This window comes from Neophocaena asiaeorientalis, unplaced genomic scaffold, assembly GCF_003031525.2.
Source record: "Neophocaena asiaeorientalis asiaeorientalis breed wild unplaced genomic scaffold, Neophocaena_asiaeorientalis_V1.1 scaffold72, whole genome shotgun sequence".
Taxonomy (NCBI): Eukaryota; Metazoa; Chordata; class Mammalia; order Artiodactyla; family Phocoenidae; genus Neophocaena; species Neophocaena asiaeorientalis.
Window position 1 is genome coordinate 4644532 of NW_020185336.1, and position 144179 is coordinate 4788710.

At 40.1% G+C, this 144179-nt stretch overlaps 2 protein-coding genes and 1 long non-coding RNA gene across 6 annotated transcripts in view; 1 reads left to right on the plus strand and 2 right to left on the minus strand.

The window, feature by feature from the left end:
- Window positions 1–15320: 15320 nt before the first annotated feature.
- LOC112393567 (uncharacterized) lies at window positions 15321–40781 on the minus strand. Its single transcript, XR_003001957.1, has 5 exons — window positions 40686–40781; window positions 17878–18144; window positions 17259–17319; window positions 16740–16785; window positions 15321–15412 (listed from the first exon to the last, which is right to left on the minus strand). It is a non-coding gene; the product is annotated as an uncharacterized LOC112393567 (long non-coding RNA).
- On the plus strand, window positions 39330–117121 carry DPP4 (dipeptidyl peptidase 4). Of its 2 annotated transcripts, none has more exons than XM_024735848.1 (26): window positions 39330–40255; window positions 40741–40828; window positions 61760–61858; window positions 62266–62357; window positions 63878–63958; window positions 70105–70157; window positions 70275–70347; window positions 71113–71233; window positions 75531–75691; window positions 77098–77210; window positions 84322–84457; window positions 86520–86564; window positions 88650–88757; window positions 89016–89083; window positions 90037–90090; window positions 90469–90590; window positions 92288–92335; window positions 92581–92679; window positions 94835–94904; window positions 97415–97609; window positions 99998–100052; window positions 100682–100781; window positions 103502–103566; window positions 113974–114046; window positions 114313–114386; window positions 116013–117121. In XM_024735848.1, the coding sequence occupies exons 1-26, from the start codon at window positions 40250–40252 to the stop codon at window positions 116112–116114; spliced, it is 2301 nt and encodes a 766-aa protein (XP_024591616.1). In that variant the 5' UTR covers window positions 39330–40249; the 3' UTR covers window positions 116115–117121. The 2 variants fall into 2 exon arrangements, with proteins under 2 accessions (XP_024591616.1, XP_024591617.1); XM_024735849.1 differs by having other exon boundaries at window positions 61763–61858.
- A 5350-nt stretch (window positions 117122–122471) lies between these two features.
- SLC4A10 (solute carrier family 4 member 10) overlaps window positions 122472–144179 on the minus strand; it is a 216334-nt gene continuing 194626 nt past the window's right edge. For all 3 annotated transcript variants that reach the window (XM_024735940.1, XM_024735939.1, XM_024735941.1), the window contains 5 exons: window positions 141949–142122; window positions 141048–141170; window positions 132986–133053; window positions 130344–130460; window positions 122472–124421 (listed from right to left, as the gene is read on the minus strand). In XM_024735940.1, coding sequence (XP_024591708.1) covers window positions 124355–124421; window positions 130344–130460; window positions 132986–133053; window positions 141048–141170; window positions 141949–142122 — 549 coding nt within the window. In that variant the 3' untranslated portion in view covers window positions 122472–124354. The remainder of the gene's footprint in view (window positions 124422–130343; window positions 130461–132985; window positions 133054–141047; window positions 141171–141948; window positions 142123–144179) is intronic.

Below are 144179 nucleotides of genomic sequence, written 5' to 3' on the forward strand. Positions count from 1 at the left end.
CTTCAACACCTCACTTACACCAATGGACAGATCATCCAAACAGAACATGAATAAGGAAACACAAGCTTTCAATGACACAATAGACCAGATAGATTTAAACAATATTTATAGGACATTCCATCCAAAAACATCAGATTACACATTCTTCTCAAGTGCGCATGGAACATTCTCCAGGATAAATCACATCTTGGGTCATAAATCAAGCCTCAGTAAATTTAAGAAAATTGAAAGCATATCAAGGATCTTTTCTGACCACAACATTATGAGATTAGAAATCAATTACAAAGAAAAAAAAAAAACACAAACACATGGAGGCTAAACAATACGTTACTAAATAATCTAGAGACCGCTGAAGAAATCAAAGAGGAACTCAAAAGAACCTAGACAAATAACAATGAAAACATGACGATCCAAAACCTATGGGATGCAGCAAAAGCAGTTCTAATAGGGAAGTTTATAGCAATACAATCCTACCTCAAGAAACAACAAACATCTCAAATAAACAATCTAACCTTATACCTAAAAGAACCAGAGAAAGAAGGACAAACAACACCCAAAGTTAGTAGAAGGAAAGAAATCATAAAGATCAGAGCAGAAATAAATGACATAAAAACAAAGAAAACAATAGCAAAAATCAATAAAACTAAAAGCTGGTTCTTTGAGAAAATAAAGAAAATTGATAAACCTTTAGCCAGACTCATCAAATCAATAAAATTAGAATGAAAAAGGAGAAGTTACAACAGACACTGCAGAAATACAAAGCATCCTAAGAGACTACTACAAGCAACTCTATGCCAAAAAAATAGACAACGTAGAAGAAATGGACAAATTCTTAGAAAGGTATAACCTTCTAAGACTGAACCAGGAAGAAATAGAAAATATGCACAGATCAATCACAAGTAATGAAATTGATGAAATTGAAACTGTGATTAAAAATCTTCCAACAGGGCTTCCCTGGTGGCACAGTGGTTGAGAGTCCTCCTGCTGATGCAGGGGACACGGGTTCCTGCCCCTGTCTGGGAAGATCCCACATGCTGCGAAAAAATACTAGGAAACATAATCCAACAACACATTAAAGGTATCATACACCATGATCAAGTGGGATTTATCCCAAGGATACATCCATTCTTCAATATATGCAAATCAATCAATGCAATACACCATATCAACAAATTGAAGAAGAAAAACCATATGATCATCTCAGGAGGTGCAGAAAAAGCTTTTGACAAAATTCAACACCCATTTATGATAAAAACTCTCCAGAAAGTGGGCATAGAAGGAACCTGTCTTAACACCATAAAGGGCATATACAACAAACCCACAGAAAACATCATTCTCAATGGTGAAAAATGGAAAGCATTTCCTCTAAGATCAGGCACAAGACAAGGATGTCCACTCTTACCACTATTATTCAACATAGTTTTGGAAGTCCTAGCCATGGCAATCAGAGAATAAAAAGAAATTAAAGGAATACAAATTGGAAAAGAAGCAGTAAAACTGTCACTATTTGCAGATGACATGATACTATACATAGAGAATCCTAAAGATGCCACTAGAAAACTACTAGAGATAATCAATGAATTTGGCAAAGTTGCAGGATACAAAATTAATGCACAGAAATCTCTTGCATCTCTATACACTAATAATGAAAAATCTGAAAGAGAAATTAAGGAAACACCCCATCTACCATTGCAACAAAAAGAATAAAATACCTAGGAATAAACCTACCTAGGGAGACAAAAGACCTGTATGCAGAAAACTATAAGACACTGATGAAAGAAATTAAAGATAAGACAAACAGATGGAGAGATATACCATGTTCTTGGATTGGAAGAATCGATATTGTGAAAATGACTATACTACCGAAAGCAATCTACAGATACAATGCAATCCCTATCAAATTACCAATGGCATTATTTACAGAACTAGAACAAAAAATATTAATAGCCAAAACAGGATTTTGTATCTATATTCATGAGTGATAGCCAAATAGCCAAAACAGTCTTGAGGGAAAAAAAAAACGGAGCTGGAGGAATCAGACTCCCTGACTTCAGTCTATACTACTAAGCAACAGTAATCAAGACAATATGGTAATGGCACAAAAACAGAAACATCGATCAATGGAACAGGATAGAAAGGCCAGAGACAAACCCATGCACCTATGGTCAACTAATCTATGACAAAGGAGGCAAGGCTATATAATGGAGAAAAGACAGTATCTTCAATAAGTGGTGCTGGGAAAACTAGACAGCTACATGTAAAAGAATGAAATTAGAGCACTCCCTAACACGATACACAAGAATAAACTCAAAATGGATTAGAGACCTAAATGTAAGACCAGACTCTATAAAATTCTTAGAGGAAAACATAGGAAGAACACTCCTTGACAAAAATCACAGCAAGATCTTTTTTGATCCACCTCCTAGAGTAATGGAAATAAAACCAAAAATAAACAAATGGGACCTAATGAAATGGAACCTAATGCACAGCAAAGGAAACTACAAACAAGATGAAAAAACAACCCTTAGAATGGGAGAAAATATTTACAAACAAATCGACAGACAAAGGATTAATCTCCAAAATATATGAACAGCTCGTGCAGCTCAATATTAAAAAAACAAAAAACCTAATCCAAAAATGGGCAGAAGACCTAAACAGACATTTCTCCAGAGAAGACATACAGATGGCCAGAAGCGCATGAAAAGCTGCTCAACATCACTAGTCATTGGAGAAATGCAAATCAAAACTACAATGAGGTATCAGCTCACACCAGTTAGAATGGGCATCACCAGAAAATCTACAAACAACAAATGCTGGAGAGGGTGTGGAGAAAAGGGAGCCCTCTTGCACTGTTGGTGGGAATGTAAATTGCTACAGCCTCTCTGGAGAACAGTATGGAGGTTCCTTTAAAAACTAAAAATAGAATTACCATATGACCCAGCAATCCCACTACTGGGCATATATCCAGAGAAAACCATAATTCAAAAAGACACATGCACTTATGTTCATTGCAGCACTATTCACAATAGCCAGGTCATGAAAGCAACCTAAAGGCCCAACGACAGATGAATGGATAATGAAGATGTGGTACATATATACAATGGAATATTACTCAACCATAAAAAGGAGTGAAATTGGGTCATTTGTAGAGACGTGGATGGATCTAGAGACCTTCATACAGTGTGAAGTAAGTCAGAAAGAGAAAAACAAATATCGTATATTAACACATATATGTGGAATCTAGAAAAATGGTAGAGGTGAACCAGTTTGCAGGGTAGAAATTGAGACACAGATGCAGACAAGAAATGTATGGACACCAAGGGGAGAAAGTGGTGTGGGGGGGTGATGGTGTGATGAATTGGGAGATTGGGATTGACATGTATACACTAATATGTATAAAATAGATAACTAATAAGAACCTGCTGTATGAAAAAATACAATTCAAAATAAAATAATAATAATAGTAATTTTAGTAAAATAATAAAATAAAACTTATTTTAAGCAAAATAATAGCCTGGGCTTTCTCTCCACCTGGTGGCCCAGGCTACACGGAGAAGTCACTTGTAGCTCTTCCAGCTGACAGCCCTAGAAAAAGCCTCAGCCAATAACCAAGTCAACCACCAGACATGTGAGTGAAGGAGCATTCGGACGATTCCAGCCCCCAGCCTTCCAGTCTTCTGGATGAGACCCCAGACCTCACAGAAACAAGCTGCCTTCACTGTGCCTTGTCCAAAGAATCCATTAACATCACTAAAGTTTTTTTAATGCCACTACCACTATGCTTGGAGGTTGTTACACAGCCATGGTAACTACAACATCATGATTTGTAGACACCATTTATAAAAGACACGCAGCCCAGTCACACCTGCCCTCTCTATGCTCTTGAAGCATCTGCCCACGAGCTGTCCCCTCAGACACCAGAGTCCTCCCATGTGTTGCTGAAAAAGCTTCAACCACCACAACAGTGTGGCGATACACCCCAAGCCTCCCCTTTTTCCTGAAACCATCCCTGTCTTTGGGACCTTTGCCAGCATCAAAGCTTAATTATCCTCCACATTAAGGTCTGTAACTCCCTTCGCAGGGCTTCAGCCTCAGGACAGGGACCACTGACACCACCCAGCACTGATTCCACAGGCAGCCCTTCAGGTACACTCACCAATGAGACAAACTCCCCAGCTGCAGATTTGGGGTTTCCCTTCCAGCAACCATGTACATTAAACTGGCCCAATGGAGTGGCTTCAGAACTTATACCAGGGGCTTTTATTTATATTTATATCAGAGTTTCTATGAAAATGAGGGTCCGAGACCTAAACCTCAAAGTTTTTTGTTTTTTTATTTTTTGGTTGCGTTGGGTCTTCATTGCTACTCGCGGGCTTTCTCTAGTTGCGGGAAGCGGGGGCTTCTCTTGTTGCGGAGCATGGGCTCTAGGCGTGCAGGCTTCAGTAGTTGCAGCACAGAGGCTCAGTAGTTGTGGCACGTGGGCTCTAGAACTCAGGCTCAGTAGTTGTTGTGCATGGGCTTAGTTGCTCTGCGGTACGTGGGATCTTCCCGGACCAGGGCTCAAACCTGTGTCCCTTGCATTGGCAGGCAGATTCTTAACCACTGTGCCACCAGGGAAGTCCCAACCTCAAAGTTTTTGAAATCCAAATTTTTCGTTAGTTAAAAACCACAATCCAGTCTGTAATCACGTACAATCCATTATTTGACTTAAATAGCTGTTGGAGGACTATGCCTCTGTCATTCTGCCTGTTTATCTGCGTGCCTTTGGGAGCCATATCTCTTGGAATTTAAAACACTCAACCCAAAGCAATTTAATGTTATTGCACTCTAGAAAAGAACTACAAAAACAAAGATTCCAACTAGAAGGTTAAATATTTTTTAGGTTTTACAAATTATGGAACCATGACCACAGAAAAAAACCTCATCCATTGTACAAAATGATGTCATGACTTATTTTGAAAAATATAGGAATGTTCTCAAAGTAGATGGGGTTTTTACTATAGTAAGTTTATTCCATGCAACAACTTAGTGAATTATCTATCTGCTCTACTCTTGATAATTCCCAAATTTAGCCATTCCTTAGTGAAGATGCCTTTTATCCCCTGACTTTTCCTGTCAGTCATATATTAGGCATGTACCATTTCAAAGCCATGTAAACATCAACTTACATAACACATACTTTAAAAAAATCTAAATAGTCTCCAATCTTGAAAAGATTTCTTACATTTCTCTTTGGTATCCAGTTGCCAAGCAAACATAAATTCAGATTTTTATCAAACTTGTTTTCCACACCCAAAGTACACTCTGATTATGTGGAACACACCAAGCATAATAAAAATAAGAATTAAAATTAAATGGCATTGTATCCTTAAGGGATTATATTTCACTATTAAAAAACAAATCTGTGAAGGTTTTTTATTTTTTCTGTTTTCTTTTTCCTGGACCATGTCCAAATTAAACCAAGCAGGATCATAAAGTTGAGTATCAAAACGCTTACAATTCAGATTCCCTAAGGGACCATCCATATCGTTATAGCACTACAAAGTAGAAGTAGCAGTAAACTATGAGGAAATGTGAAGTCCTTGCTGGAAAATCCAAAAACAGGATTTTTGAGAACAGTGAAAACCTGCCCTGCCTAGTGGTGTACGTACAGTTAGAGCCAGTGGCCAACCAAATTCTGTTATGATATAAATGGAAACAATATCATTTTCTTAAGGACCTGGAATGTTTTCCCAGTGTTTAGCTCCAAGTGGAACTCAGTTATAAGCTTGTTAAATAAAATCATATTGCTTATCTCATTTTTTGTGTCCTCTACAACCATGCGAGATGGATGATACTATCACCGTTACTGGAGGAAAGTCCTGTGTTCTACAGCTACTCGTTGTGTACACTATTCCAATATGACAGCCATTGGACACTGCACTCATCCATCCATTTACTCATTCATTAACTCCTCAAAGCCAGACTTGTGGTTAATACATTTGAAGAGCACACAGTCCCATGGGGAGCAGACAGGGAACTTGAATAATGCATTCCAGAGTGAGTGGTACAATAGAGGCAAACTGTTGTGGAGTCAGGCAGGGCTCCCTGGAGGAGGTGATACATGTCTGAATCCTGAAGTAGAGATAATCTAGTGAAACGGTTTCAATCCACATTGTCTAATTCAGCACTTCTCAAGCTATGCTTGAAGGAACACTAATATTTGGCTTAATATCAATAAATATCTTGTGGATGATGGAATACCCCAATTAGCAGCGGCTGCCCTGTGGTTTGACCTAGCACTTCATTCATTGTAAATAATTTGTTTAAGTTGGTTCACTGTTCCACCCATGAGCCTGCTGAGTTTGATCTTTCAGAATTAGCCAGACATGATCTGGCTCATTTATGCAATAAGACTCCACAGGTTGCCTCATAGCTGACTATTCTGACCTTGTGGGACTAAGGTACAAGACCCCTGAACAGGTGTGGTATCATTGCATCTGACCACAATTCTCAGCCTTCCTGGAGCTAATACTCTGGGTAGCTTTTCTAATTTGCTTAAGGAGAAATTGGACATTCTTTGGATGAATTTAGTGGGTGTGATAAAAAAATATTTATTTAAAAACAAACTAGAAGTGATAATAAGCTGGATAGTTCACTATTTAAGTAAGAAACTGAAATCTCCTTATCAAAGAAGCTTTTTGGAGGTGCAGAAGGCAAAATCGTCTCTGCTCCCGGGTGAGACCAAGTAGCACATACCACAGAAAGCCACTCAACACCCGCATTTCCCTGGAGAACAGAGAAGAGAGTTGTCTGTTTAAAGTAGATAATCTGAACAGAGTAGATAATCTGATCAAAGCAAACGTCAGAATGAGGTTAGTTAGAAAACATTTAAAGTGAGAAGAAACCTCTCGAGGTATCTCCAATTGTACACAGCAAGCAGCCAGGCCTCCACGAGAATCTTGAGAAAAGCACACCCCTTTGTGAATTAGAAATTTGGCAGCAACCTCAGTACGTTCACTTTTTCAGTGTGTTTCATGTCGAAACACATACAGAAGTCTCAAGGGGGTGCTGGTAATTTCCACTAAGATTTTCCTTCAGATAAAATTTGCAGTCCTGGGAATACGTTGTAGGAGTTCTAAGGTTGGTTTATTCTTGGCACGTTTTTAAGTGGAGCAAGATAGCACAAATTCAAGGTGGAAGGGATGCCCTCTACAACATGACAGGGCCCATTCAAACATCCAGAGGGCCTTTGATATCCGATAACACAGGATGCTCCTTATTTTCAGTACTTCATACTTGCAGATCACCTCCTTGGACATTGTGGGGTTTGACTACTTGCATGCCAAGGCTCTTGGGTGCCACACTCTGAACGCTAACAAGAGGGAAAAAAGATTTGTTGAGTATTTGCTCTGTGCTTGCCTCTTCACATTTCAGAAATACCAAAACCCTGATTGCCACACCTGCAAATTTGTCCCCATGACACCTGGCTCAGGACACAGCAGAAACACACTCCTGTCCCTCATCCAGAGTCCTGGTTCTTTTCTACAACTCGTGGGAAGGCTAATGTCCTGCCTTATTCTGCCAATCCTCACGAGGAGTGGATCCTGTACTTTGGTGATGGGGGAGGGGAGGAGTGCGAGAAAAGAGGAACCAGTGCTCGGCTTTTCGTGTGATGCCTGCAATGGTTTCTTCCTTGGAGCAGCTACAAGCTGCAAGAGAGTCCTGTTCTCATCTCTCTACATCTCTCCTCCTCCACCCTTATTTTCTTGGCTCTTTTTCTAAAACCCATCTTTGGCCACAGGAGGGTAAAGAGTAGGGTTGGGCAAAGAATATTTAAAAACAATTCTAGTTCTTTCCTTCTTCCTTCAAGTTCCAGAAACCACCCAAAACCACACCTTTTCCTGTGTTCAATGTCCCTGTCTAAGCACCTGCCATAGTTGCACAGGCTTCATGAGACCTCTGCTGTCCCACCTCACCCGTCCTCCCTGAGCTGTGATGGAAACACAAGCAAAGACACGACACCGTCTCCACACCATGTGGATGCTCAATTCTTTTTAATTTTGGAGTTTCAAAGCAAAACCAAATTGTACTTATTAAAAAACAAGTTTCTCCAACCACATAAATGAGTGATTCTGAAAGGAAATTTTCGATCAGCCATTTATGACATTTGCCTTTACTCTGTTTTACAAATAGCAAATCAATCTTCACTGAGCCAGTCCAGTGAGAAATGAGGCTGAGAAAATAAAATAAAAAGGGACTCATTTTTTTAGCATTCTAATTATAAGGAAATCTCGCAATTATGCACACACAAACGTGTGTGTGTGAATTTGTGTGCAAGTAATCTTGTAAGTTTATTTACTTATTTAGCAAGTATTTTCCAGTTATCTAGAGTATACCAAGTATGCCAGCTCACGCTAGGGGCTGAAGATATAGTAGCTAATATAACAGCGTTTTGATTATCTATTGCTGTATAACAAACCACCCCCAAACTTAACACCTTAATACTATAATTCATTACGATGTCTCATAGTTCAGTGGGTTGACTGGGCTCAGCTGGGCGGTTGTCAGGCCGGTCTTTCACGTAGTTCCAATCAGATGGTGGTTGGAGCTGAAGTCACATGAAGGCTTGACTGGTCTGGACACACCAGACCAGTACAAGGTATTTGTTTGCTCACACCTCGGATGGCTGGAACAGCTGGAACTGGCCAAGTCTGTCTGTCTGTCTACCTGTATGTCTGTCTGTTTCTCTCTCAAAATCTCTGTCTTTCTCACCATGTGGCCTATGCATATAGCCAAGTTGGGCTTCCTTACAGCCAGGCAGCCCCATGTAGTCAGACATAAATTTCCTCCAGAGCACAAAAAGACCAAGGTAGACACTGCAAGGTTTCTTGTGACCTAGCCTCAGAAGTTATACAGAGTCACTTTCACTGAATTTTATTGGCTACACAGGACAAGCTTGGATTCACTACCAAGATGCTGAATGCAGGAAGGTATGGTTTGTTGAGGGCCCTCTTTAGAGACCAGCTAAGGTAAACAAGCATGGTCCCTAACCTCCAGAAGCTTAGAGTCATTAAATACACTCTGAGGACTTCTCTGGTGGCGCAGTGGTTAAGAATCCACCTGCCAATGCAGGGGACACAAGTTCGAGCCCTGGTCCAGGAAGATCCCACATGCCTCAGAACAACTAAGCCTGTGCGCCACAACTACTGAGCCTGTGCTCTAGAGCCCACAAGCCACAACTACTGAAGCCTATGTGCCTAGAGCCTGTGCTCCACAACAAGAGAAGCCACTGCGATGAGAGGCCCGTGCACCACAATGAAGAGTAGCCCCTGCTCTCTGTAACTAGAGAAAACCTGCATACAGCAACGAAGACCTAACACAGCCAAAAATAAATTAAAAATTAATAAATTAAAAAATAAATAAACTTCAAAAAATATTAAAAATAAATAGATACACTCTGAAATAAGAGTTGTAGTTCTGACTACTAATCTTGGCTTTGCCATGTTAGTGTCAAAGCCATTTCACCTTTAAAAACTAAACAACAAAAAACTCCACTGAAATCCCTACTGAAGTGAATTTTTCATGGTATATACAACTAAGTTCTATGCAGCGATTAAAAACCACACCTTCAAAGAATATTTATGGATGGAAAGTGCTCAAGTTCACTGGAAAACAGAACACATAAGCAACGTAAGTTTGTAGAATATTTTCAATTTTGCTTAAAACACACATGTACACACACACACGTGTACACATATAAACTCATAGAAACAGGAAGAGTCCAGTAACATGATTAAGGTGGTTAGATTATGAGTGGGTTTTTTTTCCCTTCTTTATACTTTTACAAATTTTCTACAATGAACATGTATTGCTTTAATAATAAAAATTATAATACATTTATAACTGACATGCTGAGAGAAAAGGAAAGTGAACAGTTAACCTGTATACTTATTTCTGGGACTTGGGCTTTCCAAAACTACCATAGAGGATGGCAAATTAGCATAAAATCCTAATGCAGTACTTGGCAAAAAATGAAAATGAAGACTACAAGGTGGTCAGGGGTGTAGTTCCCAGGACTTCAGTGTTAACAGTCTTATGTAAGAGCAGTAAAGCCACAGAATATTTCCCAAATTCTCTTAGAGGCAGAAACCACATCTTGACAAAGGAAAGAGTCCAAGGTCCCTGGCTTTGTCCTGGAACTCTGAAGTCCTTAGGAGAGAAATGTTTTGACCATGATACTTGTGTGATACCGTTTGAACTAGTTCCAAGAGAGTTTGTCCCAAGTTTGCAAAAAGGAGTGTAAGAATAAAAGAAAGTGAAAGAGTAAATATGATATATACATATGACTCCACAGTGTATAAGAACAAGAGAGCAAGACCGTCCATTGGGGATTCCAATAAATTGGAATGATGATGGTGTAAAAGTCCTCTCCTGTCTCAGATGGTTATATAGATGGGAACAAGAAGGCATTTCAGTGGGAGGAGCCCATTCATGGTAACCGGAATCACAAACTTAGTGGTGACTATAGTGACCAGGTGAGCACTGAACCATAGCTCATGTGGTTCAACCTCAAATCTAGGTCGCAGACAATGACATACAGTACAGAAACTAAGACTTTATTTCAAAATAACTCATATTCTTCACTTCATATCTCAAGGACTGTTAAAAATATTGAAATACACAATCCACAACACCATCTTAAAATTCTCTTTCCTTTCTCTATGGGATGTCTGCTACTCTTCCCTCCCACTATGCATTTTCCTTTTCTTCATTAGAAGTGGAACTCCTGATTGGGCTGGACACCTAGAATAAAATCAAATGTTTCCCAGGTGTGGCCATGTGACTAAGTACAAATGTTTGGTATAACTCCTGGGAAAGTTCCTTGAACAATGTCAGCAGGCCTTTTGTGTTCCCTCCTCCTTTATGCGGGCAATCATACAGATGATTTGGCTGGAAATGAAACACCTATTTTAGACCATGGGAGAGCGCACTAAGGCTGATGGCACAGGAAAAGGATCCCAAGTCCTTGAACTTCCATGAAGGTGAAGAACTACCTACATTTGGACTTTTTAAAGTGATCGAGGAACAATCTTCTATTTTATGTAAGCTACTGTTATTCAGAGTTTTTTCTTTGCTTGCAGCCAAACATAATCTTAAGTAATTCCGATCCCTTACGTTCCACATCTCTGTATTTTCCTTTCCTAAAATCCCCAGGAAAAACTCCTCCCTACATGCAGTCTCCAGAATCCCAGCCCCCAGAGGCTTTTCTTTCCTTTCCCAAGAGAAAAACATCTTACCTTTCTGATGACAAGGAAGGTTCTCATCATTCCACCCTCTCCTTTCCTCCTGACCCTGAGGCTCTACCTGCCTGTCCTCATTCGAGAAATTGTCTCAAATTCTGCAACCCACATTCCACATGCCTGGTGGGCAACAGGAAGAGAAGACAACAAGCAATCACAGCTGAACCTCTTCTATAGGAGGAAGGGAATAGGGGGGAAAGATGTAAGAAGACTCATACATTAATTACTAAATCACACAACTGTTTTCAAGTAAAACAAGGAAAAATGTCAATATTGACAAGACACCTTTTTACATGTGCAGATAACCTTTTTGAAAAATGTATATTTTTACGATTATTTTCTGTAGTGAATAAAAAATTAAAGAGGGAAAAACTGCACAGCTTTTGGAGATGATACTATCTGAGAAAGGGCAATCTTGGGGTAGCAATTAAATCCTTTTTGCTCTCACACTTACATGGCATTTGAATGCATTACTTCATTTTACCTTCTAAAAAAACCCTGAGGGGTAAATGCTATTGTCATCCCCTATACATGAGACAAAGCTGAGGCTCAGAGAGGTAAAATGCCTTGCTCAAGTTCATGTAATATATCAAGCTGTATTATTGTTCCCCAGTATTGGCTGCCCCACACCATGGTAGGATTAGATCTTGTCACATCTTGGACATCAGCCTTGACGCTGTGACCTGCTTGGGCCAATGAAATGTGAGTAGAGGGCCAGGTGCCAATTCTTTTTTTTTTTTTTTTTTTAAATGTTGGGGGTAGGAGTTTATTAATTAATTAATTTATTTTTGGCTGTGTTGGGTCTTCGTTTCTGTGCGAGGGCTTTCTCTAGTTGTGGCGAGTGGGGACCACTCTTCATCGCGGTGCGCAGGTCTCTCACTTTCGTGGCCTCTCTTGTTGCGGAGCACAGGCTCCAGACACGCAGGCTCAGTAGTTGTGGTTCACGGGCCTAGTTACTCCGCGGCATGTGGGATCCTCCCAGACCAGGGCTTGAACCCGTGTCCCCTGCATTAGCAGGCAGATCCTCAACAACTGCACCACCAGGGAAGCCCCCGAGTTGCCAATTCTTAATGCAAACTTTAAAGCAATTCTTCTACCCTCTTTTCACTGCCATAGACCTGCACGTCCCAGGTAGCTGCTGAATCATTGATCAAATGTGTGGAGTTGAGCCACAGCCAAAGCACAATGAACACGTAACCTGAGCAAGAAATAACACCATGTTTATTTGTGGGTCATTTCTTGCTGTCACATAATTTAGACTAAGGTGACTGATGCACAAAGTAAGTGAGTGAAAATCCCGGGGCTGAAAGATCATCCATCCCATTTAAGGCAGCATTTGTTTAGCACCCCTGGGCATTCCAGCAGGCCCCCAAAAGCGAAGGAGTTGTAGGCAGCTCCTCACTCCCAATCTCATCCTCCCTCTCCCATAGTTGGAAGTTCCCCAGTCTACAGGCAGACCTTGGAGATACTGCTTGTTTTGTTCCAGGCCATTGCGGTAAAGTGAATATCACGATAAAGTGAGACACGTGCATTTTTTGGATTCCCAGTGCATATAAGTTATGCTTACCCTATACTGTAGTCTATTAAGTGTGCAATAGCATTATGTATTAAAAAAACAATGTAATGCCTTAATTTAAAAAATACATTATTGCTAAAAAATGCTAACCGTCATCTGAGCCTTCAGCAAGTAGTAATCTTTTTGCTGGTGGAGGGTCTTGCCTCGATGTTGATGGCTGCTGACTGATCAGGCTGGTAGTTGATGAGGGGTGGGGCGACTGTGGCCATTTCTAAAGGTAAAACAACAATGAAAATGGCCACATTGATTGACTCTTTCTTTTACAAACGATTTCTCAGTCGCATGCAATCCTGTCTGATAGCATTTTACCCACAGTAGAACTTCTTTCAAAATAGGAGTCAATCCTCTTAAACTCTACTGCTGCTTTATCAGCTGAGTTTATGTAATATTCGAAGTCCTTTGTTGTCATGAACTGTACCAGGACATCAACTGTGGCTGCCATGGCTGCTGAGGAAATCCTGAGTTCCCCAGATTTCATGGCAAAGATAAGAATCAGCTTGGGAGCTGGGAGACAGGAGCTTGAGGGTCTCAGAAATCCCACTGGGTGGGATACAACTTGGTCATCCTCTCCAAGGCTGGTGTGGCCTGAGAAACATTACATACAGTTTACATTTTATTCGCTTAATACACTGATTATATTTGCCATAGCAGGTGGTTTCTTGCCAAAAGTAGTTTTCCACCAACAACAAAGGCATGGGCTCCTTATTATGACTTTGAGCTGCATGAGTTTTACCTTATTTTATTATCAACAGAAGCACTGTTGCTATAAGAGAATAATGAGGACATTTTTAACATCTATAAGGAAACAAAACTGTATCACTTACAGTTTTATGGAAAATTACTTACCCTTTGGCTTTTCTTTCTTTTTTGTCTTGGAGCCATTATGATTTTAGTAACCCCTTTAAAGTTTATTTTAAAATCTCATTTCCTGTAAGGCTTATTGAAAACCCTAAAGTATCAATCTTTTAAGAGTTAACTGGTTGGAAAAAATATCTTTACCAAGGCAGGTGATGTGGAGGAAAAGCCAAGATACATTTCTGATGTTTTTGTGGTCAAAGATACCTTCTTCAGAAAGGTCTCTGTAAACTCACTAAGCACCTGTTTATCTAAGCAGTGGGCCCACAGTTGAGTTATTTGCCCTAGCCCTGAAGAGGATGAAGCCTGAAGGAAAAGGAGGAGGAATAGAAATTAGAACAGGAGACGATTCAAAAGAGGAACTTGTAAAGTTTGCCAAACAGGTTTGACGTGCAGTACAGAAGTGATACCAAGGCCAGGACAAATTAACTGTGCTTCGTAACTGGATCCATTTTTATGTTTAAGGGTTCTGTAAAGCCGTGTGTGTGTGTGTGTGTGTGTGTGTGTGTGTGTGTGTGTGTGTGTTTCTCAAACACTAAGAGGAAAGGGGATTTTTCTCACTGTGGTGAAGCGAGGGAACAGATCTCTTTCTAGATGCTGTAAAATCCCATTGGCAGCAGCTGCTCCAACTGGACAACTGGGGAGAAACTCAAAAGGAAAGATGGAAACAGCCATTATAACTGATACTATGCCCCTCACTCCTCCCCAAAGATTCCTTTTACTAGCTGTTAGTCTTCTTTTTCACTTTTTGACATAATGTCTGTATTTTAACACTCTTTCCCCAGACCTCCTCTTGGCCTCTTTCTCACCTCCCTCCAGTCTTGTCCAGATGGCCCCTTCCAATGAGCCTTCTCTGGCTTCCCCACTTAAAATTGCAGCCCTTTCCTCTCTAAACCGACATTCCCTATTCCTTCTTTCCACTTATTTTCTCCATAGTCCTATTTTATTCTTTTAAAATGTAATATTTGATGCAAAACAATATACATATATATATGTAAATGATAAATCATGTTAATAAAATTTCACCACAACTTTAGAATTGAAACATTTTGAATATCCTGTCCTCTTTCTCATTGTATCCCTGATATGTGTGCCAGGAGAATGTGCATCGTAGCACACGTAATTACAACACAGAACTGAAAATAACACAAATACCCATCAAACAAAGAGTAGATAACTGAATTATGAAATATTCACTCCATAGAATACTCGTCTGTGGGATTGAATGAACTACAGCAGGACACAACTGAACGTGGAGAAATCTTAGAAACATGAGTAGAATAATTAAGTCCCAGAACACAAACTGAATATGATACCATTTATATAAAGCTCTAAAACAAGCAAAACAAGGTTATTAGCATGAATCTTAATAAATGTTAACACTATGAGACATATTCATCATCTTTATCTTAGTTTATTATTCAGAGAGGACTCTTCCAACTTCAGCATACATGTAAAATAATGTCTTCTAAGTTCATGCCAATTTTTAAAACTCTTAGTTTCAAAACCATGAAACTAGGGCTTCCCTGGTGGCGCAGTGGTTGAGAGTCTGCCTGCCGATGCAGGGGACACCGGTTCATGTCCCGGTCTGGGAAGATTCCACAGGCCGCGGAGTGGCTGGGCCCGTGAGTCATGGCCGCTGAGCCTGCGTGTCCGGCACCTGTGCTCCGCAACGGGAAAAGCCACAAGAGTGAGACGCCTGGGTACCGTAAAAAACAAAAACAAAAAAACCATGAAACTATATTTAGCCCTCCAAGATGGAAAATAAGAATCAATCTTGACACCTTTTGTCTCTTACCCACCATAAAAGACTGGTCACCCAATCATGTAACTTTGCCTCTTGAATCTGGCATCCAAGTTCCATCCATCCATCTACCATCTTCCATCAATCTACTGCATCCTTAGATCAGATCTTCAACTTTGAATTCTGACATTTAATAATTTCCTAACTCATCTCCCCATTTCAGTCTATTCATAGAGTATCTTTCTGTGAGATCTATAGAAGATTAATTTTTTGGTTTTTATTTCAATGATAAACTTCAAATTATTTCATAATGAGCATAATTGATTTATCAGATAGTTTGCACTTGATAGGAGTTTATACCAGAAACAGTTTATTTCTCCAATTGCCACGTTCATTTGTACTAGGATAAACTCTCCTTTCCAGTTACTTTCAGATAATTTCCCATTCAGTCCATTTTAATCCAGCTAAAACCTTATTCTTATAGAGCTCCCTCCCTCACACTCCTAGCTCATACTGCTTGACCCATGTGCCCTGAAGTGAACTTCACTTTGTCCCCCTAAAGACGCATCAACTGGATTCCTGCCATATTGAGGGAGTGGATAAGTAACCAGTGTAGTCAAGAGAGAACAACAACAGCATCCTCAAATAGGACCCAGTCATCCCTTTCCATAACTCCTATTCCCCCACTCACCCATGCTTCCCAGAGAACAAGAGATAATCAGGGAAATGTGAGGACCTACAGGTTTCAGGCCATGGGTCGAGCAATGGATTAACAACCAGCTCACAAAATTTCTGAAAATTTAACAATTGGCCAGTATGAGCTGACTCTAGCAGACAGCTGGATAAAGGGATTGGAATAAGTTGAGTTGGATCAGATGTTTTATTCCCAGAACCAAATGGTAGCTTGAGATCAGCCATGGTGGGAGAACTCACGATATAGAAATTGGCAAAAACTACAAACCAGTTTTGTTTTTTTTATTCTTCGTTTCTTTTGGAGAGCCATTTGTTATACATTTATTAGTATTTACTAGAATGTCCACAGCTTTCATCTCCTCTTCTCAATGGTCTACCACACAGCCTCTTGCCACATAATACCATTTTGGCTCTTTTGTGTGATTTTTTGAAAGTAAAATTTATTGAAGTATAGCATACATACGGAAGAGCACACTGGCACTCTGTTTTCCATGAGAAAGGAGAAAACAACGGCTTTTGGCCATTTCCTTAGTCTTAAATGGTGTATCTAATGCCTAACAGTAAGCCCTCCAAAATGAGAGACACTTACCACCCATTTGTCCTCAGATTTGGAACTTAACTGCTAATTTTAGAGCCTAAGGAAAAAAACTTGGTTATTATTCTATGAATAAGCATATCCTGGATTATCCAGACGATCACCATATATATAACAAAAGATACTTCTTTAGTGTCCCATGTTTTTTTGTGTGTTATTCTCATAGCCTGTGGTAGTTTTCAAATGTGGCTGAAACTTCTTTGACATTCCTCCCATTAAGACACGAAGTCTATGCTTCCTCCCCCTGATTCTGGGTAGACTTGTGACCTCACTGTACAATAGAATACAGTGGAAATGACCTTGTATGACTTCTGAAGCTAGGCCAGAAAATGTGAGACAAGCTCTACTTTGTGACGTGGGACACTTGGGAGCTCTGAGCTGCCATGTAAGAAAGCTGACTGACTGCCCTGAGGGTTCCGTGCTATGCGGTAGCCAAGGCTGCCTGGAAAGGCATGTGTTGAAACTCCAGTCAACCACTCAGCTGAGGTCCCGCTATGAGTTAGCATCAATTACCCGAGTGAAGATGTCGAGTTTTCTCCAGCCCTTGGGTCTTCTCAGCTGAGCTCCAGATATCCTGGAAAAAAGAGAAGCCATTCCCAGCCCAGTCTGAATTCCTGACCCACAGAATCTATCAGCATAATAAAATGGCTGTTTACACAGCTAAGTTTTGAGGGAAACTTATATCAAATGAAAGTCAAATGACTTCACAGCTTGTGGTATAGATGAAATACGCACAATAGTTTGAACAACAGAAAGAAGTGGAAGAATCGAATTATCTTGAAACATGGGTTATTATAGGCATGTTGAACTCTCTTATGATGAAAGGAATTCATTTTTCCATGAATTAATTTTAGCAAACCATAATCCTTCACATTAAATTAATGATAATTTGAATTTTAGAATTCATATGGTTTTGTTTTTATTTCTTATATAAATCAATTTTTGTTCTTTAGTTGTATAAAAATTATAAGCAAAAGGAATTTATATATAGTTAAAGCTGATACATAATAGGTACATATCATAATAAAAATAGGTAAGTCAATCCTGAAAAAGTCCTCAAAAACTATTTCTATTAAAAGGATGACTGTAATAATCAGATTTGAGAAACACTGCCTTCTACTTAACAACCCACCAAAATAACCTGTTGCCTTTGGGTTAAGTCCAAACACCTCTATAGGAAACGCGAGGTCCTTCACAATCCATCCCAAAAGTATCTTGATTTCTTTCTTCCCTTTATCCATTTGCCTCATATTCTAGCCACCTTGAAGTTCTCCCCCATCTCTTCAGGAACTCTTCCTCTTCCTCAAAGACCCATCTTAAATGCCATTTCTTCTGTGAAGTCTATCTGGATTCCCCAAAGAATTCTCTCCTCTGTGTTCCCACAGTGTATCAGTAGGGCCTGGCAGGAAACAGATGGCACAGTAAAAAGAATAATTTGAGGACATTTCCTGAAAAGAGCTGTGACTGGCCCACAGATGCGGGAAACCCCATGTGGAAGGAGCAGCGGGGTTCAAAACCTCACCTCATGCTTATCCCTTCCTCTGTTCTGCTGCTGGGGTCCCCACTGGCTGAGCTTAACCAGAAGCCAAAGGGCAAAGAAACCCATTGATATAGTCCATTCAGATCAGCCTCTCCAGGGAAAAATGCAAAGCGGAGGAGGAATATGGGGGTGAGGGAACAGAAGATATCCAGGTTTTTTATTTATACTTGAATGACATTCCATTGTTATGACTTGTTTTCATGAGCACTTTCCCACTGGACTCTGACCCTGCCATTAATATCTCCATATTCTCTTCGCTTGGCAAAAGATTTGGACCGCAGTAATCTCTTAATAAGTATTTATTGAATTGATGAATTAATAAGGGAATGACATAGATGAGAACACTAAGAGCATTACTGGTGTTCTTGAATATACCTCAATTTTTATTTTAAATTTTTTTCTCTACAGTTGTTGTTTTATTTCTATCTTTTGGAATCCATTTTTTTTTTCCTAAAATAAACTCTTGTGATTTTTTTTTTTCCTAAGTAAAGCAGCTATGTGTATTGTATTTTTGTTTGTTTGAATCTTGTTAGTGAGATTTTAGTTCTTTAAGCCAGTTAGGATTGTATCTTATAATAAAGCCCATTTTAATCTGCTTTATTTTTGTGTATATGATTGTGGAGCAATTTTAATTTATAAAACAGGACACATTTATGGCACATGGTTTAAAGATTTCCCTTCAGTTTTGTACTGATTTCCTAAGTTCCTTTACACTATTTGTATGGATCTTGTCAATCAAATTTATTCTGTATAAGAGATTAATAGAAGAATGCTACATTACAAGCCTTCCAGTTTCCTTGACTGGTTTTTAGTATTCTGTAACACTTTTTTGTAATTAAGATTTAAATACCCAATCCCTCAAAACTTGCCATACAGAGAGCTGTCAATCAAGGAATTGGCAAGCTCTATGAACCGCATGATGAAGTCTTTATCCCTACTCTCTGATGCCTTCAAGACCAGCTTTTGCGAGTTGATCCTTCATTTCACATGTCTTAGAACTCACTCACACTTCTTATGCTTGGAAATGTAACACACAGAGTGACAACGTAATCCACAGCTAATAAGTTAGCGGCTATAAAAATGAACATCCATGTTAACTTGCCAAGCATGGAGGATGGAGGTGTTATACCGTACTCGTATATATATGTCTGCCAGGGCAATAGTACATATGCCTTTGAAGATGCTTCTAAGTTATGCAGAGAAGCTGACAATAATTCTTGAACTTTGCTGTCAGGATCCAGTTTCATTTAAGAGCCAAACCAACAGCATCAAAACACTTGGCCATGATTAGCCACAATCCAGCCGGCAAAGAAAACATATAAAACTAGCCCTTGGGTTGTAAATTTTGTGGAAATAAGGTTATCTCAGCATATTCTGTTGTGAACTAGTTTAGGTTATATGCTTTCACTGAAAAAATAATAACAGTGAAGGAGTTCAAAAATCTCTGCATATCTCTTAAATCATTACACAGTCAAGTAAAATGAATAAATACTATTATTTAGAGAAGAATTTTGATCTAAAATTTACGTCACTATTACCAAGTATAAAAATACAATTCTATTGTCTTTTTAAATTTACATTCAAAAATTTAAATTTTAGAAGTTTATTCAGTTACAAACAATATTTAAAATAATGCACTGTAAAATTGAATAGCAGGCTAAAATTTGAGCCTCACACCAAAACTGAGCTCTGCCCATTAAAATCTAATTTTAAATTTACTTATCCTATACAGTAGGATAGGATATCTGACAAACAGTGCTTTAAAACATTTATAAATCCTCGATATATACATATTCTTTAATGTGTTATCCTTATGAATGTTTTGTAATAAATATAAACTCTCTTACCCTCTTCTCAATATGATTTTTTTAATCGTGTGAGCTTGTGCTCATACACGTGAGGGAGGAGCATCTTGAGTCCACTGGAAAGGTGAGCAGAGATTGATGTTAAATGGAAGCACAGCTGTGTGTTGGGAGAAAAGGGAAGCCAACATTATCCAGTACCGATTATGGTACATGTTTATAATGTCTCTTATTTTATTACTTACAAGAACCCCATGAAGTAGACGTCTTTTATCACTATACTGATTCATGCGTTAAGTCTCAAGAAGGTTGGGTAAGTTATCCAAATTCACAGAGCTGGTAAATTGTAATGCTGGGATATAAATCCAGATCTCATGAAAAGTGTGTTCTTTTTGTTATTCCACATAGTCTTTCAATGTACAGAAATACTACAGACTACAAGCTCTTCAAAGACAGGAGCTCTGCACAAAGCACCATTGTGGATCCGTCAGTCTGTCTGCTTCATTCATTTATTCAATAAGCATACACTCAGTGTCTACTCTAAGCCAGGTACTGTGCTAGGCCCTGGGAATACAATGGTGAACAAGACAGAAAAGGGGTCCTGTCCTTAAGGAGTTTGCAGACTATAGAGGGTTCAGAAAAGCAGAAAGGCAATGGTGATATAGCGTGGTCACTGCTACAGGGGGAGGGGAGCAGACATGCGAGGGGGATTCACATTTGGGGGATCTGGGAAGGCAACTTGGAGAAAGCAGCATCTAAGCAGAGACTTCACAAACAAGCAGGGATTACCCAGGTGCAGGAAATGGAAGATGCTGCTGCGGAGAGAGTGCCCGGAAATGGGTACTGAAAGACCAAAGGCCTGGAATGAAAAACAGGGCCACACTGAGAAGGTGGCAGGAATGAAGGGGAAGGGAAGTGGTGTTACAAAGGAATTTATAGGCAATGTTCAAAGGATTAGAAGCGAAAGGACCAGTCTTGCATTTGAGGACAATCTCCCTGAGCTGAGTTTAGACAGCTGGTGGAGAGGAGGGGGATGGGGGGCTGCCAGGAGAAGTGGTGGTGGCCTGCACTATGAAGTGGTTCTGGGTACTGGAAAGTGAGAAGGCTGGAGTCTGAGGACTCGTGGGGAGGTAGGGAGAGGACCTTGTGGGCTGTCCGTGAAGGTTTGTTAAATTTCTCAGGAATATTGAGAGGAAAGAACTAAAATAATTAATCTGGTCAACTCCCCTCACATGGAACTCCAAAGGACACAGTTATAAAAGAACGCTCCCCATGGATGAAAGTGGAAACTTCTCAGGAGCTCTAAAGTGTAACTCTTCCTTTAAAACCCTTAAACTGCAGCATCCAGAGGGAATATCTCTAATAATGAAAGACTCAAGAATTTTAAGGTGTTTATCTTTGAAGGGCCTAGAGGCCTTAATCTAACTTCCTATATTAGGAAAGGAGCAATTCTTCCCTCTCTAGTCAAGATGCAGTCTTTCTATGATTTTGAAACATTTTCTTGCTTTCCATATCAAAAGATTTACTCCACGATTAGCGGGCCTGTTAGTTTTTCCTCCTTCTGTTTACACCGCACCATGCCGCCAGATACCCATTATCTCCTTCATTAAGACTGTCTATTCGATGCACACAAACAGAAGAGCATTAGCTCTTTTGCATAATTCAGAGTTGTGAATTCCCACTGTACCGGGACCAAAATATAAAGGAGGGGATTTACTTTTGAACATTAGTCAGAACTTTTCAACCCCAAAATGTTTCATCTATTTCTTGAAATTCCCATTATTATAATTCATCAAAATTATCAATCATATTTGATTAATGTTACGTGTTAGCACATGGTATTCAGTACAGAGTAGTTAAAAAGAACTGAAGCATTTTGAAAAAAACACATAGTCTTTAGTGAGATAAAGGAAGATTTCCCAAACGTCCTCTACACCATTCACCTCTGACTCAAAGAACACAACAAAGAGTTGTTTCACGAAATGTTATTGACTTAAGGGTTTATAGTAAACTAATACATTTTTCATAATTTTAAGGCTCATTTTTAATTACTGGGTATAAGATGACATAATTGTATCTTCTTTCATCCGCTACTGGTTTATTATCATATGGAATATGGTATCATGTTCCTATTTTGCAGCTGTATTTAAAACAACTTTTGAAACTTTTGAATTTTTTTGAAGTGTACTCTATCACTATTAGAATGTCAGTTTTACATTGGACATAGTACAGAATGTATTGTTTTGTGAATAAGCCTTGTGGAGCCTTGGACATATTAAGTTATATTAAGCCTTATATATATTAAGGCTTATATATTATATATAAGCCTTATATATATTAAGACATATTAAGCCTTGGACATATTAAGTTATATCATGTAAAAGCAGAATAACGTGGGTCAAAAATGGTCAAGGATCAGCAATACCGTATGGTTCAAATCTAATCTTTCCATACCTATTTTCTAACCCCTTTTCATTATCGGAGGAATTAGCAATAGTCACCCAATCATTAAGTGAATGCTCAAAGAAAGTCATATCTATACAGCACGTAGCTCATTAACCACTTGCTAAAAGTAGTTCACTCATCCATAAGAGTCAACTACCCACAGGGAAAACTGGGTGGATGAGAGATCCAGAAATCCGATTCTGTGTGTGTTTGAGTTAAGTTTATGATTTTCACTAAAATAATAAAGACTAATTTGTCTTATAGTAAATTCTGTGTTTGACTGAAACTTCAAAGGGCAATTGCTAAACATAAACGATCTCTTACTAGTGATCTCTTACAGCGCCTTCCAAAACAAAAGAGAAGAGAAAGGTACTGAAAGTTGTCCACCAGCAATGCCTTCAATAGAGTAGTGCAGGGAGAAACAGAGGCTCTTCTTGGGAAAACATGGACTTTAATCAGAGAACCTGGTTTTTCCAGGTCGATTTATTTCACTCCCTTCAAAAGTGAGAATGCCTTGGCCACATCTCTCTCAAAGCAGCTATAAGGTCTGAAGAGGATAGCAGGACCTCAGGGGTAGAGCAGCAGGCACACTGCATCCTTGAAACTCTGAGATCCAGGAAGGAGATTCCACCTGCAGGGTAGAGGTCTCTGCAGGGCTGAGGGTTGTTATATTTTGCCACCATGCGTGGTATACCAGGTGTTGCACAAAATTATTGGACAGAAAGAAACTCTTGACAATTATATCAAATTCTTGTCAAATATAATTTTATGAATTACATTTATATGAAATTCTACACATGTTTAGCAACACAAGTAACTTGAATTTCTGGATTTGGCTTATCAGTAAGTCCCCTCTTAGTTCCTGAAATCTCTGAGAAAGAAAAAGAAAGGTTATAAATACAAATTAGAAGACATGGTCCCTGCCCATAAAGTGTGTCCATTCTTCTTGGGCAGAAAAGATGAATTGTACTCAAAAGAATTAGAGAATACATCTTCTCATACAATTCCCTTCCTCCCTTAGGGCATTAATTATTACAATACACTTATGGCACCTCCCTTCTCAAGAGCCCAAACACTGGCTGTGGAACAAACTTGAAAAACACACTTCTCACAATCCCCTTTTAGCCAGTGAGCCCACCTGGGAAACCAATTCAGTGTCTTCATTCTAATCATAAGCTCCTCTGATCTACCTTACTCAATTTTCCTCATGGTGAGGCAATACCTCAGAAACCTTAGCTGGAAAATTAAGAAAATAATGCTAGTCAAAAACAACACTAATGATAAACACACTCCCATTTGTGGAGCCTACCACTTGCCCTTTTGTAAGTGTGTTACTCATTTTCGATACCTCTTTAATCATCCTTACAATACAGCTTGCAAAGTGCTGCTCAAAAGAAGACAAAGAGGGGCTTCCCTGGTGGTCCTGTGGTTAAGACTCTGCGCTCCCAATGTAGGGGGTGTGGGTTCTATCCCTGGTCCGGAAACTAAGATCCCACATGCCATGTGGTAAGGCCAAAACAAAAGAAATTAAAAAAAAAAAAGACAAAGAGGCATATCCTGAGTAAGCCCTTGCCCATTCTATCGCTATCCCAACTTGTCTCTCACATAATAACTACCAAATGAGCCTGAGATAAGACATGAAAATTGTTGGGGGTTTTTGGTGGCATGACCATGAAAGTCTGACCTGCTCCCCACCCCTATTCCACCCAAAGTTTTCAAAGTTTCATTGCAGAGAAATTCTGCAATACATGTAAAAAATCAATTGGAGTCAAAGTGCTCATTTAGGGGGAAAAGTGCAAAATACACCTACTACCCAGGAAATACCATCATTACTTATCACCTCCCTTCCTTCTGGGTGGGGTCACAAAGAACTCTAGGATATTCTTTTATAATGTTTTGCAGAAGCTCAGGCTGTCGTTCGCCTGGCAAAGTTGTTCCTTCCCCCCGTCTCAGCCTCTCAAGGTCAGTCTAGGCCTGTTGCACAGTCCTCTCCTCCGCAAGGCCTGGGAACATCTGCTCAGCAGCTTTCAAATTGGAGCTCTCAGTCATGCATGGCCCCTCAGGGCACTGGAATGCTGAGGCCAGCTTTCTTCTCTCCAAATTTGATTGCAACTATTTTTAGCCTTGCAGATCATATTTTTCAACATTTAAATCCTTTTTATGTTTCTGCTTATTCTTTCCTATTTCTCCATGTCGTGTAATATTCCTTTATCTTTTTCCAAGGAATTCAAAGAACTCAGTGATTCAGCCCTCCACCCACATACCCACACAAGGTAGGAGGTTCTCCCCACTTGCTTCCCTTAGATACAAAATTGTTTGGCTCCAGTGTAGCTCTGTTTTTCCAGCTGTCAAGAGCAGCTGACCAGATTTTTTTCTACACGCTGAAAATTGACATGCAGCAAAGTGTTGCTATGGCGTGGCAGGGTGGATGCAAGGTCTCAAAAAGGCACAAAGGAGAAGTGGAATCTTGGAACTCTGAGTGGCAGTGAACCTACGCACAGAGACAAACTTACTGATTTTCTTGTGTACGAGGTACCAGGCTAGCTGTTGGGAATACACAGAGTGAAACCCAGTCCCTGGCCCTTCAGAAGGAAGAGGCATAAATGAATTAGTATTTACTTATTCAGTGAGTCTGTAAACACTTTGTGAGCAGCTATTACATGCCAGACTTTATTCTTAGCCCTGGAATTACCTCAGTAAACAACATAAACAAAATCCTCAGAGATTATTGGATACAAAAATCCAGAGTGGATAATCATAGGGACTCTGGAGTCAGACCTCTTGGGTTCAAATGCTGGCTGTGTGATACTGAGAGAAATATTTACTTCTCTGTGCTTCCATGTCCTCATCTGCAAAGTGAGGATGATAACTGCACTTACTGCATAGGATTATCATGAGATTAAATGAGCTAATACAAGTTAAGTACTTAAAAGAACATCCAGCACTTAACATAGGGTCCATAAATCTTAGCTATTATTACATTAGATAATTACATTATAGAGTGACAAGGGTTTTGTTAAAAAGAAGTGAGACACAAGCCTCTCTAGGAGCACAGAGGCAAAGCAACTCACTTGGACAAGTGGTAGACAAGGCTTCTTAGAAGAAATGACACTGGAGTCTGGAAGGTTGATTGGAATTTAGCCAGATGAAAAACACGGGGAATGGAATACCAGGCAGAGGGAGTATTGTGTTTGAAGATCTGAAAGCAAAGGAGAGAAGGGCAATGCTTAGAAATGCAAGTCTCTTGGTGTAGGTGGGAGGTTGGGAAGGTGAGGTAAGAAGGAAGGTGAAGCAGAGACCAGCTCACAATAAGGAATTTGTACTTTATCCTGCAGCAGGAGAAACCACTAATTTGAAACAAGAAAGTAATAGAGGCTGCACTGGAGTGAAATTACAAGACAAGAGGCCGTTCAGAGGATGCTGGTAGGATGGTCTGAACCAGAAGAGAGGAAAGCCTAAAAAAAGGTGGAGTGAGCTTAGAGGGATGTGGACAAATAAAACAGATGCTAAAGAGGTCGCTGTGTTGGGGTAAGGAGTGAGTAGACATCAAGGAGGACCCCTAGGTTTCTGACTTGGGCAATGTGGTGTCAATACCTCTCACTGAAATGGGGCATGAGGGAAAGGATGGAACTTTGTGGAGGGGGTCAGGGATGAGCTGGGGTAGCACCAGCAATAATTAATAATTAACTTACTCTTGGCTAAATTACATTTGATAGGCCTCTGAGTCATCCAGGCGATGACTTCCAGGTGGCTCAGAATCCAGCATAGAGATCCCAACTGAAGAGATACACCAGCATGTAGATAAATCTGAAAGCCTCAGGGAGTAGCCAAGATTACTCAGTTATTATCTCATTAAATCTCCACAACTCTGTGAAGTAGCTTTAAAGAAAAAAGACCCAGGGCATATAGTAATTGGATGACAGACCCAGGCTTGTCAGACTTTAAAATATTTGCTCATTTCTCTTCTCCACGCTGCCTTCCAGGTCATATGTTGATTGGCTGGAAGAAGTTGGTGTTTCTAGCTTTGGTACTTTGCTGAGTTCACCCAAGTTCAACACTGTTGTAGTTCCTGGAAATACAAATATTAATAACACATGTCTGCCACAGTCAAAGCAGCGTAAGAGAGACAGAAAGTCGAGAGATCATTTCAATGTAATATGGTGTCGACGAAAAAACATTAGTTAGTTGATCTAAGAAAGAAATAGAGAATTTTACTCGAGCTAAATTGAGGATTATAAACCAGGAACAGCCTCTCAGAAAGCTCTGAAAACTGTTCCTCCCATTAGAGGTCAAAGCACAGTTGTATTGCTTTTTGAGATAGAGGGCTGTACATTAAATGTCGATAGTTTGCACAATCCAGATATGCAAGTACAAAGTGAGCAGTGGATCATGGGTCATCATGGTCCCTTACAAGATTAAGAAGGTTATCTCCTAGGGAGTTATCTTACTGATGTTAGAAAATTGTTGCTCTTTATGGTTGAGCAGGTATTTTCTGGGGATGGGGAACTGTGGTTGATGCATATGCAGGTATACAATGCACACTAGAGGGGAGAGAAGTGGCCAAAGGACCGAGAAAACTATTATGCTTAAATTTTCCTTAACTTGCCTTAGAATGTGAATTTTTATTTCATCCATGGTAAGAGGAATGACAGAGGTATGCGCCAGGTGTATTTGGCAAAACTTTTAAGAATCAAGTAAAGGCTTCTGCCTCAAAAGTCCTGATAAAATGCATATAGCTATCCTGTCAACCTCCGGTCAAAGCTGTTTACAGAATAGGTGGAATTTGAGAGAGGAGAAAGAGGTGGGGAGGCGGGGACTTCACCTCTGGGGACTGGTTTGAAAGAGATATTCCTGAAGGGGATACCGTGACACAGAAGAGACAGACAGTGGAAAAGAAGAGACAGCAAGACCTGGGAGGGAAACAGAAAGAAGGGTACTTACAGGAAGGAGCCAAGAAGACTGACTACCAAACTCCAAACATCAGATCCATAGCCCAGCACATTCACGTGGCCCCTGGGAGGTCTAATCTCCCCCGCCTCCCCGCCAGAATGCTTTTTGAGGGCCAGTAAAGCTTAATCATCTCTGACATTTGGTCTTAGTTTTGGTAGCAAGCTTGGATAGATTCGCAATGATCAACTTGTTTGTAAACACTGTGATCCCCCTATTGGACCTGACTGTGATGTTCTCAGTACACTGCCTGGCAAAGTAACATCTCAAGAAGTATGAACCTTGATTGAATTAAAGCTAAATGTAAATAATTAGTTACACTCAAAATAATTTAAAAAAAACTGTAGTAGAATAGTTTAGCATCCAATTAATGAAATAAAATTACAAAAAATAAGTCTAAAAGATCTGAACAAGTTTAGCAAATCTTTGATTTAGTTGACATTTTTAGAACAATATATTGGCTAACTAGAAAATACCCAATTTCTTTGAAGTTCCTATTATATATTCACTAAAATAGACCACATGCTTGGCCATAAAATAAGTCTTAAAAACTGTTTTCTGATCATAACGAAATTAAATTAGAAGTCAACAACAATATGAAAAAACTAAGTAATGAAATAAAAATCTAAAATATATATTGTATTTTACATAATAGAATTGGCATATTGAAATTTTTTGGTCTTCCATTAGTAGAAGCCAGACTCATAAGTTACCCATTGAGGAGACTTTGATAAAGTTTTCTTCTTAATATTCATGGCCATCACCTAGTTTCTATCTAAAAGACTTTGGGTGGTCTTTGCATTGTTATTCAGAACAACATGACCTGATTTCAAATCAATCTTCTAAACAAATTCACAATTCATCTTTCTGTTACTGCTGAAATCTTTTTTAGTTTATCTGGCAACATATGAATGCTAATATACTGGTGGATGTGACAAAAGTCTTAACTCTAAAGAGAAAACATTTGTAATAAAATCTTCAGGAAATAGTCACTTGAACACTGAGTCTTTTTCTGGACTGTATCAAAATCCAAGTTAACATGTAACTATTCAAGAAACTATAAGACTCCTATTGAGTGACTTATCTAATTCTTTTGGCACCTGCCTGCAGTTCCAGACATCTTTGAATGTTATCACTGCTGTAGCCAAATGGCCAAAAAAAAAAAAAAACTTGAATTATTTAAATAGTGTGCTGATAAAGGACAAGATAAAGAATGTTATAACAGCCTTTGGGGTGGTTGAAGAAAACAGAGACCAATGGATGAGCCATTCATGCTACTCAAACACTGGAATGGAGAAGTGGTTATTATCTATGGTGTCTTTTTAAGCATGTAAGGTCTTCCATGGCTGCAATCTTCATTCCATATTATGGAAATAAACAAAGATTATCCAAATGAGAACAAGCAAAGGCTACTTTTTCAGAGCTTAATATAGCAAGGGAGTCAGCCACCATAGCTTGACATTTGGACTCAAAGGCTGGCAGGGGAGTGGAAATGCTTTACAGTGAAAAGAAGTGGGGCTTCCAGTATGCTCAAATTGGAGATTATTGGTATGGGAAAACAGGAGGCAGGCTAACTAGAAGTGGAGCATCTTATAAGATTGAATTAAGGAGCATATTCATCTTTTTCTGAGTGGTTCTGTGTTGGAAGAAAGGGCAAAAACAGCAAAGCTGGCAATCATTGACCAAGTCCTGACCACTTTGGGCAGATTGTTGCAGAGGTTGTGAGTGAGAATCCAACTGTCTGGCCATTGTCTCTTTGCATGTTCAGTCTCTCAGCATTAAGATTACAGAGGTTAGCTTTCCCAGAGTGAACTCAGTATTTCTATCCTATGCTGGAACCAGTGCTCTAAAAGAGTAGTTATGGACTACAGGCCCTTTGGTGGGGCTAATGGCAGACTCTGGGAGGGTTCACACCAAGGAGTACTTCCCAGAACTTCTGCTGCCAGTGCCCTTGTCCCTGCAGTGAGCCACAGCTGTCCCCCGCCTCTGCAGGTGACCCTCCATCACTAGCACAAGTTCCATATGCATTGAATTGAAAATACCTTCTTTCAGAAGCAAGAAAAACTACAATCCTGCAGCCTGTGGCAAAAAAACCACGTTCACAGAAAGATAGACAAGATGAAAAGGCAAAGGGCTATGTACCAGATGAAGAAACAAGATAAAACCCCAGAAAAACAACTAAATGAAGTGGAGCTAGGCAACCTTCCAGAAAAAGAATTCAGAATAATGATAGTGAAGATGATCCAGGACCTCGGAAAAAGAAGGAGGCAAAGATCAAGAACATGCACAAGAAATATTTAACAAAGACTTAAAAGAATTAAAGAACAAACAAACAGAGATGAACAATACAATAACTGAAATGAAAAATACACTAGAAGGAATCAGTAGCAGAATAACTGAGGCAGAAGAATGGATAAGTGGCCTGGAAGACAGACTGGAATTCACTGCTGTGGAACAGAATAAAGAAAAAAGAATGAAAAGAAATGAAGACAGCCTAAGAGACTTATGGGACAACATTAAATGCAACAATATACACATTTTATGGGTCCCAGAAGGAGATGAGGGAGAGAAAACAACCCAGAAAATATTTGAAGAGATTATAGTCGAAAACTTCCCTAACATGGGAAAGGAAATAGCCACCGAAGTCCAGGAAGCACAGAGAGTCCCATACGGGATAAACACAAGGAGAAACATGCCAAGACACACAGTAATCAAATTGGCAAAAATTAAAGACAAAGAAAAAGTATTGAAAGCAGCAAGGGAAAAATGACAAATAACATACAAGGGAAATGACATAAGGTTAACAGCTGATTTTGATTTCTCAGCAGAAACTCTACAAGTCAGAAGGGAGTGGCATGATATACTTAAAGTGATGAAAGGGAAAAACCTACAACCAAGATTACTCTACCCAGCAAGGATCTCATTCAGATTTGATGGAGAAATCAAAAGCTTTACAGACAAGCAAAAGCTAAGAGAATTCAACACCAACAAACCAGCTCTAAAACATATGCTAAAGGAACTTCTCTAAGTGGGAAACACAAGAGAAGAAAAGGACCTACAAAAACAAACCCAAAACAATTAAGAAAATGGTAATGGGAGCATACCTATCGATAATTACCTTAAACGTGAATGGATTAAATGCTCCAACCGAAAGACACAGGCTTACTGAATGGATACAAAAACAAGACCCACATATATGCTGTCTACAAGAGACCAACTTCAGATCTAGGGACACATATATACTGAAAGTGAAGGGTTGGAAAAGGATATTCCATGCAAATGGCAATCAAAAGAAAACTGGAGTGGCAATACTCATATCAGATAAAATAGACTTTAAAATAAAAAATGTTACAAAAGACAAGGAAGGACACTACATAATGATCGAGGGATCAATCCAAGGAGTAGATATAACAATTATAAATATGTATGCACCCAACATAGGACCACCTCAATACATAAGGCAACTGCTAACAGCTATAAAAGAGGTATCAACAGTAACACAGTAATACTGGGGGACTTAACACCTCACTTACACAAATGGACAGATCATCCAAACAGAACATTAATAAGGAAACACAAGCTTTCAATGACACAATAGACCAGAGAGATTTAATTGATATTTATAGGACATTCTATCCAAAACAGCAGATTACACTTTATTCTCAAGTGAGCACAGAACATTCTCCAGGATAGGTCACATCTTGGGTCACAAATCAAGCCTCAGTAAATTTAAGAAAATTGAAATCATATCAAGCATCTTTTCTGACCACAGCATTATGAGATTAGAAGTCAATTGCAGAGAAAAAAACGTAAAAACACAAACACATGGTGGCTAAAAAATACGTTACTAAATAACCAAGAGATCACTGAAGAAATCAAAGAGGAAATCAAAAAATACCTAGAGACAAATGACAATGAGAACACGACGATCCAAAACCTATGGGATGCAGCAAAAGCAGTTCTAAGATGGAAGTTTATAGCAATAAAATCCTACCTTAAGAAACAACAAACATCTCAAATAAACAATCTAACCTTATACCTAAAAGAACCAGAGAAAGAAGAACAAACAAAACCCAAAGTTAGTAGAAGGAAAGAAATCATAAAGATCAGAGCAGAAATAAAGGACATAGAAACAAAGAAAACAATAGCAAAGATCAAAAAAACTAAAAGCTGGTTCTTTGAGAAGGTAAACAAAATTGATAAACTGTTAGCCAGACTCATCAAGAAAAAGAGGGAGAGGACTCAAATCAATAAAATTAGAAATGAAAAAGGAGAAGTTACAACAGATACCGCAGAAATACAAAGCATCCTAAGAGACTACTACAAGCAAATCTATGCCAACAAAATGGACAACCTGGAAGAAATGGACAAATTCTTAGAAAGCTATAACCTTCCAAGACTGAACCAGGAAGAAATGGAAAATATGCACAGACCAATCACAAGTAATGAAATTGAAACAGTGATTAAATTTCTTCCAACAAGCAAAAGTCCAGGACCAGATGGCTTCACAGGTGAATTCTATCAAACATTTAGAGAAGAGCTAACACCCATCCTTCTCAAACTCTTCCAAAAAATTGTAGAGGAAGGAACACTCCCAAACTCATGCTATGAGGCCACCATCATCCTGATACCAAAACCAGACAGAGATACTACAGAAAAAGAAAATTACAGACCAATATCACTCATGAATATAGATGCAAAAATCCTCAACAGGAAACCGAATCCAACAACACATTAAAAGTATCATACACCACCATCAAGTGGGATTTATCCCAGGGAAGCAACCATTCTTCAATATAGCCAAATCAATCAATGCGATACACCATATTAACAAATTGAAGAAGAAAAACCATATGATCATCTCTGGAGATGCAGAAAAATCTTTTGACAAAATTCAACACCCATTTATGATAAAAACTCTCCAGAAAGTGGGCATAGAGGGAACCTAACTTAACATCATAAAGGGCGTATACGAAAAACCCACAGCAAACATCATTCTCAATGGTGAAAAATGGAAAGCATTTCCTCTAAGATCAGGCACAAGACAAGGATGTCCACTCTCACCACTATTATTCAACATAACTTTGGATGTCCTAGCCATGGCATCCAGAGAAGAAAAAGAAATAAAAGGAATACAAATTGGAAAGGAAGCAGTAAAACTGTCACTGTTTGCAGATGACATGATACTATACATAGAGAGTCCTAAAGATGCCACCAGAAAACTACTAGAGATAATCAATGAATTTAGCAAAATTGCAGGATAAAAAATTAATGCACAGAAATCTCTTGCATTCCTATACACTAATGATGAAAAATCTGAAAGAGAAATTAAGGAAACTCTCGTTTACCATTGCAACAAAAAGAATAAAATACCTAGGAATAAACCTAGCTAGGGAGACAAAAGACCTGTATGCAGAAAACTATAAGATACTGATGAAAGAAATTAAAGGTAAAACAGATGGAGAGATATACCATGTTCTTGGATTGGAAGAATCAATATTGTGAAAATGACTATACTACCGAAAGCAATCCACAGATTCAATGCAATCCCTATCAAATTACCAATGACATTTTTTACAGAACTAGAACAAACAATATTAAAATTTGTATGGAGACACAAAAGATCCCAAATAGCCAAAGCAGTCTTGAAAGAAATAAACGGAGCTGGGGGAATCAGACTCCCTGACTTCAGACTATACTGCAAAGCAACAGTAATCAAGACAATATGGTACTGACACAGAAACAGAAATATACATCAATGGAACAGGATAGAAAGCCCAGAGATAAACCCATGCACCTATGGTCAACTAATCTATGACAAAGGAGGGAGAGATATACAATGGAGAAAAGACAGTCTCTTCAATAAGTGGTGCTGGGAGAACTGGACAGCTACATGTAAATGAATGAAAGTAGAACACTCCTTAACACCATATACAAAAATAAACTGAAAATGGATTAGAGACCTAAATTTAAGACCAGACACTATAAAACTTAGAGGAAAAGATAGGAAGAACACTCTTTGACATAAATCACAGCAATATCTTTTTTGACCCACCTCCTAGAATAATGGGAAAAAAACCAAAAATAAACAAATGGGACCTAATGAAACTTAAAAGATTTTGCACAGCAAAGAAAACCATAAACAAGACCAAAAGACAACCCTCAGAATGGGAGAAAATATTTACAAAAGAATCAATGGACAAAGGATTAATCTCCAAAATATATGAACAGCTCATGCAGCTCAATATTAAGAAAACAACAACCTAATCAAAACTGGGCAGAAGATCTAAATAGACATTTCTCCAAAGAATATATACAGATGACCAAGAAGCACATGAAAGCTGCTCAACATCACTAATTATTAGAGAAATGCAAATCAAAACTACAATGAGGTAACACCTCACACCAGTTAGAATGGGCATCATCAGAAAATCTAGAAACAACAAATGCTGGAGAGGGTGTGGAGAAAAGGGAACCCTCTTGCACTGTTGGTGGGAATGTAAATTGCTACAGCCACTCTGGAGAACAGTATGGAGGTTCCTTTAAAAACTAAAAATAGAATTACCATATGACCCAGCAATCCCACTACTGGGCATATATCCAGAGAAAACCATAATTCAAAAAGACACATACACCAATGTTCACTGCAGCACTATTTACAATAGCCAGGACATGCAAGCAACCTAAATGCCCATCGAGAGACGAATGGATAAGGAAGATGTGGTACATATATACAGTGGAATATTACTCAGCCATAAAAAAAAACGAAATTGGGTCATTTGTAGAGACGTGGTTGGATCTAGAGACTGTCATACAGAATGAAGTAAGTCAGAAAGAGAAAAACAAATATCGTATATTAATGTATATATGTGGAACCTAGAAAAATGGTACAGATGAACTGGTTTGCAGGGCAGAAATTGAGACACAGATGCAGAGAACAAACGTATGGACACCAAGGGGGGAAAGTGGCGGGTGGTGGTGGTGGTGGTGGTGGTCGTGGTGGTGGTGGGATGAATTGGGAGATTGGGATTGACATGTATACACTGATGCGTATAAAATCTATGACTAATAAGAACCTTCTGTATAAAAAAAAATTCAAAAAAATAAAGTAAAAGAAAAGAATAGTTATATTCTGCTGAGTAATTGCCACCTTCATGTTGGAACCAGTGCAACTATAGAGCCTGCACTCTCAATGAGGACAATATCTCCCCCTAGGGAGTGGTTCTTGGGGGCAAAAAAAATTATTTGTCTGATGTATAAAGCACAGATTTATATAGAACATATAATACATAAACAGACGTACAGTATATCTGTGGTATTCAAGTTGAATGTGGGTGTTGGTTAGGAAAAAAATATCTAAATAGAAGTGAGGGTAGGGGAACGTAGAGAATAAGGAAATAAAGCATTTGAGAAAAAAGCTGTAGAGCCTAGGGAAATACTTCTACCTAAAACTGTGTTTTTCAGCCAGGGAGTTAAATAGCATTGGACCATCCCTCTTGGACTGCATTTAGCTTGTAATTTCTGGCTTTTCAAAGTTCTCCTTAGTTGGTTTAGTTTCTGTTTGAAATACTACAACTACTGTCCCTTCTCTTAAAGCACGAGGAATATCACCAGAATAAAGGTCTCTGTGTACACCCATAGCAAAGACTCCCATGTAGTATCACTAAAAAGATCCAATTCCCATGTAGTCCTTCTTTTCCATCCTATATCGCCTTTAAGAAGAGAAAACCAAGCCCCAGTAAACAGATGCTAATCCAAAAAGTATACTATGAGAGTAGTCAAGTTTTATTCCACCATCTCGTCAAGAAAAAGGAGAATCCTACATAAATAATTTTAAGCTGTATGTTTAATCTGCTAAAATTACATTACAAACTTTGGACTATTCTAGATAAAAAAGAAATGACTGTATACTTTAAAATGGTTAAGATGTTAATTTTTTAAAATAAATTTATTTATTTACTTTTGGCTGCGTTGGATCTTCGTTGCTACATGCAGGCTTTCTCTAGTTGTGGCGAGTGGGGGCTATTGCGGTGCGCGCGCTTCTCATTTTGGTGGCCTCTCTTGTTGCCGAGTGCAGGCTCTAGGCGCGCGGGCTTCAGTAGTTGTGGCACGCGGGCTCAGTAGTTGTGGTTTGCAGGTTCCAGAGCGCAGGCTCAGTAGCTGTTGTGCACGGGCTTAGTTGCTCCGAGACATGTGAGATCTTCCCGGACCAGGGCTCGAACCCGTGTCCCCTGCATTGGCAGGCGTATTCTTAACCACTGTGCCACCAGGGCAGTCCCAAGGTGGTAAATTTTATAGTATGTATATTTTACCACAATTTTACAAAATGACAGCCTTATTTTTCACTCTAGTCCAATGCCAAGCATGAACCTTTTTTCCCCCTTATTATTGTTCTTAATAAAAGAGCATCCAACGAATCTGAAGGCCCTTCCGCATATAACTTTCTGATTCTGTGATCTACCATTCAAAAGAGAATAGGTTGTCCCCCCCCCCACATGGCAAATTAGATCTCTCAGTTTAGTTAGAGGTCCCTAGCCTTGTTCTACTGGTCCTTGCTCCTTCTTTCCTTAAATTAGAGTAACCACTGTACAGCCTCTCCACTACTCCACTACTCCAACCTCATACACATACACCACCACCATCACATCACCTCACATTTACAGCTTGGAAAACACTAAAAAGGAGATGTCATCGTAGCCACAGCCATTTTGTGAGATTCTGGCTCCAAGGATCTTAAACACATTTTCTCATAGAGTCGTACAATTATTTCTTAAGTCAGGAGCTAATATATGTAAATCAAGTAAATCATTGAAATTTTTAAAAACCCACAGAATAGCCAAAGGACGCTAATCAAAGAAGAGCACAAAAGTCTCCTCTCTCTTTGGCTAATGTCTGTTCTAATAGGTAGCAAGAGAACTTTATTGGGTATTGAGTGTAAGAAGAACCCCTTACTTGGTATTACTGATCACTGGGGCAAGGAAAACACCCCAAACTACAGCTGGAAAACAGTTTTTAGAGATCTGTATGTAAACAAATACAAATCAACATGATTTAAATTCTTTTATGACAAGCTCCAGACAGAGAAGCACCTGCCCAATTAATTTTGCAACATAAAGTTTATGATTCTCATCCTATTTCTAGTTCTTCCATTTCTCAGCTATTCAGCCTACGCTATTGCCTGCTTCTTATATCTAAAGTTCAGTCTGATTGTGTTCCTTTCTCTGGAAAAAATTTTAGTGGCTCCCTAGTACATACTGAATACTGAATTTAAGACTGAAGGATATGTCCAAGACCAACCCTATTTCCTGGTGAAACTAAACTAATAGATTTTCCCTAAAGATCTCCAGCTTTGTCAGACTTCGTGTAGCTATGTCTTTGGTCTGAAATTTCTTCTTTCCATACGTCTAAATCCATAGAATTATCTGTCTATCATCTCTGTATCATGTGGTAGAAATTAATTTTGTTGTAAATAACACAAGCAGAATAATCTTGCAAACACTGGTTGGTAGGGAAAGCAGAAAATGGAATGGAAACAGACGGGGCTATTTTTGAAGGTAATCTGAAAGAAGTGACTTTTGATCTGGACTCCAAAGGATGTGCTAAAAAAGTCATTTCCACACAGGTGGGCAGATTTCCCTGATTAGGTGGAGAGCAAGGAGGGCATTGAGCAAAAGAATAAATACCTTTGTACTTCCTTTACTTATCCTGCAGAGCTGAGGGCAAAGAGTAAGATCTGTTCAGCTTCGTCCCAACCCCCCAGCCCTACCACTCTCCCTCTCTCCTTTCTTTCCACACGCAGCAAGATCCCATTTTCCCCTCGTCTCCAGTTCCAGCAGACAAGAAGGAAAAGATCTTATGTTACTTTTTCTTCATTTGATTTAATTTTTGCATTTATTCCACCAACACTTATTGACTACTGATGTGTTCCAGGCATTTTACTAGGCACTAGAGAGAGAAGGATGGAAGAGAAAGATAAAAGAATAAATGGGGGCTTCCCTGGTGGCGCAGTGGTTGAGAGTCCGCCTGCCGATAAAAAAAAAAAAAAATTGGATAACCAACAAGGACCTACTGTATAGTGCAGGGAACTCTGCTCAATATTCTGTGACAACCTAAATGGGAAAGGAATTTGAAAAAGAATAGATACATGTTGTTAGCCAACTACACTTCAATATAAAATAAAAAGTTAAAAAAAAAAATCCCATGAGCAGTGAACTTAGACTCCATGGTGCTTCTCCCATTGTTCGGTGTCTCTCTCTCAACACACACCTATAGCTTCATAAGAGTTCGCCACAGCCAGGCAACAGAGGAGGGAAGAGGCAGCCTTATGCAAAGTAAGCTGGCACCAGTCAAAAGTGATGGCTGCTACCTTACAGCCCCTCTCAGGGATGCTCCGAAATCTAGTAGAAAGAGAAATCATCCTGACAGACAGAACTTGGAGTAGTACATCTGTTTTCCATTTTTCATGAAACAAGAGATGGCCTAATATAAGATTTACACTGACTCATAGGTGGCGGCTAATGTGTTGGACAGCTGGTACCTTAGGGACTTGAAGAAAACAAGATTGAAAGACTAGTGACAAAGAGGTCGGGGCGGTGGGGGTTGGATTTAGGAAAGGATCTCTTGAAGTTGGCAGTTGTGTTTTGTGGAATACTTTCCAGAGAACAAGATGATCTGTCCCCATGGATGCCAGTCAACTTCCCCCAGCTTCCTGGGGGCTTGCGGAAAGTATAGTGTCAACGGTATAGGTGTGGAGGTCAAGCATGCACTCAACTGTACTGACTTGCCTCCTGCAGTTTGCTGAGTATAGAAACTGGCGAAAGCAGAGACCAACACTGAGCCCCCAATATGGCACCATTCCCTGTTGTCCTTGTCGGATGGCCTCTCTTCCCAGCTCACATGCTACAATAACACTATTGACTCACCTCCCCGGCAACTGTAAGAGGGAGGAGGAAGTGGATTTGAGAAATACTTGTGAAGGCAGAAGAGAGGAATTGATGATCACGTGAATGTAACAGGAGAGTGGAGAAGAGAAACTGAGATGACTCAAGCCTTTAGTTTTTGTAACTGGTGAATGGGGTCACTTTTTTTTTTTTTTGACCTGTGTTTTAATTTTTATTCTATTATTTTTTTAACATCTTTATTGGAGTATAATTGCTTTACAATGGTGTGCTAGTTTCTGCTTTATAACAAAGTGAATCAGCTATACATATACATATATCCCCATATAATGAAGACAGAGATGGTCAGAGAAGGGGTGAGGCTGATGGAAAGGAGAAAGAGCTCAGTTCCAGCCTCTGGAGCTCGGTGTGAATAAGGGTGTGTGTCATAAGCAACTAGTAGCCAGAGGGGAAAAGATCCCTGAGCTCAGAAGCAACGTCTGGGTTGGAGATAAAGGATGGAAACTGGAATTTATTCATAATCACGTGTTAATGCTCCATAGGACTTTGCACTTTTAATCTTTTACCTCTGACTTTGGACAGAGAGGTTTTGCAGCTGAGTGAGCGAGCAGAAGAGGCCTTTTAGGGAGTAGGGGTACTTAATCCACAAGAGAGGAAGTAAGCATAGAGTTAGAGCCTAACTGCTAAGGTTCACCTGTGTTTTTCAGACTGAAAGTGCCAAGTGCACAAATATCATCCATCTTGGTCCCCCTTCTCTCTCACCAGCATCTAGATGAGACTCTGACACTTTGTATCCACTCAAATATTTGTGGAATGGGTGAAATAAATAGGAGGATGTGGGGACGAGTGAATGAAGAAAAAAAGGAATGAGTGAAGGAACCTACAGGGCATCCTGGAGGAAGGGAGGAAGAAACCACACCTGACCTTTTCCCTTTTCCCAAAAATCCTCTTTGCAGGACTGAAAGATGAAAGGCCCTGTGGAGTAGTGGTTAAGAACATGGACTCTGAATTCAGGCTCCACGACTTCCTAGCTGCCTGGACTTGGCCAAGTGACTTAACCTCCTGTGCCTAGGCTTCCTCCCTGTAAAATAAACACATAAATGCTTAGAGCAGCTCCTGGGAAAAAGTTAAGTTCCACGTAAGTGTTAGTGTTATTATTTTTGGCATCTTGATGAGAAGGTAAGCCTGCAAGACAAGCCAGAAATCCCCTGCGGAGAATGAATCCAGACACAGCCTCTAAGTGCCATCCACAAGTGATCAATCACTTTTTCTCTCTCTTGGCCTTCCAGAAGATTTAAACACCCCAGAACTCCCCAACATACCATTCACTGGCAAAGGACTGAGGCCTGGGTTTTAGCTTCAGCTGCCAGCAGTGAGCTGTGTGTTTGCAGAACCCCGTGCCTTCTCTGGGCTAGGTCCCCTTGCCTGCCCACGCGAGGTTGCGGGAACTGAGAGCAGAGGTCCCTTTCAGTTAAGGCCGACCATGGTCTCCCGCCGGGAGGCAGCAGGTCTGCAGCCTCAGGGCTCGGCATCGGATGCCAGGCGCTGGCTAGACGCTGCTCGGGCGGTCACACCCCTCCTGCGCGCCCAGCAGACGCCCCGTGCCCGGCGCGCCCGTAGGGAGGTGCCTCTCGGGCGTCCCCCGGCCGGGACGCCACTGCCGGGGCCCGGCGCGCCTTCGCTCGCAGCCTGCCCGCGGCCCTTTATACCCAGCCGGACCGGCGCTCACTAATGTTTAACTCGGGGTTGAAACTTGGGAGCGCCGAGTGACTGCGCGCCCGGAGCTGCGGAGCTGCACGCGCGTCCGGGAGGCTCGCCTGACTTCTGCCTGCACTCCCGCTCCGAAAGCTTAGCTCTGAGGAGACGCTGACCATGAAGGTGAGTGAGTAGCTGGCCTCCCCCCACCCACCCGATCCCCAGATTGCCCCCAAAGCTTCCGGGTCGAAACCAGGGGCTCTCATTAGGAGGAAGCTTCAGGGCCACGCTCTGACAGGTGAAGGGACGCCCCAGGGCTCTCGCCTGGCTCTCGGACCCGCGGGCTTTCTGCTAGAACCCAGGCACCGAGCCTTGGAGAACCTGGAGGGCCACCCGCAAATCGCACGCCTGAACCCTCACTTGGCTTCTGAGTTGTAGGCCTAGAAAAGCAAACAATTAAAGTGTTCAGAGGCCAAAAGTTCAAGGGAGACAGCTCTTGCAACCTCCGACTGGCGCGCTCCAAACCCTCCCATGCCGCGGTGCCTCTCTCCCAGTGCGCGCCCGTCGGCAAACCCCGCTGCCTCGGGTGCAGCCCAGGCCCCGACCCTCTTACCCAGACTGGGGCCAAGCGGCTGGCTCTAACTGGACGTGATCTGCCCGGCTTGCAGACACCGTGGAAGGTGCTCCTGGGACTGCTGGGGATCGCTGCGCTCGTCACCGTCATCACCGTGCCTGTGGTTCTGCTGAACAAAGGCAGTAAGTTTAAAACATTTGAAAAAGATAAGACAGTTGGAGACCGGGATCAGGTTCTATTTTACCACACCAAGGAGACCTAGGGATTTTGCTGGGGACTGGGTGGGATCCGTGTGCCAGGTCGTCGCTGAGGCTTTGCTGGCGTGGTCGCCGCTAGATTCGCTTCGTTGGTCTCCAGTGTTTAGGCTACGAGAGCCTTGCACCTGCCACGTCTTGTGTATGGCAAATACATACTTCCTGAAAATAAAGGGAAGTTTTAAGATTTCTTTATGTTAAATTTGAATTTAGTACCTTTTGAATGTAAATTTTAAAAAAAAACCAACTTTCGTGGTTGTGATTTTCAAAGGAAAAAAGGCAGTGTTCAAAGATCCCAAACAGCAGTAAGGATGTCATAAGGGGAGGGAAAAAAATAAGAAAGCAAGTCCCCAAATACAGTTTTGAGAAAAGATAGTGCTTGGGGAGCCCAGGGAGTTTTCCTTCAGGGATGATGGAAATCCATCAGTTGGAGAGTTGGGATGCAGGAAAATAACTATTTGACCACTTATAGAAGTAAGTATTTCAGAGTTAAATCATAAAGCTGGTATCCATGGTAATATTCAGAGGAGGTGGGATCAATGATGTTTGGTGGATTCTTTCATTTAAATCCACCTTGGTTCCTTTTAGCTTGCCTCACTGTTCCAGTTTAGTCCTAACTCTTAATATAAAACATTCATATAATGAAATACACACTAGTGGATGCAAACAAGTGAGAATAACTAGTTTGGATCTCCACTGGCCCTACTTTCCTTTTAAGTAGTAACTTTCATGTAAGTATTCACATTCTAGTCAACCAACTGAGGTGTGTTCTCTGATGGTCTAGTCAACCAGGAAATGTGTAGACAGTGTTTATATACTGAGGGGTCTTATCTAGATTTCAGGTGACCATTCAGAATTAGTTTGTAGAACCATCAAAAATCATGTTTGGCCGGCAATTTCAGGGCCAGGGCAAAGGTGCCAAAAGTTAAATAACTGAGTGTGTTGACCTATTGATAATGATTTTCAGTTACTTAAGACAGCCATGGTTACCACCAGTTTAGACTATTAAATGGCAGGCATCTGTCCACTCTCTTGACTCTTTGTTGTGAATTGTTAAAATATAACTGCTTTCGTAAAGTGGTACTTTGTATATTTAAACAACCACATACACAAAGCCTTCCTGTGGGAAAAGGACGGGTCACCCATACAATCAGTAAATATTCACATGACCTACATTATGTTCCAGGAACTGTGCGAGTTGCTGCAAATCCAAAGATTAAATTTTATAAATAAAGAGAGCCCCGACCTCAGGAAGTTTATAATCTAGTGGGAAACAGATACGCAAACAAATCAAAGTAACCTGGATAATCCATTCATCTCTAATACGTTGCTGAGGTGCCCAGGCATCCTTGGAAGAAAGGGTAAAAGTGTAATTATCAGAACTTCCCTTCGGAAAGTTGAAAGGAACACTAAACTTGGATAAATAAGCCACTTAAGATGGTAATGAAATTGGTTAGGGGCCTGGGTCATCTATCTGCCTTCCATGGGGTTTGGTTAAGTTAACTACAGGGATTTAGTTTGGCTGGGTGGGGCATACAGACTTGGGAGGGGTTATCTTACCATTTCCCTTAAACCATACTTAGTCTCTTCTCCAAATGAAATTTGAACAAAGATTTCAAGGACATTTTCTTGACGGGGACTTCCAGAGAGGTTCACGTGTCTAGGTCTAACTATTATTATGATTCAGTGAGAAAATTTAGGGAGGCTTAAGCAAACTTTCTCAGGGGTTAAAAGGATCACTTCTGGGAAAGTGTGGGAAGACTTCTCACAGGAGATTTTTTTTGTGTGTGGAGAGGCCTGAAAAGTTAGTATCAGTTCCTGGAGATAAGTTTTTCCAGAAAACGTGAATGAATTGTGAGTCATCATAGAGACACAAGATCACGTCCTCTATCCGGGAACATAAGAGGACTCCTAGCAAGAGAGAAGTGTGGGCCGCAGGGCTTTAACCTGTAGATGATGGAGAACTCTAGCATGCCTGAACTGTGGGGCATGACAGTGGGAAGGTGGGCTGACATGGGGCAAGGCTGGAGAGGAAGCAAGGGAAGTATCCCAGGAGACTGATGGCACAGAGCAGAATTTGGAAGCTATAGAGCTACTCAGAAATGTGAATGATTAGACTTCCGTAATTGGAAACATAGGGAGTAAGGGGGTAGGGTGGCTAAGAACGCCTCTTGGAGTACTGGGTGGAGATGTGGTTTCACTGTGTGCTTTATTTACACTTACACAATAAGTTATTTCTCTTCTTGCATTTCTTAATAGGAATGTATGTATATTTGAGGAGAAAAGAGAAATTATCTTGTTTCAACTCCAGCCTTATCATAAGGAAAAAAGATAAAAGCTCAGGAATGCAGTATTTTTGCTAAATCAGCAATACCATTCCTGGGCTGTGCCACAATGAGGGACAGTCTTTTTACAAAGGATCCAGAGTCATCACCCAAGAAGTGTCCTTCATATTGTCGATCTAGGTTTTCAAGTCAAACAAAACCAGAAAGGAAGAGAGGAAGGGAGGTGGGAGAGAGGAAATATAAATGGAAAGGAAAGGAAAGGGGGGGAGGGGAAGAAGAGAAAGAAGGAAGGAGGAAAGGAAGAAAGATTTTGATAGAACAACAAAACAAAGTCCTAGATTGTGTGGAAAGCAAAGAAATAAAGAGCTAAGAAAAAAAGAGGAAGAAATGAGCAAACCCAGGTTCATCCCCTGAGAGGTTGGTTTAAAGGTTAAGTGTTTCCATATGAAAAGCTGACTTTAGCAGAACTCTGGACACACTCAGAGCAGAGAGAGAGAGACGGAGACAGAGAGAGATGGAGGTGTAAGCTTAATACTGTTAATGAATTGTTTTAGAATATAAACTCCTCGAGGTCAGGAATTATGCATTTCACAAAGCAAAATTAAAAGTTCATCTCCTTCTGTATATATGATAAAGGATTGTATTTTGTTTTAAATCCCTCAAGTATCCTAGTAGAGAAGGATATTGCGTATTTGGACCTTCAGTTTCTCAGAGAATCAGCAATAAAATGTATAAAAATAATTTACTCACATTGGAATTGTAGAAATCTTCTTGGCCTAGAGGCAATAAAACCTTCTCACTCAGCATTTGTGATCCCTTTAATTCCCTCTTTACATCATATTATAGGCTGAGTTTTTTGTTTGTTTGTCTGTTTTTTGTGGTTCGCGGGCCTCTCACCACTGCGGCCTCTCCCGTTGCGGAGCACAGGCTCCGGACGCGCAGGCTCAGCGGCCATGGCTCACGGGCCCAGCCGCTCCGCGGCATGTGGGATTTTCCCGGACCAGGGCACAAACCCGTGTTCCCTGCATCGGCAGGCGGACTCTCAACCACTGCGCCACCAGGGAAGCCCTAGGCTGAGTTTTTAAAATAACTGTCAAATAGTTTCATTATTGAGTTTTGTCATTTGTCAAGAGAGTTTTCTTATTGGGTTTTGTTATGGGACAGAGACATATCTGTTCTTCTTGTGTTCTTTCCACTGCTGTAGCAGTAAATTTCCTCAATACCTTCTTTCAGCACATAGGAAATTTGACTGCTCAGCCATCCACCAGTAATAAAAGAAAACCCAAATGTGAAGGAGACAGGAATAATCAGAGAAAGAAAAGATAACATCTATGAAGTTTGCCTGAGGAAGTCCAGGATCGATTCCAGGTTTAAAAGCACAGAAATGAGCCTGAATGAAAGCTTTGTATATTTCAGAGGCCAGGTTCTAAACAGAGAGCTCTGTAAAAGCTGGAGCTGACTCCAGCTCACTCAGTTATCAAGCTTTGCCGAGTGCTCCTGAGGTCAGTGGGTTGGTCTTTTTCAGGCCAGCTATTTTGGCTTTTGGTGCCCCAGCTATAGCATATCCTTAAATTTCTCTATCTTAGACATCTTGCCTCTCGTCTTAAAAGGGATCAGAGAGAAAAAGGGAAGACTCTTTGCCCAACTGATGCTTAGAGAAAAATGACATCAAGAGACTGGCTAGAGCTGGATCAGTGTACTTGAAATTTTAAGACTTAACAAAGTGCTGAGCCTAAGGAAGGTAACTGTTAAGTACCTGCAGGACCCCCTTCCTTGTGGAAGAGAAGGCACAAAGATGTAATAATAACCAACACGGATTCACTGTGTGCCAGGTATCGGGCTGAGGGCTTTCAATACACTTCTCATCTGATCCTTATAACAACTCTTTGAGAGAGGTTATTATCTCTGCTTTTACAGAAGATTCACAGAAACCTTGAGAGGGTGCTTTAGTTATTTATTACTGCATAATGAATTGTTCTCAGACTTAAACCAACAAATATGTGTTATCTCACAGTCTCTATGGGTCGGGAATTTGTCAGAGGCTTAGCTGGCTGTTTCTGGCTGAAGGTCCCTCATGCTGCTTCAGTCGAGATATCATCTGAAGCCTTGACTAGGGCTGGGGGATCCCCTTCCAAGCTCTCTCACGTGGCTGTTAGCCAGCGGCCTCAGTTCCCTGTAAAGGATGGGTTTTTCCAAAGGGTGCCGGGGCAGCTGTCTTCCCTTAGAATGAAGGATATGAGAGAGCAACTGAGTAGGGAGCCTCAGAGCTTTTTTTGACCTAGCCTCAGAGGTGATGTGCCATCACTTCTGCTGTATTCTATTGGCCACACAAAGCAACGCTGATACAAAGTGAGAGGGCATTCCACAAGGGCATGAATATTGGGGTGGAGATCACTGAGGCCATCTTGGAGGCTGGCTACCAACGTTAAGGAACTTGCTCGAAGTTCCACAGAGTTGGCGTTTCACGCTCAGGCACCGTGCCTCTAGAGCTGGTACTTTGTGATCAGGTATAAAGTTAATGTGGCCATATTAGCATAAATGTTACAACTTCCTATTTATATGACTATATTTAATTTCATGACTGCTAATCCCTGGGTGCCAGCGTTCTGGGGAAAAGTGCCTGCTGCTGCCTCTGTTCCTACACAGAGCTGTAGAGGAGCAACAACTTCCAGCCCAGGACTGACATCCCACTCTTTTGACTGGTCTTATTAAGTGTTTTCAGTGGCAGTAGTAGGTCCAGATTGAGTACCTGCACTGGATTACACTTGTTTTGTTTCCAGTGTATACTGTGTTATTTCATCTGATCCTCACAAAACAATCCACGTCAGAGGAGGTATTAATTTCCTGACTTGTTACCCTTAAGAAACTGAGGTATAAAAGTTTAGTGCTTTGTGAGGAAGTACTAGAACTTGGGAATTCAAATCTTGTAACTTCTAGCCTTCCCTGAGTCTGCTGGTTTCCATGAATAACTGTTTTAGAGAAATGCTTTGGTGGAAACTTTTGTAACTTAAAAGATTAATCGGGCTTCCCTGGTGGCGCAGTGGTTGAGAATCTAATGCAGGGGACACGGGTTTGAGCCCTGGTCTGGAAGGATCCCACATGCCGTGGAGCCACTAGGCCTGTGAGCCACAGCTACTGAGCCTGCGTGTCTGGAGCCTGTGCTCCTCAACAAGAGAGGCCGTGATAGTGAGAGGTCCGTGCACCGCGATGAAGAGTGGCCCCCGCTTGCCACAACTAGAGAAAGCCCTCGCACAGAAACGAAGACCCAACACAGCAAAAATAAATTAATTAATTAATAAACTCCTACCCCCAACATCTTATAAAAAAAAAAAGGAACCTATTAAAAAAAAGATTAATCACTGCTTTATGGCTTGATGCTAACCCTTGCATTATTGTAAATCAATTATCTTGTAAATATTTTCACCTTTAGTCTTCACAGGTCCAATATGACTTCCCCGAAAGGGTGTGTCTCTCAGAGAGCAAACTGAAACCACAAAATTAGCACTTCTGCGTTAGCTGTTTTATTTTTGCAGTTTTGTATGGTTCTTCAAAATTATAACTTCCTAGGAGATTTCTTCAAACTTAATGATAAACCATTTGCTTTCGTTAACTGTCCACATTAATGAGCACATTTCTTCATTATTTGGTCCACTGGGGAAGCAAGTAGACCCATGAGCTTAGGTCACGTGTTTCAGCATCTAAGGCCCAGGAAGCCAAGGTAATTTAAGGCAGAGCCAAAGCCAGCAGGGACTTTGTTCCCAGCAACCTGAGGGCCAAGGTGGCTTAGGATGTGCAACAGAGAAAGAAGGGCAAAGGGGGTGAATATTAAGTGGGTAACACCACCCACCCCTTCCCTGACTTAACTGTGGGTCCTGCCAAACTGGCTGGGTGGCCCCTGCATCCTTAACACCATCTCTGTGGGGCTGGGACCCCATCTTCTTATTTTCCTCAGTTGTTTTAAAGCCAGACCTGCTCAGGTCCATGAATATCATGGATGGCTCCCATTTCCCTATTATTTTCCTTTATTCTTTTATTCCAGGCAGGAAACTCTTGTTGTATGAGATTTAAAGCCTTTGAAGGGCTAAGGCCAGAGGCGAAATTTGTGAACTCTCCTGTGTGTACTGAATGCTTACTGCATGGCAGCTGTTGTTGCAGGTACAAGGGATGAGGCTCTAAACAGTAGAGGCAAAGAGCCTGCTCCCATGGGCCTTTACAGTCACGGGGCGGGCAGATAGTAGGCAAGCTGAGTACTGTCTGAGTACTTTCAGACAGTGATACAGGCTAGGACAAAAATAAAGTGTGGTCAAGAGGATGGAGGGACGCAAGAAGGAGTTTCTCTGTTTCAAGCATGAGGGTGGCATGATCTTGTTTCTCTTTCTAAAATGCCTCTGACTCTGGTATAGATAATGGTGGAGGGTGGGAAGTGGATTATCCAGGTGAGAGATGATGCCAGCTTGGACAGGGTGTTAGCACGGGAAGGAGCAGAGATAAGGATGACTCCTTGAACAGTCGGCTGGCTAGCCCAAGTGGAGACCTTTTTCTTGCCCTCATGGCTCTATCCTTCCCAGAAGAGCTAATCTGCAGTGGTCCCTCCAGTTCCCTCATCCTACTGGATACACTTCCTCTTCCCAAGGCAGGTCTTGGGGAGGGCCTTCTACATCATGCACCCAGCATGTCAGCAGAAGGTAATTCTCTAATTCAGCAAATATTTATTGAACATTTTCTACGTTAGGCACTTTGTTGGTCCCTGGAAATATAAAAATAATACACATGGCCCTTGCCCTCAAATAATTCTTAATCTTAAAGGAAACATAAACATGAACTATAATAAAAAGAGCTAAGTGTCCTTCTAGTAAATGATCAAAGTGCTGTGGAAACTCTAAAGAGAACATGATAAATGCTGCCCAGGGAAGTTCATATATGGAAACCAACCAAGCTTAAAGGGTTAATAATTAATGGGCCTGAATACAACCTTTCTGATCTTGGAGCCATCAGACTGGCTCCCAGGCATGCAGTTCACCTACATGTTTAGCCCTCAACAGTTTACAGCCCCGACCCCCGATTCTGTATGCGGTTTACGTCAGAGAGAATACTTTTGGCTGCACGTAACGGAATACCTGGCCCAAAGTTGTTTAAACTATAATTGTTAGCATCTTCTGTAATTGGAAGTGCAGAGGTAGGGCAGTTCTAGAGTTTGTTAACGCAGTGGTCCCACAGCTTCCTCCAGGGCCCAGAGTCTCTGCGTCTTTCAGCTCTGCTGGTCTCACACTGTTACTTTCGTTCTCAAGCTTGTCCTCTCAGGTCGAGCATGGCTGCTGCTGCAATGCGTCATTTGTCACACAGCCATTTCACAAGGCAGGGAGGATGCTGTTCCTCATTCATAGTCTGTTCTATCAGGGAGGAAAACTACTTCCACAAGTTCCCTGGCCCAAGGCAGACTTTCCCTCGTGTCTCCTTGGCCAGATTTGGGTCATTTGTCGTTTCCAAACCCATACCTGGCAAGGGGAAAGGATTACCAAGCTTGGACTAGATTAACCAAGACTCACCTTTCTGGGACCAGGAGGGAGCTCCTTCCTCAGCCCTTGGAAGGGGAAAGGGAATTACCTAAGTTGAACTGGAGATTCTAAAAGGAAGAAATGGGAGGTCTATGCAAGTGTGTCAGATATTTTATGATTACTCATTTTTCATTACATTGGAAAAATTTAATTTACTAGCAAAAGAAAATAGATGTCAAGCCAGCTCTGATCTCCAAAGAATCCAATCATATAACTCTCTCCCTCTCTTCTCACTTTCCTTCCTAACCAAACGAGTTTATTGTAAAGCAGGGTGTTTTGACGCTGCCTTTTTGATCCTGAAGGCATTTTGAGCCCAGCACTTGCTTTCTGTTGTTATCCAAAATGATTAAGAATAGGGAAGAATTGAGTTTGCAACATTTAAGATACAAATCTGAGAAAATGGAGGGGGTCAGAAACATCTGAGGGAAACTACTCTCAATTTTCTCATATAAACTGTTGTATTTTATCCAATTTGTAATGGGAAAATGTGGCAGAAACAGTTAACATAAAACAAAACAGTCAACGTAAAGAAGTTTAAAAATACATGGTAAAAGTTAGACCTGTAAAAATTGACCCAGGAAAGTAGCATTTGAAATAATCTACATGGTAATCATTTCATTAAGATGAAAATGGTTTGACTGGACTGAAAAGAAAATCCTGAACTCCAAAAAAATCAAGCAGCCCCTTCGTACTAGCTGGTGATCCCCACGCCCCGACCCCTACCCCGTGCTCCCCCGCTGCTCCCTCGCGTACTCATGTGTCTCCTCTCCCCAGGCCTCCAGCACCTCCCCACTGTCATTCTCAGCTTACAGCCAACCTTGCTTTCTATTTTAAGGAGAAAACTAAGGCTACTAGGAGAGAAGGTCCTCAATTCCCACCAGCCCCCTCTCAGCACCTGCCCAAGGCCAAACCCTTCTTTGTACACTGACCTCATCCTCTTTCACTTACTAAGAGATGTGGCTGCAGCTATTTCCTCTGCCCACTGCACTGTCATTTCCCCCTCTCTATATAAATAAGCTGTAAATCTCTCACATCCTGAAAGAAAGGGAGGGAGGGAAGGAGGGAGGGAGAGAAGGAGGGAGAGAGGAAGATCCTCTCTGTACCCCACATCTCTGCCCACCTCCCAGTCCCTTGCCCTGCTCCCTTTACCAAAAAACTCCTGGAAGAGTTTTCTATTTTCTTTGTCTGCTGTTCCTCTCCTGCTCCCTCTTAAACTCACTGGCATGAGGCTTATCCTCACCCGTCACTAAAATGTTTGGCTCTGCTCGCGTCAAAGTCCCTAACCTCTGTGTTGCTGAGTCCAGGGCTCAGTTCTCCCTCTGAGTCTCCCATTCCCTGTCAGTTGATGATGCTTCTTCTCCCCTCCTCTGTGTTTCCACTCTCTCCTAGATTTTTCCTTCTGCACCTCCACATGCTCGCTCCCATTCTCCGTAGGGGCTCCTCCTCCTGTCTGACTTCTATTTTTAACATCTTTATTGGAGTATAATTGCTTTACAATGGTGTGTTAGTTTCTGCTTTATAACAAAGTGAATCAGCTATACATATACATATATCCCCATATCTCCTCCCTCTTGCGTCTCCCTCCCACCCCTCTAGGGGGTCACAAAGCACTGACCTGATCTCCCTGTGCTATGCAGTTGCTTCCCACTAGCTATCTATTTTACATTTGGTACTGTATATATGTCCATGCCACTCTCTCACTTCGTCCCAGCTTACCCTTCCCCCTCCCCGTGTCATGTCTGACTTCTGACCTTGGACTCCAAGGCTTCATCCTAGAACCTCTTCCTTCTTTCCCCCAGGTGATCTCATCTACTCCCATGGCCTTAAACACCATCTATAACCTGACAACAACACCCAAATTTATATCTCCAGACCAGACCTCTTTCCTGAACTCTACATGCATATGTGCAACTATTAAGTGGACATCTCCATTTTGATGCTATTAGCATCTCAAAGTAACATCTCCCAAAACTTTTTAATCCCCTCAAACTTATTCCTCCCTTAATACATCTGGTCTCAGCAAATAGCAATTCATTTGTTTTTCAGTTACTGAGGCCAAAGTTCATGCAGTTCTCAACTCCTCTCCCTTGTTCACACTCAACATCCAATCGGTCAGCAAATCCTATCACTTCTACCTTCATGTTCTTTCAGAATTTGGCCGTATCTCAGCACCTCCACTATTACCACCCTAGTCCAAGACGCCATCACCTTTCACCTGCAATATTGCAAAAATCTCCCTATTTCTCTTCTTACTCCCTGCAGTGTATTCTCAATACAGCTGGCAAGATGACTGTGATAGAATTCTAAACTGATTCCCCAGATTTCCTCCCTGCCCCATGTGCTAATCTCTACCTAATCTCTGAGATTGTGGATATAATGGATTTTATCCTGGTGGTTAGGTGATGTTATATGATGGCATAATCAGCTTTAAGAAAGGAAGATGACCTGGGTGAGCCTGATCTAATCACATGAGCCCTTAAAAAGCAGAGTTTCTCTAGCACTTAACCGTGACACTTGACCTCCTAACATAAGGCATTATTTATTTACTGTTTGCTCCTATGTCTCCCCCCCCATTAGAATGTAAGCTTCATGAAGAGGGCAAGAATTTTTTATGTTTTGTTCACTCATATCTCTAGTGCTCAGAACATTGAAGAACAGAGTGGGTGCTTTCCTAGAGTTGTCGTAACAAATACCATACACTGAGTGGCTTAAAACAACAAAAATTTATTCTTCCACAGTTATGAAGCCCAGAAGTCCAAAATCAAGGTGTCGTCAGGGCCACGTTCCCTCTGAAGGCTCCAGGGAAGAATCCTTCTTTGCTTCCTCCAGCTTCTGGTGGTTACTGGCAACCACCTTGACTTGTAGCTTTATGACTCCAATTTCTCCTTTCATTGTCACATAGCCTTCTTCCCCTTCTGTCTCCACATGGTCCTCTTCATTTTCCAAGTCAGCAAAAGCATGTCTTTGCATGACCTTCTTATAAGGACATTCCCTAATCCCGTACGACCTCATCTTAACTAATTACATCTACAAAACCCCTATTTCCAAATAAGGTCACTTTCTGAGGTTCCCGGTGGACTTGAATTTTGGGGGGTGGGGAAACTATTCAACCCAGTACAGCTTGACAAACATTTGATGAATTAAAGAAATTATCTTAGAGCTCATGTAAAAGCATATTTTTGATGAACATTTTTTAATGTTACTTTAATTCTGGTTAAAATTCTTATATTCCTAACTATGGGGTCAAGTGATCCACTACTAGATCACGCATACCTGTTCGTATAGTGCCAGCAGCTGTTTGATAAAATAAATTCATCCTTTCAGCTTACTTGAAGACATGACTATTCAGATTAAATATTTAACTAATGATAGAAGATTACTTGAGTAATTGGCAAACTATATGGTATAGAAAATAAGCGTTGAAGAAGATGTTGTTGTAGCAAAGTGTAGTGTACGGAGTGAGGGGTAGTTCCAGAGGCATGAGGAGGGACCATGAAAAACTGAAGGCCACAGATGCGGATTGTTTATTTGAGAAGTAGGCTGGTAAATACAAGAAGAGAAATGGAAAGATGGCTGCCAGAGTCCACAGGGTCAGTAAGTATTTATTTGATATGGGTACACCCTGTGCATGCTTATGGACGAAATGAAGATACTGAGAAGAGATGGAGATGGAGGGAGAAGAGATGAAACAGAGCCCCTAAGAAATCAAGAGGACCAGGATCTGAGGCCCGGGGCAGGTCCGCTTCTGCCTCCGAGTGCTGAGGAAAGGGTTAAAGAGTGGAGGAAGGGACAGACAGAAGTGGAAAGCAGAGTAACAAACAAGCCCCTGTGGTGGCTCTAAAGGAGGAATCGCTGAGTCTTTTCATCGGACAAGTTCCCACTCTTTTGAAAATGTGTACTGCAGGGTCTGAGTTATTCAAGATTTTATGTTTAGGATCTAGGAAACATGAAAAAGAAAAGGTGTGGGGGGAGAAAAGAAACCTATTATAAAGCTTGCATGGCTACTTTTTATGAGTGTAGGGAAAAGATGATGAGAGTTACCAGTTGTACCATGGAAGAGAGGAAGAGGGGAGTACAACCTTCTTTCTCAGAAAGAGTCACAGAGTTGCCATCCTTAATAACACTCCAGAGAGAAAATTCTAGGGTTTTCAGAAAGAATTGATGCCCCTCTGACTTCGGAACACTAGAACAAATTATGTTCTAATGTAACCTACCAACTGTCCCGGGTCCAAATGATACTACCAAGCTGCCTGTTTAGATTATTTGCAAAGATTGAATCCAGACACTTCCAGAAAGTCTAATCCATCTATGCTAACTCACAAAAACTGCCAACAAGCATTTACCATGTACCTCACTCTGCTGCATACTTAGGTTGTTTAGAGCAGTGGTTATAACCACAGGCTTCAGAACCCTATTGCCTACGGCTTACTAGTCATGAGACTTGAGTCTGGTTACTATCTGCATCTCAGTTTCCTTACCTGTAAAATTGGGATGAAAATAAGTTAATAAGTGTACAATGCCTAGAATAGCCCAGCACATTGGAAGGTCTCTATAAGTATCTGTAATGACTACTTTTTATATTTTTTTAATTTAAAAAAATTTTGTTAACAGTCCCAGAGACAGGCATTATAATAATACTTGTTTCACACTCCTGAAAGTTTTGCTGGGTGAATGCTGGAAAGGGCAATTTCTATGGCAGTTTTGTTTTCCAGTGATCATTTTCCTCACCTCCTGGCAGACAAACAGTTGTCACAGAGAGTAGCCTTGTTGATAATGCTTGTAAATCTTTCTGGAAAGTTCTTCAGTGACTTGGTATTAGAGCGTTCAGCTTCCCCAAATGCTGATGTTCTCTAATCAGTTTTCTTTCCAAACTAATCATTTCTAGCTTGCACTGTGACCTCCCAGTGATGTCTCACTACAACTACTACTGCTAAAAACCAGCCCTTTGCTAAAATAGTTGCTTGTTTCACGGGCCTGTAGGTCATTTATTTATACAGTTAAGACGTTTCCACCTTTCAGCTGTTTCTCATCCCCTTGGGTTACACTGGCTTAATGTCAGTGGACATAGTGGGGTGTAAAAGCCTTGTCAATAGTAATTATGGCCACTGTTATCCAGTCCTGATTATTCCCAGAAGAGTCCTAACAAGGGGTGAGGGAGTAACTATAATCAGAATAAAAAAATAGAGCAGGGCTTCCCTGGTGGCGCAGTGGTTGAGAGTCCGCCTGCCGATGTAGGGGACACGGGTTCGTGCCCCGGTCCGGGAAGATCCCACATGCCGTGGAGCGGCTGGGCCCGTGAGCCATGGCCGCTGAGCCTGTGCGTCCGGAGCCTGTGGGCCACAACAGTGAGAGGCCCGCGTACCGGAAAAAAAAAAAAAAAAAAAATAGGGCAGTTTCCATTTCAAAACGGAATAAAGCCATCCTGATGCCCTGTTTAGTGCTGGCTTCATAAGTGTGCTGAACCTCCTGGCTCTTCACTGGGGTGAGGGCAGGGTGAACTGGATTTAGTTCAGGCAGTCCCTTTGGCCTTGCATTTCTTCACCAGTGGCTGTAGACACCTTCATCTTGACCTGAAGTTTGAGACATGAATATTCTGCCCACTTTCACTTCTCTGCCGTATATATTGGAATCTTATGTTGATATTCATATTGTTTCAAGGCATTTAGAATTTCAGTCTCAGCATCTGTCTTTCAAACTGGTCTTGGGAGCTTTTTTTTTTCGTGTTGCTGACCATTCTGAGGAATGTCTAGATAGGGTCGTCAAGCTACAGTCAGGGCTGGCTGCTTAATTTTGTAGATTAAGTTTTATTCGGAATACAGCCTTTTCTATTCATTTAGATGTTGTCTGTGGCTGTTTTCAGGCTACAATGGCCGACTTGAGGAGATGCAAAGCTAAAATATTTACCATCTGGCCCTATAAGAAAAAGTTTGCCAACCCCAGGTCTAGATATTGTTATCTTACAGCCGAAAGAGACCTTCTTATTTTACAGGTAAGTTGTGTAAATCCTCACAGAGACGTGATGAACACTGAAATTGCACTAGATGTTTCAGCAGAGAAATTTGATATAAAAATTGGTTACACAAATTAAAGAGCAAAAGAAAAAATTATGAGGTAAGTGAGAGACAGGAGCTGTAGGAAGAAGCTATCTCTAGGGCTTGGGAAAAAGGAGAAGAGGGACATAGAAGTTCTGGGCTCTAAGCTCCAAGGTGTGTGAGGCATGCAACTGAGAGGCAGGATGCAACAGGTTCAGGTATAAAAAGAAAAGCAGGAGGCTGGGACAGGTGCTCCCTCGGGGCACCTGCTGACAGGACCAGCAAGATAAAGGGAGTCCCTCCTCCTGTCCTACTGACTACACTCCTCTGTGTTTCCCTATCAGCAGGACCTAACAGGAAGCCTACAGAGGAAGGGGTCTGGGAAACACAGCTGTAGACCCCCTTCCCAGCACTACTGAGCAAAGGATAGAAGCGTGTGTTTGAGCTGATAGACAACAGGTAAATTACGGTCACAGGCGTAGAGAAGTGAGAATGCCTGGTGACAGTGAGTGGAAGGCTGGAGCCTGAGGCTCCTGTCCTCACTCTATTTAGACCCAGCAGGTCCAGTGCACTGCTTTCCTACTTACCAGTCTCTTGGAGTTCACGACGCTCACATTTAGAGCTGTGTTCCTGTGTTTGTGCTCTCCTGTTTATGTTGTCTGGCTTTTATCTTTTCATTTGATAAATATTTATGAAGTGCCTTCTACAGCCAGGCACCATCTAGGCCGTGCTGAGATAACTAGCAAACAAAACGTAACAAAACACAATCAATGTCCTCCTGGAGCTCACAGACAGTCAAGAGAGGCAGATGATAAACAAGTAAAAACTAGAGTACGTTAGATGGCATCACTGCTGAGGAAAAAAAATGTCAAGCCAGGAAGGGCGATACAAAGAGAATTTCTTAACCATGCGGTTGTAAATGTTAGTCCAGGAAAGGAAGGTGACATTTAAATAAAGACCTAAAGGAGGTAGGGAACAAGCTTTGGGCACATCTGAGGGGAAGAATATTCCAGGCAGAGGGTGTAGCAAATTCAAAGTCTCTGAGGCAGAAGTGGGCCCAGTGTGTCTGAGGAAGAGCGGGGAGGCCAGAGCAGATGGAGTGGAGGGAAAAGAGGAGAAGGAGGGCGGAGTCATGACACGGACAACCCCTCGTTGTTTCCTTTTTTTCCAAATGTTTGCTATTCCGGAAAATGTGCATGGTACCAGTTGGTTGGCCTTTCAGAGTAGACCTTTGAAAATACAGCGATTACATCCCTAACAAAAGTTTGGTCATCTGACACTCTGATCTTTGAGTAAATGCTTAGAGCACACAGCCCCAGGTTCAAGGGCTCCAGCTCAATGGCAATGCATTTATCAGATGCACTTGATGTCCCTGGGATGTTTCTCTTATTGAGAAGGGAAATCTGGTGATAGTGATTATATTTTAATGTCTCCTGTGTATAGTAATCAGAGAAGTATCACTTTTCACAATTCCTCTAATTCCTCTCAAGTCCAACATGTTCCCTCCATGTGAACGCTGTGGATGGTATTAAACTTGTCGAAGGAGGAAGTGATGCTCGTCAGTACTTAGCAAATGATTCAACTGTACTTATCCTAGATGCTTTCTCAACGTGATGCTCTTATGCTTTCTTGTTAGGATCGTTTGGGATTTGAACACAGTGAAAGTTAATTAGCTATTATTTTATTGCAGTGAAATTCCTCATCTCAGCAGCACTGCTAGGTACTCCAAGGGAGAGACTCTTTCATCTTTGTATCCTGATTGCCTAGCACATGCTTGGAACAAAATAATAATAAATAGTCTGACCTATCTGGAGGGCTTCCTAAATTTTAAATCCTGAGCTAAGAACTTAGCATACATTATCTCATTTCATCATGGCAGATCCCTAGGGGCTAGATGGTGCTATTATTATCATTTTATAGGTTACAAAGTTGAGGTTTTGAAAGATTCAGTAACTTTCCTAAGGCTCCCGTGCAAGAATTAGGCCTGGGTTCAAATTCAGGCTCTCTGACTTCAAAGCCACCAGGGACCCAACCCTTTATTGGTATTTGTTGAATCATTGGTGATGGGTGGCAGCCCACGCGTGCTGCTGGAGAATAAAGGATGTGAGCAACTTTCCAGTCAATTTCTTCTTCTGCCTTCTTGATTTTTCTTCCTCTGTCCCAATGTCAAGGCTGCTATTTTGCTAGAGCAAATTGTAAAGTAACACTCATTTTATTTCCTTAGCATCAATATAAAATGTTAACTGATTAGCCTATGGAACAAAAAAACTTTATAACCAGATATCTATTCCCCAGGTTTAACAACTTTATGAGTTTATGAGCTATAAAGAGCACTTCTTCTTTTAGTTGCATTTCATTAGCTATTTATTTCCCCAAACAGTTTCTCTTTCTGAGGCAGAAATATTTTATATCACAGTTACATACAGACAAAAGAAGGTTATTATTAATGAATATTAAAAAATTCAAAATATCCTCTAATCATAAAATAACCATTGGTTAAAGCAAGACTATTCTGTAGAACTACACCACTCTCTTACTTAGAATTCTGGAATCCCTTTTATTCAGAAAAGAGTTTGATCCTATAACCAGGGCTCATTAAGATACCATACACTTTGATGAGAAATTATTGTTAAGTTGAACCATTTTAATAGCTGTTATTCTGCCATTTTTGATTGATAAAAATGGCATTTTCGTATGGTTCAACCTAATAGTTGGTCTCAGCAAAACAGTAAATTATAAAGCTGTTAACCGTTTTTTGATTTTTAAATTCAAGGAGACATGAATCTAGGAGTTTCTGTGGAAACTGATGGGTAACATATGATTAGCTGCTCTGCTTGGCTAGCATAATGCTTTAAACTGATAAGTCAAATAAACGATATGCCCCAGGTCCACCAGGAAGACCACACTAGCAGCCCAACACCTTCATCTGTTGTTGCACGGGTGCCCTGTCAGGGAGCAATCAGACAAGGAAAGAGAAATGTGGGCATGTCCTCTGGTGTTAACAGAATAGGTTGTAACTTGGCAGTAAACTATGAACTTGCTAAAGGTCAAAACCTGGACTTGGCACTCACATCTCACAGAACCCGCTTATCTAGATGTTTCGAAAGCATCTTCCAGTTTGCGCTGCTTTTCAAATAACAAGGCAAAAAACAAGGAACATTTTTTGCTCTGCTTGTTCCAGTTTTGCAGTGGTGTTTGGGGTCTGGGGAGCCAGGATAGGGAACCCAGCTTGAAGGTCGTTGTAAAGGAGCTGAGAGAGGGTAACACAAGCCAAGGGTGGACCGGGCCTTGCACCCATGTCCTGGGCCATAGCAAGAACGCGGCCTGGCATCAGTATGGATATCTGAACATCAGCAGATGGATGAAAATCACGCTGAGCCCATTATGAGCAGAAGTGAGTCTGAATCTGGCAGAGATGATGGGTTTAGAAAGGCTGAGGCCTGATGGGAGGATGAGCCCAGCGACATCTGAGGCGAAGAGGCAGGAGAGGTAAGTGCCCAGCAAGGAAGAGCGGCATGCAGGGCAGCAGGTGACCTCACAGGGAATTTTTGTCTCAGTTATTTTATTATTCCAGATTGAAGTGTGTTGTCCTTTAAAACCTGGGCAAATACCCTCATGTGAGATAACACTGTATCTGATCTATATTGTAGGTATGCAGTTCATTCTCACAAAATCAAGAGTCAGTGATAGACACTTTATGTTGATATGTCTGTCTTGTTATAGATATGTATGTCTTAGTATGTGTGGACTGCTGTTATAAAGATAGCAGAGATTGGGTGACTTAAACAACAAACATTTATTTCTCACAGTTCTGGAAGCTAGAAGTCCAAGATCAAGATGCCAGCAGATTCGGTGTTTAGTGTCTGGTGAGGACCCGTTTCCTGTGTCCTCACGTAGCAGAAGGGGTGAGAGAGCTTTCTGGAGTCACTTTCTAAAGGGAACTAATCCCACTCATGAGGATTAGTACTCATGATCGAATTACCTACCAAGGGCTCCCCCTCCTAATACCATCATATGGCTGTTACGATTTCAACATGTGAATTTTGAGGGGACACAGACATTCAGTTGGTTGTAATATATGCGTGTGTGTATAAATTGATCTATTTCTATTTACAGATCTATCTAAACATCTACATCAGCAGATAGTATTAGGATTGTGAATGTCTCTTACCACTGATACCTTGATTTGTACTAATTTGGGGATGTGTTTTATGTTCATTTTAGACTAATAGCTCTTGATAGCAGGGTATTTATCCTCAACAATGATACTTTATAACTATTTTTATATAATAGGATGATTGGATGAATACAAACAACTGAGGGTGTTTAATGAACAAATCCAGATTTGTAATTTTGTAGTCCAACACGAGTTTCAAATATTATTTTCTGTAGCACAAGGCTTTACTTCTTATTTAAAGGTTAAACTCAAGGACTGGCATTACTCACTTGCTATATTTTTGCTAACAAACACAAATATCTTATTAACTTTCCGGGGAGAAATGCAGGATTGAATTGAAAAACAAAAGTTTTTAAAAGAATATTTTACTTAACAAACTAGGCTTAAACAAAATCAATAAAATAATAAAATAAAGGGTAGCAACTTTATCTATCGAAGCTGAAGTTTTTATAGGCAGAAACAAAACCATGTTATGAGATCAAATCCAAAGAAATAAAACCTTAAGAACACTTTTTTTTTTTTTTTGCGGTGCGCGGGCCTCTCACTGGTGTGGCCTCTCCCGTTGAGGATCACAGGCTCCGGACGCGCAGGCTCAGCGGCCATGGCTCATGGGCCCAGCCGCTCCACAGCACATGGGATCCTCCCGGACCGGGGCACGAACCCGCATCGCCTGCATCGGCAGGCGGACTCTCAACCACTGCGCCACCAGGGAAACCCAAGAACACTTTTTGAAAGAGCATTTCCTATACAAGATCTACTTCTCCACAGGCTGTAAAAAATTAACACGAGAAGATACTGCTGGCTTTGAAATCCCTGAAAAGAACTGCAGTTATAGGAATGTTATGGTAGTGGCTGATTTTGTGAGTGTATGTTTACACGTACGTGGAAAATGTAGACAGTTTGGAAAAAGACTTTAAGGTATTTGTCATCAGTGGAGGCTCTGGGATTGAGGAAGAGGAATCACACTGGCTTGACTGTGCTTATAGGATGATGCCCTACTCCAATCAACAAAAACTTTGTGTGTGTGTGTCTTTTATGCCATACAACTGTGCTAGATGCTAAGGTTGATGAAAAACAAAAACAAAAACCCCAAACCAATGAACAAAAACCCAAAGCCCTGTCTTCAAAAGAATACATGGCCCAGCTGAGTAGATTACACAGGCAGGCATGGAAAAATAGTTATCAACACAAGTTAGTAAGTGACAGGAGCCCAATGAGTAGCATGGGGGCAAAAGTCAGAGGTCGAATTGAAGTCTTCATGACAGAGGTGGGAAATGGAGGAGGGAGGCTTGTGACAGATGGGGAAGCAGTTGAGGACATGCCAGGAAGTGGCTTAGGACAAGGAGTAGAGGCAGACAAGCCTAAGAAGATCTGCTGGGTTCAGTAGGCAGATCAGTGTGACTAGGTTAGAAGGTTCTTGCAGGGAGAGAGTGAAAATAAGCCTGGAAAGGTCTCACATCAGACTGTGGGGCTGCAACTGCCAGGCTAAGCAGTCTGAATCTCCCTGTAGACAGTGGGGACTCGTTGGAAGCTTTTGAGGAAGAGATCACCAGAATGAAAGTGGCATTTTAGAAAGATCTTTCCGGTGACAGTGCAGGGCAGGAATTGGATTGGGAGAACCTGATGGCAGGGATATCTGGAGAAGAGATTTCGTAGGAAGAGTCAATAGGGTTGATTGGTTGTAGGGGATGGTAAAAAAGAGGGAGACATCAAAATGATCTTCAGCCTCTGAATTGGCGTCTTCAGTAACAGAATATAAAACCACACAAATTTCCTATGGAAATCTAGTTTTGGAAGGAAGACAATTATTTTAGACAGGGTATGTATAGGGTTAGAGTGGGGCAAGTCAACTAAGAAGGCTGAACACAGCACTGGAAATGTAAGCGTGGGTGCGGTAGGCTAAGGTAGTGAGAGCAGATATTGTTATTCATCTAAATGGTAAGTATGCCTGAAGCCCTGGAACTCACATTCTCTGGAGTTCCCTGGAAGCAAAACTGTAGAGAGAGAGGAGGAGAAAGCTGAAGACTAATATCAAAGTATTTCTGCCTTACAGGCCAGTGGAGAAAAATAGAGTCAAAGTAGGAGATGGAAAAATAATGGTCAGAGAGTTAGGAGGACTGAGGCTGTCACAGAATCCAAGGGAAAGGTTTCATGTAAACTTTAATCAAATTCAAGCAAAAATGATGATAGAAACGAAGATCTCTGAACTGGGTGATCAGTATATCTTAAATGTCTTTGCAGAGCAAGAGGGCTTATAAGTGGACCTCAGGGCCTCACGAAAGGATAATCTAGCCTCGTGCCATCCACTGCATGATTGCATTGACTGGGAAGGTGCCCATTCAAATTGAGATATACTGTAATCATCAATTACGTATCAGATTTTAAAGACAGTACGAAAAGAAATAATGTGAAAGATCTATTAATAACATATAAAAACCCACGACACAATGAAATGATAAAATATTTGATATACTGGCTAAATAAAATATTAATTTCACCTTAAGAATTTTTAAATATGGCTACTAGAAAGTGTACTCACACTATATTTCCCTTGGACATTGTTGATCTAGACCTTCGGAATGAAGCTCACTAATGTAGCACCATGAAAAACACACTCTCGCAAACACTTTAACAGCTAAATGCTTTTTTACCCTTTTTCTCAGTCCGAACTCTTTCAAAATGTGTTTTGCATTTTGTCAGTGTATTTCTGTATTTTGTGACTAGTGTATATTGTAGATATCCTTTTTTTTTTTTTTATGCGAAACAGGTTATCCCGTCTTACTGAACATTTGGCTCTTTTTTCCAACCAGCAGATGATGCTACAGCTGATAGTCGCAGAACCTATACTCTAACCGATTATTTAAAAAATACTTTTAGAGTGAAGTTCTACACCTTGCAATGGATTTCAGGTAAGGATTTTTGGCAGAGAGGGGGCTGATTTTTATGGTTATTTTCATTCTGGTTAGGTTGTGGGGCACTTTTATGGCACTGAGAAAATATTCTTATTTTTTTTTAACCGTATGGGAAAGTACTTTTTTTCTACTTAAGGGTGGAAAGGGGGATAAGACAGAAAGAAACTTGAGTATTTCTTTGATATGTACTATAAAAAGTTAAATGTGAATTGAACCCTTTACAATAATGATGGAAAAATGAAGGCATACTAGTGTAATATTCATCGGTTCATGTTTTTCCAACTTAGAAATGCCTTTTTAGTACTTGTGTGAATTTGTCTTAAATTTTTATTGCATGGTTTTTTAGCTTATGAAGATGTTTAAAAGCAACTTGAAATACTGATCTGGCCGTTTTCTCTCTTTAGATCATGAATATCTCTACAAACAAGAAAATAATATCTTGGTATTCAATGCTGAATATGGAAACAGCTCCATGTTCTTGGAGAACAGTACACTTGTATGTTTAATCACATAATTAATTCATGCTTTAAGGGAATTCTGGGGATTTTCTTTTTCATAACCTTTCAAATCATGAGTACTATCATTTCTCATCCTGTTGGACTCTCTCTGCAGCATATGGCACAGTGGATCTTTCTCTTCTTCTTGGAATGCTCCCTGCCTTGGCTACTTTTTAGTCTCCTTTGACGATTCCTCCTCCTCTGCTCATACTCTTACGTGTAAGTGCTCCGCAGGGCCGTGTCTTCACTGCTACCCTCCCTCCTCACTTTGCATGCTCTCCTTCAGCGAATTCCATGCACTTCCACAGCACAGGTGCTTCTCAAATACATGCCTGTAACACTAACCTCCTCCCAAGATCTAGACCTCTGTTTCCAACAGCTTGCCGGTTCTGGCACATGGATGGCCTGCAGTCATTTTAAACTCAGTGTCCCAAGCTAAACTAGCTATTTCCCCTTCCCTCTCCTAGCAAACGGAAGGCATACTAGTCCTCTTCCTGAGTTCCCAATCTTGGTAAATAGCGCCCTCTTCAAAGTCACTTAAGCTAGAAACCTCAGAATCCTTGATTCCTCTGGCATTCCCCTTATTTAGCTACTCAACAAAACCTATCAGTCCTCCCTTGCAACGTCAAGTGTCTCTCGGATTTCCATTTCCACGGTATAGTCCTGGTTCGAAGCCTTGATTAATCTTGTGACAGTATTCTAACAAGTGTCCCTCTCTCCATACTGTAAATCAGACCACGGCATTGCCCAAGTCCAGGGCTACTGTAACCCCTCCCCTCTTGTCTCATCTCAGCCACTGGGTCACCAGAGCATCTTTGTAAAAGCCAGATAAGATTCTATCACATCTATATGTGCAAAAAGTAGTTCAGGGCTTCCCTGGTGGCGCAGTGGTTGAGAGTCTGCCTGCCGATGCAGGGGACATGGGTTCGTCCCCCGGTCCGGGAAGATCCCACATGCCGCGGAGAGGCTGGGCCCGTGAGCCATGGCCGCTGAGCCTGCACGTCCGGAGCCTGTGATCCTCAAGGGGAGAGGCCACACCAGTGAGAGGCCCGCGTACCGCAAAAAAAAAAAAAAAAGTAGTTCATAGGTCTATTTCTTACATCTAGGCCTTGGCTATTTTTCTAATTTTATGTCTTCTCTTTGTCTGACACACCCTATACTGTATTCAGGTTACAACTAACCTTTAGGCAGTCTCTAAATATGCATGCCCTTTCTGCATCTGGGTTTTTACTCCTACTGTTTCCCCTCCTGAGGAAGTTCTCTCTCTGCTCCTGATCCCCACCCACATAGCCATCTTTCCTTCATTAAAATAAATCCTTCCCTCCCTGATTCTCTAACCCTGATCACCACCCACCTTGCCTCATGGTCATTTGTGTGAGGGAGTGTGCCCCCTCTTCTAGACCGGAACCTCTCAAGCTACCAGCCACAAGTCTAGAACTGTACCCTCTACACAGTAAGTACTCAATAATGGCAGTTAAATGGAATCATTCAATTGTTCTTTTTTCTACTTGATTGACAGGATGAATTTGGATATTCTATAAATGATTATTCAGTATCTCCTGATAGACAATATATTCTCTTCGAATACAACTATGTGAAGGTAAAAGAAATGCTTTTTTACTGTGACATTTAAAGAATCCTATGAGTACGTTATTTTATAACTGATTTCAAGTCTGTGACTATTTAGGATTGACACCTAAGTAAAACCGTAGGAGCTAAAAACTCATTAATTCGGTATCAGAAGGAGAAATGGTCATTCTCATTCATAAAAGATAAGTCTAAAATGAATGTTTTTTAAAAAATTCATTTTCAGGGTTTTCAAATACTAAAAAGCTAAAGTAATATTATACATAGATACTAAAAACATAAGTTAATAAAATAGAACTTATAATTTAAAAGTATGTGTACATGTCTGACTTGTACATCCAGTAATACAACCCTTTATTTCCTTTGTCTCAGTTCGACATATATTAAAACTCTCAAGTATTTGCTTTAAAAACAGTTAAACTTCTCATCCTCTAGAAGAGACTCTGCACGGTGACTCAGACCACCTCCCAGCCCCCAGGTCCCACCATATACAAACCGTTCCAAAGGGGCAGCCTCAGCACCGGTCATCAGTGCCCTGCAGGGAGTGCTCAGCTTCCTCCAGTTGCCCAGCCCAACATCAAATTCTCACACATTGAGGAAAGGTTACAGCCTAATCACACATCCTTCTCATGTTTAGGGTGGCTGCCCATCGCCAGGGACTTTCACTGCAGCTTTTTGATTATTCATGGATTTGACAACGGTTGTTGAGTACAGGAAGTTTTGAGACATACCGGAAAGATTAAAAACCTGTAGAGAGATTCTGCTTGAAAACAAAATACAAAGCTGGGGATCCCTACCTCTGCCTTTTTTCTCTAGAATAAATAGTAAATACTGAGTGACCTTATCCCACACACCAGCGCTCCTGTATTCAGGCCATGCCGACTATCCCGTACTCCGTTTCCCATTTTGGGATGGTAACTCCCGCTCGTAATATTTGCCCTGATTCATTGTGCTGGGCTCCATTTCCTGGACGTGAACTCTTGCTGACTATGTTCTGCTAAACCAATCCACCAGGAAGGAATCAGAAGCCTAAACCAACTTTAACACATCTGTTCCCAGTTAATGAATTAGTGTTTGTTTAATTCAGTGGTTCTTACTGCTGTCTACGGATTAAAATCACTTAAGGAGCTTTTAAAAATTCCTAGTGTCCAGGTCCAATCCCCAGATCAATAAATTGAAGTCTCTGGGGTGAAGCTGTCATCAGTTTTCTTTTTTTGTTTTTGTTTTTTTTAACACGTAGAGTATTTTAATGAGCAGCCAGAGTTGAGAACCACAGATTAACAATTTCCCAAGTTAAAGACAAACATATAAAGACTATGAGGTTAAGGTAGAAACAGCAAGGTAAATACCAGCTCAATTTACTATTTAGCTAAGTTCAACAAGTGCCATATGGTGTGTACTAATGGATGTATTTCACTGGTAGACCTTAGCTGGACAACCATCATTGGTAATTTGTATCTGTTCTATCACTGGAGTTTTCATGTGCGTTTAACTGCTTCTGCTGTTTTCATTCTGTCCCCTTCATCCTGCCATTCTGCCTTTCTGAACCCACCTCACACCTCCTTCTCTGCACTCACCTAGCTTGGCCAGTGCTTCCCACCCCTGCCTGCTCCTTAGGATCAATCACCTGGGGAAGTTTATTTTAAAATACAGATGCCTAGGGACTTCCCTGGTGGCGCAGCGGTTGAGAGTCCGCCTGCCGATGCAGGGGACATGGGTTCGTGCCCTGGTCCGGGAATGATCCCACATGCCGCGGAGCGGCTGGGCCTGTGAGCCATGGCCGCTGAGCCTGCGCATCCGGAGCCTGTGCTCAGCAACGGGAGAGGCCGCAACAGTGACAGGCCCGCGTACCACAAAAAAAATATAAATAAATAAATAAATAATAAAATACAGATGCCTACAGCCTACTGCACACCAACTAACTCAGCATAGCTATGGATGGGGTCCAGGCGTGGGTAGTTTTAAGGACTCCCAAGTGATTCAGTGATCCAAAGTTAAGAACCTTTAAGTGCAAAGCTCTTCATTTTTCTCAAGCATCACTTTCATTCCCATCTAAGGGCCAAAGCATTTGCTATTGCTTCATCCTGGCACCTTCTTCCCCTGCTCATCATACGCTCTCCCTTTTTAGTAATTCAGGTCCAGGCTTTGTTGATGCTACTCTGTCCCCCCAGCATTCACTCTCTATCACATTAGCTTACTTTCTTCATACATTTTATTGCCGAGCATTAAATCAAAAGATTACTGAAATAGAGAACTCTATATTCTATTTTACTTCCCGGAGTATCCAGTAGAATTTTCTATACAGCGTATAGAAAACTCTCAAGACACACATCAAGAACAAAGAAAAGTCTACTTTTATTCCATTTCCCTGGAGGTCTACTTCCAGTGCTCTTTAGATCCTACTGCATGGTTTCTCCATGACTGAGCTAGTGCATTCAGAAAGATCAATTCTTAATTTTAAGGTGTAGCTACAAAGAAAGGTAAGTGAGTCAGTGAACAAAAACAAATAATTTTTTTAAAATTAATTAATTAAAAAAAAGGAAAACATAAATAAGTAAGTACCATACAGCCTAGTATGGATGTTCTCATAGCATCTCGCCTCATCGCTTAATACTGTACCGATAATAGTAGTTGCATCATCTGTGACTTGTTGACAATGTCCAGGAGTCCTGCTAAATACTTCACGTTCATTCTCATGCTCCTGAGATTGTTTCTGTCACTATCCTCATCTTCCTAAAGAGAAAATTGAAGTCTAGAAAGAAACTTGCCTAATATTACATATTGGAAACTTGCCTTCGTCCATTTGTGTTGCTATAAACATCACAGACTGGGTGGCTTAACAACAGAAACTTATTTCTCAGAGTTCTGGAGACTGAGGAGTCCAAGATCAAGGTGCCAGCAGATTCAGTATCTGTCGAGGTCTCACTTCCTGGATCATAGTTGGCCATCTTCTCCGTGTGTCCTCACATGGTAGAAGGGTCAAGGGATTTCTCTGGAGTCTCTTTTATAAGGAAACTAATCCCATTCATGAGAGCTTTCCCCCTCGTGACTTAGTCACTCCCCAGGGATCCCATCTCCAGAATACCATCACGTTGGGGCCTAGGATTTCAACATATGAATTGAGTGTAAGGGGGGAATACAAATATTCAGTCTATAGCAAGACTTGAATCCAGGTTAGAAGACTCCAAAGTTTGTGCTCTTAAACATGATCTTTCCTATCTTCGTGCTTAAACCTCTTTCTGCTATGATGCTTTTTTGCCCTTCTCTGTGTGGCAGTCCTCTGCCACTGAGACTCAGTCCAAGAATCACCTTTTCCATAAGCCTCTCTCCCTCCCCAATTCCTAATTTATGATTCCTGCCTTTCCCCACCCACCTCCATTGCATGCTCTGTGATTCTTTTCTTGTAATTTGTCTCCATATCCCCCATTCAGCTATGAGCTCCTCAAAAAGAGGGAGCCTGTCTTATCCAGTAACGCCTAATCAAGAGGATAGGTGCCAATGTTGATAGCCTAAATAGACTGATAAGTCTGTTTCAGAAGATTAAGTGAATATACAAACATCTTGGATTTCCCTTTACAACCCATGATAGATCTGTCACCCTGAAATGATCTCAAAACTTCTTAAATCTCTTAATATTTTCAACCTGTACCACAACTTTTGGTTCTAGCGAGTATTATACTCAGAATTTTTCCAGAAACAAGCATGGAGTGTGTCAGAATAATTCAGGATTCAAAAAAGAATGTATGACTTGCAAAGAAGAGGAGACAATAAATATTTTTTGACATGAGAGGACAGGAGGGTGATACATGATAAGTGGGAAATATTTTTCAAGATTAGGGACCTGACGTGTCTCAGCTCTGCTAATACAGCTGGGGGTCTTGGGCTACCTATTTCATCTATTTCAGCCTCATAGGTAAACTTTGATTATTTTAGTTTGGTCTGTTTCTTGAATACATACTATGTGACTTGTGCTAGACCAGACTCCGGGTATTTAAAGATGAATAAGAAACAATTTCTTACCTCTAGGAGTATGGTAGGGAAGACAGACATACAGACAAGTAATTTTGAAAAAAAATCTTTAATTTATATATGTATCCACATATAACCATAATATTTCATAAATGCAAATCTGTGATCATATATTTAAAAAATCTTCAGTCTTATTTTTTTACCATTTTTTCTTGACTCCCTACTCCTCACCCCTCTGCCTTTTCCCCAGGTATCCCATGTTGAGAATCTATTGTATACCCCTCCATATTTTATATTTGTTTCTTTATTCATTTAATTCTAGGAAGATATTCTTTTTAGTTATTGTTTATTTTATAAAAATAGAATCCTATTTTCCATACTTTTCTGTAAATTGCATTTCTCACTCAGTGGTACCATGTGGAACTTCTTGAAAGTAAACATCTGCTACAGAACTTCTTGAAAGTAAACATCTGCTATGGCTCTAGCTCATTTATTTTTGAATTAATAGACTTTATTTTTTAGAGCAGCTTTAGGTTTACAGAAAATGAGTGGAAAGTACAGGGGGTTCCCATATACTTCCTCACCACCCCCCACCTCACCTCCACCCCTGTTATTTTCCCTATTATTAACATTTTGCATTAGTGTAGTACATTTGTTACAATTGATGAGCCAATATTGACGCATTATTATTAACTAAAGTTCATAGTTCACATTAGGGTTCACTCTCTGTGTTGTACATTTTATGGGTTTTGACAAATGTAGAGTGTATAATGACTTTTATCTGTCATTATAGTGTCATGCAGAATATTTTCACTTTTCCTAAAAATCCCCTGTGCTCCACCTGTTCGTCCTTCCTTTCACCCGAACCCCTAGCAACCACTGATCTTTACTGTGTCTGTAATTTTGTCTTTTCCAGAATGTCATGTGGTTGGAGTCATACAGTATGTTGCCTTTTCAGATTGGCTTCTCTCACTTGGCAATATGCATTTAAGTTTCCTCTATTTCTTTTCATGGCTTGGTAGGTCATTTCTTTTTATCATTGAATAATATTCCATAGTCTGCCTGGACCATGGTTTGTTTATACATTCACCTGTTGAAGGACATCTTGGTTATGTCCAAGTTTTGGCAAACATGAATAAAGCTGCTGTAAACATTTGTGTGTAGGTTTTTCGTGTGGGTATAAGTTTTCAGCTCATTTGGATAAATGACAAGGAGTTTGCTGGTAAAATTATTTGAGCTGGGAGTTTTCTTTGTACAGAGGTTATTTATGGATTCAGTTGTTTATTAGATGTAAAACTATTCAGAATTCACTCTTTCGTCTCACTTTTGATAACTTGCTTTTAAAGGAATTTGTCCTTTTTTCTAACTTTTAAAATTTATAGGTAAAAAACATTTAAAATGAGGTCTTATAATCTTTTAATGTCTGTAGAGCCCATGGTGGTATCCCATTTTTCATTTCTGATATTATTCATTCATACTCTTTTTCTTACTCTATGTTAGTAATTTTATTAGTCTTTTCAAAGAACCAGTTTTTAGCTTTGTTGGATTTTTCTCTATTGTATTTTTTCTATTTGATTACTGCTTTTACCTTTATTACTTCTTTTCTTCTAATTTCTTTGGATTTGGTTTGCTTTTCATTTTTTAGATTCTTGAGATGGTTATTTAAAATATTGATGGTATATGTATTTCAATTTTAAAACGTATCGCCAGGTGGCTTTCAAAAACTCTGTAACACTTTATATTTTCATGATCAGTGTAGGAAAGTAAACATCTCTCCCCATCACTACCAGCAATAGAATTAGAGTTCTTTAAGATATTTTGCCAATAAGATGGTTGAAAAGGGAAAATTTGCATTTTCTTAAACAGGTGAACTTAACATTACTGTGGTAAGTGCTGAGAATAATGTTTGCCACAGGAAATGGCACCTCAGCCCACTGTGTCCTGGGAAGTCTCCTTTGCAGAGGTGAGGCCAGAGAAAAGTTATAGGTGAAATCCAGAGGAGTTTGTACTAGAAGATTTCTGAGATATTTTCTAATTCCAAAATTTTAAGAATCTAGATAGGGAATTATAAGATATAAAATTTGAGAATTATACAATGTTATATGGCTTTATCTCTCAGCTGGGCTCCTATAGCAAGTGGTCAAACTACCAAGAATCACAGAAGCCTGAAATGTTTGTTTTCTTTTGCAGCAATGGAGGCATTCCTACACAGCTTCGTATGACATTTATGACTTAAATAAAAGGTCAGCGACTTCCTCCCAAAATCTGTTATGCTTTTCTAGTATAATAATAATTTAAAAAGAAAAGAAATTCCACTGTGATTTATTCACTTGGAAATGTTTCTCTTTATCTTTTTCCAGGCAGCTAATTACAGAAGAGAGAATCCCAAACAACACACAGTGGGTCACATGGTCACCAGTGGGTCATAAATTGGTTAGTGAGTCTCTCCCCTTGTCAGAAAAATAATGGCTCAAATCTCTCATATGCAGAAGCTGCTAACCATGATACAGATCAGATACTTAGGAAGCCAGTACATCACTATCAAACAGAGTTTTATTGCCTAAAATAATATTTTATTAGTCTAACAGAGTAAATACAATTCCTGAAAGTTTCTGAACTACTGTTAGGGAATTGTTTATTTACTGGGAAAATGTTCATTAAACTCTTGAATTCTAATTCTGTTGCACTTTGGGTTTTGTTTTGTTTTGTTGAGGCATTCCTGCTTTCTGATAGTTCTGTGACTTTCTCTATGTTGTCACTATAGATATACCTTCATGTGCTATAGTCTTAGGAGAATGTCAGAAGTCCAGAAGAATCTAAACAGGAAGACAGACTGTTTGTCTGTAGTTGACTTCACCCTCTGGGCATGCAGCTGCCCTACACCTACTCACCTTCCCTGGAGAGAAATGCATAGCACACATCATGCTATAGAAGTGGTCAGTCTTCCCAGGCTTTGCATACACTTTAGTATCCAAATAGCGTGGTTGTGAGCTGCTTCTTGGGCTTCTGTATCTATACTTATAGTTTAAGAATGTGAGAGGAGGGAGTAAACGACTCTTCCTCCTGATCAATGGAATAAGCTTAGGTAATCATTACACTTGCATACCAATATTTTTTGAGGATAAAATAATTGGTAAGTTTTTAAAAATCCAGAATAAAATATATTATGCATCAATATTTTTTTTCCAATCTTTCTAGGCATACGTTTGGAAAAATGATATTTATGTCAAAAATGAACCAAATTTGCCAAGTCAGAGGGTCACATGGACTGGGAAAGAAGATGTAATCTATAATGGAATAACTGACTGGGTTTATGAAGGTAGAGACATTAAAGCTTTTTCAAATCAGAAAATCTGTACGTTTTCAAAAACAGTTAAAATGGGGGGAAATTCAATGGCATTCAAAATAAGTTGCATTTTTAAAATGTCATCAAATCTCCTTTAGCACTCATAACACTAGGTATCTCATAGACCAAGAATCTCTTCACAGTGGCTACTGATGCTACATCCTCACTGTCTCTTCAATGCTCCTATTGTCTTTGCTCTACTGCTACAAAAGGGCCTTTCTGTATAGGTAGCTTTTCTGCTTTACTGGGGCATAAAAGCCTCCAGATTGATATCAGATGTTTCTTGAACCGGGCCTACCTAACCCAGAAGTTACTAAAGAAAACGAAATACTCCCAAAACATTCCAAAAGATGACAAACTATTGTCTGGAGATTGGGGAGTCAAGGGTAAGAAAATGCCTTTTTTTTATAGATGATTTGTGTTCATTGGAACTTGAACAAATTATCATTTCCTGTTTCTAAAGAAGAAAAAAATAATTAGAAAGACTTAGGAAAAAATGTGTTCAAAAAACAGAACTGAAAAAGTTAAAAAGAATGATTCTCTCTTCAAGGATAAAGAGTTTTAGAAAATATTAGGAAAACATTATTCATGTCTATAGTTGCCAAGGTAAAAAGCATTTTGAGGCTATTCCAAACCCTTCATAAGATTGTCTCATGCTTATTAAAGACTCATCCTTATTTTATCCTGTTATTTCTTCTTCATACTTATAAAAAAAAGGGTTTTCTTCATGACAATTTCGGTTCTTACTAGTTCAAATCGAGTTCAGTTAAGTGGATAACATTATAAGAACAGGAAACACTTTAAAAGAAAGATAAATTCCCATGGCCCAGAAACAAGTGTTTGATGAAAACTTACAATGAAATTTACTATCACTTGCCACTTAGATATTGAAAAACATCTTTAACACTTGTTGGACAGCACAGCACAACCTCCAGGATCCCCAGCGTGAGCTAGATAAAGCCTCTTCCCAAAGCTGTGACTGACCCTTCCTTGGAACACCTGGGCAGCTCTAAGATAAAAACACTCGGACACTAAGGTTCTTTTTTAAGGTAGATAATAGCTGGAGGGATCTCATTTTGCCTGTTCATGACTAAGCCATTCACAAGCAGAAGAATGGCTTCACAGTTCCAATGTGGGCCTGTCTCTAAAAACAGGACTTTAGTCCCTACAGGGAAATTCCTACAATTGGTTTTGTACACTTACAAATGCTCCATACTTAGAGCTTCTCCATATATCGGGTCACCTTCCTATTGGAGCCACCCTCTCCACTGTAGCCATGAAGACCTGTTGGGATCAAAAGAGAGTACATTTTGAGAATCTGTAGGTTCATAAGTAAATGGACAAACAAAGCTGCAAGGTCTAAACAGGGCCACGTGCCACACTGAGGAGGGACACTCACAGAGGAGCCTATATTCTGGGACTTGGGCTGCCACCCCACCCTGGGTCCCCAAATAGCTTTCTCTCTCAAGTTTTCTGTTTTCACTTTATTTTATGATTTTCTAATTGATTATTATTTTACTTTAGTTAATAAGTGTTTTCTTTTTCCAAAAAAAAAGGATAATACTTTATCTCCTAGGATGAAGTTAATTACGTCACAGTCACTTTTGAGTATGAATGTAGTTTATCTAACCCAGAGCTGAAAATGCGAATTTTGGTGAGATGAGAGGGGATAGAGAAGGAAATAATTTAGGGAGAGGGAGCATTCCTTACCCCCCTGAGGCAGTAGTGTTGACAGTGGCGGGGGTGGGGGGGGTTGTGATTAATTCAGTGCAATTCACATTGAGTGCCAACCACCTACAAGGTGCTGTGCCAGGTGCTGGGGACACAGAGACAAATGCTACCCAACTGTTGCTCTCAGGGAATTCAGCCCAGAGAGAGACAAAGAAGCCAACAAAAACTGTCATGGAGTGAATTAAGTATCCTATTAGAGGGAGGAAACTAGGTCCCAGGGGTACCTAAGGAATTTCAGAGTGAGTGGCAGGATGGGAGTTATCATAGGATGGTGGTGGGAGTGCCATAGACACCCATGGTGTTCATAGCCAACTTCAGGAAGGGCTGGATATCTTTTCCTTCTTTCTTTGTTCTTCTTTCTCCTTACCCATGATCCCTTCATTCTTAGGACTTTGAGTTTGACTAGTGTAGTTTTATAATAATGGTTGTGACACATCATTGATATGGAAAAATGTGGTCAGTATTCTAGTGAGGCAGAAAGAGAAAGACAAATACCATATGCTATCACTTATATGTGAAATCTGAAATATGACACAAATGAACTTAGCTATGAAACATAAACAGACTCACAGACATAGAGAACAGACTTGTGGTCACCAAGGTTGGGGGGTGGGGGAGGGATGGATTGGGAGTTTGGGGTTAGCAGATACAAACTATTATAAATAGAATGGATAAACAACAAGGTCTTACTGTATGTATAGCACAGGGAATTATATTCAATCTCCTGTGATAAACCATAATGGAAAAGAAAAATAAATAAGTAAATAGATAGATAGATAAAGTGTTCAGTATTCTAAATAGCTACTAATCCAAAACATAGACTCCTACCTGCCACCTGTACTTAAAAGTGATTTTACAAAGCATTACCTTGCTGTCATTGTATTCATTTTATGTAATTGCATCTTGATCTTAGGTTAGAACCAATGGGTAGAAGCTATAAGGAATGAACTCAGTATATGAAGAAGTTCTTAGTAAGAAGCCCCCTTGGCTTAGAATCACAAGGCCTGCCTTATTGTCTCTGTTAGTTAATTCACTCTATCTCTCTAAACCTTAGTTGTCCTCTCTGTAAAATAGCCTATGAATAGACTCACCCAGGGTTCAATGAGATGAGTGTTTTGTAAATTCTAAATTGCTGCATAAATGTAACTCAGTGATATACGTATAAAGCAGTCAAAGGGGGAGCAGCCTGCCTGATCAAGCAGAAGGTTTTCTGTTACTAGAAGTGCTGAAATAGGCAGGAAGGAACAGTAGAAGATGGACTCCAACCGGACAAATCTGGACTCATTCTTGATTTTAGCAACTATTGGTCATGTGCTCCTGAGTGAATTACTTACTCTCTTGAAGCCTGCCTGCCCCTTTGCTCATCTGCACAAGGGGTTACTGTGAGGATTAACCGAGATAATAGATGTCAGTTACTTATTAGTGTATGGTCAGCAGGTATTAAATGGCAGCTGCTCATCATTATAATTATTATATTTTATTGTTGTTGTTATTTTTATTACTGTTACTCCTACTACCATTACCATTGTCATAATTGAAAGCAAACATTTGGAAGAAACTTGCCAAGAAGCCATAAGAATCAGAAAAGTGATTGGGATAAATGATTTCCTAACTCTAATATTCACGTTTTTATGCTTTTGCTTTTACCTTTCCTCTTGCTGCACAGCATGAAATGTGTGGCTTAACTCTGTGTAAAGGATTAGGAGGCTCCATCAAGTCTACTTGAATCCTCTATTCCCAGTTGGTGAAAGGTTTTGGCGTTTTAAGAGGCAGAGATTGGAAGTCCCATGAATAGACTCCATAATAAACATAAGAAGGAGCTACCTTTGCCAGAAATTGCGGACAAGTGCAACATTGTTCAAGAAAGAAAAACCTTTCCTTTCATTTTGCTTCCCATCTTACCGTCTTCCCTCACCCATCAGCTGATAGACCAGAGGAGGGTGTTAATCCAAGGGAGTCTTCAGTTTCTAGACTAGGCAAAGGAGATGTTTCTCGGTAGGGGTCTCATGGAGCTCCCTTCCAGTCGAAATCCATCATTCTCAAGGCTTTTGTGCCAAGAGTAGTAAACTCTGGGCACCATATTGGTTTGATAGCCTGGAGCCACGCACCACCCACCAGTACCCTGCGGGCTCATTACAAACTGAGCCCACTTGGGGAGCGTATGCTGGCATGTTGACTGTTTGAAAAATTAGAAAGGAGAATCAGCCCCTTGTGTGAAATTTACTTTTAGTATGTTTTGTGGCATAAATTTAGAGGATTATAAGATAAGGAAAAAAATGTGGAGTTTATATTAAATATTGTGTGCTAAGATATTCAAAAATGGTCCAACGGGTTACTTATTTTTACAATCCAGCTCTATCCTCGAGGATTTTATTTTTATTCGTTTGTATTACTCTGATTTTGGAAGCCCAGCAAATGCAAAGTGGTTCATTAGTTGAACTCTACTGTAATTACTAAAGCTAATGAGAACAATATTTTGAATGCCAAAGCCAATTTATCAGCTACTTCTTGTAACAGAACAATTTCTGTCTTTTTTCAGAGGAAGTCTTCAGTACTTACTCCGCTCTGTGGTGGTCTCCAAACGGCACTTTTTTAGCATATGCCCAATTTAACGACACAGAAGTCCCACTGATTGAATACTCCTTCTACTCTGATGAGTCACTGCAGTACCCAAAGACCATGCATATTCCTTATCCAAAGGTCTATGCTCCGTTTACATAGTGGTTCCGTGATTTGATGGGAGGAGAATGGTTTCATTTAATCCTTTCCTGCTAATGAAAATATTGTCAGTCTCTCTTCAACAGCTTGTGTGATTACTCTTGCTGGAGTCAACAGCATGTGGCAATTTTAAAGTATTTTTATTATCCCAGGAAAGAGTGTGATTTAAGGTTTTGTAATTTCTCCAAAAACTTTGAAGAATGACAAGCCGTAAAAGATGGGGAAAATGCTTTTGAAAGAAGTAGGGGGAATGAAAATGTTTGAAAGGAGGAAAAGAGAGGCTGTGATTGAATCACAAGCTCGTCTCATTTGTAGAAGTTGGATTGTGCCCTAGATAAAGTTGAAGAGCGGGGTTATATACCAGGTTGTATTACTAACTGATACATGGCACTAATGTAAATTTCACCCGTCCTACATTTGGAATAATAGTGTCATGTCTTGGTTTTCAAGACTGTTTCCCCCTCCGGGATGCATGCTTATGAAAACTGAAGAGCCTTATTAAGCAGTATAAGCCAAGGAAGAGGGAGGTTTAGGAAGGAACCAGGATTCTTCACTTCACTAGTGTCATAATAACAATGGCCACAGTATCATCTATAGGAAAATCTAATAGCAAAGTGTTTTTGCTGTAAGCAATTTGGGAGAAGGGATTTTTATTTTTACCGACTCCCTCAATTTGCTTTATGAAGAGCTGCCATTTTAGGGAGACAGAGGAAGTTAAAAGAAAAAAAATCAGAGACTAAATATGGAGATGTATTTTCAGTGGAATGTTATTTTTTGAAGAGTGCAACTGGCAAAGAAATACCATAGAGTGTTCTCACTAAAAATATCATATTATTTCTAACTAATTTGTCAATTGAAAATCTATGTGTATATATAAAACGATTTTATAGATTTCTGTCATAATATTGACTGTAAAACTCCAAAGTACTGAACCTGCATTTGGAGTGGAAGTGATGGCTTCCTAATTAGCATTTTGGCTCTCGGCTCAGGTAAACTAATTTTCCTGGGGGATTGTGTCTTTGGCTGAACCCAGGGTATTCTTCCTAGTGGTCAGCCATCAGTCTTCTTGTCTTCGGGAGTCAGGGTATATTTACAAATTAAAAGAATTGATTTTAACAAGTTTATCCTTTTTTGCTCAAAGTGCATAAATTGTGAGCATTCATTACTTAAACGGGAGTCATATATATATTTCTGCCTGAACATGAGAAGGTTGCATTTCATGACTCTCCCTTATGTTCATTTTATCTGTATTAAATCGTTTGAAAGTGTCTGATTGTTTATAATTTTATGGCCACAATGCAGACATTTTTGTACAGCTCTAAACTTGTGTGATGTTGTTATGTATGTATCTTTTGTCAATACCAATTCTGTGATTGTTTTTTTCCTAGGCAGGAGCTGTGAACCCAACTGTAAATTTCTTTGTTGTAAATACCAACACTCTCAGCCCAGACATCAATGCAACTTCCCAACAAATCATTCCTCCTGCTTCTGTGTTAATAGGGTAAGACTCTTGACCCAAATGCTTGTGTTGTAAACAGTTCCACGGCTCCCAGGGAGAACACTTTCAAAATGAAGGGCAGAATCAATGGCAGTATCTCATGGTGTCACCTGGCCCTGCCCGTCATTCATTCTTCCATTCAACCACTCTGTTGGGCTGTACTTGCCCAGCTTTAAGACCAAAGAAAGAACCCAGAGTCAGCAACAAAGACATCAGTGGTTTAATGGGTGCGGGAGCTTACACATCTGAAGCAAGGTCCTGGAGCGACACCGCACAGCGTGCTGCTGTGGACAGTGGGCAGGACAAGGCAGCAGGCTTCGCTCCCAGGGGGAAGAGGAGATTGCCAGTTACAGGGAGGATTACTTCAGGTTGGCTCATTATTTACCAAGGAAATCAGCGGAGAGGCACGCCCCTCACCTCCCCTGTGTTAAGAATAGTCACTGGCTGGAGCCTGGGGCAAGTATGTAGGAAGGTTACTCAGGGGAGCAGGGGATGTACAGAGAGCAAGAGAACAGCCATCTTGGGGGGCCTGACCATACACACTCTTTGCTGAGTTCCAACTTCATGCCTTCATGCCGGGCATGGTTCCAGGGGTGAGGTTGCAGAATGAATAGAGCAGCCAGAGCCTCTGGTGTCATGGAGCCTCCACTCAAGTAGGGGAGGCAGACAACCACCAGGTAAACAAGTAAAGTTACGTGAAATGTTGTGAAGACGATCAAAGGAGGGCAGCCGTGATGCTGATGGTTGGGGGGAGGCCAGGGAAGGTCTCTCTAATAAGAGGCCTGTGAGCAGTGATGTGAAGGAAGAGGGGAAGATCTAGCCACATGGAGAGCTGGGGGAGCAGTATCCGGGCAGAGGAAGAGCGGGTGCAAAGCCCCTGCAGAGGGAGCGTGCTTGGTGCAGTGGAGGCCCTGCAAGGAGGCCACAGAGTCTGGAGCATCTGAGTGGAGAGGAGAGTGATGGGAGGAAGGCCAGATCACACGGGGCTTTGCGGGGCCTGGTAAAACCTAGAGTAATTCAGGGAAACCGTGGATTAATTTTAAGCACCCCTGCGACACTGATGTGCCTCCAGACGTCATTTGCTTGCATGATCCTTGGTGGTTTGAAACTCTCAGCCCCTCCTTTATCTTCCTGTAAACACCAAACTACATGAAACTTCTGGCCATCAGGTTGCTCTCTCTTCTTTTCCATTACTTATGTTGGTTTTATCATTGCTTCTACATAATGACTAGCATCTATTGAGCACTCTCCGTGTGCCAGACCCAGGGCATCACATGCTTTATCTTATTAGTCTTCAAGTAACTCTTTCCAGCAACTATTATTATATGGCTCTTTTACAGATAAGAAAATGAGGCCTAGAGGTTAAGAAAATGACCCAGTAGGGGACTGTATTCAAATCTTTCTGACTTGAAAGAAGGAGCTCGTAGGCACTCTTCTTCGAGGTGCCTCTCTCTCCCTCTGTGTGAATTCAGCTGGTGCCCTCAGATGCCTGAAGTTATCATCAGAGCCATATGGAAGCATTTTCCTTCTCAGGGTTGCACTTACTACATCAGACATGCTGGAGGCTTTGCTCTGTGGTTATTAATTCATTTACTTTCTTAGAAATATCTATATTAACCTGTTTATTCCTAGGGAAAATTAATTATCAGTTAACTAAAAAGTATTTCTTTAGGTTCTAAAATCTGCTCTTTGGTCCTGTCCAGCCATCTCTTCCATCAACATTGATTAAGCACCCGCTATTTACACTCATAGATGTCCTGTAGGGCTGAGTCTCCCTTCTGGCACTTATGATGGGGTGGGGGATATAAAACATGTCAATAAATGACTCCCAAAGCGCCTATGACAGAGGCATAAACAAAAGGCTGGAGGCATTCTGAGGAGGGGGAGATGGGTTTTCCGTGACTCCGGGGATCAAATAAAGCATCCTGGAGAATGACTGAATTGGACAGGGCTCAGTGTGGGGCAGGGGGGAGGGCTGCAGTGGAAGGATCACCAAGCGTGCACAAGCTCGGGGCTGCCCAGGAAAGAGAAGCAAGCCCTGCGTGCCCTCTTGGTATACGCCCAACATCTGTCCGAAGGGAGGATGAGCCGTGAGCTCCCACGCTGAAAGAGTTTAGATCTGGAAGGGGCTTTGGACCTTACAAATGTTTTTAAGGAGCGAGAAACCTTTGTGCAAGTGAGATACAACAGAGGTGGGGTGCCAGCAAGCAAACGGCAGGTGGCTGCTCAGGTTCTAGGCCCAGCCCCTGTGCCTTCTCCTTCCCCCAGGAGTCTCAGAATCGACAGAACCTACCGGGGTTCCAGAACACACTGAGAACACCTCTGTGAGACACAGATGAGAGATCTAAGGCTCAGAGAAGTAGACCCATTTGCTTAAGATCACACAGCAACTTAGCATGGGAGCTTGGGAATAGGACAGAGGCCCACACTTGCTGGGCCAGAGTAATAGAATAGTCGAATTAAAGTGTATTGGGTGCTTTCTATGCTGGGGACTGTGCCCGGTGCTCTGCTCACGTTGTCTCATTTATTACCCACATGCTGCCTATGGTGTCATTTTCACGGCCATTTCACAGATGAAGAGATGGCATCTTTCCCACTTAGAAATCACTTTCCAAGGCACAGTTGTGAATTTCAGAGCTCAGGAAACTTAAGCAGTCTAAGGACTTATTTTTCACCGTATATGAATGAATCCTTAAGTCTTTGTTCTTTGCAGTTCTTTACGCCACACTCATGGTGAGGGTTGCCTTACTCGCTGTGGGTATTTTCTGGGGAATGTATTTCACCAAAGAAGCATTTCTGGAAATGCTACAGGAATGTGCTGTGTATGAAACTGCAAACCCAGCTCTGGTCTCTGTTAGCACCAGTACAGCTGCAGCTTTGCTAAAACCAGGCCTGAGGGCCCCTCCGGAGAAAAATGTTCTCGTACACGGTGGTGCTTCGTTTTCTAGCCTCATGCAGAGATCAGCAGGGCCAAGTTAATGCGGGCAAGTTATGCCTCTTCAGCTGCCCAGCACCTTCTGCTCTGTCTCGTAGTAATTCACTCGCTCCTGGAGCCAGGCCCTCCTCTGCCCGTGCACCCATCACTAATTTTCTCCTTAGGCCTCATCCTTTCATCACAGAGCATCCAGCAGCTGAAATCCTACAGGAAGATGAGGCTCTCCCCACACATGCACACGTTTTCCAAGGGTTGTTTTAGGAAAATGGACTCCAAATAGCCTTCTTCTTTTCTGAAGTGGCCTGGTGGAAAGGGGCAGGTGAGGTGGGAAGAAAACCCTTTAACATGATTAGTGGGTCTCCTGGTACTAAATAACTTTATCTACTAAAAGCCAAAAATTATGCTTTAGGTTCAGCAGTCAGCCATATAAAAGTAACTTTTCCCCATTTGAAAACATTGAGCGATGGAATTTGGGAAGTCTGCCAGGAAACTCACATGCATCTGGCATCTTCCCTGCCCATTTGTAGATCAAAGGTTCATGAACCTGTATCCTCCACTACCTTTGTCACTCTCCACAGCCCAGGGTGTACTCTGCACCCTGTGAGGGCTCCATAAAGGCGGTTCACCAGTGGAGCGGGCTCTAAATTTTGAATTCTTATATAAACACGCTTCTCTTCAATCAGTTTCTCTTTAGGATTTGGAATTGAGGGGAGGCAGAATGAGAGTGCATAACCCAGCCTGGAGCTGCGATCACACCAGGCCAGGATGTCAGTGAGTCATGAAAAAGATATAAGGAAACCAAGGGCTTAATTGTAGTTTTTACTGGAAGTTTTAAGTCCCCACTTAAGACCAGAAAAATCCAACAAGCAGGATCATCAAGTATACTTTCCACAACATGCCAATTTTATTCTGTGAAAACAGAGAGGCATAGACTGAATAGACTGGTTAGAGTGGTTGGGGGAGGGGTGGAAGAGGAACCAGGGACCGTATGAGGCAGCCTGGCCTTCCCTTGAGCCACTGACTGCCTTTCCCAGGTTAGACACAGTGATTCAACAAGCTCTTCTAACTTCTGGAACAGGATTAGTCCAAGAGGAATACGATTGATTTTAATACTAAAGCAGTGAAGTAATTTCTCTACATAAGGAGAGTTCACACCATGTGGAGTCTACTCTGGGCCAGGAACTCATCTAAGTGCTGACATAAAGCTCATGATCACCTTATGCGGGAAGAATGTTAGAGTTCGTGTTTTGCAGACAAGTAAACAGAAGTGTAGAGAGGTTAGGTGACTCGTTCAAGGTCACACACTGGACAGGGTTGGAATCAGGATTCAAAATAAGCAGTTGGCTTCAGATTTCCTTCTCCCAGTCGTTCCCTCTGTAGAATCTCCACCCATCCCTCTGGTAAACATTGCTGGTTAGCTTCACCCTCTTAATTCTTTTCAGGATAAAGCTCCTCACTCTATGAAATCTATTTATTCCTCGAGAGTGCATATAGACAGAATAACTGAATTTTATAAAGCAAATCATATTTGAATGCACTGGGAGAGACTTGTGCTTGAGAGTCATATGACACAGGGTATCCCTTTGTAAAGTGGCCGCTGCCTTGCAAAGAGTAGGCATGTAATAAAGGCCTATTGTGTGATATCAATTCCCCTAATTTGTGTAAATGTTTCTTTGGGTATATTAAAGAGACTTAAAATAAGGTACCTATTACTACCTGGAAGGAAAACCACTACTAAGAGCAACTGCATACGGTGGAGTGATTAATTCAATGAACCACCCAGGGAAGAGGGCATCCTGCCGACGCTGGCCGCAGACTCCATGCTACCCTTTTTCCCCCTAGAGACAGGTACATAAAACAATAAGAACTACTGGTATAGAACAGGGCTTAGCACCCCTGGGCCTGCCGGCCAAATCCTGCCCCCACCCATTTTTAGATGGTGCCCCAGGTAAGAACGGTTTTGACCTCTGTGAATGGTTGGGAAGAAAAATCATCAGAAGAATAATACTGCATGACAGGTGAAATTTACATGAACTTCAAATGTCAGCATCTCGTTGGCACGCAGTCACACTCATACGTCACGCACTGTCTCTGGCTGCTTTGGTGCTGCCAAGACAGAGTCGAGTAGCTGCGACAGAGAGCATGTAGCCCGCAAAGCTGGAACTATTTACTGGCTGGCCCTCTCCTGAAACATTGTTCTGACCCCAGGTCTAGAGAGTTCATTTAAAAACCTTTTGTTTTCTATCTTGCGTTTCATTCTTCCATTCCCTTTGCAAGTATTTATCCCCTACCCCCCGGGATGACTGGTTTGCCTTTCCGTTTGCTCACTTCATGCCTCTGCCTTGGGCTCAGTATCGGGCAGTTAGACTAGATGAGGCACCCTTGCTCCTGGGCCGGTGAAGCAGCATTCACCCTCTCAGACTCCGCAGCCTGGCGGTTTGTGATAAGCACCATGGGACCCGTGATAGCGGTGTAGAAGGAGGGGGTCTTCAAGAAAGCCTCACGGGCGGGGGATATTTGAATAAATCCTGAAGAAGTTAAAGCATGACAGTCATTTCAGACCGAAGGGCAGGTTGACAAAGGGAGGCATGTGGAAAACCTCATAGGGTGTTCAGGGGACACCAGTCGTGCAGACTGGACAGTGTACAGTTCTTAATAGGCAAGAGAAAGGACTGAAATGGAGAGGAGTCCCTGTTTGTGTGAAGGTGGTGCTTTGCTGCCCGGTGAGGGGTTTTGGTCTTCTTTCAGTGCCTGCCACCTGTAGCGGAGACAGCCTGGAGGCCCGGGTACCCCAGGCGTATTAACACAGTAACTGTCCTGCCCCGCAAAGGGAGATAGTGAAGTGGTGAGGGGCTTAAAGTGCTTTATCCAGCACCTGATCCATCCTAAGCGCTCAACAAATGTTTGTTGTTTGATTTAGTGTCTGTGAAGGGAGGGAGGACAGGAAGGGATCTGTGAATTCTGAGGAAGGACAGAGCTAATTAGGTCCCGAGGATGGGACAGGACTTCCCCTTCTGTTCAGTGCTACATTCCACAGAATTTTTGTGAGCACCTGCTTTGTGCCAGGTAGTCTGCTAGGCCCTGGAGATACCCTGTGAACCAGACAGCTGTGGCCCAGCCTCAGAGAGTTTGCAGTCAAGAAGGAGAGCCTTGACAAGAGGAGGGGTGGGCACAGCCCATGAATGAAAGAGCAAAGGAGCATGTTAGGGTGAACGGATAGGGTCAGATGGGAAGGGGTGGGATGAAAAATTTCCTTTGGAATTCTTCTGACCAAAGGGAGCAAGGTTTTGATCACACACTGGACAGGAATGATTTAAGAAGAGTCAAACAAAAATCGCACTAGGGTGTGGGGAGCAAATAAAATAAAATAAATTATCCAGAGCAAATATTTAAGGAGGCTAGCAGAAAGGTAAATTAGGAATCCCATGCGTCTCACTTATCTCTCAAAATGTAGTTCCAAACACTGTTAAAGGTTTTTGTTGGAGGAGGCTGTACTGCTCGAGATATCTCTATTTATATAAATTTATGTTAAAATACCAAAAGTTTCCTTAATTTCTTCACACGATTTATATTTTGACACTTGAGAAAAGATTTGTAGGATATAATTATTTGGTTTTCAAACTTTGCAGAGATGTGAGTCCATTTTTTCCCCTTTGAAAATGAAGTTGAGAAAAGGGTCAACTGTAGTTTCTCCCTAGTAGGAAAAATGTTTTAGAGAAACGTATCAAATTACCAGAAAAGAATAAAATCTCAACCAGTGTCCCTGGGTTCCCTGTCATGGTCCCTCCAGACAGCAGAAAAGAGATGGGAACATATCACCCTTGACACCCTGGCACCACCAAAGGCCAGTTGTGGACTTGCAAAGTCCTGAGCCATGGTGTGAGGCATGTATGTTACACCTCTGTGGGATGTTAGCTGTTGTTCTTCCTGTCAGATATATTTGCATTTCCATTCAAAATTAAATTACACTTTAAGCTTTAAGAAAGGGTAAAATACTACGGTGTTAAATGGCTTCAACAACTATTTAAAATTGTATTCCTATTAAGATTGATTTCATTGAGCAGAATGTCTATTTGTACCAAGGTCTGGAAATAGTTATTCTCCTTCTCCCCTCCCTCCCTTCCCTCCTTGCCTCCCCTCCCTCCATCCCTCCATCCTTCCTTCCCTCCCTTCTTTCAGGGATTACTACTTGTGTGATGTGACATGGGTAACCGAAGAAAGGATTTCTTTGCAGTGGATCCGGAGGATTCAGAACTATTCAGTCATGGATATCTGTGACTACAATGAGACCACCGGAAGATGGATTTCCTCAGTGGTAAAGTTGAATCGGAATGTTCTGCTTCCAAAGCTACGTGTGATCTGAGGGCTGTAGGAAAACAGGGAGAGTGTAATCAGGAAATACAGCTTGAATTTCTATTCTTTCTCTGTGTCTGACCCTGAGGCAGTGAGTAAATCTTGAGTGACTTTTAGATAATTTGATATTACCCGGTGGTATGTCTAGTTCATCTGCTCTCACTAGTCATACTGTTTTAGTTATGGAGACTATCACTTAGGAAAAGGGTGGTGGTGATTGGAAAGCCAGAAAATAGAATTTGATGTCAAAATTCACAAAGTCCGAGAAAGCCAGGGGCCGCAAGGTCAAGGAAGCGTGTTTCAGGAAATGGGGAGTGACTCGCCGAGTATACGTGAAGCAAAACAAATATCTAGAGGCCACAAATCTGTTACCACACTGTGACTATCTTTCAGCAGTAAACAGCTTTAGAAAGTAAATAGATAACTTCCAGGCTGAGAGGGTGGCAACATTAAGGCAAAAGCAAGTGTTAATCCAACCTTGAAGTGCTGGGGGCGCTTCCAGCCCAGAGACCTCAAGGTATAGGTCGTGGATCAAAATTAAAGCCCCATTGGGACCAGCAGCCTCAGGAGGGGTAGAGCCTGGGGGAGGCTTGCTGGCATATGTCAAGGACAGCTCTACAAGCCCTTTTCTGATAGTGGGCTCTGTGGTCACACACCTCTTTTCCCTGCTCCACCCTGGTCGGGCACACGGCAGATTCTTGCCCCAGAAATCCTTCCCTCCACCGCCTGCCCCTGTATCTTGATGCACTCATTCATTACTTATATAGCAATCATCGAATACCTATTTTGTTCCAAGTTCCGTGCATAGCTCTGGAGGGAAAAAAAAAAAAAATTAGGCAGCATGCCTGTCCCTAAAATGTTTACTTTCTAGTAGGGAAGACTGTTATGAAAATCAATAATAATAGTTACCATTTCTTGAACACTCACAGTAGCCAGACACTGTGGAGATAGGCTCAGTAAGGTCAAGGAGCTTGCTTAGCTCACAGTGACAGCCAGAATCCACAGTAAAACACCAAGCTCTTTGCTTCCTGCCAATTAAATCATCTCAATAGCACCATAATGTGCTCTAAAAGTGTATAAGCAAGGTACAAAGGAAATGTAGGGCAAAAGAAGATAATCAACCTGGCTGGGGGGAGGCAGAAGGGGATGCGAGATGACATGGAGGAGACTAGAGCGGCCTGGGGTAAGTTGTCATATTCGGGGCAGCATGAAGGCAAGTGGACCCTATGAGCAGAGGCTGTGCAAAGGCACCTGGGGTGAAGAGCTTGGAGCCTGCAGGGTCTGGGGGTACACAGGACTAGGGGTTGAGGCAGAGGCACGATGATGAGAACTGAGGTTTGAGATATATGCTAAGGCTCAGGCACCATTCTGAGGAGTTTGACCTTACCTTGTAAGACACTCAGAGCTATTTCAAGGTTTTAAGTAGGAAAGAATTATAATGAGCTAGAACTATCTGTTGCCTGATGAGGTCAGCTGTGGGTTGAGCAGGGTGGAGGGCAGACTGGAAGGAGAGCAGAGCAGCAGCGTCTCCAACCAGGAGGTCAGGGCCATGGACCTGGGAAACCCAACAGGACACAAACTAAGGCAATAATGGTGGAGAACAAGAGAAGTCAAAGGACTAGAAGACAGGGGCTGAGGGGGTTAGTGTGAGAAGAGCAGGGGTCTGGAGTGATTCCCAGGTCTCTGGCTTGGGTGAATGGTGCCACTAACCCAGAGAAGAACGAAGGAATAAGAAAAAGCTGGTGGGGATAAGGGAGAGATACTTCTGTACTTGCTGAATTGAAAATGTGGAGGAGCCTGCAGGACGGCTTACGAGTTACACATCCAGGACACAGCTCTAGCTAGGCAAGAGAGGTAAATGTTCTAATGCAGCTATGTAAAAGGTACTATCATACATACAAATATGTGAATGGAGATAGTTTTCCTTTATCTTATTACAAGTACAATCTTGCTTATATTGCCGCAAATTGCAGCTAAAGAGTAGAATTCATATCTCACTTCTCTCTGTATTTTTCCCTCCCTAGGAACAGCAGCACACTGAAATAAGTACCACTGGCTGGGTTGGAAGAGTAAGTTGTAAGAGTTACGGGATTCTCTGTCGCATGGATCAGATACTCAGAGCTATTTAATATGCAGATATACCAAACGAGGCCTCTATGTTATTTGCTATTAATAGAGACAGCAGTTGACCTTTTTTCACGTAATATTTTAATGTCCCCTGTAGAGATGTCTTTTTATAGAGAATATACAACATGCTTGGTTGGAAAAAGTAAAAGGACAAGTGAAAATTCAAGAGAAGAGCAGATAAAACAAAAGACATATTCTAGGCAAATTCTAGCTCCTGGAAAGTTAAAAAGCAACCGTTGCTGAAAGGCAGCCAAGATACCAGTTGTCTTCGTTGACCTCACGTTCGAAGTTAGGCGCTTCAGCGGCAGAAAACATGGTTTCCGCCCTCAGCCTCTGCACAAACGCAGGGGACAGGACTTCCCCCGGCAGGGACGCAGTGGCACTCACACCACACCCGCTATGCACCTCTCTCTGGAGGAATCATACATACGTGGGTTCACACTTTACTATACCCTGGATGCAGAACTTGCTCCAAGGAAGCACGTGACCCTCCGTGACTTCCCATGCCTCACGCTACACCTTGTGCAGACTTATACCAGCCACGTTGCTACAAGCCTGTGGAGTGAAGCAAACCGATGAAGGCACTGCAGCCATCATGGCACCTCATGTGAAAGAGGAAGAATGAATCGCCCCTAATTTGTATGACCACTTCTATTAAGCCCCTTTAAGAGGGAAACAAAATGACATAAAAAAAGTAAGGATTTCTCGTCTCCCAGAACACAGAGGTGCAGCCCCCTGGTCCAGAAATGCGACCCCTTCCAGCTGGGCTCGGAGCCCCCTAGCATTCACACGTCCTTTTTGTTCAGGCATTGATTGGGCAGAGGGGAGAGGTTTGCCAACATGAAAAGTGGTTTCCTCCATGGCAAGAGACATGCTACACTTCCTCACGACTCTTTGAAAAAAATATGTTTTTTCCTCTCTGTATTTAACCAGACAGATGCCACTTTTCACACATTTCTACTAGGCACAACTCCATCCAGGGGAAACAGGGAAATGTATTAAAAAGATAAGGCTGTGAACACAGGTCTAGAGAGGGGAATGTGTTTCCGAGCTCTGTAATGAGAACACCAAGTGTACTGCGCGCCTCGGCTTGCTCCATAAATGCATTCGTTTTGAATCACTAAATAGAAGAGGGAAGCATTTTTCTTCCCAAAATGGGAGCTGATGAGCGAGGAAACAGCGAGAGTGAAGTGAACCAACAGTTTTAAAAGACCATCTCCTACCTGCTCTCAAATGTAGTAAGGAAATCGAAGTCGTAAAGAGATATATTCCTTTCAGGCTGGGATAGATCCTCTTCTGCTTAAACGACATTATGTTCTGAGAACTATCTTTTATCGAACTGTAAAAAATGGAAATTTTGTTCTATATTTCCATACAACTATTTTTTTTGGGTAAATTGTTGATCCTATTTAGCAAAATGGAAAGGCTTATAATAGAGATGATAACTATATGAATGTTTCCGTATGAAATATACGACAGACATTCCTTATGGTATCTAGTCCAGAAATGATTAAAGAGTTTCTAAGTCTGACTTTCAAAAAAATTATGTATAAGAAACAGGGGGGAGGGGGAAATCCCTCAAATTACAAACCACCTCCAACTAGAAACAGTCAAAAATAATATTAGTCTGTTTCAAGAAAGCACATTGTGACATCGAGGAAATTGACTTCTTAGAACCGAAAGGCTAATGCTAATTTTCTCACACATATCAAGACACCATAGCATTATCCTCCATAGACAGAAGATGCCTAAGGGTAACAATAGCCACTGCTATGTGTTGAGTGTCCTGTATAAGCCTCTTCATGTTTATTCTTTCATTTACTCCCCACCAAAAATTCCCTAGGAGTTATCTTTTGTCTGCATTTTCAAGGAGGAGAATTTTCTATTGAGACCCTCTGATTGCAATCGGCAAGTAAATGAAATATGGGTTTTGAGCATAGGTGTTGGGAGGACTTTCTGAAGCTAAAGTTGTACTGAGACGAGGCTAATGTGCTTTAACATGTTTCGTGTTTCCTATTATTCTCTAGTTTAGGCCTGCAGAACCTCATTTTACCTCTGACGGGAATAGCTTCTACAAGATCATCAGCAACGAAGAGGGCTACAAACACATTTGTCACTTCCAAACAGATAAGAGAGTGAGTATTTTTAAATAATTTATTTCGGGTTGATCTCCTTTTTTTGAAACTAACTTGAAGGGGAAATCGTTTGGTAAAGTCGATCACTATGTACCAATAACCAGACTAATTCAAATACCCCAGTGGTATCTGTAGTAAGGTGGGATGGGGAAAAGAACCGAGATTATCCCAATTCCTGATGTAAATGATTTAATCCTCTCCTTAATTTTGATCAGAGAGAGAGTCTAATAAACCTCTTTTCTTGAAAAATCCCATCAGAATTGCACATTTATTACAAAAGGAGCCTGGGAGGTCATTGGGATAGAAGCTCTTACCAGTGATTACCTGTAAGTATTCTAATAATCAGTAGTATATCAATATATTTGTCATAATCATGCCATTCGTTGCCCAGAAATAAGGAAAAATCTTCTACAAATAAAGAGTAGTCTATTTGGAATGTGTTCAGGACTTTTTTCTTTTTAACATACGGGAGTCTTAATGATTTTCACATATGCTCAGCAGACTTGATACCATGCCACCAAGCAGCTCTACCTCTTGCTCTTACCTGCTTTGCATTAGAAGAGCTGGAGCCTCTTTTTCTTAAACGTCTTGGAACACTGAACTAGCGTTCAGGGGCATTTCGTTAAATTTCAACCGATACTGGATTTTTGGAAGGCTTGGAGAGGCTATTGTATTTGTCCATGTCTCGGCCTTACTCTTTGGCGAATGGAAAGCTTTTCAGAGGCTGTCAGCTACCACGCATGAATTGATGGGATCAGGAGTGTTGTTTTTCATTAGAATCTTAGGCACTTTTTATAATTCTTTATTGGTTTCACCACGGAGGAGTTTTGCCATTGCTCAAAGCAGTTTTTGAAGGTCCTGTTTAGAAGTGGCTCTGCCACTCTTAGGAGGATGGAGCTCCTGCCACCGAGTGGTTTGTGTTATGAAACAGAAAATATGGAAAACAGTGTAAATAAATGAGGTGTCAACTTTAGACTAGTTGTCCAGTCATATTATTCTGAAAGAAGACTTTCTTTGAGTTTTTCCTTGTCACTCTAATTAAGGGAGCAATCCCCATATTCAGATATTTTAGTCTGTTAAAAAAAGAATCCCCTGTTTTGAGATGATGGGGGACAAATGGTTTCTGAGGATGAGGGGGCAGGGAAGAATGATAAAGGAAGGGCAAGCACTAATGCACATGCACTTGTGTGAACGCTAGTGCTTGGTGTTGAGTTAAATGGAGTGTACTTGACTTTTGCTTAAAAACAGAATTAATATATTTCATTTGTTTTCTTCCCAGATACTACATTAGTAATGAACATAAAGGAATGCCAGGTGGAAGAAATCTTTATAAGTAAGAGTTTTATCGAGTTGTTGACTTGACCTTTTAGCTAATGAACAATTTCTGGCTCTTGTGTTTTTATTCTTTATTTTATTTTTTGCCTATCCTAATATATTAAATTGGAACTACTATCGAATGCTTTTATTCCTCGATAAACCAACCCACATGTCAACAAAAGAGCATGAGTTTATTAGATGCTTTGTGATATTTCCAGACAACGGGAGGTTTGAGGTTATTATGAATTAATCCATGCATTTTTTTCACATTTTAAAAGTTTCTGATTATTGCTTTGGCATTCTGATATCTTTGAAACTAGAATACGGCATTATTCAATTCCTTCTTTCATTTTTCCTTTCATCAAGTACTTAACTTCCACCATTGGTTTTACAGAATCCAACTTAATTACCCCACAAAAGTGACATGCCTTAGTTGTGAGCTGAATCCAGAAAGGTGTCAATACTACTCTGTATCGTTTAGTAAAGAGGCGAAGTATTATCAGCTGAGATGTTCTGGTAAGTATGAACGAAAGACAGGGAGGGAGAGCAGAGGGTACCCCCAAAATCCCTCTTGAGTAGCTCCCTGCATCCCCTACCCTCTCTGGACAACCTTCTTACCACCCTCCTGGCTCAGTGTCTCCATCCCTGAAGGCTTCCCTTCAGTGCCCAGTTTCTGCCCTGCTCAGTTCTCTCCTATTGAATCTGAGTTCTTGATATCATATGAGTCCTATTCCCTTCACTCACGTATAAGTGGTGAGCTAACCATCTCTCCTTCCTCTTCTAACCAAGAGGCTTGCTTTAGACTGAAAGCACATCCCAGAGCTTATGTATGACAGAGGCACTTCATCCTTATACACATACATGTTGTGCATTTTTTAACCCAGATTATAATTTTATGCACTTGCCCCTTGAAATGAGAAAAATGTATGTAGGTGGTGCCTGTGACTCAACCTGCTCACAGCTTCGTCTTCTGTTGCTATTGTTATTATTGTTTTCTTTAATATAAGTGAAGAAATCTGGACAAGGAGAGACAATGTGATTTCACAGGTCACGCAGCTAATAAGAGGCCCAATGGGATTCAAACACAGGCCTCTGCTATTAACACTAAGCTAGATTACTTCTCAAAATGAGAGAAAAGGTCTGGATATTCTGAAAAAGAACTGTGAATCGCCAGAAAGAGGTCTTCAAACCATTTATCTGAGCCTTTTTTTTTACTGGCACATTTTCTTTAATACATTTTCTTTGTAGTTCTTTACTATGGCTGTTTCCAGTCACCATTTCTTGGGCACCTGTTTTATATATACTAGGCACTGTGCTCAAGTTTTGTATTCATGATCTTGTTGATCCTTTAAAAAGAAAACTCTATAATGCAGATATTATTATCCTCATTTTACATGTGAGGAGATTAAAGCATAAATATGCTATCTCACGTCACAAAGCAGGAGAGCCAGGGATTCAAACCCAGGTCCCTATAATGCCTCCACTGTGGTTCTGATCAAATGTAAAAATTAATATCATGATCCAAACGTATCAAAATTAAATAGCTCACGAGATAGCTTTTTCTATACATTACCTTCCACTCTGCAACTACCACAGTTGGGATAAATAGTGAAGATCTGAGTGTGTGCGAAAAAACACTTTTCTCATGCCAGGAAGGAATTGCTTATCCAAGTCAGGCACAGTGCAGATGTGCCGCCTGGTCCAGGACTCCGCAGTGGGGGCAGCAGCGGGGGGGCGGGGGAAATCTGCCCTTTGGGGGCCGGGGAACCTAGCTCTGGAGCTCCACCCTAAGGGGGCGGGGCCTGAGAGAGGTTGTGGTACTCGCTGGACCTCGGTGTTAAGAGTTGGGAAGGATAGCGGCTCTCGTTGGGTCTGGATGGCTTAGTCCACAGATGAGGAAATTGGACTCAGACATAGCAATGTGCGCAAGGCGCCCAGCAGGGTCAGAGATGCATCTTCTGTTTCATTCTCCAGAGCCCTGTGCCTCTCCGGTAATACTTCTTACACTCAAATTGCGTTCATTTTAAGGAAAAGGAAAATCAGCTAACACTTAGTAAGCTTCTTATCCACTGTGATATTCATTCTATCAAAGCTAAATGGTGTCAAAATTATATCAAAGTTAAATGGTAACAAACGCTATTTTTGAAAAGTACGTTATCTTCTTTAAAAAAACCAAAACTCTAAAATATATTTTTTCCCGATTATGTTAACAGGCCCTGGTCTGCCCCTCTATACTCTGCATAGCAACAGCAATGATAAAGGTACTTTCTCTTATTTCACCCCCGTTTGCTTTTCAGGAAAGCGTGTGTGAATAGAAGCAACATGTACTTAGCACAATGGGATTTTCTTTGGCTTTAGAGTGTCTTAACAATGACTTGAAAACAAGGCTTATAACCTGAAGTACGTGTAGTCCCATCAGTGAATCGCCCACTTGTTTGTTATTGCTTTGCACGATCCATATTCTTCGTGTTGTAACAAATGACTGCTGTCTCAATTATTTGTTTAGAACTGAGAGTCCTGGAAGACAATTCAGCTTTGGATAAAATGCTGCAGGGTGTCCAGATGCCCTCAAAAAAACTGGACTTCATTTATTTGCACAAAACAAGTAAGTTAAATTTCTGTTGGAACATAACCTTTCATGGAAACACCAGTAAAAATATAACTAAATATAAGTTTATCTGACAATATGTATTTTATTTTTTATGTAAATCTAATGTAAGGTTATTTTTCCATGAAATGCTCTGCCACAAGAACCACTAGTTTTACTTTTCTTTTAATTAAAAAATACTGTATGATTCTATGTAACATATATTATTCTAAGAGGAAAATATTTGGAGAAAATGCATTATTGCTAGTTCAGTCTCATCTCATTAGTAACTCTGTTCTACTATTAAGTATTAATTGTGTTTTTAACTTAATGATATCCTAATATATTTTACTTTTAACCCAAACAGATTTAAAATAACTTGTATAAAAAAATAGGGTTGGCTATAAAATGTTGAAACTTCAGTCTCAGGACAGAAGTCTTGAATTTTCCCTAACCTCCTCCCCGTGATAGGCCCTGGCCTGGTGGCCTGATCATGGATTATGTTCAGGGACGACTAAGAACAAGGGGTTTCTTTGAGGAGGAAATCTTGTAATTTTGTTGTTGTCGTTTTTATTTGCTTGCTTGTCTTTTCTATTAAGGGCTAACAACTCATAGGGGAGGGGGAATCCATCAAGATTGATTTATTTTAGATTCTTTTTAAAATATAGGATAATAATGGAAGAAACTCAGGTCATCCAATTTTAAATGGCAGGAGAAGCACGGAGAGTAGAGGGTACTTTTGAAGAAGAGCTTAGAGCAGTGCTACTGAAACTGCAGGTGCTTATGGATCACCTGGGACCTTATTAACATGCATATTTGGAGCCAGCAAGTCAGGGTAGACCCAGGATTCTAAGTTTGTAATAAGCTCCTATGTGATGCCAATGCTGCTGGACCTTGAATCTGGCTTAGCTGGCAAGGGCTTAGAGTTCTGGAGACAGTCCTGGAGAGCTATCTGGACCGTCTGGTACAGAAGGTGTTGAATATTAAGATGTGACATATTAAATATTAGGATGTGACACCCCCCCGCCAAAGGAGAGACAGTGCATCTTCCAAAAGATAGGAAGTAAAACACTTCCAATCAACCAGTGCTGATTCAAACAAAGGGGAGATCAAGTGTTGACTTTGGCATATTTATTAAAAATATCATTATCAACTGATAGTTTGACATTCTACTCAAATATAATAAAGATTAAAACTTTTGTTCTCATAAGCACATTTAATCAGAAGGCATAAAATAACCAGCAAAATACAAATTGAAGAAAAATCTATCTACATAAAGATTTTACTCTTAAACTTTTAATTTTTCCTCAACTAAAATAATTATTATGAACAAAAAACAAAAGAAAGATAAACATAAGGAAGAACAGCTCTAGAGATAAGGATTTTTTTCCATACAGGTTAAATCTTCTGAAGCTGGAAATAATCTTATTAAAATATGAAACAACTCTTTCTCTTTGTCTCTCTCTCGCTCTCTTTAAAAAAAAAAAGATTAGTCTAACTAATTAGCCTGAATTTGGGAGCAGAGGTAACCGATTTATTATTTAGGAACAAATTTTATTAAACTGATGTTAAAGTTAAATCAAGCACAGAGAATTAAACAGACCTGCACAAGATCGTACAGAACAGTTTGCCCCACATAAACCTGATTTCATTCTGTGAAACACAGAGCTGAAAATGGGAACTCAGCTTTACGGTCTGGGATGGCAATAAGAATTACAAAAATGTTATTAAATCAGAATTTTAAGATAGAGTTAAGGCCAACTAAAAATCCTAAACATCTTCAAAGAAATTCAAGAAGAGGAAAACATTTTGGAGGGAAACTTAAAACATAAGCCATAAACAAACTAGATGAGTGGATCAGATGCCAAAGAACAGAATCGTAAAAACGAAACATCAGCAATTCTAAGATGCCCTTTTATTTTACAAGGCACCGATGTATTTAATAGATCCATTAGAAACAACTTTATTGTTTTGACCTTAAACTAGTATTTTAACCTGAAAGAGAATATTTTTATATCTGAAAAACGTGCTGAATCAAATCGGTTCATTTTCTTTTTCTAATTTAACAAACTGCTAAACTCTACATGTTATTTATCACTGACAAAGATAAGGAACCGAAATCATGTGCTAATAAGTGTTCTTATTTCACTAATTAACCTTTCTGTTTGTTTAGAATTCTGGTATCAGATGATCTTGCCTCCTCATTTTGATAAATCCAAGAAATATCCTCTGCTAATAGATGTGTAAGTATTCAAGATAAGGGAATAATTTAGAAGTTAACCATTGTACATCTTTTGCCGGGTGTAGCTTACTGAAAAACAGAGCCAAATGCATCCTTTCTTCCTGAATCATTGTAGAGCAGTTTTAATATTGCTTCTTCCATTCTGCAACTGCAAATCCAAACCTGTGTTATCTACCATCTTTCTAATGGAGAAGGTTGACACTCTTCTTCTATCATAATGGCATATGGAGTTTGTTTTGATTTTTTTTTTCCCCCCTGAACTCCAAGGGAATTCCAAAGAGATTCTCAAGTCCCCATGTTCATCCTTACCTCATGGACATTTTAACAAGCAATAGATGGGTATTAACAGTCTTCACAGTTTCCTTATCTCCAAATTTGCCCAAACATCTCCCATTTGTAGCCTTTAATTCATCCCAATGTCAGGTTTCTCTTTCTTTAGTCCCTGAAATATGCCTGGTATTTTCCATTCCCTTTTTTGGTGAAGAGAAGATGTGATACAGGAAAGTATTCATTATAATCCAAACTTCTCCAAGTCCTAGAGAAAGTTCTGAAATCACAAGTCTTTGAGCAGTAAATAAGAGCTCATGTGAGGTCTAAATATGGCATCTTTGTAAAATATTTTTGATAATTACTAGGAACATATTTTACTTCAATATTTCCAAAATTGCCCTGACCTCACACAGAATACCACAATGCCACTCTTCCTGTCCCAACTTGCCTCATTTCCTTTATTCAAAATGAAACAAACCAATAAAAGTTCTGGGTGCCTGCTGCATGCCAGGTAATTTGCCTTATTTTGTCCACACAGCAAGCCGATGTGGTAAGTTCTGTTGGGCCCATTATACAGAAAGGAAAACTGAAAACTCAGGGATACTTTCCTGTTGCTACTAGCAAAAAAAAAAAAGAAGGGAACAGATACTAGCATCAGACACGGCCTTGTTCTGCTGTGTTTACAGTTCCATGTAAACCAAACATAAAAGCTCAAAGAAAGAGAAAGAGGTATTTTAAACTTCCAGATATGCTATTTGATTCTCATTACACCTAATTTAGTCAAATATTGACTACAGTAGCTCTCACTTGCTTTGGGCCTTAGCCCCAATACTAAACAACAAGGATCCTTTACCTTTAAAAAAGAGTGATATTTTGACACAAGCGTTTGTTAAAAAACAAAAACGTGATATTTTTATATTCTTGGACTCCCCAGTAAGTAATGACTAGATCTCCCCTTCATTAGGAAAGTTAAAAAAATATGGTAAATTTGGTGCCCATTCTTTTCAGTGACTTTCCTCTTCATTTTCATATATGTCTAAATCGTTGTTTTCTATTTTTAAAAATGACATTGTTTAATCTTACAGGGTTAGGTAACTTGATACATAGTTAATATTAAGGGAAGCTATTATTCTACCAAATATAAGACCGTTGAAAGGACCAAGGCATTTCACATGTTAAAAAATGTTTACTTGCCCAAGAAATTCATGAATGCCTTCTTCTTTTTAAAGATAGAATGTTGCAAAATCTAGTGTAAAATTAAAGTCATATAATATTTTGTTTAAAACTAAAGTTCTTTTGACTGCCATCCCTAAGGAAAGGGAGGAAAATGTTAGCAAAGAGGTCCAAGCAGGACTTGTCCAGTCCTGTGGAGGGAAGAGCGAGCAGATGAATAGGAGAGACAGTCTGGGGAGGGAAGACTTATTGGAGAAGATCTGGGTCCAGGAGTCCTGTAGATGGTGCAAAGAAGATGTATTTACATGAGATCCAATGAGCTGTAGGGAGTGTCTCTTGATTAACAAATGAAAATGAGACGGCTTGATGGAGATTGTACACACAGCCGTGTATGGATAAGTTATAGCCTATATGAAGAATGCAGCTATGAGGGAGCTAAACTTGTTAATGAATAGAATGCCAAACAGTATACCCATCTTCCAATATAGTCTCTTTGTTTCTCCTCTGAAGTTTTAAGGAATGGTGTTCGTTCATGCTTTGGCCCATTCGCAGTGCCCTGTGGAGCCTTGGTGAGCAGCACTGTCCTGGGCACTGAGGCACACGCGGCGCATATCCCACAGCAGCCAAAGTCCTTAAGGAAGTTCCAACCAAGGAAACTTGTAGTCTAGGAATGTTTGTAAGCTCAGTCAGAAAGATATATTCAAAGCTGTATTTATTGTCATCCTCATTGTTTTCTCATAACACAACTCCCCTATCCCAATTATTAGAATATTTACTTCTTTGATCTCCAAGATATATACGACTTAGAAACCATTGGCCTGTGAAGTCTGTGTTTGATAACAGTTTTCAAAGATAAAACTGATGGGCCTCTTTGGAGGAAACACACAGCCATTATAGTCATGTTGCCAAGTTTTAGAGGACCCATTGTGGACACCTCCGGGGGCTGGCACGATTTCAAGCTCATGAACAGGAAGACGTACACTTCCCGTCCACAGGGGATAGAAATGCAAGCACTCCTCATTTGATTCAGGAAAACCACAAAGGCTAACAGTTTGGGATTTTTCACAGATATGCAGGCCCCTGTAGTCAAAAAGCAGATGCTGTCTTCAGACTCAACTGGGCTACTTACCTTGCAAGCACAGAAAACATTATAGTAGCTAGCTTTGATGGCAGAGGAAGTGGTTACCAAGGAGATAAGATCATGCACGCAGTCAACAGAAGACTGGGAACATTTGAAGTTGAAGATCAAATTGAAGCAACCAGGTGAGTGACTAGGAGATGAATTCAAACGTCATTTGATTTCTTTCTCCCTCCATTTATATTTTAAAGTTGTGAAGTGTAAAGAACTGAAAGTATCCTGGGATGAATCTTTCATTCTTGGGCTGGATTTTTAGTGAAGATATTATGTTTAGACTTAGAAAGAGAGTTGACCTATGTGCTACCACCTTCTAGGAATTGGGACTCAGAATTCATCAAACACATGGACAAACCGAGGGATAAATGTACCCCTGAGTAAACATCTAACTAAACAAGCAAGCCAACCCTGTAGTCAAGGATAAGTAGAGGAGTTTGGTGTACATTTACCTTGGAAGAGGGTGACAGCTATGAAGTCCTAGGAGTGACTCCTACATTCTGCTGAGTGAGGGTTACTCCCTCAATTTGGGAAAATTGTGGAACACGACCATTGTCACTCACAATTATAAGGGCTTTGTTAAGGATGAATGACATCAGTTATGAGACTATAAATAGATGTGATATGGCTTAAGAAAGATTTTAGTCATGAATGATGGTTACCCGGGAATGCACACGTAACATGCAGTGTTTTACCTGCATTCTCATTGAAGCTGCACGGCAACCCTGAGAGGTGGGTGTTCATACCTTACACTTCAGGTAAAGAAATGGAGGCTCTTAGGTTAGGTAATTTGCCAAGACTGGTCAGGATTTGAAACTAGGTCTCCCTCCAACTTACATTCAATTGCATTCAACTGGTAAATGGGAAATGTAGTCTTTGAGTTTCTATAACCAACTGCATAGATGTCTGGAAAGCAAAATAAGTTAGTGATTTTAAATAATGTTGTGAAACCATAAACTAGGAAATGGAGAAAAATTGTGAATGATTAAATGGATGGAGGAAAATGCCTTTAAAAAGAGGAACAACCAAAGAGGAGAGAAGATGACAATTTATTAAGTATCGCTAAGTCTGTTACATCAAAGTTAATGATTAGCTATTATCCTTGAAAGTAAAAAAAAAAAAAAGGTTAGATAAGAGAGAGGATAAATTGGTTCAGGAGTGAGGCTTTAATATTTTACAAACACATTTTTATTTATCCAGATTGGTCCTCTGTGAGAGAGAGCATGATTTCCAGGTCTTCTCAAGTCTAAAATGATAGAATTGTGTTATCCACAATCTACAACTCCATTTAAAAAGTAATGAGTAGCTGCTTTTCAGCAACTAAAAGGAACTATACACAACAACACAGATGAATCTCGCAGACTGTTGAGTGAAAGAAGCCAGGAACAAAAGTGTATATCCTGCACGACCCAATTTATATTGGTACAAATTCAGGTGAAATTTTTATGGAATCCAATAAAAGGAAGACATTTCATTTTTTCTTTTTCCAAAGAGGGAAATGACACAGAGGCTTCTGGGTGATAGTAATGTCCTATATTTTGGTTCAAGGTATGCTCACTCTGTAAAGGTTTACCAGCTTGTACAGGTATGATTTGGTGCACATTTCTGTACATATGTGTTCTAAGTTTAAAAGGTTTGCATGGAGAGGATAATGAGTTGAAAACTATTTACATTGAAGTTTTTCTAATATTGCTTAACTCAGGGCAGTCTAAGACATATATCATCAATTGAAAACAAAGCTTTTTAAAGTCACATATAAGTCAATGCAAGGGTCCCCTTCCTCCCTTGACATTGCAAAGTTAAGGGCCCCATTTGCTAGATTTTTTTTAAAGTAAACAAATTACCTTTTGATGTAAGGCTAAGATTAAGAAATATACGCAAAGAACCTTTTTCTCCTTTCTTTACCTGGATTCCAATCCTGAACACAATTTAATGACAAAAAGACTTCTTAATCCATCAAGGAAAAATTGCTTCTTATTTAATAGTGCTGAGCTAACTAATCAACACCCATCATAAGAAGGGATGTATTTAGAGAATGATGTTTAAGTTCTCAGGTAGGGGGCCCAGAGACATTTCTAAGCCCTACCCAGATGTTCTACACACCTCTATGCTTCTCCATTGCAGGGACAGCCTCTCTCAAACTGTAAAACATCTGGAGAGATTTAAATTCAATTATGTAAAGAAAAGTGCATCTGGGCTGCAAATTTTTATATAAAGCTGTGAAAAAAACAGCCAGGATTTGTTTTCTGTGAAGCACACACACACACACACACGCACACACACACACACACACACACTTTTTATGGATACCAACACAAGTAAACCTTGTTCATCTGGCTCAAGTTAAAAATGATAGACATCGATCTCAGGTGTTTATTTGATTGCTGGCAGCAATGAATCTTTGTTTCTAATAGAATGAAATAGAGAACAAATGGCAGGGTTTCTCACATTTGTGCAGTTATCTTAGTTTTCTATACACAGTGTGATACTAATTCGTGGACTTGTTCCATGTATTTTAGAGAATTTTCAAAAATGGGATTTGTGGATGACAAACGGATTGCAATTTGGGGCTGGGTGAGTAGTTTGGCTGATGAATCTGTACACCTTCCTTAGTGAATATAACCCAGAGCAGGATCATTTACTTTTGTTTGTACATATTTGGAGGTGAAAATCATGTCAATCATTTCAATCTAAGAAGGTCCAATGTCTTAGATTTCTGGGTGATGAGTCCCCCCAGGCTTACACTTTTGTTTATTACAATGGGATAGGGAGGTGAGGAAGGGAGAAAAAGAATAAAGGAGAGAAAGAGGGATAAAGGAAAAGAAGGATAGAAGGAGAGAGGGAAGGAGGGAGACTTTTTCTCATGGGTCCAAGTCAGTAAAGATTCAGTGTTTATTGCTTTTTTGGTTTTGGGAGGTTTTATTTTGGTTTTGGTTTTGGTTCATTTTTTGTCTTCAATTAGTACTACCCAGCAAATTTTCAATACTTTCCCCCTTACACCTACCAAGAAGAGGGACCAGGGCTCTGAAAGTGTAGTCTTTAGATACTACCCAACTAAGGCCAATTTAAACCTTCTCTACCATGCTTTCTATCTCAAAAGAGGCACAGTATATAAAGATGTGAGAAATGTGGAAACTGCGACTTGCTTACCATATGTCCTTAATTCCTTTACCTCCATAAAAATAACTGTTTCCATTTCTTAGTCATATGGAGGGTATGTAACCTCAATGGTCCTGGGAGCAGGAAGTGGCGTGTTCAAGTGTGGAATAGCCGTGGCGCCCGTGTCAAAGTGGGAGTACTATGGTAAGTGATCACTCACAGGTACAGAGTTACTGAGTGTGAACCTTCACATTCCAATGACAAAACCATTCCTTTTTGAGTTTCAGTGTTTCTACAGTAAATAAACTGATTCATCTTAGAAGTACTTTATGGATACCTGTAATGAAACAGTCTCACTTATTCTGCCATTGTGAAATGTTAGACGGTAGTAAATGCTATCTACACGTTTAGTTACCAACCAATTTTGTTTTCTAAATGTCTTATCAACAAATTCAGTTTTCCAGATTTTAAAACATCCCCAATGCTACAATTCTTTAGATAAACGCTTCCTTCTTTTTATTCTAACTTGAGTTTGAAGCTTCACATATTAGAACAAGAAGAGAAGTATGTATCTCTTTCCCTTCAGGTAAAAGTCAAATATAAGTAGGACTTTGGGTGGAAAGAAGAGACTAGGGCAGGTGAATTCCTGGGGGTTTTGTTTGCACTGTCTCTGAGTAGGTGATAGCCACCCTAGAATATCCTGTTCACTGCTGAGAAAGTATTGCTCTGTCATACACATGTACGGTATAATTCCCAAGTGGGAGCAGGTAAGCAGTGAAACACTAGGTAGGGGGGAAGAGCCAGAGGTGGTGAGAAGGTGAATTATTTTCCTGTATCTTTTCCTACCCCATCTCAAGTCCTTTATTCAGTATAAGGATAGAATCATTCATAATGAATATGCTCATTAAATATTTAATGTCCTAATATATCGCAGTACCAGTCCTGTGGAAAACTCTTCTTTAAAGCCTCTCCAAGTCAAGAGAAGCCAATGTATAAAAGAGACCACACCGTCTTTTAGTTTCAAAAAAAATTGGAGAACATAGTTAGGATTGATCCTCACACAATAGATTTGCTTTCAGGTAATTCTTTCCTGCTTAATATTAACTGTTCTATTGGAAGGCTTGTTTTTGGAGACCTCTGGTGGTCAATAAAATAGAAACAACCTTTGTGAGTTTGGAACTACATAATGGTAAGAAGAGAACGTTATTAAACATATATGGACCAACCTAACACTTGGGAACTTTCTAGAATTCTTATATATGTGCAAATTTGAACAATATTACTCAAAAATCAAATTGAAGGAGGACATAAGTGGTATTGCAAGACGTACTTCTAAAAGTTTACAACAACACTAAGCATTTTTTAAATAGTATTTTTAAAATTTGAGACCTTCTTACACGTGTAAACCTGGTTAGCATAATAAGAAAGGGGTATTATGTTCTAGGACAAGAAGAATTGTAGCTGTTTGGGGAAATTTTTATTTTGCCCTTAAAAGCTATTCCCCCCCACCCCCTCCATTAAATGTATAACCTAAGTTATTCATATTTAAATGTTAAAAGATGAGCATTTTAGGAAAATCTTATATTTTAAAAGTGTACTTTAAGATACTATATTTTATATATTAGTGTCCTCTAGATATGTAAAATTGCTTGTAGTCTGTATTCACTTTAATCAAAATGATAAAATATTGCTGTTACTCATTTTGGAGGAAAATATTTTGATTTCCATAGGAAAAGCATGAGTAATACACATGGAACAACTAACATTAGTTATCAATGTAGTTTTTAATCTCCAATTCCAGTCATTCACAAAGGGTTAGTTAGGATGTTGTTTAAGCTTGTTATTTTGATGATATATTTTTCTAAATAATTAATTAAATCAATATTGAAATACCGGTACAATTATAGAGAAATTCAAGCCATTAACCTATGTAGCACAATGGAAACATATTATACTTATTTATTTACTGTAACCTGGTCATGTTTCAAAAACAGTTATTTCAGATTTTTAAAGTTATATTGGAATTCAGCCACAGTAAATTTTCTCACTGATATTTTAGGAAATACATATACACACACACACACACACACACACATATATATATATACACACACACACATACATTTGATACATGATTTAATTTTTTTAAATTAGGTCAAAAATATGTTTAAATAACCAAACCAACAATGCATATGTTTTTCTGCCATATCTATAGATAAAACAGCTTATGTCACTTCAGCACAGATACTAATGTAATCTGTTTCTCAATACTCAATAGTTATAACATCAGAATTGAGGCCTCTCCACAAAATGAGAGAAAACAGATGTTTAACTTGCATTATGATGGAGTAGCTGAGACGTTATAGGGTTTTACAGCAAATAAATGATAACTGATTTCTTTCCTTTTGATCTGTCTCCCCCCCACCAAAAACAATATATGATTTAAGTAAGCAACTAGTAATTGAAAATTATGAGGAGTTTCCAGTAGGAAAGAGAGTATCTAAAGTAAAGCATATACTGACTGATGTCAGGACCAAGAAATTCAAGACAATTGAGACATTACCTGACTTGCTAATCAAGATCTTTGAGAGGGTCAGAAGATAATGTAGAGTCCTTATCACTTAGCACTTCCCATTTGACTTTTCTGCAGGAGGGTTGTTGATTGGGTTTTAGATCACCTGGTTTGGTCTCCCTCTGCCCTCACAGGAAGGGCTAAAGGGAATGGGCTATAGGGCTGAGTATGGAAAGGCAGGAGTCTGGCTGCTTTAAAAAGCCAAGTAGAGATGATCTGGAGGAGATATTCTGAGGATAACACTATAGACCTTTGCACAAGTAAAGAATATGAAAGCATATAAAGTAACCCAAAAAAAAGGGAAAAAAGTTTTTATTGTATGAATTAAGTTTTTTTCTTTTCTCCATCACAGACTCAGTGTACACAGAACGTTACATGGGTCTTCCAATTCCAGAAGACAACCTTGACCATTACAGGGTAAGAGATGGTGAACTAGATCCATTTTATAACCTATTTATAAGCGGTATAAGAACATTTTTAAGTGGATCTATTCCAGAAAATATATATTTTTTAAATTTCCAATGAAATTCTTGTTAAAAAGAAATAACACAGGTGGTTTAGAGATACTCCAATAGCTTCCCGTACTATATTCTGCATAATTACAGCCTTTATCGTATGCTATATAGGTCACAATATGCGTTCATTTGGAAATACAAAGCAACACCAGATAATTACTTCAATTATAAAAATTTCAGTTCAGAAAACATGTCAAATTCAACGTATTCCTTTAGAGCCCAGAAGACTCTCTAAACCTTTAACTACATATTAAAATTTCTTATGGTATTATCATAATTAAGTTGTATGTACAAGCCTATAATTTTCTTATTCATAGCCAAATATGTACAGTTTTTTTCACACAAGATTTGAGTAAAGCAGGTGAGGTGTAGGTACGGGAGGGTAATACTCTGAAAAGCCCTTGAACCCAAGTTACTGAATAGCATCCACGGGCTGGTTGCCTGATGGAAGAGTCAGTGGGCAGGTTGCTGTGCAGATGGGCTATAGCATCTGAAATATGGTCTGGGTGTAGCCATCATTGGTGGCCCCAGTGTGCTAGTGTGGGTGCCACCGCAAAGCCAGGGTCCTCTCTTTGGTGGCAGCCTGCTGCAGCTGGAAGTGTCAGCCAAAGTACTAGGGATCCTTCCAACACATTGCCCCCCAACCAGAAAAAAAAACAACTTTCCTGATTCTGTCAAGTAAATTGAAAACCCTGAAACTTACAGACGACAAGGTCAATCATCTGATGTTTACATTCTCTGGAGAATGTAATATTCAAAACTCCTCCCAGGATAAAAAAAAAAACAATAACCCATACAATTTAAGACCACAATTTCTCCTCATCTGTGCCACAGCTCTCAATGCTTGGGCCTCCTATTCATACATCGCTCTGAGCCATATTTGCACATTTTTGTAAGATGTCATCATTATTATGGGTTCTGAAGCCATTTGATCAAAGCACAAGAAAATGCAAATAAAATTTCTAATTTTGCAAGATAGGTACAGACAGTTTAGTTTTACCTCTTCCTTTCAGTTTTATTTAGCAAGGCTTGTGGGGGAGGGGCGGGGAGGTGTATGCGTGTGTTTGTGCCTGGGTGTGTGTGTGTTTTCATCTCTGTTTTTCAGTCAAGATAGAAAAGTAACAACCTGTAAAGTGTGATGTACCAATCATCTTCCACTACAAAGCAGTCCAGTAATCAGGTTGTCCTTATTTCTGCTAAGTGTCCCACGTGATACTTTGGACTCAGTTTTTCCCGTTCTTTCTCCTCCACATCCAATAAGCTGCTTTAGACATCCTTTCCCTGCTCCATAACCACATTGCTGCTGTCACATGACTACCTCCTTCTACAACAGTAACCCCATGGGTCCCCCCTTAGCTTATCTTTCTACACTCCAGCCTGTACCACACAGAGGTGTGAGGTTAAGCCTCACCCGTAACACTTTCATGGACTTTTCCTGTGCACTCAACTAGTCCAGCCCTCATTCTTTAACCAGGTGTTCAACACCTTTCTTAGAATGGCCCAGTCTACCTGGAATGTTCACTGAATATTTCTGGGCCTTTCCCTCGACCTGGAATGTCATTCCCCCTCTGTCTTCATCCACTAGGAAACATGTCCTGCTCGCCCAGAGGACTAGCATTCTCTCTTGACTCCCATGACATTTTCCTTGTATATCTTTTTTTTTTTTTTTGCGGTACGCGGGCCTCTCACTGTTGTGGCCTCCCCCGTTGCGTAGCACAGGCTCCGGACGCACAGGCTCAGTGGCCATGGCTCACGGCCCCAGCCGCTCCGCGGCATGTGGGATCCTCCCGGACCGGGGCACGAACCCGTGTCCCCTGCATCGGCAGGTGGACCCTCAACCACTGTGCCACCAGGGAAGCCCCTCCTTGTATATCTTTAATCCTCAATTTATCCATCTTGGACCCATTGTTAGTTTGTACTCCTTTTTCCCCTCTGCAGTATTATTAGTCATTCAAGGCTTGGCTCAACTTTGTATTCTTTGGATCACCCAGTATGAAATAGAAACCTTAAAACCTTTTTTGAGTTAATTTTAAAACTTTTTGAAGGGAAACATTGTTATAAAAATTATATGTCTCCATCATTTCTCTCATTTTACAGCTGGAATTTTCTTGCTAGTGACCCGACCAGGATCCCTCCTGTGGTGTGCCATATTTGGGGCATGGCTAAAGGGTGTTCTCAAATATCCTAAAGTACTAAAAACTCCCAAAAACATCAGAGGTGTACTGCCCAGGACCCTCATCCTGACTCTAGAACCTGGTGGATGATGAGTCAAAAGTTCATTTTAAAAATCCCATTTTGAAAGCCTTTGAACCTAGAAGTACAGGGTCAAGTCTAAACCTTGACATCCAAGGAAGTCCGTAGCACCTACCCTACTGCACTTCAAGGACATCAGCCAACAGCGTGTTTCCTCTTCAACCAGCCCTCCCTCTAGAGGATAATTCGTTTTAATCTGCCATGTCAACCTGTACCTTTTTCCAGATTTTCCCACAGGCTTTTCCTTCCCACACCCATCCCCCTCTTCTCCAACTCTACCCACCACTGAGGTGGCCATTTTCATCTCTCCCCTTAGATGGTCTCTGCCTGAGGTAGTCATGTAAATAGAAGTCTCTTCCTCCTACCGATGGCAATACACGAACGCTGGGAGCACAAAGTCACTGTCTCACTTCACTGCACAGATGGCACCCGAGGACTGTTTAATCCTTCCACGCCAGAAGTCGGGTTTTCTTGGCACAAAATTCATTGCTGGCAATGGACACATTAAAACTGCCAGTACCAGAGAGCTAAAGGTTCCCAATGTGTTACTCAGAGGAATTATTTGGGTGGGCGACAGTTAAGGTGGGTAGGAGAAAGTAAGGCAAATGCGCTCACTGTATTGTTTCTGCCCTGTAAGTTGCATCCTCAGAAAGTGGAGAACTGAATCTAAGTACCTATATTTGGTGCACAGCAGGCTTTAGAAGAAAGCTGCCTTCCTTTGTTTTTTAAATGAGCCTGTGCTTTTGTCTCTGGCAGGAACACATTCAAAGATTCTATTTTCCTCCAAGGCCCCAGCTGCCCCTCTGGACCCCTGTCTTCTTTTACTTCTCTTTCCCAGGTTGTTTTTATTTCCTCCCTTTCTCTCTCCTTCTCTCCCTCCCTCCTTCTGCCCTCTTGGAAAAGACAAAGGAGAAAATTCCTTACTGGCTTTCGCTGCTCTGTGCATTTCCGTAGGTCAGGAGGAAATAGTTTGAAAATGAGTCCCAGGTAGTCTAGACTATTGACTTTCTCCAGCACATCCAGGATAGGAATGATCGAAGTGTGTAATAAGCAAGGTCCTGTGATCGTTGTACACCTTTTCAGCTATAGAATCATTATCAGTAGCCAGAATTACAGCCTTTGGAAGAGAACGTGATTTTTAATAAAATTCAAATGAGGAGAGGATTCATTTTTAAGTCATTGATGACCCAGATTTGAAAGAATTTAGACAAGCACACCAAGAGAAGCACATTTTGTGAAATAAAGGTCCTACTTACTATTTAGGAAAGGAAGTTGAAGGAACCATTTATATATGCAAATGGAACAGGCAGGGATGTCATGTATAGTTGTTCAGCTTGTGCACTGCTGGAAGCTAGTCTATGCTTCGTTCTCTAAGGGGTGCACCTCTGGGGCCGCATCCGACCGGAGGGAGTGCCTTTTCTTATTCTCACAAAGCTGCCATATAAATTAGGAGACCTGGGACTAAGGCTTGGACACAATGCAATGACACAAACAGTGACTCCATACGACCCTTTTTGTAGATAGTCACCTACCCACTGCCGAGTGGCAGGGCAGGAGCACGTTTAAAGGATACCAGGGACTCAAAGAGGAAGGAAGCTGTTCATCTCCCTGAAACTCCGAGAAGCTGGTCCCAGACGCTCTAAGTAGGCAGGCAGAGTGGACGGATGACAGTGTAGCTAATAAGCAGTATAAGCAGACTCGCTGCCATGAGTCTCAGTCCGAGTCTCAGTCCACAGCCAACAGAAATGACGACAGATTTGAGCAAAAGAATCAGATAGACAATGAGACAACCCTCACCCCCAATAGCGATAAGCAGATAGCAACCGTGGTCCCACCTTGAGGAGTGGGTTCCTGACTAACATTGATGAATGGTCTCTCCATGGTCGATCACAGGTCTTTTAGTCAAACCTGTAAAAAAAAATATTAACACCGGGTAGACTTTCATTCACCCATTCAAGGTGCCTGGTGTTCTAGTTGTTCAGAAGTTGATTACCTTGTTGGTGAGACAAAACATACAGGCAAAATGTTTGAAGAGAAATAAAAGAGTAGTAATAGGGTTTCCCTGGTGGCGCAGTGGTTGAGAATCTGCCTGCCAATGCAGGGGACACGGGTTCAAGCCCTGCTCTGGGAAGATCCCACATGCCGCGGAGCAACTGGGCCCGTGAGCCACAACTACTGAGCCTGCGCGTCTGGAGCCTGTGCTCCACAAGAGAGGCCACAACAGTGAGAGGCCCGCACACCGCGATGAAGAGTGGCCCCCACTTGCCGCAACTAGAGAAAGCCCTCGCACAGAAACGAAGACCAAACACAGCCAAAAAATTAATAATAATAAATAAATTTTTTTAAAAAACAAAAAAGAGTAGTAATAAAGCATGAACTTGAACATGACAAAGTGCCCAGTATGTATGGAAAAGACTAGTAGTTCCAAATTGTGACTCTGGAGCCCCAGGAATTCTGTGCCTTCTGAGCATGTAGGGAGGGAAGGGAAGTGGCTGAGAAGTTAGGGTTTCACCTCCCCCCACTCCTCTCAACCAGGGGGTGGATCTGGTTTCATTTATTTCATTCATTTTTTTAATTCACTTAGTAAGTGGTTGCTTCTATGGCCAGACACTGTTCTAAGCTCTTTCCATGGGTTATTAGGTTCAGTTCTCCCTCAGATTCTCTGAGATAAGTGCTCCAATTATCTCCATTTTATTGACCCAGAAACGGAGGCACAAAAAGTTATATAAGATGTAGCTACTGAGGGGTAGGAAAGGGAGAGGGCACTTATCTGGAACCAGTTAAGGAAGACTTCTGGGAGATGCAGGGGAATAGCGTAGGTGCTCTCCACAGGCTGCCAGAGGGACCGACAAGGCAGGGGAGCACAGTAGACACACGAGTGGCAGCAAGCAGAGCTGGTTTTCTGGGGATCTGTGAAGCAGGTTGGGTGAACCGAGGGATAACACAGAGCAGGGATGTGGGAGGAGCAGGCCACATGGTGGCTAATAAGGCAGGATGGGAGACCAGGGAGGGAATGGACTTCCAGAGAGCAGCGTCAGATCAAGGGCAAGAGAAACGGGGCCCAAGTCCTGAGCCTCGTTGCCAGGAGAAGAGGGCAGCCTGGAACACACAGAAGGGACTGATTTAACTTGTAGAGGAGATTTATTTTGCATTTTGCTCAGAATTTGATAGGCTTTTGGCAAGTGTATGAAACAGTCATAGATTTGGCAGTCTTCTGCTAGCAGATTTGAAATGTTCAATCCTTAAGAACTGCTGCATCGTTAGGTTATGCAAAACAGGGTGCAATTTTGTAAATATGCCATCTTGTACTGATTTGACATTTGTTCTATTATCCTAGAATATGCCAAAGGGAGAGAGACCTTCAGATTTAAGCCAAACCTTAACTTGTTTGTTGAGTGCTGATAAAATGTTGACTGCTGTGTGATCTTTAAAGAAGCCAGTGTTGCTGGGTGAGGCCTGAGGTAGGGCCCCCTGTAGGCGGATGGGAGCTCTTTCCTTGGAATCTCACCTGTACAGTTGTTTGATGGATACGGACAAGTAAAACATCTGATGCGGTGGGTTGAATTAATTTTTCCTTAAAAATTTTCTGTGGCCTCTGTTGTGGCATTAATGGTGCTTCCCCAAACAGCCTCACTTAATATTATTTACGAGGCTTCGGTCACAAGTGGAAGAACGCACAGAGCGAGTCAGTACACTCGGGGTACTGTCTCACCAAAGTAATAGGGTGTCCATTACACCTGTGGCTGTTTACTTTCTCTACCAGAGCTTGGAAATGACAGTGCGTTGTTTGGCTGTGAAGTGAAGGGACACTAGAATATGATGTTAAGAGGCACGGACTTTTGAGTTTGACCTGTGCTAAAATTCTGTTTCCACCACCTATTAGCTAGGAGAGGTTACTAAACCTCTCTGAACCTCTGTTTCCTCATCTGAGTAATGGGGAGAATCAGAGCTACCTCATGGGATTATTGAAAGGATTAAACGAGACACCTATGCCTGCCATGAAATAAACTTACAAAAACATGGAGGCTGCCACCATTATTCTCAGGAAGCAAATTGTCCGTATGGTTCCTGGATGGCGCAAGGGGTAGCTTAGAAATTGTCAGACCTTCTGTTTCTCACAGTACTTCCCCACTCTTATCAGCTCTCTCTTTTATTTCAAAAATACAAAGATTTATTTGCTGGAAGGTAACTGAGGAACCAGCACGATCCAATGAGCAGCTACAGATGGTTCTTCTTGGGGCTTGAAGGAAAAGCTCCTCGCAGAGATGCCGTGGATCAGCGCTGCCACTGGACCCATCCTTCCCACTTCACTTTGCCAGGCTGTTGCTGGCAGTGGGGCTCTCCGGAAGTTTCTAGCCTCGGGAGAGTGCCAACTGCACCACCATTGCATCCTTGCCCATTTATCACTCTAAACTTCCTTTTTAGGAGCTGGTGACAGACTATTCGGCTTCTAACTTAGTCATCCATTTCCTTTTTTATTTCTGTTTCCATCGATAGGCAAATGGGGATTATCTTGTTTTGGTGGGTTGGAATAGCACAATTGAATTATTTCTGGTCATTAATTCTCCCTTAACGTAGTGCATGCATTTCTTTCACTGACTTTGGCTGTCTTTCATGGGTTAAAGTGTGCCGGACTGTCAAGAGTCTCTCTCTATTGAGAAGCCAGGATGCTCAGTCTAGTAGGGAATGATCGGTGGTTCCAGAGGCAAGGTGACACAGCTGCATCTTTCTAGGAGGGCAAAATGTTCTCAGGAGCCTGCGAGCCCTGAAATGGGTGTGTGCCTGAGGCTGCCTGGCTCCCGTGCACTGCGAGGTCCCTCTTGACGCAACTCCCAGCGAGCAGGGGGACGTGTGCATTGGAAATGACACACTTATCTTGTGGTTGCAGGGGAAGCTTTTGTTTTATTTTTCCCTTGCTGCATTAAAGTATTTGTCTTTCTTTCTTTGTAGTGTAATATTGTTAATGTAAAACAATTTGCATCATGACACTTTTATCACAGTTTTCGTCTTTTTCTCAGTATGTTGCATTTCTCACCATGTCTAGTTCATCACAGCTACAGTGTGTACATCACAACATTTATCTTAGGCTCAGGGTTTTACTTGTTTATAAAAATTGTCTTCTTTCAGCCTGTATTCACTCCATTTAAGAAAAAAAAGGCAGCCAGAAACTGTTTTGGTCCAAACTCCAGTAGTTATCACATTCCTTGCTAACTGTCCTGCGTATTTATATGTCTCCTAACTATTACTCTATGTTTCAGCGACATTTCTCAGTCTCATGGCTCAGGGAGGTCGTGGAGCAGCTTTTGCTGTGCACTCTGCCACACAAGGAAGGCCCGAGAGGCTTTTGGAGGGGAGGGCAGGTGACACAGCTGGATATTTGGGCCACGTCTAGGTGCTAAAGTTGACTGTCTTTGGCACGCGAAGAGCTGGGTTTCTTGTGGGGAGAAACAAGGTGGAGGAGACAGCCGTGTAGCCGCAGAAAGGATGGTGCAGGAGGACCCGGATGAGGGCGCCGGGTCTGGGGCTCAGACTGGCAATGTTCACCGTTGGTGGCTCAGCCCCAGCCTCTGCTGTCGCCAGCTTTGAATCCTACACTGGCCTTTTGGGAGATTGATTTTGACCCTTTCCTCTCTCCAGGGCAGGACATCGCTCAGGGTTCTGTTGCTTCATTAGGCTCTGCATCAACCACACAGTCCAAAACGCCTCACAAGTCTCGAAGGTCTGTGCGAGCCAGCTCTCTTCCAATGAATTCACTCTAAGAAGGCATGAGAACGCAGGGGGCAAAGAACACCCAGTGTGTTTGTGTACTGCAAATCCCAGAACAGTTCAGTAACAATTTCTTTCTCCCTGTATCTTTGCTGGAAGACCACATCGTGAGCAGCTTGGAAGTTTAGTGGAGACTCAGTGCAGCATAGGAGGTAAAAGAGGTTCTGCCATCAGACTTTGTGTCCAGCTCCGACTTCTTCCTGATGTAACCTGGTGTACTTTATTGTCTCTGTGTAGAAGTGGGGTTGCTATAGACCTATCTTGCAGGAATGTCATGAGGATTAAATAGAGCAGTGCTTTCATAAGTCCTTTAAGATGCTTAGCAGGGTGACCGGCACGGAGTACACAATAAGTATCGGCTCTTATTACTAATGGCATGGTGTATGGATTGAAAGTGGGCAAAACATATCTTGGTAAATTTCAGAATGAGAATATTTTATTCCACCTCCCCTAGCTGTTCCCACTTGCCTCTGCAAGACTAGGACCGAATGTAGTGAAGAGTACAATATAAGTGCCTACGTTTCTTTGGTTTATTCCTTGAATTGATATTTAGCTCTCTGTTAAATGCTCAGGATAGAGTAATGAACAATATAAATTCCTCTTCTCATGGATCTTATTGTTTAGTTGGGTATGTGACAAATAAATATTGATCGACTTGAAAAAATGAATGAATGGATGGAAGAATGAATGGAGTATAATGTTGGGATGGATGGATGGATTCATCTGGGACATCTCACCAGATAACACGTTTCTTAAAGTAAAACAGAAGTGAGACTTTTAATGAGTCCTGGGCGTTTATTCTGCAAGTTCGTGGGTAAATTCTCAATTTGGGTCAGAAATGCCATATGGTCAGGACAAGTGGGACCCAGCCTGCACAGGAGTGGGAGGGCCTTTGCTCTAAGCTTTCCAGGAAAAGATCACCTTGATCACCTCAGTCAACACAGATATGTTGGGTGACTTTGTCCTGAAAGTTGTAGACAGAATGTGTTTTTTCCAGAAACACTGTGTCACACCACCCTCACATCACCGTAATTTAACCTTAAAAAAAGCCATGTCTCTTGATTTCTATTTCAGTGAGAGCGAGAAGAGTTAATCTTCCTCCCATTTCAAAGAAAACAGCACTCAGCAGCATGTCTCTAGGTGCACAGCTCTCTGATGTTGAAGCTGGGGCTGGAATACAAACGTTCGGACCTTAGCCCCATCCCCTTCCAGCCAGACCTTCAGGGTTCCCATCAAAATATTAAGCTGATGTTAGCTACAAAGATATCTGTAAAACACAAACCTTGCCTCTCATAAAGTTGACTTTGATTCACCAAGATGCTGCAGGATAAGCTGGCTGATTTTAAACCCATAGGGAGGCTACCGGCCCTTCCTCTGCCCAACAACAGAAGCAGAGTCCCGCTCACCCCTTCCCAAAGTTGCTACAATGTCTATGACATTCTTACCTTCATCGCAACTCTGCAAACATCTCCAAATTAAGACCAGATGACTAGTTCTATACTTTCAAAGCTTTTCCACCAAAGACTCCACCTTCATTCTAGAAGTCCTACCTGTCCAAGGTCATGAAACAGCCTTCCAAAAGCTGACCTCCCAGTTGTTTCTAATTCCCTGGCTTGATCCAAAAGCAGCACTTTCCCCAATGCAGAATGAGGCAGACAACAACCACCCACTGATTTTCTAAGGCCATACTTGATCTTTTTCACCTCTTTCCCCTCCCATATGTTACATTTGCCTAGGTTTTAAACATCTGTTCCAAAAAAGGTAATACTTGCTTCTCATTCAGAGCCTAGCAATGTGGACCAAAGTTCATATGACATATTGCAGAGTATGTTTAGTTGCAAATGCTATGTACAGGCTCTTTGAAATGTAGCATGTATGGCACCATGTGACACATGGTTGCCATGGCAATACACTTTTTGGCTGAACTACAGCATAAGCCCATGGAACATACATTGCTAATATGAGACTCTGCCCTGTGCTAATGCATAGGACACAGCCAATCTGGGATCTGGGACTCAAGAGGTTTCGCATGCAGCCTGGGGGGGCAGATGCCCTCTTCTGCATGTGCAGGGAAGATGTGGCATCCTCTCTTTCCGGTCCTGTCTCACAGGGACAGGGCATGCTGTACATTCTGCCATGCATGGAGACAGCATTTGCTTGAATATCGGTTTGCTATATTTTGTATCAAAGGGGGCCCCAGCTGAAAACATTTTATTTTGTAAACTGAAGTGAAAAATCAGTTTATGGCAGATCTTTTTTTGAATAATGACATTCTTTTTCCCAATTCCAGAATTCAACAGTCATGAGCAGAGCTGAAAATTTTAAACAAGTTGAGTACCTCCTTATTCATGGAACAGCAGATGGTGAGTTTCAGTTAATTAGACTTTTTAGTATCACAGACAGGTTTGCAATTTCACTACTGACAAAACAAAAGCATGAGGGGCAAGACTGTTACATTTACTTCAATAAAACAGTGTTGCTTTTCCACAACTCACTTGTCTTGGCCTAAATGGGATGCTGAATCCTAGAACTTCAAACAGTCCCTTTCTTCTTGTGCCTTTCCCACCCTTCCTACCAGAAAAGTGGAGCGGGCTTTTAGTTACTTTATGTTTCCTTTCTCTCCCTGCAGATAACGTTCACTTTCAGCAGTCAGCTCAGATCTCCAAAGCCCTGGTGGATGCTGGAGTGGATTTCCAGTCAATGGTATAGCAAAACTTCCTGCAAGGGGAGGGAACTTCCTGGAGGGGTCCGGTTCCCCTCTTGGAACTACTTCTCCTCACAGAGGTTCCAGGAGACGGGGGACGGAAGCAAAAGGAGTCATTTTTCCAATGAGAAGTTGAAGAAGTGATATCCTTGAGTCATAAAGAGAGTCATGTTCAATATCATACAGTTGGGGGTTGAGACGTACAATAGTGCATATCCTGAGAGGGTCAGAACACTAGTCCTGTGACCGTCCCGTCTTTCCCTATTTTGATTAAAAAGTAATCGCTTATCCAGTGATAAGATTATCCACTTATCCACACGGCAGAGTAATTCTAAAGTGAAACCAGCACGATAGTAGCTCAGGTCAAATATGCAAATCCATCTCTAGTATGTGTTACTAGCCCTTCTAACAACAGTGGGGTATCGGTAATCAGTGCGCTTCAGTTTTTGCAACTTCCATGTTACCTTTTGTTGAATACCACAGGTTATAAACAATTAGGCTGGTTTTATAAAGTCGGAAATGGCTAGAGCTGTTGTTGCCTATTCAGAGGATGTTTCTAGGTATTAAGTCAAATTCATTTTAGGCACTAGACCTTTTCAGATTAAGAAGAAACAAAGATTATATATATGTGTGTGTGTTGCACTAGATATTTTTGTGTTAAGTCCTTTCTTGTCTGTATTAGCTTAAAAAGCCTGCTTTCCCTCACTCTCTTTTAACGTACACATTTTGCTCCGTGCTCAGTTCAAACAGCGCCTACTGTGTAAAAGTGGGACAGTCATTTGATACCACAAAACCTGGCATATATTTTGGGGGTTAGATTCTTATGAGGTTGGGGTGTATCCTTCCACTGTTCAAAGAAAAGACGTGATACATTAAGCCATTTATGAAAGTTAATTTATGTCTCCATAATATATGTTTGCCTGGCAGTGACTTCCCACTTGTTTCACGTGGTGGGATGAGTTGATAAATTTTTGCCTCAGGTCATCAACTCACCCTACATAAATGTCAGACATGCAGATAAGAGATTCCAGTGAAATTCCAGTGAAAAAGTGTTTGCAAATAATACATTTGACTTTTGACTTCATATGTTATGCTAAAAATATATATGGAATACTGAAATAGACTCTTTCTAGTGCCTTATTGATATATATTAGGAAAAATTGCTTTCTAAAAACTCATTTATTTTAATAGTTTATCTTACTGCAGTGTAGGAGAAATTTAACAGCTGATAACACTTAATTAAAGTGGGCTTTACAGGATAAACATTCCCTCCTATGCATGATGTGTTTCTAAGTGTCCTTTGAGTCAAATCTGAAAATGGACTTGGATATTTTAACTGTACATATCCTTAAAGCACTATGCAGTGAAGCCAAATTCACAGTGAGTTGTCTCAGCACCTGCAAAGGACGATCAGAGACTCCTGCAGGACAGAACTACATGCCCTGGAAAAGCTCTAGGAGGAAATGAGAAACCCTCTTTGATCACATTTCAGTTTATAAACTGATTGAAGAATTAAAACATCCTGTGTTGTTCCATGTATGCTAATGAGAACTCACTTGGGTTTAAAAAAAAAAAAAAAAAGACAACTGACTTCCTAATTCTGACCTTTCTTCTTCTCTCTCCAGTGGTATACAGATGAAGACCATGGGATCGCCAGCAGCACAGCACACCAACACATATACACCCACATGAGCCACTTCCTAAAGCAATGCTTCTCTCTACCTTAGCACCTTGGAACAGCATGCCATTTAAAGCTTCTGAAAAGCCACTTTTGCTCTCATTATCTCAAAACTGCACCATAAAGATGACGATGTTAAAAAAGTACACTCAAATCAAGAAATGTAAGGTTACCTTTGTTCCCAAATTTCATATCTATAACCCGAAGTAGGGACTTCTGTCTTTGCAACCTTACGGAAGTTTGAATTATTCAGTCTGGTTTTGTTTGTTATTTAAAATCACTTCCATATCAGTTAGTGAAACAACAAATAAGAATTGTTTTTATGGGAGCTTTGCAGAGGTTCCCTGGGCAGCATTTTTTTCTAACTGGACTAGACTTGTTCTCTTCTTGGAAGGAATGGCCGGATGTGGGCCGTGATATCACTGAGGCAGGGGTAAGAAAAGAGGGGGTAGGGAGAGAAGCTGGCAGGGCGAGGCTGTGAACCCCAGTCCAAGCCTGCTGACCCAACCAGGCTGCTATCAGCTCCTCGAAGAGCTGTTCACAGCCAGACTGGCACAGTTTTCTGAGAAAGACTATTCAAACAGTCTCAGGAAATCATATATGCAAAAGCACTGACTTCTGAATAAAACCACAGCAGTTGAATAGACTCCAAAGAAATGAGAGAGAAACTGCCAACAATGCAGGGCCCCCAGGTGCCAGTTATGGCTATAGGTGCTACAAAAACACAGCAAGGGTGATGGGAAAGCATTGTAAATGTGCTTTAAAAATACTGATGTTTCCTAGTGAGAGAGGCAGCTTGGAACGGAGATGTGAACACATCAGCTTGCCCTGTTAAGAGATGAAAATATTTGTATTGCAAATCCTAACTTGAAGGAGTCTTTGCATCAGTTTTTCTTATTTCATTTCTTTGAGCATCTAATTAAAAGAATATTTTAACTTCCTTGGACTTGTTTTTAAAAATTGAAAATTAGCTACAAATGTGTGTAATATGATTCCCATTCTACATACGGTGGAATTTCTCCTGGTCAGTAATAAATGTGCCTTCATTTTTTCAGAGGTAATGAGTTCTGTGTCTTGAATCAGACCTAAACTGCATTGGCATATGGACACGCTTACTCAGAAAGGCTCTTGTTTATTTTGCTTGTTATCCCAAACTGCCTCGTAAACATGGAGAGGGTTCAGTTTTTGTAAGAAATAGATACATAGAAATGTGTTAAATTAAGCAATTCATAGCGATTTTATCTAATACATATACAATTACTGTTATCATACATATATATAAGCTTTTGAAAAGTCAGCTCAAAATAGTTTGGGTTATTTATATAATACATACTATATCATTTTATTCCGGGGAACTACGATGAGGCTCATAATATCAGATAATCTCGACAGTATCATCTTGGTAGCCCAGATGGCTCAGTAGAAGTTAAAAAAAAAAAAAGTCAACAACTTAAGTGTTTAATTATTTTTGGTTGACATAACTATATTAATGAAACCATGCATTTAAGATGCTGAGATAACTGAGGACACATAATATTTTTGTTCAATTATTTGCAAAATGGCCTTATTTTTAAAAATTGATTTTATGAACTCATACTTTCAAACATAGCTGGAAAAAGTTGTCCCAGACACAATGCGTTACAGCATAAAAATCTAAAAATGGAAGAATTGGAAAAAAATCTATCAATTCAACATGAGACTGGTGAGTCATGCATAGGAATGAACAGAAGATTGTGAAATTGTTTCAACTGAATTTTCAGCACATGGCATTGAGTAATTAAGTCTCAAAGTATCATTCATTCATCGGAACATAAGCCTTAATTAAGTCTCAAATATCATTCATTCATTGGAACCATAAGCCAACCTTCAAACCCTATAGGGCTCTTGTCATAATTCTAATAATAGAGTGCAATCACTGTGAGTAGCTGGACCAATCTTTGTGGAGTTCTATATCCAGAAAGAGTAATCATAGGTCATATGTTCACATCGTGGATTGCATTAGTAATCATAAAGCAAATTAAGTAAAAATTCTCCTTTTATCTTAATTGAAACCAGACATTGTGCAATATCAGGTATTGTTCAGATATTAATAAGACAATTTTACAACAGTAGATGTTGTACAATATCAGATACTATACAGATATTAAGAGGATTATGTAATATCTGATACTGTACAACTATTGTACAATGTCAAAACTGTATGAATTTATTGTTTCTTTAGTTTCAAAACGTGCCCAATGTTTCCTCTGGAGCCCAGAGGTAATAAAAAAATCCCAGCACGTATTTTTCACATAATGAGGGTTGCAAATGGTGATGATGTGACCAAAGTTAAAGTAAATTTCATCTGACCCTCATAGGACAAGTTTTACTCTCCAGTAAGAGTTTTAAATTAGTTTATTGAGGAAGGAAGTTAAATTGACAAATTCGAGATAGACTTAGTCTGAGGGTAGGTTTGAAACACACAGGAACTAGTCATACCAGTAAGATGTGCAGACTCGCCTGCCTTTGACTGTCACAGCCTCACAGGCACCTGGATGCTAAGATCCTTTCGTAAACAACCTGTTAGAGTGCACCGGTGCCCAGGAACACACGCGCCAAAGGAAGGGAGAAATTGTCACATCCCTTCTATGGATACAGTGTTTCTTTTTAAAGTTTTGATTAAGATTTTTAGAAAATCACTTTATAAATTATTTTCGAACTTTTTAAAATTGGAAATCTTGCCAGAAATGGTTACATATCTCCATGCTTTCTTAAATAACCGGCATAGACCATAATTCAATGCATCGTGATGACTCAAGGCCACCACCATGAAGATCAATGATCACATCAGGCTGTATGTCATTCTGAGTGTTTTATATTCACAGGTGGTCACTGAGGCTAGTAGTTTCACCACTTGGCATTTGTTGCTTTTGCTCTAAGTTGATGTGAGAATTCCAATTTATAAAACTATTAGATTTGTACAATATTTAAGATTCAGTAAGCTCTAAATGAAAAACAACACCAAAACAGAAGAAGGTTTTTTTCAGAATAAAGTAAGAGAATTTTGTTCTTCCAACTTTGTGACAGCAGTGTCCGAGAACAGTATTACATACATCCTGAAAGATCTGGAGTGTGTATTCAGGACGTCTGAGGGACACGGATGGTTGAGAATGAGAGATGAATGTGGGTAATAAAGCGTAACGTCACTATCGTTAAGAAAAGCTCAGAGCGTGGGATTAATAAGACCAATGTCATGCTCAGTAGAAATGTATCATCTCTCTGAATGTCACCTTTCTGTGACAATATTAACATTTAAACTCAAGGCTTTGAATTAATAAAAAGAAAGATAATTTTCTTACTGCCAAATTGAGAAGGGTGTCTTTTCTGGAACTGAACTCCAGCAAACTCAGTCAAAATTCTTATTCTAAATAATCTTTCATCTGAGCAGTCACCCCAAGTTTGTCAGATTATTTAAAACACATGTATGGTGAAAAGTGTGACCCATCAAACAACAAAAACTCTAATTGTTCCAATTAGTTTCTCCTATCCAAAGTCATGATATTTGTGACTTGTGAGCAAAAATACTATTTCATTGAGTAGATTTGGTTTCTAGTGTTAATCACAGAAAGATGAGTGACAAAGAAAATGTAGCATACTGAGAAGAAATATTACTCAACCCAATTCTGGTTGCATGAGCCAGAGTGACTGCCTGGTCAAGGAGGAAGGTGGCCACATCTTGCCTCCTGCTGGACAGTCAGTGCACTCCAGCCGAGGCTAGGCGGACGTGGGTTAGAATCTCAGCATCGACACTCACAGTGTGAAACGTTTTAAAGAACGTTGCTTAGCCTCTTTGAACCTCAGTTACTTAATTTGAAAGAGATACCAAAATACCTACCTCCCATACCTGTTGCATTGCTGTGGAGGTTTATACACCATGCCTGGTTTGATGATTCCATGGGTTACACCAGTTCTCCCCTTAGGCGTCTTGTGTCCGCAGGTTTTGGGCATATGAAGGTGCTCAGTAAGCTTTTGCTTTTGTTCCGATGCTGCCATGTCAGTGAGAATCCTTTCTGGATCCTTAATGATTCTTAATAAGCTGAGAGGCCACATCTTCGATATATTTTACTTATGATTCTGTCTACAGCCTTTTGCTGGCTGAATAAACAGCAAAGCACAGAAAGAACCTGGCTCCGGAGAGTTACAAAGAAGGGATAAAACACTATCCTTACCTTTAAGGAGCTTATAAACAAATGGAAGAAATCTATGACTCTACACACACTTGAAGGTAAAAGTACCTAGATCTAAAGCTAAGTCTATGGATGGATGAGATAAGTGGGATGAAAAGGTGAGCAGGGGGAGGGTGGTTTCTGGACTCATATGAGCCAGCCATTGGCTGAATTTTGTACTACACTTAGATTTCTTTAATCATCTCAGGATTACTGCTGATACCATGTTTTTCTGAACATTTTTGAAAAATACAAACCAAAACATTATATAAAGGAATGCTCTATGTGAAAGGATTTATCATAAAGTTCTTGTGCCTGTAGTTACTTACTAAGTACCTACAGAATATGCTTGAGCCTGTTTTGTTTCAATCATAATAAAAGTTTATAGGCCACTCAATGAGAGCTTGGTTTGAGTCTCTGAGAGTCATCCTGAGTACAGGATCCCTAAGGAAATAATTTCACTTTCCCCCCACTATGTTTTCTACCGTGCTGCCAGACTAATGTTTCCCAAAATGCATGCCTCTCCATTACTCAAAACTCTTAATGGATAAAGTTGAAATACCCTAACATAAAATTTAACATCATTTATAATGTCTCCAACTTGTATTCCTACCTTTTCATACAGGTCCCGACCACACTCCTAACACTCCACCATATTGGGCTCTCTGCTGGATTTAAAATATGTCATACATCACATATGTCAGGCTCCTGTTATACCACATATATTTACTTTCTATTTTATTTTTTCAATACTGACATGTTTGAGATCTTTGCAGTTCTTGGAGTAGGTTTCCTTCCCCATATCCATCCTAATTCATACGCTACCTCTTATATAACATTTTCTTCAAACTTAGCCCTGCTCAAAATTCCATCCTTGAGTTACTCACTTTCATCATACAACCAACTCAGTACACATCACATTATGTTACAGGTATGTGTCTGCCCTGCCCTTAGAAGCGAGGCTCACAGTCCTATTTTCAAAGTTCCAGCACAAAAAGTAGTGGCCATTACACCAATAGAAACTGTAATGAAGTGACAGCTGTGTCCGTGAGCTACAGTTTTCTAAGGAAAACACTGAAAGAGCTCTCTAAAAGTATTACGAGTAAGCCTTGAATATTGGGCTTCTCCAAGGGGACGGATTACAAGCAGACTTTCAAAGTAGTTAGTTAGAGAATCATCATATTACCCAAATTACTCTCATAAAATGTTCAACTGGTTGTAATCTCATTTCATTGTATGAATATACAAGAGAGATATATTGGAAAATTTGGAGAGCAATATTGCAATTATAGTAAAATAGTCCCACACCTAGAAGCAAAGAGGCTAAATTTCAATAGAAACAGAGGTAGATCAGTGTAGGTTAAAAAAATAATGAGCCACGCTTTTAAAAGCCAAGAAAAATCCTAAAAGATTTAGGGATTGTATTGAAATACAAGTTGCTAGTGGATCATCAGTGGAGACTTTCTATAAGGCTAAACGACACCAAGGAGATACTCAAATTATATTTAGGAGAAACTTCCCAATACTGAAGGCTGTTAAGTGATAGCAATTACAAAGTAAACTCATGAGTCAAGAGGAGAATACTAACCAGCACATTACAGTTCTGAGTGCAGTTACCTCCATAACATATTGCTAGATGGCTACAAAAGAATACTGGTCCCGTCTGATCTACTGTAACAAACAGGGAGGAGACAAATTTTAGAAAATGCTTTTCCCATGAGGGGTAAAAACCGAAGCCTAAGGAGTTCTCATAATGGGAAATCCTACGAAGGCTCTTAGAAGCTTTTACTAGTCATGGGTACAATGTCATCTGTATCTAAGTCACTGCTCTCCGGGAAACTGAAGAGGTACATCCTAATATAGCTCTCATCATAGTTTGTTCATACGGTTCAAATTGTTTGAATACTCTCGAAACGTCTACATCACCAAGTTTGCTTAACATCAGGGGTGTGTCTAAATTTAAATATTACGTTCAATCAAAATGTTCTACATTGATAAGGAAAAAAAGACAAAACACTTTGCATCACAATTTAAAATTTGCAAGGAAATTAGTTAGGATAAATATTTATTTCCACATGACATTTCTTAGTTGTGAAAAACACAATATCCTAGTCACATTTACACATTACTTAAACTTTGCAATAAATTACATTCAAGATATTCAGTAATTTTGACCAGGAATCTGAAATTAGGAGGAAATATATAACACTACATTTTTCTTATATTTTATATGATTTCAAAATATTAAGATTAACATAGGGATAGCATTAAAATTCACACAAGAACAAAATGACTATAAAAATACTCAGAAATACAGAATTTCATTGGATATGAGTGCTTATTCAAATAGGTGATCATGTGAAGGTTTTAATTCACTATGATCATTTTAAACAGAACAATTATTAATATATTAAAACACTAGGAGGCTGCTTTTGGGACTGACTGGCATGTACAGCTAGTCTAAGTCATAAAACAATGGGAATGGTTACATGTAGTATCTGTATTATAAAATACACAAAGGCAATGCATTTGGCATGTAAAGTTTCTGTATTTTTCCTTGGCATTTATAAACACAGACTTCATTAACTACAAACTCTTCTTATATTTTTTAGGCTTATGTTCCATAAACGGAATGGCTCCTTGAAAGATTGTGAGGGGAATTTTACAGAAGGCATCAAAATGTTGAACCCGGTGGAGGCTTTGTTGTTTATTTCCTTCGTAAGCGTAATCACAAGAGGATTTGTTTTGGGTTTTTTTTTTTTTCACTTTTCATGTACACTTATACTCAGAATATTAATTCATAGTTTGGAAAAGCCACAGGGCTCTGAATTATTGTAAAACTGGACACTGACGATTATAAGGCTGATGATCGTTGGTAATTCTTAGGAAACAAGAGCACTATGAGATTTCATCTTTATTAATTCACATTCACTTGAAGTGAAACAAAATACTGTATTTTTAGTAATGCTCAAAAATTCTTAACTTTCCTTCCTCTTGTATAAACTTAGTAAAGATGGATTATTTCATATAGACTGAAATATCTACAGAAGCTTCTCAAACAGAATCTGAAATTTTCATTTAAAAGATTATTTTTCTACAGCATGCATTTAATTAAAATGTGGAAAAGAGCTCTGCGGAAGAAAAAATGACAATTGGAGACCTATCAGTCTAACATTAGAACATGATTCAGAGCAGCATTAAGCAGTTCATGACCTTTAGCAGTGGAATAACTGTACAGGAGTGGAATTTCATGTACAATAACTCACCATGTGGCATTCCACAAGTATGTATATAATAGGTTTATTTGGAAAACACTTGTGGTCAATGGGAGGTAAATTTAACAGCATATTTCTGATAAAGGTTTATATTGAAAAATCTCACAAAACCTACGAAGTTTTTCTGAAGCGTTTCATACAAGCCTAGTATTTGATCATGTAATCACAGCCTGAATATTAAGCAAATACTACTTGACTCTTTGCATTAGTATCTGATTCGTTTAAACAAGTTGTGAATAGGTTTCCATATATATTTTTCAAAATGACTTTAAGTTTTAGTTACATACAAATTCTTAAGTATTAAATGTATCATATTAAATCAAGGAAATGCATAAATACAATTATTAAAAATGCTTTCAAACTAACTTTTCGATTTGGGTCTTTTGAAATAAGTCACTAATGCTAAGCTATAAAAAATAAAAAGAAGTAAGACTACCTTTCAAAATTCTTCTAAATGAAATTATCAGGTATCTTCAGGTCTCTAAGTAGGAAAATACAAACTAGGTAATATGACTTATCTCTTTAAGAAAGCTATTGCTCTCGTAAAACTGACAATGAGAATCTAGTGTTTACAAATGTCTAAAATACAGCAAGGAACAGAGATTCTTGGATTAGCTATTGTATATGCTCACAAGGGTGTCTCACCGTTCAGAAGTTTAAACACAGAAATGAAACGAGTATTGCACTACTTACAGTATGAAGGTGGGTTTGGGATGAAAGACAGAATTTATAATACATGATCAAAGCAGTTTTATGAATAATTGTGGCACTCCTCTCATATATATGTAAAAAATAAATTGAAGATCAAGTCATAGACAAGTCTCCCTGTCAACACCTTTCCCTGAGTCAGCTTTCTTCTCTTTTCGGCTTTCAATGCTACAGAGGAAAAAGGAGAAATGTATTATTTCAATCCAGCATGGCTACTGGGAGGTCTGCTGGTTCAGACACAAAACCCATCAACCCCAAAGCACCACAAGGGCCCTTAGGCATTGCTCTTTCATGCTGCAAAGCATAGATAGATAGCAATTAAAATCCTCTGCACTCAGTGAGACAGAAACCAAGAACTGCAGAAAAAGGGAAATTCAAGAAACAAAAACTAAAAAACAAAAACCAGACATTTTAAGAACAGTACCCAAAGCATGCAAGATTAATACCATGGTCCTCATTTGTGCAAATGAATCACTGATGATTGTTGAATATGCCATTCATGCCCCTGTCTTAAGATAGCACTGACACTATGAATGACATAAACAAGATGGATGTCGCAGTAGGTATTTCTGGGCCCGGCTGCAAGTGGCGCATCCTTTGTGCACAGACTGGATTCTGATCTTTGGTGAGAACTGCGTTATCGTCCAGAGGACAGACACGCTTCTGCTGGTCGGGATGACCCGGTCACCCCGCACACTGCCCTCTAAACATCTGTGCCGTCTCTTCACAGACAAACCCTCCTCCTGTCCATCAGAGGAAGCATGTTTCACCCCACTCCTTCCAGAATAAACTCATTCCCAAGTGGCTTCTGTTTTAACTGTTCTCCAATTAATTAATCAATGGGCAAACTGGTAATGTGACTCTATCATTTTTTTAAAAATATTTTTCCGATGTTCACTTTTCCTACTCTCATTGACCATTTTCACGCGAAATTCAAATAATGCGCTGACACGCATGAAGCTCACACCAAGAGTACATGCATGCTCCCGAGGGGCAGCTCTGCTCCCTCCCAGCCACGTCTGGCGCGGGCGAAGACGAACGCTGAAGCCCCTCCCGGGCCCCTGCTGCCGCCGACTCGAGGGCAACCCACACCCGGCCGCTGGGGCCCTGAGCTGCAAGAACCCACACATTTTTACTGTTAGCTTTGGCTCTTAATATAACTATGAAATAGTTGATGGTGGGGAAACCCTTGGTTTTATATAACTCTTCTCCAAATAGGAAAGGGACAGTTAAAGCCCCCTTTTTCCTACAGGACCTCCTGTGCAGCTTTCGTGGTGGTCAATAACTTAGACACATTCTAAGAGTGTGTTTTTTAAATTGTTTTTCCTCCAATTCAAGCTAGAAACAGCCCTTCTCAGTTGTCACCACCACCCGGCGCCATCAGGTAAGAAGTGCCGGAGCTTCTGCCATCTCTGGCGCGCCGCCAGCACTGAGAGCTGGTGTGAGCGGGTGTCGACGGCACCCGGGTTTGTGCCTGCCACACTTCTCAGCACACAGTACTTACGGGTCAGAGCAAAGCGACTTTTCCTCTTTTCTGTTCTCCTTCCATGAGAAGAGATAACAGTGTGCACATGATGTGTTGAGAGGCTTAACTGTATTTTTAACTCCTCTATCTGCATGACTCACTTTCTTCTACTTTAAGTTCCTTTCAGATGACAAGTGTCTGCTACGCTACTTTCCAAATTTTTTCCCTGGGTGCTACCTGGCTCCCAGTGTCTTCTGCCAAACAAAGCCAATGAGAAAAGGCAGCGGCGGCAGGTGGAGGAAGCCCTGGGCTTGGAGTCGGAAGATGACCTTCAGCTTCAGGAAGCTAAGAATGAGCTGTGTGACCCTGGACTAGTTGTTTAATTTCTCTGGGGCTTGGTTTCCTCATCTGTACATTAGTTTTGGACTAAATGGCCTCTAAATTTTCTTGCAGCTTGAATGTCAGATTTCTGAGGCTGGTAGTCTCAATTCCAATGAGCTCTAACTTTTGAAAGATAGAAAAGCACATTCTATCTGTAGGAGACTGTGGGGACGGAGACATACTGGTCTCTACACATGCACAGTTCCTGTGTGCACAGTGCTCCATAACCTTTCCACGAGCGAGCAAATTCCCAGCGACACTATTAGCCACCAGGCAGTGAAAAAGAAAAAGCGATTCAGAAAGTCGGTATCATTCACAGACAAGCTTCCTCCCGATGTTCTACTTTGGTCATACTGGTGGTTTAGTTCCAAAACAATAACCAATTAAACGATGGGGCTTTTTTTTTTCCCCCTCTTTAAAACCAGTGGTTCTGGTATCAGATCAGATTGCAGCAGTGAAGCAGAAATTTTATAACCAGCTCAAGACGTCTATGAAAAAATATTACTGACTTGAATCTTCTCAGTGCATGGCTATTACTCTCTTTATTCCCTGTTACATTCATTTTCAGGATGCCAATCAATTCTAAACTTCCATTGTAATCAATATATTATATCAATATATATTTCTTCAATGTATATCATACCTATTACTTGCTACTACAATAAACAAATATTGCATATCTATTATACACCAGGTACTTTGTAAGGACCAAGGGACACAAGATGGATGAGACAAAACATAAAGAAGTAATATTTCAAGAGAGGGCAAAATGTGACCCACTACCTTCATGCTGCCAGGCACTCTATGAAACTGTTATTTGTCAATGACACCATAGTAGTTGATATACACAACATTTACCAAGCAGTCATGAGAGGGCTGAGGCCTAGGAAATTAGAGCAAAGAAGCATCCAGCATGGAAGGGGGCGGGGGTGTGGGGACAGGAGAGCAGGGGCAGAGTCTCTAGACCCTAGCCTCTGCCACCAAGGCAAAGCCGAGTGCTGCCAAATACCTGCCCAAGAAATGCTGGTCTTGGGTGTCAGCGTATCACAGCAGTTGCTCACCTACTCTGATGCGACGTGGTTTTTAATGTGACCTATTTCTGTCAATTCATTTAAATAAGCTGTGGAGGAGCTTGTCCCATGCATGTATAGTGCTGTTGAACTAGGATCAAATTAGACATCCTGCAGATGTGGTAAAGCCTGCAGTCAGTTCTTAGATCCTTCTTTCAGTTAAGCTGGGCAAATTTTTTATTTTTTTCTTTGCGGTACGCGGGTCTCTCACTGCTGTGGCCTCTCCCGTTGCGGAGCACAGGCTCCGGACGCGCAGGCTCAGCGGCCATGGCTCACGGGTCCAGCCGCTCCGCGGCATGTGGGATCTTCCCGGACCGGGGCACGAACCCGTGTCCCCTGCATCGGCAGGCGGACCCCCAACCACTGCGCCACCAGGGAAGCCCTAAGCTGGGTAAATTTTTTTGGACAACATAAAGCGAATGAAATAATGGAGAAAATATAACTGCTATTCCAAATTCCACTCAGAAAAGGTATCTAGGCTTCTCTGATAGGCATTAGGGCCTATAGTGGGGGATAAGATGAAAACACCTAGCGGTGGGGTGTCAGAGACTGCTGGGAAGCCATCTGAGGTCTCGAGAGAGAGAGAGACCCTGAGAACCTGGTCTTTAGGGCGTTTTTTGCCAATGGACACGCTAGCAGGTATAGCATTTTTACAGTTCCTGGTCATCACACTTCAATGCCTTCAACAGATACCAAGAGAAAGCAGTGGCTTGGGGAGAGTGTTGCTGTTGTTAGTATTGGTGGCTTTAGGAGTTCTGGAAGCCACATTCTTTCTGCCAGTTTCCTCTGTTATGAAGAAGAAAGACTAACCGAGAGATATTTTTCCCGTGGAAAGCTACAGATTTTATCACACTTAAAAGTAAAGAAAACTGGGTAAACTTTCATTCCACAATAGTTTTGAATCTCATGTTAGTGGGAACATAGGTTCAAAGAATAAGAAAAAAGTGGTTATATGAAAATATAAAGGGTGATCTATTTAAAGTTGCATCTGCTTTTAGGCACACTACATTGTTCACTAGAATTAGTCTACTGTGAGAAGTAATCTGACACATATCTTAAACAATTGAGTTTTTCTGGTGAAAAGCATCACTTGACTTATTTACTTTAAGGAGTACCTAAAATATCATGACATAAAACTGTTGCTTGAACCAAAGAAAAATAGAGAAAGAGTTTTCACTATGGATCTCTAGAGTACAGGAAGAAAAGCAATCTCTAAGTCTGATTGTCTCAAACTCTACACATATTCCCATGGCTGGCATTTTATTTTGAGCTCGTAAACCTAGAGTTCACATTTTTAAAAATCAGAGAAATGCCATATTTTTAATGAGAAAGGGTCCACAAGCATATATTTCAATAGGTTTGAGAAACTGCCCTTCTCATGACTGATTTTCTTCCAAGACGTCTAGCAAATCAGAGCTACTGTGAGGATGACTCTATCAGACTGTGGCAGGGATCTTTGGGAAAAGAAGATAAAGCACGTTTTAGAATAAAATATTACTTCTGCTTGAGCCAAGCAAAGAAATACATGAAGATTTTAAAGCCTTGTTAAAAGACAGAAAATATCAACCAAAAGTCTTTGAGAGAGCCTGTTGAGTAACTTACATTAACCTCCTTTTGGAGCGAGTGGTGGAGGTATTCGAAGGAGAGAAAGAGAGGGAGAGGGGGAGAAGAGGGAGAAGGAGAGAAAGAGAGAGAGAACATGAAGTAATCCCCCAGCTTTATGGGGTGAAGACTCCTAGACTCTCTGCACATCCACTGCTGGTGTTGTTTATGCTGTTTAAGATAGATATGACACTGAAGCAGCATGCCATTTTGGGGTGACAAAAACCATCCATAAGAGATATCCTCTAAGTCTAATATCGCCTCTTTTTCTAACCCATGTTTCCAGATAGTTCTCATGAAGATAAAGCTTGGAGTTTTGGAAGCATGGTGGTGCATAAATGGAAGTTCCCAGCTTTGCAATTTCTTAATTCAAGGGATAAATTTTCTTTTTCAAATATAGAAATTTGATGTTATTATTAAATACAGTTCTAAGAGGTTTGTTGATTTATATATGATGCATTTGTATAAGTCACGTGGGGAAAAATGTTTACTCAAGTTTCAAACCCTCTTAAAGAGCTGAGCGGTTATAGGAACACTGTAAACACTCAGTGTTACACTGGATCTAAACCCAAGACTCTCCACGCCTTTTGCCTCCCCAAAACTCGCACAAAGAACATAGGCTGACCAGGTTTCTAGAAGACACCATTTAACAAAAGGAAATGCAACCAAGGAATAGGTTTGAGGGAAAGGGTCTTACCTTTGGGGAATCAGCTTCTAGAGTGATTAGGAAGGGGAGCTTATGACAAAAATGTAATATAAAAATTAAGTAGAAAAAGTTAATTTAAGGTCATGAAAATAAAGGAAATTAATAATTAAACACCGTCCCAAATCCCTCAATCACTCTTTAATAAGAAGAAATATCGGCATAATACAGAGATTTCCTTCAGATCAACATCTAAGAAGACTGGATGGTTTGAACTCTTATTTATAAATTCTGGAAAATGCAGTTGGAAATCCTGCGATGACTCTTGATATTTAAGGACACACTCTTCCCACCTCATGCATTTAAAACTATCATCCACAACTGCAGGAGTTGTTTGTAATGTTTGCATACAGAGAAGAAAAAGTGGATAAAACTTTCTGAAACTGAAAGTTTTGGGGTAAAAAGGTTAGGGAAGGTTTTTCAGGGGGTTGGAATAAGGGACTGGAAATAATCTAAATACAAAATTACCATTGCATGTGCCATATGGGTTTTACAAAGGACAACAGGAGAATGAAAAACGTGGTCAGACATCTAAGGGGGTCCTGAGAAGTGGGTGATGAGGGAATACACTAAAATCCTACTGCAAAAGAGTATGCTAAAATGAATGTCCAAAAATGTCCTGCATTGGGACTCATTTATAGCACCATTTCTCCCCACTGTCATAGTTTTGGAGTGAGCTTTAATTTTGAAAGGGAGATGTTGAAATCATACCAACAAATATGATAATTGCGATTTCTATCCACTTTTAAAAGAATTTTCTGAAAGATTTTAGATCTAAGTTCAATGGAGACCAATGCTATTCTTTTAACGGATTCATGTCATTAAATGACTGGAATCATTATAAATTCACATTATTTTAGAATTCAAACCTTTTAGAAGGAAAGCTTGACTCCTTATCTTTTGAGTTATCGGCAGTAATCAGAAGGTTCCTCCACAAGGCAGTCTTTGACATTTCATCAGAAATATTGATCACAGATGGATCATCTCTAGATAGGAGTTTACCCAAAATGAAACAATAAACATTAAATAAGAAACTGCAGTTATCTAGTGATAGACGCTAAATATAGGACAGTCTTATGCCTCTGTACAGTATTTTTGATAATTAAAAATTAAGTATTAAATAGTTCTCTCCCAAAAAACGATGAAGAATAAAAATCTAAATGAAAGATTCTAGTTATATAGAAACTGGTTTGGGGTACAGTTTTCCTAATCCATTTCAAATGACAGAGTTTAGGTTCTGCATGTTCATTGCTGGGCCTCTTGCCTCTACATTCATAGTCCAGCAGAGCTCTTCACCCCTCTGCTCAGACTCGACAGTGGCTCCCACCCACTCAAAGTAAAAGCCCAGTGGATGGGCTGTAAGGCCCTGTCCCTACCCTTACCCTCTAACTTCACCTTCTGCTATTACACCCCTGGCTCCTTCCTCTCCAGCCACAATGCAATGGCCTCCTGACTGTCCTGGGACACTACAGGCTTTCTGCTCCCTCAGGGCCTTGTACTTGCTCTTCCCTCTGCCTATAACGTTCCTTTACGTGGTATAACCCTTTCCTTCCTTAGTTCAAATGTCACCTGCTCAGATAGGTCTTTGCTGACTGCTCCATTTAAAATTTCTGTTTCCATCGTCTCATAGCAACCTCATCCCTCTTTTTTGCTTTAAGATTTTGTTGCACTTTTCACCATTTGAAATACTGTATTACATGACTTGTTCATTTGTTTATTTCCTGTCTCCCCCCACCTCTACTCTACTTGAATATAAGCTTCACGAGAACAAGGATTCTTGCCCATTGGTCCACTGCTGTTCCCCCACGACCTAGACAGAGCCTGGCACTTGGTATCCACTCGATAAATATTCATTGAATAAATGAAGGCAGCCTGTGTATTTGACAGAGGTTTTTCCAAATGACTGGGGGAGCCTGTAATATCAGGGCCTGTACTATGCTGCATGCAGTTTTTACATTTTAAAACTGCACCAATTATAGGTGCCATTTAGAACTCTCTAAAACATTCCCAGGGCTAGAAAGGCAACCAAATATCAACAGAGATAAAACACGGGCCAAGTCAAAGAAAGTTTCATTGGGTGAGAAATCAGCGCTCTTCTTACCACACGTAAAAAAAGATTCTCTGCTGTGGAAAAAGTCATGTTCTACAGAAATTCTAAGCTGACCTCACATGCCGCTCATTGTGGACATTCACAAGAGGGCAACAAATTCAATTTTTAAGAGGAACACTGAGAGTCTGAAGCAAAACAGATCTCACAGGCTCCTTCCTTGCCCAATCTGGACATGTGTTCTTTAATACCTCTAATTCATCCAGCCCTTGGTAACTCAAAGCATGAAATCAACTAGTTTCCAAAAGAGCGTCATGTAGAATATAAGTTTTTCATGATATTATGTGAAAAAGACTCTTGTGAGCAAAAGAGTTTAGAAAATGCTGGATACAACAAAGTTAAACTTTTTTTTTTTAATGCCAGTACTAGAGTCTTTAATGTGCCAATGTGCATTGTGAATCTCTAAATTAAAATGTGGTATGGAACATTTTTCAGACTAATTAAACCACAAAATCCTTTTAAGAGGGGTGCCACAAGAGACTAGGTAGATTTCTACAGAATCCAGTTGGGAATATGCTGAATCAACTAAACAATCAACAGGATTTTAAAATTTAAATATTGTAAAAAAAAAAAAACAAGAAAGAGAGAGAGAAAGAAAGGAAAAATGCCTTCTAGACTTGTGCTCACTCTTAAGTGGTAGATGATAATTATATTTTTCAAATCTAGGGAATATGGTCTTACAGTCAGACCCTGAAGATCCACTCCTATTTTTTAACACTATGAAAAATCTCCTCCTCAGACAAACGTCTTCTATGCTTTTTTACTGGTATGGCCCTATATTATCCTTAAGCACTTTGAGATCATATACATAATTTTTTGCCAAATACTTTCAAAAGTTTTATTATAACTTAGAGGAGTCTGCTTTTTTCTCTTTTTGCTCTGTCTTTGTGCATAAAGAAGATTAGCACAATCTTCTGTATGGAGAGTGACATAAATATTTCCTAAAACGACTGGTATCACTGAATCCTTCAATTCAGGAAATGGCTTATCTCTTTGGAAGTGTCTTTTTGAAGGGGTAAACGCTGTTTTTCCCCGAGTTCATTTACATGTGATGAATTCAGTAAATACCTAGCTCACTTATCCCAGAATTGAATCTTGACCTGTCTTCAGGTACTACTTTCACAGAATATGAAAGAGAGCTTTCGTATTCACTATAAAATAGGAGAAGACTTCAGACAACAGCTCCCTGCCTCGCTTCATTTTAAGCAACTTGGCTATAGTCAGCGTCTAGTGGCAGAACTTAGTACTGGGACAGGGTAATCTAACACCTAGTTTCAGTTCTTTCTACTCTAACATAACGTCAACAAGCCTCTATAGTAATCCACACATACGAAATTCTTCAGTAGAGTGTATAACAACACATTCCAGTACTCATATTGGTGTGTTCTTACATTTGTATCTTACCTATAGTGCCCCTCCAATGGGAGTTGTACTGTGCCCTCATCTTCCATAGCCAGCATACTTTGTTCTTCCTGGCAAGATAAATGTAAAATATACAAAGTGAACCCGATGAGTCTCCACTTTACATTAAAGAAGAAACAGAGATTAATGGTTCACTATCTCATTAACCTCAGAACCTTCCACTTTGTTTGCATTTATTAATGCTAGCACAGGTCTTTTCAATAAAGCATCAGCTACCGAGAACATAAGTAATTAATGAGTCTTATACCACAAGGTAATTTAAATGCTAACAATAACCTCCCTCATGTCACTCAATGTAAAACATGGTTATTTTCCAAGAAGATTTTTTTTTTAAATAATCTAAATTTTACAAGGACAAACATATGGGTAATGTAATCGTTTTCATTGTTGAGATTACATTCCCAGAATGCTCTGTTAGAAAGTAATGAGAGATGTATTTAGGGCAGTGGTTTTCAAACTTTAGTTTATATCAGAATCACCTGGAGGGGTTATTAAAAATACAGATTACTGGGCCGTACCTCCAGAGTCTGATTCTGTCGGTTTGGAGCAGGGCCCAAGTAACACATCTAACAAGTTTCCAGGTGATGCTGATTTTGCTGGTCCGAAGACAGTAGTTTGAGACTTGGAAATAGACAGTAGAAGATATCTTTCTCTATGGACCAAAACACAGGAGTGCTTTCCACTTAGACTCATCGTAAGCTTTTGTTTTAGGCCTCAGATTTCTTCTTACAATGACAATATTCCACCCTCCCCCAAAGGATGGTAATTCTTCATACATTCACTTCTTCATATATAATGTTTTAAGAGTATATCTTTGGGATGAAGATAATCTTATGTAGCACTGAAATGTCCTGGTTTAGTTTTCAATGATGTTATAGTTAACCTTTTTCCATGTACCAAAAAGTAAACATAGTTATCTCCAGATTATAGCTCCTGTTTCATGCATTTATTTTCAAGTGGGTCAATTAGGAATATTCAAGTTTAGAGAACTATTTGGGGCCATTTAAAAATGTTAGAATTATTGGCTCTAATTCCAGAACTGGAATTTTAAGTTGTGTAGAGATGAAGGGCTAGGTGACTTTCCTGACCAAATGGGAACTGAAGACAGAAAACAGGGAAGGCCCTGGAGCCTCATTGCTTTCTCTCTTTCAATAGCTTAGCAGTAGCTTGGCTGGTCTAAATCAGGTTCCAGAAACACATGACCTTTGGCTGATGTCATTATTCCTGGCATGCAAGACTGTTCCTAGGGTCCTCAACTTGCATGCTGCCTAGTCTAAAGAACCATTGCCATATTTCTTGTTACTGAAAGAAACAGTGTTTTCTACAGTCTCTTCAGCTAACCTAAGAATATATAACGTAATGTGTGGGCAGGTCTCGTTTTTACTCTTGAAGGGCTCTCCCTACACATCCGACCTGTGACTAAGGCAGGCGCCCCTCTGCTGGGACCTTAGCCATGCTGCATACAGAATATCTATGCTCAGCCTATGCTGTGAATAATGGAGAGGCCAGGGGACTGTATGAGATCTGCTACTTCTCTGCTTATAAACTACACCCCCCGCCCAAACACAGTGTTATATTTATACTCTGCAGTGCTATGGGCATGTGTCTGTTACCCCTTTGCATTACAGGAATTCATTCTATTCTCTTTCCCTGTTATTTTTCAAGGAAAATTTTTCTTTTAAGACCTCTCAGATGTACATTATTTCTTATATATTATGCCTATTCCCCATGCTATTTGGAGATACCATTAGTACTAATCCATGGTGAGTAGACAGTATCATTGGTTTGAAATTAAGCATTTGAGCAGAGCTAATCTGTAGTCTAAAATGATGCATGCCTTGCAAATGGGTTAGTCTCTATATATGGAAATAATACATGTGCCATATTAATTTATATGCACATCATTGAGGCCATGGGCAGAACATATGTATCCTTTCAGGAAGAAAAGGTTATCTTAATGCACATGGAAGAACATAAAGAGAAAATATTCAGCAACCCCAAACGTTATTTAAGTAAAACCAAATACAAACAAAATGTAATTCTTTCCTTGGTTGTCCACTGAAAGGTAAGCTTGGTATGTAGTATCTTTTCTGACCAACTTGGAATAAAATGTCAAGAAGTCGGGTAGAAAAGGTTTAATAAAGAGTAAAATTCAAAAAAAGCTGAAGAGAAGAATGGTGCCATCAGTGCTTAGGTTACCTGGCAGCAGAAAACTAAGGCTCGAGATTCAATCTAACAGCAAAAAATTGGACCAAAGCTTTGGGAACAATTTTGGTTTTTTCCTCAGATGATTTTCCACTTTTCTCTCAAATTGCTTTCAATAATTATTTTGCACTCTGTGGCTTGTTAGCATGTGTGGGCTTTATACTAGTCATAATTCTATCCAAACAAAAACTCATCACCTCTAAAGATAGCATTTCCAAGCCATGCTTATCTGAAGAGAAGGGTGGCAGAGCAGCCGCTGCCTTCAGTGCCAGAAGGAAGCTGGGTGGGCCCCAGAGCTCGGGGATAGAGGGCCGGCTGCATCCTAGGCAGCACTGTGAGGAAGCCAAAAATTGAGACTTTCTGGGGAGGAGCAGTCAAACCAGGCACCAGCCGTCATGACAATCACAACCTAGTTTATCTCAATCATACAGGAAAAGAGAGAGAAAGCAAAAAAGCTTACTGGGTATCCTTCACTTTATAAGTCTGAAGTATCCTAAAATGAGTTCCATTCAGCATTTCATTTACACAGTGTCCATCAAAAAATATGCTGAGCTCTACAACATGGAGATTTTACAAAGGATGATGATAAAAATTTACCCAAGAGCACCTGAGGGGTTTTGCCAATTTGACTAGAGGAATGTCCATATTCTGATTTGAACACCGTCTTTTAATTGAGAGGGCCAAAGCATTGTTCGGATACTAAATAAGTGAAGGACAGTTAATGCTATATCCAGAAAAAGGCAGAAAAATAGAGGCTTAAAAACAAATCTATTCAATAGCACTCAAACATTTACTGAGCATGTATTATGTGCTAGGCACACAGTGAACAAAAAGAATAATCCAGGAGCTATTCATGAATCCATTCAGCAAATACGTATTAAGCATGATCTTCAAGACAGGTAATCTGCTAGGTACTGGGTATACAACAATGAAAAGAAAGCCATAAACCCTACTCTCAGAAGATGAGAAGGATAGGACCAGAGGCAGTGGTATCTGGGCCAGTCTTATCTGATCAGTTTGGTAATAGAAAGGAAGAAATTTAGGTGGGAAGAAACAATATGGGTCAAGGATAAAAGGTAGGAATAAATAGGACATGTTTGCACGACAATGAACAACTAGCCTGGCTGGGGCCAAAGGCCTGTGCTGAGTAGAAAAGGAAAATAAAATCAGGGTTAAATCGTGGTGTGTTTTGATGAATAAGATCTTATATATAAAATTACATCATGAATCTGAATTATAGTTTGTGATAGTGTAAAAGATACAATTCATATATTATGATACCTAACAAATGCTCTACCTAGTGAAATAGGTAACATCTGTTACTGTATCCATTTCTCATGTAAAGTCTGTATCTATGTAGGAGCCCTCAAATAGCTCAAAGTACAAACAACAGCAGCACAGAGCCAATGTTCATAAAGATGTCTATCGTATTAGATAGAGAAAACATTCAGCAGTTTTAGAATTCATAGATCTTAAAAAACGGAAGGGACTTCCGTTACTAATTACTAATAGAATTACTAATTACTAATAGAATAGATAATGCTACAATTACTAATTACTAATAGAATAGATAATGCTACAAGCATCACACATACACACACACACACATATACATACACACTTATAATAATTTGTAAACCATAAAATTTTATATTTATAAGAGGTATTCCTTAAAATTTCCAATATGTAGAAGAGCCAATACATACAACAACTCACTTTAACAATGAAAACTGAAAAAAAATAGGGAGGAGGAGTAGTCTATACAGAATTCATGGATGCAACATGTTTTTTCATCAGAATATTTGATTCAGTTTCTCTAATTGACTTATCTAAATTATTATAAAATACAATAATTCTTGGATTTAGAAGACTATATTCTGGTGATGTAAAGTCTGTGGGTTTAGGAAAGGTCTTGCCTTAAATTTTAGCACAGCTCAGAATCACCTGGAGGTCTTGTTAACACAGAATCTGGCCCTATCTCCAGAGTTTTGACTCAGTAGGTTTAGAATTCAGATTGTAGCAAGTTGACAGGTGTTGGCTGATACGGCAGAGGTCATGGGACTACACTTTGAAAACCACTGCTTGAGGAAGAAGAATATGCTCGCCTTGCTCTAAGATTCAATTAGAAATAACATTTGCCTGCGCAATAATTAGGCCATGCTTCCCAAATCCACAACCAATTCTGATCTTTCTGAGCAGTAAGACACGCTCTCTAATTTGTTTAAGTGCACTTGTTTTTAGATTGCTTTTCCATCTTCTTGGCCTTGCTCATGAGACTGCTTCATACAGATCACAAGTCCCACTCGCCCCCCCTCCTTTTTTTCCCTACAGCATACATGTTAGAGTGAACCTCCCACAAACCAAGAGGTGTCAATATCATGATCACTGCACAGGGTTGAATTTCCAGGATTTATCTAACGTTAACCTCCTTCTCCCTCACCGAGGAGCAAACATTCTGCTGGGGCTTACTGCTTTAACAGCAGCCCTTTTGTCAAATGTGTACAATGTCCTAGAGAATACTGAAGTAGGAAGGAAAGCGTGTTGGTACTCTGAGCACATTTGGACATCCAGAATTTGATTCTGCAGTCTTCCCTTTACACAGAGCAATGTGCAAAATGTCAGGGTTCCAATATTCATTTCTATCCTGATTATAATCCTTTCTTTCTAAAAACTGAAGCATATGCATATGCATATGCATGAAGTACATGAAAATTTGGAACAGAAGCTCTGCGACCTTGGACTGGCCTGTGTAGCTATTTATTCTGCTTAACTCATTATTGAATTTTAAGGTCAAACTAATGTTTTCTCAGTGCCATAAGACCAGAAGTGGGCAACTGATAGTGAAACCTTGGATGATAAAGGTACAAGCTTATAACTATCATCAAAAGGACAAGAGGTGAGACTATTTTAAATTCAAGTCTCAGGGAGCTGAGACATTTCTGCTCTTTACCATCTTTCCAGATCACAATCAAAGTTATGCAATTAATTTGAGTAATTGCAGAAATGCAACACTTTTTGGAGAACTTGTTCATTTACCATGTTAATGTACAATCTCTTGGAAGACTGAGCCTTGGTATAAGATGCCAAGTAAGAAGATCACATCCTTCAGTGGAGTCCATAGCCTCAAGCAAATGGAATACCGAGATCTGGGTGACCAAGTAGAAATTCAACCAGAATTCAAGTTTTAGTGTAATCCTTCTTAAATCTTCCTACTCTCTATACTGATCATATTCTTATAATACTAATTCCAAGTTAGAAAGTTAATATCTTTAACTTTTCTCTCTCCACTTCTCAGATGGAGAATTATCTCTCTTTGCACTGGTCAGAACTATATTTTAATGTTCAATTATGGATTATTTCTTGACTGTATTATTTGTTTACTTGTTTCTTTCCATGTACTGAGGATCACATTAAAGTATCATCATATTAATCTATTTGAGAATTTAAAGGTCTGTAAACCTGCCTGATTAATGTATTACAAGGCATTTTCCCTTACTTTTTCTCATAGTCCGAACCGAAGGATACAGCTGTGACTTTGCCTTAATAAATCTTTAATCTCTTTTTGAATCCTTTTAGAAAACTTGAGTTCTAGGAATTTTAGTCATATTTAATTACTTCTAAAATCTTTATAACAATCAGAAACCAGTCAACACCCCATTGGCGTACAATGGGTTTATAATATAAAAAGGTTAGAAGCTCATTACATAGCATCTCTGCCTATCTGAAGTTAATAAATTCCAAAATGGACATATGGCACACACACATATAAGTACCATACATATGTAGCTATGTGAATGGTTCTGGGCAATGGAAACGGCAGATTCTAATACATTTATGATTACTGTCAAATTTGTTCTCTCCTATTTCACAGACATATAAAGGAAGAATCTGAAATTTTCTTTGAATGAAAAAAGGGAAGAATATTAAGCATAATATATTATATATACATATTATTTTTCTTTTTACAAAGTTTTAGAAGGGCAAGAATGTTCCACGGTATGGATATGGCCTAAGGAGAATGCTGTAAAAGGAATGATTGTATGCCTGGGGGTGTTGCTAGCTTATTCCTACAGAATTAGTCGAGATATTTGACAGGAAGTCAAAGCAGGAAAATAAAGCAAAATTACATTTGTAAGTTACTGCATCAGAATACTTAACATTCTTATTATCAGAAAGACTATGCGAAAGCTTGTGGTCAATGAGTTTTGTATTCAAAGTTGTCTTCCTTGGAATTTAAACCTTCTTAGAAATTGTTTTCAACCTGAATAAATTTTAATTATGTCAAGCATGGATACTTTAAGGCTTTAGTGTTTCTATATTCTTGTGTCTATTTATTTACATTTATCTTACATCAAATTCTGTCATATTCTTCTTGAACAGTACCTGAGGATGAGAGCAAACCTTTACTAAAGCCCTAAAAACAGACAGAAATTATCCAAATATCTTAGTTAAAGCACTATTAAAAAAAAACCTCTCATACTTAAATGAGAATATATCAACTTGGAAAAATAGTTAAAGCACTATTTTTTAAAAATTCTCATACTTAAGAATATATCAAACTTACAAAAATAAAGAAACATGATAATTTTATAATGACATTTTTAACATTATATAAGTATTGCTAGAAGTATGATACTAAGTATGACTTCTGCAACATTTGGGAAAATTGAAATAGTCATATAGAATTAAGATACATCATTACGATCAATCTTTAAATGTGGAATCCGTCGTCGGTAATAGGACAACATGGAAAAGTGAAGAAATGCCAGACAGTCACATATTATGTAGACTTATCTGTAATCCATTAGACTCTGTGGCCTAATCTGGACTCATCTAATGGCTAAGTAAAACCTAAGACCATTGAAATGTTTGCAAACAAATTCCCCAAAGGAAAGAGGAATATACCTATGGTTTGAGAAAATACACCACAGGTAGGAAACTGAATACATTTACTGACTGCCGTATAGGAGAAGAAAAAATGGAAAGAATAATGCGTAAGTTTCACCAAGTATTTTCTTTCATATTTATTTCCAGTTACATGAAAATTTTATTCTTATATTTTACAATCTATGGACCCGATCATTCTGCTAAATGATGAACTTGTCATTTTTTTCATTTTTACTCTTTTTAGTTTTTAGATACTTTAAAAATATTATGATTACTAGCCTTCAAAATAGACCCAGGCTTATACATGAATTTAAATAAGCCATAAAACTTAAAACCAATTGTTTTAACATATGAAACAGAATAGGATAAATCAGCAGTCTGCGAAAGTAATTAAATACCCAAAGTTTCTCTAACAACATTTACTCAAAGCACTTTGAAAGCAAATCAGATCAACGTGTTTTCCTCTTAAGCATTTCATCTATTTCAAGAATAACTAATTTAATCTTTTAATTAGAATTAGAATCTTTTTATTAGAACTTTGCTCCCTAGGAAAATACCAACAGTAATAATGTCTTTTTTTTTTTCTTCTCACATATTCAACCAAAAAGCAATCATTGCATGACTATAATTTGGGAACATTTAAGCATCAATAAGTTTCTGAAATCCTGAAGGGAGGAATCAGAAAAATAAACTTTGCAGTTATAAGGATAGTGAAGGACAAAGTATTTGCATATTTCATTAGGGTTTGGTTTACTCATGTAAGATTTGTCCTCTCTCTGTTCAAGTTCCAGCTTGATGATTTTAAACATCAATCTTCCAAAAGAGTCCACCTGTGTTTGTTAGTAGTCACTATCTAAAGCTAAACACAAAAATTTAGCTTTGCAAAGAGCTATTACTGTGCAAGTGTTCCTTTTTCTTTTCTTTATAAGATACTGATTTTGCTCTGACTTACTTCTTTTTCAGCATCTTCTAGTTTCTTTTTCTTACTCTCAGGCATTAAATCATCCAACCAGCTGAGTTCCCGTTTGGTAAACAGCAAGTCCATCAACTTTCTTACAAATACCAGAGCTAACACCTGAAGTAAATAATAAAGCAGTTTAAAACAGGGAAAAAAATATAAATGGAAGGTTTAGATTTGTTTGCTTTTTGGTACAAACAAGTCAACTTCAATTAGGGCTGACATTAAAGTGAAATCTGAAGATATGTGTGTATAAAAGATATTGAGTGTACTTTTGCTTCCTTCACTTCCTTTTCTTGCCACATCTCCAGAATAATGGCTATCATTTTACCCATTATACAAGTCATTTAAAGAAGCAATGAAAAAAACTATATATTTGACTGTTTCCTTAAATACACATAGTTAATAGTTTACATTATTTTAAATGAACGTTAAACCATTATTACCTATGCTGATATTTTAAATTACTTATAGTAATTCAAATTCACTTTATTTTTGAAGTATTTGAAACTGGTTTAAAATAGTTAATAAAATTTGATTTTATACACTCCAATAAAGATGTTAAAAAAATTTAATTTCAAAAATCCCCTTACATTTTCAAATTTGCTAGTATGTCTGTAAAGTTAAATTTTGAAAGTTTACATCTTCCACCCAGCTTCAATTAATTCAAACTACTGCTAATGCTCAGAATGATAGAGATGAAGCTAGTATGAATCACTGAAATTCATATATAATCTGAAACCCAATCTTAGTTACTAGTTTTAGTGGCTAAAGTTTATACCAAGATTTCCAAAAATTGTTCAAAATTATTCTATTGATCCAGTTTGTTCATGGATTTTCAAAGAGAGCAGAAAATCAGAGGAGGAGAAAAAGAGTTGAGTTAGAAGTTTCATACCATCATGGGAAAGACAATAGCAGCTCTTGAAACTTTTATTATCCACAAAAGGCCAAGGCAACTCATCTGAATAACTGTGAAGAGATGGACTTTTCGAAGTGGTACATGCCTTAGATATATAAAATCTGGTTGATGTTTTGCAGGCATCCAGAAGAGCTTTATTCTATCGAAGAACTAGAAGATAAACAGACTAAATTGCTTTTTACAGACAGCAATGGAAGTAGGACAAGTAAATGTATAATATGGTCGAATATATGGTAGATCACACTTAAGTTGACATCAGGACAATACTATTGTTAAGCATACACTCTGAAATAATACAGTTCCAGTTTTATAATATCCCACATTTTCTTGAATATGGACACATGTTATAATTTAAAAGAGTTTAATAACATTAAAGCCAATGCTAAATGTTGCTCCCTCAGAGAGTATAGCCTTGAAAGAAAACATTATCGTCGTCCTCTTCATCATCACATCACAATTTCTTCTTTTACCTGCCCCTTAAGCACTAGGGTTTCCTGGACTCTTCTTTCCTGAATAGCTCATCCGTACCCATTGTTTCAACTTTCACGTACTTGCTAAAGACTCTCAGACCTCAACTCTACTTCAGCTCTGTCTGTCTTGAGCTCTCGACCCATATCCAGCTTCTGAGTAGGATGTTCTGACCTCCTTAGTTTGACTCTGCTGTTTTGGCCTTGCCATTTGGATCCCCAACAAGGTTTTGGTGCTGTTTCTAAAAATACAAACATCTTGGCCATAAAGATTTAACCTAGATGAATTATTGTTAATAAAGTATTTTTCAGAACAAATTTTAACTCCGTTTAATTTCTAGATCAAATGTGATCTTCAATCACATTTTACTTATTAACAAACTGTACCGCATGTTAGCTTTATTTTATGTGAATCATTTTGTTTAATTTTTCTCAAAAAATTCTCAAATTTTGCAGTTTTCAATATTTCCAACAAGAAGCGATGATTTAGAAAATGACAGTTTCAATCAGTCAGTTCTATACCATACCATTTCTACAGGAATATCTCCTATGCATTTTAAGAGTAATATTAGATTTAGTCCTTAGCTACTTTATATAAGAAAATTGTAAGCAATTCTCATCAAATATTCCAAAATTATTCTAATATGCCAAGGAACAAATGCCCATGAAGTCAAGTAAGTGTTAGTGGCAAAACATCATGTTTGTCCAATAAAGATGTTAAAAAAAAAAAAATCATGTTTTACCAAAGCCTCCTCATATCCCAGATTCAACATAAACCCATCTTTCCTTCTGTGTGCCCTGTGTGCAGCATGACCTTCCCTCAGGCATCTAAACCAGAATCATATATAGTTCAGCTCATCCACTGTTCATTTATTCATTCATATTCATTTATACATTCCAAAAAAATTGTTGAAAACCTTCTATGCAGAGTACTAAGTGCTGAATTCGTTTCTGGTTTATCCGTCTCTATATTGTCCACAAATATTTCACTGGGTCTTTTTATTTCTACCTCCTAAAAATCTCTTAAAATTACATGTCATTAAATAAATAAAACTCTGTGCGGTGGAGGTGGCAATAGGGAAAAAATAGAGTAAAATCCTTGGGGTTATAACCGAATGTTTCAATTTCTATAGAACTAATTTTTCCCAGCCACCATTTCTCCATTTGTGAAGTTATGTTATTGCATAAATGTACTTCAGTGTGTGAGTGCTTCACTTGTTATTGCTTAAATGGCACATTTGCTTTACTTTGGATTCCTGAAGTGCTGGAGTGCATATAAATGTGGTTATATATCAGAGTACAGAAACAGCATTCATGAGAACACTAATGTGTTTTTTCTGCCATGTTGCACAGTGAGAAGCCTAGATAAGTTGCTTAATATTACTGAACAGGTAACACATAGAGCCCTCCAACAAACAGGGTAACAAATTGACATGCTTCTTGAATGGTTGATATTCAGCACATTTTTAATTATTATTACTCAAGTAATGATAATCATGCTAAACGTCTTCTGAGTTTTGCATTTGCCTTTGATCTTGTCCTAATATCAGTATCCCGTTTCCCCATCCAGTTAACCACAAAATACCAATAGGAATTTCAACTCCCTGAGTTTTGGGCTCACTTAAATTTTCACTAACTCTGTTTCTCAGTGTGAAACCCTATTTGCTGCTTCATTGGTGCTACTTAGAACTCATTGTACTTTTCTCATGGGCCTTTGATAATGTTTTCCTCAATTTTCAT

Coding starts and splice junctions, on each gene's coding strand:
- DPP4 (XM_024735848.1), top strand. Junction 92,336..92,580: donor TAGCAACAGCAATGATAAAG/GTACTTTCTCTT, acceptor TTATTTGTTTAG/AACTGAGAGTCCTGGAAGAC. Junction 94,905..97,414: donor TATCCTCTGCTAATAGATGT/GTAAGTATTCAA, acceptor GATTTTTCACAG/ATATGCAGGCCCCTGTAGTC.